The 141,092-nt window shown below is 49.5% G+C and overlaps 4 protein-coding genes and 1 pseudogene across 4 annotated transcripts in view; all 5 read left to right on the top strand.

Annotated features, from left to right (window-relative positions):
* The first annotated feature begins 12,036 nt into the window (after nt 1–12,036).
* On the top strand, nt 12,037–22,041 carry LOC107536419 (DLA class II histocompatibility antigen, DR-1 beta chain). The gene is made up of 6 exons (XM_087817236.1): nt 12,037–12,151; nt 17,668–17,937; nt 19,340–19,621; nt 20,271–20,381; nt 20,835–20,858; nt 21,986–22,041. The coding sequence occupies exons 1-6, from the start codon at nt 12,052–12,054 to the stop codon at nt 22,039–22,041; spliced, it is 843 nt and encodes a 280-aa protein (XP_087673362.1). The 5' UTR covers nt 12,037–12,051.
* Nucleotides 22,042–50,746: 28,705 nt separating this feature from the next.
* On the top strand, nt 50,747–62,637 carry LOC148093025 (DLA class II histocompatibility antigen, DR-1 beta chain-like). Its single transcript, XM_087817235.1, has 6 exons — nt 50,747–50,861; nt 56,390–56,659; nt 58,674–58,955; nt 59,607–59,717; nt 60,170–60,193; nt 62,531–62,637. Exons 1-6 carry the CDS (start codon nt 50,762–50,764, stop codon nt 62,635–62,637), a joined length of 894 nt encoding a protein of 297 aa, XP_087673361.1. The 5' UTR covers nt 50,747–50,761.
* A 26,124-nt stretch (nt 62,638–88,761) lies between these two features.
* On the top strand, nt 88,762–98,786 carry LOC148093024 (HLA class II histocompatibility antigen, DR beta 5 chain-like). Its single transcript, XM_087817089.1, has 6 exons — nt 88,762–88,876; nt 94,392–94,661; nt 96,833–97,114; nt 97,763–97,873; nt 98,326–98,349; nt 98,630–98,786. The coding sequence occupies exons 1-6, from the start codon at nt 88,777–88,779 to the stop codon at nt 98,641–98,643; spliced, it is 801 nt and encodes a 266-aa protein (XP_087673215.1). The 5' UTR covers nt 88,762–88,776; the 3' UTR covers nt 98,644–98,786.
* Nucleotides 98,787–99,387: 601 nt separating this feature from the next.
* Nucleotides 99,388–106,601, top strand: LOC148093023 (heterogeneous nuclear ribonucleoprotein U-like protein 1 pseudogene; annotated as a pseudogene).
* A 29,457-nt stretch (nt 106,602–136,058) lies between these two features.
* The window catches only part of MLN (motilin), a 5,400-nt gene continuing 366 nt past the window's right edge, over nt 136,059–141,092 (top strand). The window contains 2 exon segments of the mRNA XM_016218704.2: nt 136,059–136,175; nt 137,913–138,029. Coding sequence (XP_016074190.2) covers nt 136,059–136,175; nt 137,913–138,029 — 234 coding nt within the window.

The following is a 141,092-nucleotide window of genomic DNA, read 5'->3' as shown; positions in this document are numbered from 1 at the left end:
GCTGTCTCCCAGTCTTGTGGGATGGGATTTTGTCCTGTGGGTCCAGTGGAGCCAAGAGGTGTGTTTTCCTTACGCCTCTGAGCTCTTTGCTCTAGGCATGTCCCTCTCGTGGGTGCTCCTATTTTGGTTTCTTTATGTTCTCCTGTTGTGGTTGCGTCTAGATTGTTGTAGATCAGTCCTTGGGAGGACCCTCCTCTCAGGTTGGCTATCTATGTCTCAGCCCCAACCTCAACGTGTAAGCTGTTGTACTGGTGCTGGCAAGGCAGGACAATACACAACTAAAATTCCAGGAAACAAGAGGTATCTTACAAATGTCTTGACAGTCACAATGAAAACAACCCATGTGAAAATAGAACTGGGAGAGTGAAGGGAGAACACACACACACACACACAAAAGAATGCTTAAAACAAAAGAAAGAGAGAAAGAAAAGTAACGCTTAGAGAGAGAGATGTATATTGTTAATACTGGTGAAAATTTAGAAAATAATTATAAACTGAAATGGAAAAAATAGCGAAGTTACTAGGAGATAACAGAAGCAGACAAAAGATTCTGAAAGAAGGGACAGCAAAAAATTAAGAGAGAGAATAGGAATAAGATAATAGTTGAAAATGAGAAAACAAAAATACCATAAAGAGAATAAGAGAAAGTAACAATCGGATAGGAAGACAGAAAGGAGTATAATGAAAGAATGAAAGAAAAGTAGAAAAAGAAAAAAGAAGACAAAAGTTATGGCAATTGATTGAGAGGGGAGAGAGAGATAAAGCGCAGGCAGGCAGGGAGTCTGGTAAGAGATTTGGGGGAAACTATAGAGGAAAGCAGTAAACTTGGTTATAATGATAAAGTCCCAGTCGTTAAGCAGGGATATCAAGAATGTCTTGATAGTAGAAGCAAGGATAAAACAAAACAAAGCAAATAACCAAAACAAAACCAAAAACCAGCTAAGCAAGACAAAATTCTTTTATATAAACGAAGGAAAAATTTATAGTTAAAAAATGTTTTAAAAAAATTATTATAAAATTTACAAAAGAAGACAAAACAAATTGTCTCCCCTTTCTCTTCTTCCTAAGGAAAAAAGAGAAAAAATAAACCCACAAACTAAAAACAAAAATCCCCCAAAACAGAAAAAGAAAAAACCAAACCAAACAAAAAAAACACCAGAAAAAAACGTAGTCAATCAGGTGAGTTTTTTCTGGGCAGCTGGTGTTGTCTGAGGGTGACTGTTTTTTGTGATTTCTGTTCTCCTGGGAAGTGCTTTTGTATCACCCCAATGTGAGGAGCCGTCTAAGTTTGGCCTGGTGTCCTTAGGTAGATGGTTGATCTGAGGATCTCCATGGACAACCTCCTCTTGTCAGCTATTTTGCAACCTTGTAGTTGCCTGGTCTTGCTCCAGAGTCTTCTGTAGAGTCTTTAGGGTGCAGGGTGGCTAGTGTAGCTCAGGGTGTCACTCCCCTTAGAGGTGTCGCTCCCGGGCGCTCACTCTGCGGGAGTTAGTCTCTGCTCCACAGCCAGCTCCTCAGCCCCTACCCTGTCCTCTGATTCTAGTTCCCCAGGCTCTGTCCTGCTGCAGCTTCAGATTGATTTCAGCCTGTTGCCTCTTCTGTCTGGGCCGTTTCAGCAGCCTGGGCTCAGTGGGTCCGATTAAGAACACATTCCAGTGAGCCCTTTGCCTGCCCAGCCCCCAGCAGGGTTTTCAGCGTTTCCTCCGGTTCCCAAACAACAGCCCCTGAGAGTCTTATTCTTGTGACGTCTTCTGGTGAGCTGCTCTCCCTTTCCCCTCAGGACTGTGCCCTGCGGGCTGTCTGGGGCTCAGTGAGCCGGACCTGCCCCTTTCCGGTTGGGGGCGGTGCTCCCGGCTGCAGGACAGGCCTGCGGGCTCCGCCCCTCCCTGCTCAGCTCTGGTTGGCTGGTTGCTCCAGGCCCGCCCCTCAGACCATCTACTGCGCAGGCCCCAAGGGCAGCCCCAGCTGGTCTGTCCCCCAGTGCACGCCGGGAAGGTGGTAGCCAGTTCCGTGATTAGACCCAGAAATGCACAAAGCAACACACGGGCAGAGTCTGGTCTGCAAGGTCCCGCCGCCCTCGCACCAAGGCAGCCAGCGGGAGGGGACCCAAAGTCAGCTCCACGCAGCTCTACACACCGCTGGTGTGAGCAAAGCTGAAGGGGCTTCACGTGGCACTACGGGGCCCCTCAGGACCGGTCACGGATCCCAGCCTCCTGGCACTGGGAGCTCAGGGCGGGAGGACACGCTCAGAGCTGGTCGCAGGTCCCAGCTTCTCGGGACCAGGAGCTCAGGGCGGGAGGGCTCCTCCTTTCCCCCGAGCCACGCAGATTCAGCGCTTTCTGGGGCTCAGCACAGTGCCCCACGGGGAGGCAGAGGGTCCCCGTGTGCGGGTGCTCAGCGCAGTTCTCTGGTCCCTCACCACTTGGGTGCCACAGGCCTTGGGACAGCCTTCCCTATGGTCGCCACCCCGAGCACCAGACGCCAGTCCCAGCCGCCCCTAGAGGCTTTGTTTCCTAGGGAGGCGCCATCCCCTCTGGACTCACCGCTCCCCTGGGTCCCTCTGTCCTGTGTGCAGGGCGCTCCTTTCCCTCTCTGCTCCGGGTGTGGGGTCCCCTCTATTGGATGCCTCCAGGCTCGGAGCCCAGCACAGGCTTCAGGGGGACTCCCCCTTCCTATGCCCCCTCTCTTACCGGACTCCGTGATGTATCTTCAGTGCTCCCCACTCGCACTTCGTCCACTCAGGTATGTTTCTCTGTTTTTTTCAAGCTGGTCACGCAGGATTTTAGGAGGAAATCAAGTCCGTGGCTGGGAGCGGGGGCGCTGCTGCTTCTCACAGGGCCGCCAGCTTCCCTCTCTCCCTATATACTTTTGTTACTGGTGGTTGAGCCTTCAAGTGACACGTGTCCTCTGCAGTGACCTAAGCATCTCGGGAGCGCATCACCCTTCCCGCAGCCTCCGACCTGCCTGTCCAGAGGGGAAAGTGGCTGACGGCGACAGAACATCCTCTCCTGTCCCAGGTGTGACCCGCGACACTCACAGCCCCTCCCACAGCCAGATGTAGCTTCAAAAATAATTTAACTCTTTTGCTCACTGCTCTCAAAATATGAGCAAAACTTATTTAAATCATGATACTGAGCCACCTCCCATCCTACCCCCTTTCTTTCATCCTGCGGTGCGTGTGACATTTCCCTTCCCATGTGCTCGGGGGACTGCTGAGCTCTTTCCCCGCAGCCCCTTTATTCCCTCCCTTGGCTGAAAGCCCCCAGCGGCCCCTGGAGTTCCAGGCACAGTGTCTCTGCTGTTTCTCTTATTTTCTGTCGCCGAGTCCAGGGACATGACTTCCTAAAGCTCCTCAGTCAGAAGCCCGGGGGGCGGGGCCCATGGCAGGAGGAACAAGGCGACAATTTCTTTCCAAGATGATCAGGTTCCCGGGCGGCACAGTCACGGCGGCCCCTCCGCAGGCCAAGCGGACAGCTGTGGTGCACACAGTGACAGGGGTCAGGGCCCAGCCTGTGACCTGTGAGCTCCAGTCCATGCAGGTAGGCAAGCCAGCTCCGGCTCCCACGATGCCACGGGCACGTTAATTACTGTCACACGGATTCTGAAACACAGGCCTAGTTTCTTAGTTACATAAAGAAAGGGCATTAATTGACCAGGTTGTTAACTGAAATTCTTAAAGTATCACTTACAAAAAAGAGGGAGAAAGTCTGTTTGTGAACTGATGCCTCGTTTGGCAAGTCAGGCTACTTGAGGAAGTGATTGAACCACGAAGGGAAAGTCACCTTCTTCCTCCAAAAGAATTAAAATGAGTTTTTAACCTCACTTTTGGTACTGAAACCATCAGTCACACCCATAAATATTTTTAGAATCTTTTATACTTTTATAACTTGAAGCTATTATTTTATTCTCCAAAGAGCAAATTATGAATTATAATACGGTGGTAAGCTCGTAAGACACATATTACTCATCACATATTAAGAGCAGAGTCCATCGGGCAGAGGTCAAAGCCTGAAACGATAAAGACAATCTTATCTGTGTGGGCTGCTGCCTTACGGTTGGTACTGAACTGGTTCAAGCCATTCGATCTTTCCTGCTGGCAATATTCCAGCACTAGGGGAGGGGTCCACAGGGCCTAGAATGTGGGCAGGAAGCGCTGTAGGGAAGCGATGCAAACGTTTAACATCCCTGTTTTCACTTCTGCAAGTGTGGGAGCTCTGTCGACACTGTTTCTGTTATTTGGTGATCGCTCTGGAAAAGGCACCATACATAAGTCCAAAGTGAATCAGTACCTTTGGGTAACACGGGGATCTTAGGATGATTTCACACTTACACTCTCTCTAATCATGTTCCTCTTTGCGGGTATTTGGTTGTGTATGACTTTCAAATCCCACAGGATAATCTTGGTATTGTTTTATAAGTTGATAAGTTTTAGAAGGGTCCACATATGTGCTACACCCAGGTTACACGAGACTAATTCACACAGAGACCGAATTGCTTCTTTGGAGTTTTTATTATAATTAGCCGGCCGCTGAGAATGAGTTCTTGCCCTCAAGAAACTCGCAGCCCCGAACAGTTTTTGCAGGGAGAATATAAAGGCAGAAAAAAAAAACAACTACATTGTATTTGGTGAGGGGGGAGCAGTTCGGTCAAGGGGACGCAGGCGGTGCAACTAGAGAAGCAGTAGACAGAAGCTAGGGTAAGCGTTCCTGAACTTTCTCCAGCTGGCTGTCCTTGGCATTCTGTGGGCTGCCATCCTTCCCACAGCGCCGGGAAGGGAGGGGAGGTCACTGCTTCTACGTAATAAATGTGGTTGCTCCTGTTTATCTTAAAGTGGCGGTTGTAAGGGTAGAAGATGGGGTGCTGTACTTCATATGGACACGCTCTGTTCTTCATTGCTCATTTCACCCCAGGCTTTCTACCTGGGGCTACTTTCCTTCTGCCTCAAGGGCATCCTTCAGAATTTCCTTCATTAAAATCGGCTGGTGACAAATGATTTTTATTTTTATCCATCTAAACATGTTTTCTTCATTCTTGAAAGATCTAGTCACTGCGTCTAAAATTCCAGGCAGGCAGTTCTTTTCATTGGGCACAAGGAAAGCATGGCAGGGTTCTGGTTCTCATTATTGCTGCCGAAGATCAGCACTTGGTCTCGTTTTTGCTCCTTGAAGACAATCTGCATTTTAAGCCCTCTGGCTGCTTTTAACATATTCTCTTTGTCCCACATGTTCTGCTGTTTCGCCCGGGTTTGTCTAGGGCTTTCCCTTTTGTTCACACGGTTTGGGTATTTTGAGCTTCTCAAACAGGTGAACTGGTGTTTCATCAGTTCTGGAAACTATTTTCAAGAAGAGGCGGCGGTGGCATCGTGAAGCGTTCTTCAGCATGTCGGTACCTGCCACCAGCATCTGGCTGGTGGGTCGGCTGCGACATAGCTTCCGTTTTCACTGGAGGGACGGTGACCCCTAACCAGCTCATGGCTACCGTGTTACTCCAGCGGATCTCTGTCCCTGCTGGCGGGTGACGATTTCACGTGGCCGTAGGCTCTCTGCGCAGCAGGTTCTCAGGCCTCGGGGATGGCTCCTGCCTCCTGGGTGGAGGGGGTGCTGCAGGGGTTAATGGCACACAGCAGCCCTTCGGGATAATGGCTGTTCCATTTCATGTTTGCCATGGGTGCTGCTGTGCAGGTCAGGGTGTGACCCTGTTAGTTTGGGCAGTTTTATAGCATAAACATTATGAAAATTTTTTTAAATATGTTTTCATACTCTTCTTTAGAGGGAGAGGAGGGGGAGAGAGAGAGAGAGAGAAACATCAATCGGCTGTCCCCTCCACTGGCCCACAACCCCGGCAGGTGCCCTGACCGGGAGTCAGACCAGCTACCTCTCGGTGCGTGGGATGCTGCTCCACCAACTGAGCCACACTGGCCAGGACAACATTATGAAATTTTTGATGTCCCAGGTTCCATATCTGAGATGGGAAAATGAATGAAAATGATACTAACGGACAAACCTTAACTTCCGACTTTCCAAGGGCACTGGGATCCAGGGCTGCTTCTGGAGGCACTTCTAGGAAAGGTTCCCTTTTCCATCAGCCTTCTCACCCCAAGAGCCCTTCGTCACCGCCCCACTGACAGTCTCGGAGATCATCTTTTGCTGAGTTCGGAGATTACATTTGCGCACAGTTAGGGGTAACAACATATTTAGCAAGGGTATTTTCCATCTGATCAAGATCTATGGCGGGCTGATATGTGCTCTCTATTGAACCCTTGCAGAGGCCACTATAAGGCACCTTATGGAGGCGATGACAGCCACCTGCTTTCCAGTGGAACCCAATGTGTTACCCGACAGGGAACGTGGCCCTGAGTGGGTCCGGTGTGTGGGTCCTTGACTTAGTGCAGGAAGGATTTCACGGCATGCGTCTAGGTGATTTTGAGAGTATGTGTATTAAAGCTGGCGGCAGTGGGACAGGAAGGACTGAGGGCAGAAGGAGCAACAGGGGAGCCTTGGCGGGGCCGCTTACTCCCTGGGAAGTCGGAGACAAGGGGGCCTTGGAGACAGGCTCAGGGGTCTGCCCGGGACAAGCTGCCGCCGTCCCCTGCTGCCCTGGTTGCAAGTCTCCTGAGGTCCCTCAGAGTTTCGGAGATGTGTGCCTGTGGGGGAAGGGGAGGGGAAGGGGAGGGCTCGGACCTGCTTCCAGGAGAGGGAGTGCCCCTGGGCCCTTGGCCTTGAGGCTTTTCTCTCTCTTGCAAGTAGGAATCTTAGGGGCGGTCTCAGGGTGGGTTTCAGCAGAATATTCATCAGTTTTCCAGGTGTGTTCTTTCAGGGTGTTGGTCTCCACTGATTGGTGACTGTCAGGGCAGGAGTCATTAGTCCTGGCAGCTGGTCCTGGTGTCACCCACCTGGTTTTGCTCCTTTTCTGGGCTGGAGCTAAACAACAACTAAGGCTCTGATCTTATCTGTAGGAGGTGGCCTTCATCTGGCTGTAAATTGCTCAGCCGTCTGTCTCAGTTTCCCCATTCTGCTTGCCAAGGATTTGCCAAGATTCTTACTCTCCTGCCTCAAATGCATCTCTACACAGAGGTCAGAGGGTCCTTAAGATAATGTGAGGTTTGGCGTTTTAAAGGCATTTTCTCTGAACTGTTTGGAGACTATATCAGACTGCGTTCTGGAAGACTTCTGAGCTTCCACCCGGGTGTAAACTCCAATCTGGAGGCCAACATGGAGAGGACGAGCAGGTCGGCCTGAATTGTACCGTTTCCTGATTTCATTGTCAGCTGAACGACAGTGACATTGCAATTAAAATTGAATCTGAAATTCTAGTTGCAATTTCCAAATCTTCTTGGTTAGGAAAACTATGGAGAGTCTGAGTATGTCTCTTTATTGTCCCAAGAAGTTTCTATTTAGACTTCACAGATGATATTATAACGGATATCTGCCAGAGGCATGCCGAAGGTTCCCGTGTGCCTCAAAGTTCTCTCAATATTTCATGCCCAACTTGAACATGCTCAAACCCATCTAGAAGGTTACGCCTCACTTGACACTTTAGATCTTCATCATGGTAGTGGCTCTCTTTACCTGAGAGAGCAGCTAGAGGCTTCCTTAGCAGCCTATCTAGATAAACACTCAGTGAATTGTCCACATGGGAGGACATGGTCTGAAGTCACAACTATGAAACTATAGGCAAAGGGACCATGGTCTAGATGAATGACAGTGTAATGAGATCAGCAATAGCTAAAGGGAATGTTGACAGTTAAAAGAATTTAGTGCTCAGCCTGACCAGTGTGTGTTGGTTGGGTGTCACCCTGTGCACCAAAACATTGCCAGTTCCATTCCTAGTCAGGGCCCATGCCCAGGTTGTGGATTTGATCTCTGGTAGGGGGTGTGCAGGACGTGGCTGATTGATGTATCTCTCTCCCTTTCTCTTTCTCTCTTGAGAAAAAAATCAAGCAAAAAATAATTCTTTTTAAAGAATTTAGTGTTCAAATTCTGTTCTGGAAGGAAAACAAACAAACTGCAATGCATTTGCCTAGTGAGAGGACCGATCGCCTATGGGACTGGTTCTAACCATACTTTGTGTTTTTCAAAGCTTAGAAATTGAAAAGGCAACGGGATTGCTCACTTCGGGAAAAGCTTAAAAGTTCAAAGAGGCCTCATGTGATCTTCTGCTGAGGTTATTAGAAAGCATTTCCCCTGGTTAGATGCAGCCATGGTTTAGATAATTCCTTGTTAACTATCCTCTTTGCTCGTGTTTTAACTACTTACCAGATCCCCCCGAAAGCTTTTTCTTTAAAGTCCAAATTCGGGGCTATGGAGACTGACAGGGTACCTTGGCCCAGATCGTCTTCGGCATCTCTAGGTGCACATGTCACAGCACCCAGCTTTGCTCCTTCACCCTGCCTGGGTAACCTAAGGGGGCAGGCTAAGGATCCCTGCGGTCATTAGTGAGCGGTCTCCTGGTCACTGCGCAGGGTTGGGAGGGGACTCCAGGGCCACGTGGATGAAGAGAGGCCAAGTCAAGGGAGGGACTCACTCTCCTCCTGGGGAGAGGGACCACTCAGAAGTTGTTTTCTGAGTAGAAAGTTACTTCTCTATAAGGATGGACTATTTGAAAACAACCGGTAAAGATCATATTATTTATTTGGAGTAAGAGAAGCAACATTCCAAGCACAGACCTGGAATCATTGGGCAGTGGCTAGTGGAACACAAAGTGGGATTTTAAAAAATAATCTGGCCGGGATGTGGAAAAGCTTGGATTCTTTGCCTCAGCACAATTAACGCAAGGTCTGGCTCAAAGGGAAGGAAAACTGAAATGCTCTCTGCTGGCAATGTTACCGGGCAGGCCCGGAGAGCTCTCTCAGTGACCACTCAGCACAAACATTGTCCTTCTAAGAAACATGCTGTGCTAAAGTGTGACAAAACCCAGAAAAATGAAGTCAGAGAATGAACTTCAGAAGTCGAAGGAGCCCTGTCGACTGGCTTAGTGTAAAGACAGGCCCATCTGAGTTCCTGCGGGGGCACATCGCGGACCTCTCCACGGACGGGTCCTGTCAACCGTGCTGAGCGCTAATGCGGCCTGTCAAAGGCACAGTCTATCCATTTCCCCCTTAACTATAGGGACCAGTCACCTGCTCCTCACTTTAAGTTCCAAATTAGTGGGGTCAGCTCTCTGGAATCTGTGGACAATATTCTGAAGCAACTTGGACTAGAGACAGACACTCCGTGCTGACTGTGGCTTGTGATAAGCAAACGCCCGTTTCCCCAGATGTGTTGCAACCTCTCAGGCTCCCTAAGGTGAGTCCTTTGAGTGACAACGGGTAGGACTCAAGAAGCAGAGTGACGCTGCAGACTGCAACCTGCCTGGTGTTCCACCAAAACCTGCGCTCTGGTTTTACTCATTTCTTCCCAACACGTTGTGATTTGTTTTCTTAAACACAAAGCTATGGTCCAAAGCACGAAGATCAGAGACTGTGAAACTTCTGAACTGAGGACCATTTTCTTCCAGAAACCAAATTAAGCGTCTTTCCTCGGGCCTGAGCCCTAAGTTGGCAGCTCCCCCCACAACGGAGCTGGCAGGGCTGCGTCTCCTCCTGCATTCAGGGGACAGGGTCACCTGGGGCCCACCTGCAGGACTGACAGTGTGGGGACAGTTCCTGCATTGCTTTAGCTGAACTCTTCTTCCATTGAATTCGCACTGAAGAAAAGTGTGAGATAGAGAATATTAAAAGCAGCACTTTTAGTCACACATAACTGTGTTCAACATACAGTATTTAAGTCATAGCTGTTGGTCACCTCTTTCTAAAAATAAATGGGTATGGTGTGTAAGTTACTTGTCAAATTCACATAAACAAGCTTTGATAGTGCTCTCCCTGACTATTTCAGTGAGTTCTTCATATAGAATTGCTTCTGTCTGTCACCCTCTTACCCTAATCTAATGCGGCCCTTAGCTTTGCTTTCCCAGATTGTCCCACATCACAATTAGTGAATTTTTAGTCAAAGGAAAAGTGACATTGTCCTGGTTGCAGTTGGACAACTGCCTGTGGTACTAAACTATCCCTGGGCTCTAGGGACATAGTTTCTTCACGAATCCAGGGAGGAGGGATTTCCTCCCAACCTCTCTGAGAAGCTTCAATTTTGCCACATTAATAGCAATCTATTCTTCCAAAGTAACTGAAATACAACTTCTGTTCTATTTTTAGATGCTCAGATTTGCACTTTCGATGCTGAAGAGCCTGAAATGCTGAAAGTGAAGTAGATTGGGTTAGGAATTTGGGGCCACTGTTACCTGTAAGGAGGAGGCTTGTGTGGGAGCTCTGGGTGTCATTGCATAAGATAAACACAAACTTTGTCGGTTCCTGAGAAGGGTGAAAATGGTGACGTGGGAACCTTTGCAAGGAGCTGGAGTTGCGCTGTAGCTCCTCAGCTCGCAGAGGTCGCCGTCGCTCGGTGGCAGGCGTTGTCTGAGGGCCATGCGGCCCTGCGGTCACCGCGGTGCCATCGCTTCTGCCAGGACACTGCTCTCCAGCAGCTGAGCGCAAGGCGCGTGATGCAATGACTGACCCACAACCCCCTGGGTCGATTCGGAGGGCACCCTTTACTGGCCTCGTGTCCTTGCAAAGGTCATTTAACCTCCACCATTTATTCTCTCCAGCTGCAGGGGTGAAAAGGGTACTTATCTCGCCAGGACGACGTGAGAATTAAATAAACATATGATGCAAAGAAAGCCCTTGCACAATCCTGGGCGCAAGAGTAAAATGCTCAAAAATTCCTCCATACACTTGACTCACTTTTTGCATTGAGGGGTAACTGACGTGTGGCCTTCTATTGGTTTCCCGTGTACAGCATGACGATTTGAGATGTGTATGTATCGGGAATGACCGGCACGCGAGTCTGGTTAACATCTGCTCTGCCCGGCTGCAATTTCCCCTGTGCTGAGAGCCTGTGAGAGCTGCTCCCTGGCTGTGTGCTGCACCCTCCTGACTTCTTTCTTTCTCAGCTGGATGTTGTGCCTTTCGATCCTCTTTTCCCATTTCACCCAGGAGACTGTAGTCATTTCGCTGCCGCTGGCGCGTGTCCCGTCCCTAGAGGTGCGCGGGCGTGGGAAGGGCTGCGCGTGGGAACGGCGGGCCGCGCAGCGGCGAGGGATCCAGGCGGAGAGAGGCCCGGGCTGGGCGCCAGGTCACAGCTCCGGGCGCTGGTTACATAAAGCAGAGTCAGATGTTCTAAGCTATGTGGTTACATCAGAGGAGGTCCCTCCCAGTGTTTCCTAGTGTCCCATTGCCTGAGCGCTGTAATAATCTCATCATCAAAGTCTTCTTATACCTTTTCTTAGAATAAAGTCGGAGAATTTGACTAAATGCGAGGACATGTCCCCAGGAAAATGACAGAAGCATAATGGGGACCGGGTGTAAAAGGTGGAGTTTTTCACGTGAACTCTTAGTTCTAGAGCAGAGCTGTGTCACAGGCTGACTCTGAGCCTTTCTCAGCCTCTCAGCCCCCGCACACCTTGCTCTGGGCCGTCGGCTTCCCCCGTTGTGAGGTTAAGTGCCATCCAAAGGGGCTTTCCCTCCATTCCCCACACATCGACTCCCCTCGGCTCCTTTCTCCAAGGGCATCCTGCAGGTGCCGCTAAGGTCGGTGACAGCACCAGGAGACAAACCTGAAAACCTTTCACTCACCTTAAATTATTAAACAACTTTCAGTCTCCTTCAGGCAGAGACCTTCCTCCCTGTAAAGAGGGACCGGCTGCGCTCTGCAACCAACAGCTGCGAGCCTGTCTCGGCATCAGTTACTGGGGAAGCTGCTCCTCCAGTTGTCCACAGAATGAAAACTTTTAATGCAGGAAATTTTAAGTTTCAGAAGAGGAACTTCATAGCGAGTCTCAGACCAGCAACTGATGATGCTCTGTGAATACGAGGCTGATTGGTTCTCAACACTGAGATTACCCAGGAGCAAAGAAACCAGTTCCTTAGCTGGAATTTTGGGGGATGGGGTAAAGGGGAATCCTGCTCCTGACTCAGCGAGACTTGCCTGCTCCCTGCACCGTCCTCTGTCCTCCAGCATGGTGTGTCTGTGGTTTCCCGGAGGCTCCTGGATGGCAGCTCTGACAGGGACACTGATGGCACTGAGCCCTTTCCTGACTTGGGCCAGGGACACACCATGTAAGTGCTCCTTGGAGGGTGAGCTGTTGCTGGGTGGGGAAGAAAGAAAATTGTCTTTGTCATTGTGTCCAGACCATGTCCATTAGAAAACTGTGACATTTTCTTCAGTGGCCACATGGACCCCCAACTCTTTCCACAGGAAAAGGAGCCTGGGTGGCCACCACTATGGGGGCTGTGAAGGGGCTCCCTGGCTATAGGCCGTTTCCTCTCAGCTCTCCTCCAGTCAAACCTCTCCAGCCCTGTGTCCCACTCTCTCAGGGCCTTGCGAGGATTTAGAAATAATGATTTCAGACTGCTTCCCATCCAGTGGTTCCCTTTCTTTTATTGAGTTATCCCAAGAAAAGGAAAGTTTTTCTGAAATTTTATGGGGAATCAAAAGGAATTCGAAGGGTCTCTTTTTGAAGATCCTGTGTTGTGTCCTCAACAGAATCTGTGAGGTTGGTGCCTCTCCCTACTCTGAAGGGGCCTCCCCCACTATCTCCTTTCCTTTCCCCCTGAACCCCAATGTTGGTAAGGCCTGTGTCCCTGTAATGAAGGTTCTCCGAGAGAAGTGGGCTAGTGCTCTCTCTTCCCCCCGTGGAAAGCCCCCTGGAGCTGAAGCAGAGGTTCTTAGTACTCGGAATGACCCTGCAGATCAGGAACATCTATGGGGTTCTTTGCTATCATAAGGAACTGAAGGCATCTTCTGAACACCTGGCCAGATTAGTGTTCGTCGTGGATCTTTCATTCTAACGGTTCCTCCTACGTCTCCTCCTCTTTGACCTGAGCCCACAAGTAGGGATTCAACCAGTAGAGATAAACTGTATGAAATTCTGTGTTTTTAAGTTAAAAACAGTCAAATACTAGCAATTTCATAGCTTCAAGTTATACACTTCGAGTAGGAGTCTAGAGTGTGAAGGTTGCTTCTGTCCCACGGGGCTGAAAGTCATAATCAAGTCAAGGGAACTCATGGGCCTCCGGGCGTCTTGGCCCCAAGGTCGCAGGTCTAGTCATCGTGCCCTCGGTTTCCCTTCATTGGACAAGTTTGGTGGCCTCTGCTCCCAGGTCTCCCTATTCCTTCCCCAGCTGTGTCCTCACCATTCCTGAGACCCAAAGCTCACACAGACCTCAGCACTGGAACAGGTCCATAGTCAGGATAAAATGTCGCGATATTTTCCTTCTTTCTGAAAACCACCTTTTCCTTACCTGGGATGTTTCTTCCAAATAGTAGGAGGAGAGAGAAAGAGTCTGAATTTCTCACAGGAAGCAGAGGGGACAGAATGTGTCATCTGAATAGAAGCCTGCAGGAGCTTGAGCCCCTGCTGCTTTCCAGGGTCCCCACAATGGTCAAGTCCCAGAACCTGGGTTCATTCATTGGACCACAGATATTTATCTGAGGGACAATGATACACTGGGCTCTGTTCTAGGCTCAGAGAATCCTACCTGAATATGACAGAAAGTCCCTTTTTACCATAGAACTTAGCTAATCTCGGGAGAAAGACAATAACCCAGTAACATTTAAGAAAGAAAAAACTGTCAGAGAGCAATAACTGCTCTGAAAACCACACAGCAGGGTTACAGGGCAGAGAGGCTTGGATTCGCCTGACATCAGTCCACGGGGATAGGGACCTGTCCCTGAGAAAGTGACGTTCGGAGGCATTTGAGACCTGAGTGATGAGAGAGGCCACCATGTGAAGATCTGAGGGACAGGTATTCCAGGGGAGGAACAGGGAAAGGCTGAAGTGGGGGACCGTGTTTGCTGTGTCTAAGCGACAGGAGGAAGGCCAGAGCGGCTGAGGCACAGCGAGCAAGCTGGGGAGCGACACTGACACGGGAGGAGGTTGGGAAGATGGGAGAGAAATCATACCGGGCCCTGGTGGCCATGGTGAGAAATCTGAATTTTATCTGAAGAGAGCTGAGAACTACTGGAGGGTTACAAGGAGAGGAGAGTCCATTTATATTTGTTTAAAAAGTAAGAATTCTAGCCACCTTGTGGAGATTGGGTTGGGGGTTCACAAGTGAGTGCGGAGGAGTCTCCAGGGCAGACGTGCCCGGGCCCGTTAGTGCGCTGCGGCCAAGGCGGTGGTGAAGCTAAAGAGCAGATCTGGGCCGATCGCTCGATGCCGTGTTGAGGGATCTGATGGGTCAGGGAACACAGTCAAGCTCATCCCTAAGGATTTTGTCTGAACAATCTGAGGAACCTTGGAGGAGCCGTTTATTGAGAGAGGGAAGACTGTGGGAGAGAATTATTCAAGTGGGTGGTTAGGAATAAATATTTTGTTTGTTTGAAATGATTTTTTGACATTTATGTGGAGCTGTCAAGAGGTCGGTTGAATACGGGAGCCTGGAGTTCAGGGCCAGCCAGGACTGGAGGTGTCTGTGTTGGTGTCAGTGCCACATGTGCTGTGTTATATTCCAGGGAGGTGGAGGGGGCCACACAGTGAGAGAGTGTGTAGCAGACAAGACACAACAGGCGCCGAGCCCAGAGGACCAAGGGCCAATGAGTCAGCAAAGGGGACTGGGCAGGGTGCCAGGGTGGTGAGGAAAACCTGGGGAAGGTGATGCAGGGCAGTGAAGGGAGGCAGATTTTTCCAGAAGGAGGGGGAGGCCGGGCGTGGTGAGAACAGGCAGAGAAGCTAGCACTGGGCTTGGTGCACGTTAGCAGTGGGTGGAGTGCCCGGGATGGAACCCGGACTGGACCGTTTGAGGAGAGACTGGGAGCTGAAGACGTGAAGGATGATTACAGGTGACTCTGAGCAGTGGCCTCAGGGAGCGACTGTGCTCTGGGATCGAGGAGCCCGCTGGGCCCAAAGCATGAGAATAAAAGAGTCTGAAAAGAAGCTGGGAGGGCTTGAGAAGCACAGATGTTCAGTCACCAGCAAGGAGCCACTGGGGTGACCTTGAATGCAGAGGTGACCGGTTATGCAAGGGCCATTAATTATATAGCCAGTATTTATTAGTGACCCAGAAGAGGCCAGTTGTCACCCCGGGAGCGGGGTAGGGCGTCATCAACAGGATGGCCCCAGCAGCATGGAGGCCGCAGCATTTTGCAGTTACTATGACCCAGGCCTAAAGCTGAGTATGTAACTCTCATAACTACCCTATCTTATCTGCAGCAATTAAAACTGTGATAATCTATGGGATCTAATTCAGAGACTTTAAGTAACTTACCCCGTCATGTAGTGAATTGTAGGACCCAGATGACATGGTCTGGGTCTCAGCGTCTAGAACGTCCCTCTCTCCTGCGTCAGCACAGTCCTTTCACACTAGGTTCCTGTCTGTCCTGTTATTATACACAAACCAGTGTTTCTGTGCTTTTGTGCAAAATGATATTTACTGATAAAATTAACTAAAGACAATTGCGAAATGATGATGAAGATGCTATTTGCTTTAAGAAATTAAGGAACAGAAAGATCTGTGAGCTTGCATTCATGGGGTTATAAGAATTAAAATAACAATGCATTTATTACTTATATGATCAGCACTAGGAAGAATCTCCATTTAATTCCACACTTAACATTATCCTGTGAGGAATCCAGTGTCATTAAATCTATTTTAGAGATAAACAAAAAAGGCCCATGGGTGTTAATATCTGACCCAAATGAAGAGCTAATGTTCAAATTCAGATTTTCTAGTTCTAGAGCTCGGGCTTCAAACACCACTAGTGAACAGGGGCTCGGCTGGGTCTGGGTTCCTGCTGGAATTCCTGATGTTCACATGGGCCAGTGTGGGTCTTCGGGTTGGGGCGGGCAGATGCTAGGGCTGCTCGTTCCAACATATAGGAGAAATTTACATGTATTTTGCATTTGTAATTTGAAAAGTTGCTTAGGGGCTCACACTAGGGACAGACCATCGTGGGCACAGGAGGAAGAACATGAAGTTTAAATAGTCTCCTCTGTCCCAGAGTTTGTCAGCAGGTGGGCTAGGGTTGCTGAAGGAAATACAGAGGCCCGATTAAATCTGAATTTCAGAGAAACAACAATGATTTATCTAAAATCCAAATGTAACTGAATCCTGCGTTTTTATTTGCTAAGTTGGGGACCTTTACCTTGGGCACATGAGCGTGGACAGATGGCGCTGACCTTGCAGGCGGCAGGGAACAGCAACTCCACACGTTTGTTTCCGAACCTTCTCATGTGCCCAGAAGGTCCGAGAGGGTCTGAGTGGACCTGGTCTGGCCAGAGTGCCCTCCTCTCTGCCGTCAGTTCCGAGGGAAGGTCGGGACCTGCTCATTTTTGTAAACTGTCTATATGAGGGTGTCACCTCAGCTTCTCCCCTTCTGCGGGGACCTGCCTCTAGAAACGAGAGTCCACACCCGGCCCGGGCGGAAAACCCGGTGCCTGCTGCTGTTGCTGGGAGCAGGGGGCAGCTAGAAGTGGATCAGTTGGGACACTGAGCAGGATTCAAATGGCAGCGGCCGTAGGTTTCTACCGCGGATGAGACGTGCACCAGCGGAGAAGTTAAGAAAGATGACGGCGTGGAGGGTAAATTAAACGGCCTGGTGATGGACTGGCAAGGGGCAGGAACAGGTACATCTTGGTCCTGAGCAGATGTATTTTGCTGGAAAATTACTCTGCGTGGGACGGGATTCCTAAGATAAACATACAGGACCAAGACTTTCAGCAGACACGACGTTGGCAGAATGCGTGCGGGAGGTCTCCGCTGCTGCTTCATCGACAGTGTCATTTTCACCACAGATTTTCCAGATGCTTCACGGCCGCGGGGCTCCCCTGAGAAGGAGGGTTCAGGGCCCCTTCCCCGCCCCACCCCTGGAACATCTGGCAATACTGAAGCCGCGTCCGGTTGTCACACTGCGGGTTTCTTCTGACAGCTGGCGGGATGAGGCCAGGGATGCGGTGCACAGCCCGGAGTACACAGCGGCCAACCACCCCGGCCCCAAATGTCACCCGCGTTGAGGCCGAGGACACTGCTGTATACGGGCTGTTTCTACAGCCTCCAGACGCACGCTCTGAACGCACGCTCGCCTCCCGTTCAGTTCTTCAGGGTTTACTTTATGTATTTATAGACAGTTATACAAATTAGCCACCTCTTGTTGAATCCATTGAATCCATTGAAGTTTAAAACCTTCAGTTTTACTTTTTGTCTCATGCAATGTTTGTGACAATGTCATGACTTCGCGGTCATCTCATCTGTATGGACTTTCAACAGCTGGTCCCTTTAAGTCACACGCATGTCTGAGTGAAGGGTCCGCCTGTCTGCGGCAATTGGCTTCCACCCGTCCGTCCCCTTTTAGCCACAGGTGGGCCGGGTGTCCTGCGCCTGCTGGGCTTGGACGCGCAGAAAGGGGACGGGCCCTGTCGGGCTGCGGTTTCATCTCCGCAACACGGGCCGGGGAGCCCAGTGGACCCCGGGGCTTAGGGTCCCGGGGCCTCCCCGCCCTCGGCCTCCCCCCAGCCCCGACGACAGGCGACCCCTGGGCGCTGGCGGTCGGGTGCCCGTGTCCTCGTGTCCCCACCGCCTGGGGCGGCGTCGCCGTCAGAGTCTAACCAGGGTCACTGCTCGCTCTGTCCCCACAGCACATTTCCTGGAGCAGCGTAAGGGCGAGTGTCATTTCTCCAACGGGACCGAGCGGGTGCGGTACCTGAAGAGACTGATCTACAACCGGGAGGAGTACGTGCGCTTCGACAGCGACCTGGGGAAGTTTGTCGCGCTCACCGAGCTGGGGCAGGCGGAGGCCGAGTCCTGGAACCATCGGGAGGACATTATGGAGCGGCGTCGGACAGCGGTGGACTGGTACTGCAGACACAACTACAGGGTGTCCGAGAGATTCCTGGTGCATCGGCAAAGTGAGTGGGGGGGGGGGCGCGTGTGCCCGAGTGTTCCCCGAGTGTTCCCCGAGTGTTCCCCGAGTGTTCCCCGAGTGCTCCCCGAGTGCTCCCGGAGTGCTCCCCGAGTGTTCCCCGAGTGCTCCCCGAGTGCTCCCCGAGTGCTCCCCGAGTGTTCCCCGAGCGCGCGGGTGTAGGGCTGCGAGCGAGCACACTTGGGAGGGGACCCGTGAGGCCCGCTGTCGGGGACACTGGGGTTCTGCCCCGTGGGAGGGACGTGTGGGTGCCGTCTGTGTGTCTAGTGGGGGCAGGTTCGGGGAGCAGAGGTGGGGAGTGGGGGGGCCGCCCCCTTCCTGTCCCGAGCCCCTGGAAGAGGCCGTGGCCTTGGGCAGAGGGTCAGGCTGGGGGGCTGGGACACCTCTCATCCTCCCCAGGCTCCTCTTAGGTCTAAGTTTCTTGCTTTAAAAAAAAACCCCTCCCCCCCCCATCCTCTCCTCCACAATTGTGTATTGAGCCTGGTCTCAGGCAGGAAGCACACGTGTTACTGAGTCCCAGACCCTGCCCTGAGCTCAAATGTCAGCTTGAAGAGAGATGGTTATGAAATGACAATTCCAGCACTAGATTTTTGAGGACAGGGGTTGCTCAACGAGTGTAACTAAGTACTTTTAACGAGTGACTTTCCTTGGTCCTTCCCTCTCCTGCAGGACTCGTGCTCCTCTGGGACTCGGCTCCCCGAGTTAGAGAGTCCCCCGTGTCCTTCCCGCTTCCCAGGTAGAACCACTTCTGTGGTGGTCTCAGGTGCGAGAGCCGCATCCCCGATTTCACGCCCTGTGTCCCCATCTTCCCCAAGCTGTCCCCCAGTGTACCCACACTGCTTTGAATGACATTTTCTCTCCAAGTGAAGGAGGATAGTAAATAGCTAACACATAGTGATGCCTAAGATCCAGCCCTGGTTTTACATATTTTAGGTCCACCCATCCTCATGTATCCCTAAGGGGCAAGTGAGTATTATTATCTGGTTTGCAGGTGAGAAAGCTGAGCAGAGAGGAATGTAAAATTCTCCCAGGTCACCCAGTAAGAGGCAGAGCCTGGATTTGAACCCAGACAGTCCCTGTTCCAGAAATCACACTTTTAACCAATACACTACATGCCTTGCAAAGATTTGTAAACACTTAAATTCAACAGTGAATAACTGTTTCGAGATATGAAAAAATCCCACAAGTTTCCTCTGCATCTCAAATCAAGTGGGCGCACGCTGGAGGGTTAGATTCAAGGCTCATGGCAGCAACTCCTGCTGGGCCGCAGGGCCGGCTCTGAGGGAGGCCTGCCCGAGCCTGGAGCCTGGGACCGGAGCCTGGAGGCAAAAGGGAGCCAGCCAAGGAGCCTTCCCTGCCTTCCTCACATTGCCCCTTTTCTGTCCTAGCTGCGCCTACAGTGACCGTGTATCCCGCCAAGACCCGGCGCCTGCAGCACCACAACCTCCTGGTCTGCTCTGTGAACGGCTTCTATCCAGGCCACATTGACGTCCGCTGGCTGCGGGACGGCCAGGAGCAGGAGGCGGGGGTCGTGTCCACAGGCCTGATCCGGAATGGAGACTGGACCTTCCAGATCCTGGTGATGCTGGAGACAGTTCCCCAGAGCGGAGAGGTCTACACCTGCCAAGTGCAGCACCCAAGCCGGACGAGCCCGCTCACCGCGGAATGGAGTGAGATGTGCTCGGACTCGCCCGCCTCACCCGCCACAGGGGACTCTGCTTATCCCGGGGGGCAGGGCTCTCCCCTCCCCAACCACACTACCCTTTGCTGTGTCTCTCCAGCACAGGCCACCGGGGTGGGCCTGTGATCACCTCTGTGGATACCTAGAGCCTGGGAGGCCGTCATTCCTATCCCTGCTTTGACATTCCCCACAATATCTCAGGTCTTGGTCCCCTTGGCCCTGGGCACCAGTCCCCTGCGTCAGCTGGGCTGGTACTTCTGCTGTTGCTCTGAGTTGTCCACTGTGATCTGAGAAGAGGCTCGTCCTCTACAACAGAGGGACCTTCCTGACACAGGAGAGTCCAGTGTCTCCTCTGCCATCTGTGAGCTCTGTCACCCTGCACCAGTCCTGAACCTCACTGAGCCCCAGGCTCCGCCTCCATCAGATGCTGAAGCGGTGGCCTCGTGCCAGGGCTGGGAGGCTGCAGGGCCCAGTGCCTGCACCGCGTACCCACCCAGTGGGACCCAAGTCTCTTCTCCAGAAAGGGCCGACTGTGCTGGTTCCTCTGGATTCCTTCTCCCCCCCTCAAAGCTCTCAGTCTCAGCCTCAGGGAAGTTGGCTTTGGGATAAAACCCACTAAAACTGGCTTCTTCTCCCAGGGGCACAGTCTGGATCTGCACAGAGCAAGATGCTGAGTGGAGTCGGGGGCTTCGTGCTGGGTCTGCTCTTCCTCGGGGCAGGGCTGTTCGTCTACTTCAGGAATCAGAAAGGTCAGGAAGCCACTGGGGTTCCCCGCAGACTTTAGGGGGGAAATTAGGACTTTGCTCAGGTTAGTCCTCTGTGTATCCATGGCCCGTATAAAGCCTTTCCCTGGCCGAGCTCAAATCTCCTGGAAATCCAGAAATAAACGGTCCATGGTTACTTATGGTTGAAACATAAGGAGTTATGGCCGGTGGAGGTGGCGGAAGGGTTATCACGCCCGGAGCTTTGGGCCCAGATCCTGGGAGATGCAGGAGCAGACCCGACGGTGCATAAGATTACACCGGACGAGTGACAGAGGTCGGGGGGCCGCTGCTCTCCGTTCCTGCTCTCCTCTCTCCTCTGGTGTCATGTGAGGCGGGTGTGGCAATCGAGAAATGTCATGGGGTCTGGGCGGGGACCTTGTGTTTGGGGACAGATTTGCCTTCCTATCTTGAAGTGTTTACCTTCCTTCTCTTTCCCAGGACACTCTGGACTTCAGCCAGCAGGTAATGCTCCTCAGTCCCCTTTCAGAGACACACTCGCTTTCCCCAGAGCAGGATGTGGGGGTGACAGACAGGAGACAGAAACCCTGGGAGACACTGGGTCTGACCTCTGGCCGGGCCGTTTACACCGAAGCTCCTGCTCCCCACTTGGTCACAGGCCGGCCCTGAAGGAGCTTTGGGGGTGACACAGAACTTCTTCCTGCGGAGCTGAAACAGGAGGCCCGGGAGGGGACAGCGCCGCTGGTTGGCAGGGTCTGGAAACAACACTGCCCTCTGTCCGCAGGCCTCCTGAGCTGAGGTGACGATGGTGACAATTGAAGGGGAAAGAGCCTTCTGTCCTGGCCTCTTCACAGCATGAAAAGCTTTCCTGATCGGCTCTTTAGTGCCTCCTGGCTGCCCTTTGGTCCTGCTTCAAGACCCTGCGGGAAACGTGCTCCCCGCTGCCTTCCTCAGCCCCCCGACCCGGAGCCCCCAGGCTGGACGGGGAACCTCATCTCCACCCGCCCGCTCCCTTTGTACTCGGCCCTCGCTGTGCGCTGGGCCCCTGAGCTCACCTCTCCCACGTTTCTGTATAAAATTTCCCTCCATTAAATACGGAGTGAAGACCATGTGCTCCTCACGCCTCATGACAGGAAGTCGGAAGAAAAGAGAAAGGGGATCTCGTCTCAACAGAACAGTAACTTTCATTTCTTTTCCTGAATGCTGGTCACGTGGGGATCTGGAAGGCTCCCTGTTCCCTCGGTGCGTTTTCATGGGGTTTCCATTCTGTAACCAGGCCTGGCTTCCTGAGGCAGGAGAAAGCCTGCAAGGAACCATGCCCAGGCTCTCCTACGTCTGTGTTTCTCAAAGAGAGACACAGGTTCCTTGCCCCATGGGGACAGAAAATGGACATATCTAAGAAATGCAGCTCACCTGTAAGGATGTGATGCCTTCACAGTTTCTAGAATCATGTTCTTTTGTCTTTTTGTCTCTGATTTTTTAAAAGAAGGTACCTAAGCCCCGGTATCTCTTGAAGTCCCCTTTTATTAGACTCATGGTGGGCTTCCACACTTGAGTCTTTTCTGTCTCTCAGATAAAAATCAGCACTGTGCTGACTCTTTGCCCTGAGATGCACCCTTCCCCATAAATAGGCCTCAGAAGCCCTCAGGACAAAGCCTCAACTCTAGTGGAAAAGATGCACTTCTGAGGCCCTCCAGGTTGTGTGACAAACTCACTGTCACGGGAAAACCCTGTGTGGATTGTATCTCAGCATAAATGAGGGACAGTGCTGGGAAACAAGGGGGAGTATGTGAATCCACTGACATGCAACCTAACAGCAAAATACTCCGCAATGGATGAAGGGTGAGAAGACTCTGTGCGGTAACCTCCAAAATGTGTTGGGGCCTGGAACAGGAGAGGTTGTGCACAGCATTCTGTTTAATAAGAAAGAGGAGAGCAGGAATATATAACTGAATCCGTTCATTTAATCTCCCTTTTGTTTACCCGCCATCTATATTTATCTACCATCTATCTACTTCCATTTGTAAATAGAAACAATGGAAGGATATTTTTGAATGGTTGTCTGTAAAGCAAAATGAGGGAACAGGTTGAAGGAATCTTCACTTTTCTGAATATATATCTTATTTAATAGTTTTAACTTGAGTAGTGTTCAAATATTTTATGTAATAAAAATCTGAATCAAAAGTTTTAAAAGACAATAGAAACAAACTGACAAGAAGTACATGATGGGAAACAAGCTAGAAATGTAAATGAGCCGAGGGTTTCCAGTCCAGGACAACAGTGTAGGACAACCCTGACCTCACCTCCTCCCGTGTCACATGAACTTTACACCTGCAGACAGAGCAATTCCCCTTGAAGAAGAAATGAGGGCCAAGGGACCAACACAAACAGGAGAGAAGCCACATAGGAACAGGAAGGAGAGACAGGCACATGGCAGCCTGGGAACCCCACCCCCAGCGCACTGACCTGGAGCTGGAGGGATCACCGAAGGGCATATGTGCAGACTCACCCCCTCTGGGGTAAAGTGAGAAACCAGTGGCCTAAAGGTACTGAGACTAAATGGGAAAGCAATCCATTTGCTAACCCTAAAGTGTCTGCCAAGTGGGAGGGGAACTGCAGGAACTCTCTCTGGTGTCAGAGGCACCATTCATTGGCACTTGCCCTCCCTTGATCTCATGGGCAGGACACAGTTCAGGTGCTTTAGCCAGCCATCCTTGGTTGTCAGTCCCAGGCCCACACCAGCTCTGTGGCTCGTCCCCAGGATTCCCCACAGCTCACTCCCGCTCCAGCTCCAGCTCAGGGCCCCTTACCTGCAGGTTTCCCTGTGCCCCACTCCAGCTCCAGCTGGCCTGCTAAAGACACCTTTGGAACACACGGTCTACAAAGGAAAATCTCCTAAACAACTCTACTCCTTCAACACTGGGAGACGTTGCTGTTTCACCTAAATCACAGAAACAAACACAGAGAGACAGCCACAATGAGGAGTCAGAGAAATGTACTCTAGATAAAGGAACAAGAAAAAGAAAAAAGAACTAAAAGAAACGAGAGAAGCAAATTACGAGACAAAGAGTTAAAGGTAAACACGAGTTATAAGTATGCTCAATGAACTAGGGAGAGAAATAGATGAACTCAGTGAGAACTTCAACAAATGCTTAGAGCAACCAATCAGAACTTAAAAATGCAATACATGAAAACAAAAATACCCTAGAGGGTATCAACAGCAGATCAGTTAATGCAGAAAAATGAGTCAGCAAGCTGAAAGACACGGTAGTGAAAGTCAATTAGAACAGCAAAAAGAAAAATTTTTATTTATTTTATTTATTTAAATATATATTTTTTTATTTCAGCCAGACGGAGAGAAAGATAGAAACATCAGTGATGAGAAAGTCATTGATTGGCTGCCTCCTGCATGCCCCCCACTGGGGATCAAGCCTGCAACCCGGGCATGTGTCCTGACTGAGAATCGAACCAGGGTCTCCTGGATCCTAGGTCAATGCTCCACTGCTGAGCCATGCCTGGCCGGTCAAGAATTTTTTTTAAATGAAGATAGTTTAAGGGACCCTGGGGGCAACAGCAGGTGTACCAACATTTGAATCATAGGGGTCCTGGAAGGAGGAGAGAGAGAGAAAGGGAAGTAAAACCTAACTAAAGAAATAACAGCTGAAACCACAATGAGGTATCCCTTCCCACCTGTCAGAATGGCTCCCTCAACAAATCAACAAACAACATGTGCTGGCATGGGTGTGCAGAAAGGGGAGCCCTAAAAACACTGCTGGTGGGAATGCAGACTGGTGCAGCCACTATGGAAAACAGTATGGAGGTTCCTCAAAAAATTAAAAATGGAGCTGCCTTTTGACCCAGTGATTCCACTCCTAGGAATGTATCCTAAGAATCCTGAAACATTCATCAGAAAGGATATATGCACCCCGATGTTCATAGCAGCACAGTTTACAATAGCTAAGATCTGGAAACAGCCCAAGTGCCCAGCAGTAGATGAGTGGATTAAAAAGCTGTGGGACATTTACACCACGGAATACTATGCAGATGTAAAGAAGAAGAATCTCGTATCCTTTGGGACAGTATGGATGGTTCTGGACAATATTATGCTAAGTGAAATAAGCGAGGCAGAGAAGGACAAATATCACATGATCTCACTTATACGTGGAATCTAAAGAACTTAATAAACTGATGAACAGAATAGATTCAATGACATGGAAGCGTAGATGAGACTGACTAATGTCAGAGGGATGGAGGAGGGCAGGTGGGTGGAGGGGGAGAGAGTAACCAAAGAATTTATGTGCCTATATACACAACCCAAGGACACGGACAGTGGTGAGGAGAGGGACTGGGGAGGGGGAAGGGACGGTGTGGAACGGGTCATTGGGGAGAAAAAGGGACATCTGTAATATTAAAAACAATAATAAAATTTTTAAAAAAATAAAAATGAAAAAAATAAAAACCAATCAATCAATAAATACTTTTTTTAAATTAAAAAAAAAAAAATTTTAATGAAGATAGTTTAAGGGACCTCGGAGGCAACAGCAGGTATACCAACATTTGAATCACTGGGGTCCCAGAAGGAGGAGAGAGAGAGAAAGGGATGTAAAACCTAACTAAAGAAATAACAGCTGAAAACTTCCCCCAAGCTGGTGAAGAAAACAGACATCCAAATCCAGGAAACACAGAGAGTTCCCAACAAGATGAGCCCAAAGAGCCCCACACCAAGACACATCATATTTAAAATGCCAAAAGTTAAAGAGTCATAATGACAGCAGGAGAAAAAGCATTGAGTTATGTACAAGGGATGCTTCATAAGGCCATCAGCTGATTTTTTCACTAGCTACTTTTCAGGTCAGAAGGGAATGGCACCAAACAGTCAAAGTGATGAATATCTACAACCGTGATTACCCAGAAAAGTTAGCATTCAGAATTAAAGGTGAGATAACGAGTTTCCCAGACAAGCAAAAGCTAAAAGATTTCATCACCACTAAACAAGCTTTAAAAGAAATGTTAAAGGAACTCCTTTTAATGGAAAAGAACAAAACTAAAACTAAGAAAATATTGGAAAGAGAAAATTTTCACTGATAAAAGCAAACATTTGTAAATGTCGTGGATCAACCAATTATAAAGCCAGTAGGAAGATTAAAACACAAGAGTAGTAAAAGCGTGTGTAACTACAGTAATAATGGACACACGCAAAAGAAGTCAAATAGGATGTCAAAAACACAGATGTGGGGGTGAGTAAAAAATGTAGTAGCTTTAGAAAGCATTTGAACTGAAACAACAATCCACTTAAAATGCACTGCTATAAACATAGCTTGTTATATATGAACATTATGGCAACCAGAAACCTATTATAGATCCAGTTAAAAATAAAGTAAAAGAACCCAACGAAACACTAACAAAGTCATCAAGTACCAGGAAAGAGAGCAAAAGAAGAAGAAAGTAACAGAAAAGAACTACAAAAGCAACCAGAAAACAATTAATAAAATGGCAATAAGTACATACCTATCAATAATTGTTTTAAATGTAAATGGTCTAAATATTCCAACCAAAAGACAGAGTGATTGGCTGGATTTAAAAACAAGACCTGAGCTTATGCTGCCTATAGGAGACCCACTTCAGTCCGAAAGACACATACAGACAAAAAGTATAGGGACGGAAATAGGTATTTCATGCGAATGAAAATGAAAAGAAAGCTGCAGTAGCAATAGTTGTATCAGACAAAACAGACTTTAAAACAAAGACTATAGCAAGGGACAAAGAAGGGCATTACATAATGATAAATGGATCAATCTAACCAAAGAATATAACACTTGTAAACGTCCATGCACCAAACATTAAGAGCACCTCAACATTTAAAGCAAATATTAGTAGACCTAAAGGAAGAGTTGGCTGTAACACAATAATAGTAGGGAACTTTAACACTCCACTTACATCAATGGATAAATTATTCAGACAGAAAATCAACAGGGAAACGATGGTCTTAATTGACAAACTAGAGTAGACGCACTTAAGAGATACTTACAGAACATTCCACCCAGCATCAGCAGAATGGCATGTGTGGGTGGTCAAAATGGGCGAAGGTGATTAAGAGGTGCCATCTTCCAGTTAGAAAGTAAGTCATGGGAACATAATGTACAGCGTGGCGACTATAGTTAGTAGCACTATCTTGCATATTGGAAAGTTGCTAAGAGCGTAAAAGTCCTCATCACAAGGAAAAGATGTTTGTACTTCTGTATGGGGACGAATGTTAACTAGACTTCTTGGGGCGATCATGTCACAGTGTATACAAATATCAAATCATTACGTTGTGTGCCTGAAACGAATACAATGCTACATGTCAATTATATCTCAAAAATGCTGTTTTTCATTTATTTATAAATTTATGAGTTTCTATTTCTAATTTATTTATACACACTTGGCAGGAAACGTTCGGCTGTGGCGCTCTCCAGCCTCCCCGTCCCCAGATCCGCATTCGCCTGGGGGCAGTGAGAGGAGCGAGGTCAGGGCTGCTGCACAGACGCCTTCTCAGCAAACACCCAATTTCGAGGCCGAGCCCGGTTTGCGCCTTCAGTACTCCCCTCGCCTCGCTGTTCCTCTAGGAGCTACTCGAGGTTTGACCTTGATCCTGTCAGCGTCGGAGAGTTTCCTTCCACCTCTTGCTCTTTAATAACTTTGACATTTTCCGGGCCCATGAGCCCTGCGCCCACCGTCCCCCCAACGGCAGCTCAGATGGTATCCTTTCTTTCCATGACGTCATTAAATCGCCTTTTAAATGGGTTCTTGGTATTAAAGTTACATCTTCGGAGAAGAAAGAGTCTGGCGTGTGGTTCCCGGGCCCCATCTTGAACAAGAATACTTTGAAAAATTTTAGATCTAGGTTGACAGATTTATTTGGAAGGATTGCCTGCAAGTTCCCGTTTTCATTCCCTTGTTTGGAATTATACACTTTTTGTTTAATAAAGTGGCCTTTCTTAATATTATTTAGGATATTTCCTATTACAGTACTTTTCGGAATAATTTGCTCGCGTTAAAAGTAGGGACTTTGCATTATGCTTGTGGGCAGGTCACCCTGAGGCGCGGGCCTGCGCCCCGCCGGCGTCCGCTGCTCCGCGCCCGCGCCGCGCCGGGGGCCGCAGAGGTGAGCGCGGCCGCGCCGTCGGGGGCCCTGTGCACACGGTCTTCACGGTGGTCACGGCCGGCCCCAGGCTCACACCGTGTGTCCGTCACTCGCTAGGGACGGGAGGGCGACGCTGAGCCTGTGCCGGCTGCCAAGGGTCACTTGCTGTCAGTACTTTCCGCGTTTTATGTAATAGATGAAAGCGACCCCTTCTGTGTTCTGGAGCACCCGGTGGCCGGTGTCCTATGAGAATTATTTCTGTTCTGAAAGAAGGGAGGAGAAAACTATATGAAATGAGCCTTAGAGGTAACTTAAACTAAATATATATATATATATTTCACGGTTGTATCTTTATCCTATTCCTGTTGTTGTCTCCTGTGAACTTAGGCAGCTTTTCTTACAGCACAGAAGCAGTCCGACATTAAGCTTTTGGGTGTAATAGTTTCTGATTTTCTCTGTACTCTCTGGCATCTCTTATATGTCTGTTTTGTCTCTTCTTAAGCATATATTTTATACGATTTTATATTTTTGATGCTCATCATTTGTTTTTATTATAACTTTTATATTCAAAGCTGCTTAATTTCATTCAGTTGGCTTTCTTTTTTTAACTGTAACAGATGAATAGTTTATTATTTTCACCTTAATTTTTTCAAAAAATAAATGATTTTAAGATGATGCATTTACAACTGAGCTTTGGTGGAATCAGAAAATATTTTTAAATATAAAATATAATTATATGTAAGGTTGTCCATTCAATTATTTGCTAAATATTTAACCTAGTCAAATTTGGAGAAATATTGTTTTCTCCTGTAAACTTTGTTGCAGATCTCATTACGTTTTAAAATCATGCTCAAAAAACATGCAAGCATTTTGTTTGTAATGAATTGGAGTTTCTACTGTGATTTAATATGAGGTTAGTATGGTATTTTATGAAAACTTGGGGAAAATTTAGTCTCTTTGCCTATAAGGAATATTATGTCATAGATACCGTATAACATTACTCTAATTTACATGCAAATTATTTACAATGATGCTATTTTAAAAACATGTGCTTTCTCTTGTTTCTTGACCTACCTTAGAAATGTGTGATTTTATAAAGTCTCTGTCTGCAGCTTGGTGTGTCTAGTTCCTTGCACTTATTTTAACTAAGAAGAAAATATTAACATTTGGGCCAACTTACCTGGTCATGACAGGAAGCTGTGGACATACAGAAAATTTTGATGAAGAATTAGAAGTAAGGCCACAGTCTGTCAGCCGAGAATTTACAAACATCTCAGGATTTTTAACATATTTTGACAGAATTTTGTTTAAGTCATTAACGTTCATGACTACTACAACAATATTATTCTGAGGATTTTGTGGGTTGTTGACCTACATTGTAACTTATGTCATATTAATTGTTTTGGATGAATTTGATATTTTACTGCTTCTGCATTTCTTTATGCTTTTTTTTTTTACTTTTTAAATTTATCTTTTATTGTTGAGAGTATTACAGGCATCCCAGTTTTCCCCCCAATTGATCCCCTCCACTTGCCTCCCACCCCCTTCCCAGGCCTTCATCCCGTTATTAACTGTGTCCATGGGTTGTGCATGTAACTTCTTTGGTTAATCTCTTCCCACCCTCCACCCCCCTTCCCTCTTTCCTCTGAAATATCATCGTCTGTTTGTGGGGAGCCGCTGTGGCCCCAGGCACGGAGGAGCTGCCTGGGTGAGCTGCAGATGTGCTCCCTGCTCCCTGACCCAGACCTTGAGGCACCAAGGCGATACTAATGTAGTTTGCAGCCTTAGATTCTAGAAAGGCTTTTTAGGAAGTTGGCCCCGGCCTGAAGGGTTAAGGGACAGTCAAGCCACATACCAAGCCAAGGACTTAATCCCCCCCAAAAGTTCCTATTAGAAGCCGAGACAAGGTTAGTTACCAAGGTTGGAGCTCCTGCAAGAGGCAGGATGTTTACTCGGAAAGAGCAGTCACGGGGCCTTAAAGGAATGACTTTGTATCGGGCGAGGGGGAGGAAAACAGGACGGGGTGCTGTTCAGCAAAAACAACAGCGCCGGTATAAAAAGAGCTTGGAAAAGAAACTCCGGGCTGGCAGCTGGCAGCAGGCACGAGCTGCAGCCCTCCCCATCCCATCTTTTTTGTGTCTGTCTTCTCTTCATCCTCACCCCTTCCTCAGGACCGTTCGACTCTGCCAGCGGGCTCCGGCATCTGTTGCATGTGTCAATGTCTCTGGATCTATTTAGTTCATCAGATTCTTTTGTTCATTAGCTTCTTAAAGAAGACCCTTCAACTTTTGCTGCAGTGCTGGTCTGGTGGTGATGAACCCCTTTAGCTTTTCCTTGTCTGAGAAGCTCTTTATCTGACCTTCAATTCTAAATGATAGCTTTGCTGGGTAGAGTAATCTTGGTTGTAGTTCCATGTTTTTCATCACTTTGAATATTTCTTGCCACTCCCTTCTGGCCTGCAAAGTTTCTGTTGAGAAATCAGCTGACAGTCGTATGGGTGCTCCCTTGCAGGTAACTAACTGCTTTTCTCTTGCTGCTTTTAAGATTCTCTCTTTGTCTTTAACCTTTGGCATCTGAATTATGCTGTGTCTTGGTGTGGGCCTCTTTGGCTTTCTCTTCTTTGGGACCCTCTGTGCTTCCTGGACTTGTAAGTCTATTTCTTTCCTCAGGTAGGAGAAGTTTTCTGTCATTATTTTTTAAGTAGGTTTTCAATTCCTTGGTCTCTTTCTTCCCCTTCTGGCACCCCAATAATACGAATGTTGGGCCTCTTGAAGTTGTCCCAGGGGCTCCTTATACTATCTTCATATTTCTGGATTCTTTTTTCTTTTTGCTCGTCTGGTTGGGTGTTTTTTGTTTCCTCATGTTCCAAATTGCTGATTTGATTCTCAGCATCCTCTACTCTACTGTTGATTCCCTGTAAAGTATTCTTCATTTCAGTTCCTGTAGCCTTCGTTTCAAATTGGTGCTTTATTATGTTACCGATTTTCTCAGTTATTTCCCTAACAGTCTGCTTAAACATCCTTATAACCATTATTCTGAACTCTCTATCTGTAAGCTTGCTTGGATCTATTTCATTTAGTTCCTCTTCTAGAGATTTCTTCAGTTCTTTCCTTTGTGACATGTTTCTTTGCCTCCACATTTTGGCTGCTTCCAGGTGTTTGTTTCTATGTATTAGGTAGAGCTGCTATGTCTTCTGGAATTGGTAGAGTGGCTTTGTGTAGTAGGTGTCCTGTAGGGTCCAGTGGCTCAGCCTCCCCAGTTGCCTGAGCTGGGCCTTCTAGGTGCTCCCCTGTGTGGGCTGTGTGCACTGTCCTGTTGTAGGTGAGCCTTGGTTGCTGCTGGCGTCCCTGGGAGGAACTGACCCCCGTGAGGACGAACTGCAACTACCCCCAAAGAGCCGCTGTGCTGGAGACACCCCTATGGAGCAGGATTTACCTCAGTGGGCCTTTGGTGTTCACCAAGTGCGCCCCTTGAGTGTGTCACTCGTGGCTGTGGTAGGGTTGTAATCCAGTGTGGTCGAGTCTGAGCACCAGGTGCACTGTCTCTGGGGCCTCCTGGGAGGTGCACAGTCAGCCTCTGCCTGTGCCCTGCCCAGGGCCACCCAGCATGAGCTACACAGCAATCTGTAGATGGCTGCTACTTGTGCTGGGCTTGGAGGTGTCCAGGAGAGGCCAAGCTATGAGCCAATGCAGCTGCCGCTAGTGCCAGGCCTGGGGCCGCTTATCAAGCCGTATTGGGCACGCTGTTGCTTGTTTGAGAGATTTTAGGAAAGTCCTAAGCATGAGGCTCGAGAGGCCACTTGCACAGAAAAGCCCCTGGAAATGGCCTGGATGAGCTGCACGTAGGGAGGGGCGGGGCCAAAGGCGTGAGTCAGGTGCTGGCGACTCAAATATGGCGCCTGCCTGCCTGCCGGCCTTGTGCGAGGAGGACTCACCAGAGGAGCCATGGCCTCCGCCAGCCCTTCTGCCTGGGAGGAAGCCGCCCCTCCACCCCTCACCCGGATTTCAGGCAGGTTAGTTCCCCCCGAGTGTCCCGGGTCCTTTCAGGCTGCTGCCCAGCGCTGGGCTCAGAGGGAGCGAGTCCGAGTGGGACCATGCACGGGCCTTTAAGAGGAGCTGCCTCGGCTCCCGCAGCCTCCGCGACCATCAGGGACAGTCCCCGCTGGTTTCACAGCCGAAGTTGTGGGGACTCCTCTTCCTGGCCCTGGAGCCCTGGCTGGGGGCCTGCTGTGGGGCTGGGACCCCTCACTTCTTCCTACTCCGGGAAACCTCAACCACCGAGATTCCCTCTCAGGTTTCAACTGTGGATCCGGGTGTGAGCTCGCAGCCCTGACTGTGATCCAGCCCAGATCCACCCGCGTCTCCGCCCCTCCTACGGTCTCCGTGCTGCTTCAGTTCCCTCGTTGTGGGGCTTCTGTGCAGCCAGATTTCAGGAGGCTCTGAGTGATCGTGGTTCTGTATTTTATTTTATTATTATTATTTTTTAAATATATCTTTATTGATTTCAGAGAGAGGAAGGGAGAGGGAGAGAGCTAGAAGCATCAATGATGAGAGAGTCATTGATCGGCTGCAGCCCGCAACCCAGGCATGTGCCCTGACCGGGAATCGAACCCTGATCACATGGATCCTAGGTCAATGCTTAACCTCTGAGCCACGCCGGGCAGGGCTGGTTTTGTATTTTAGTTGTAATTTTGATATATGGTTCCTTTTTTAATATAATATATCTTTCATTGATTTCAGAGAGAGGAAGGGAGAGGGAGAGAGAGAAACATCAGAGATGAGAGAGCCATTGATGGGCTGCCTCCTGCACGCCCCCTGCTGGGGACCGAGCCCGAATCCCGGGCCTGTGCCCTGCCCGGGAATCGAACCTCTGTCTCCCAGGTCCCAGCTGGATGCTCACCTGCTGAGCCAGGCCTCGGGGCGCTGCTGCCTTTTTCACCTCATTCTTATTCTTACAGTCTTAACAAAGGTCCCGTTTCACTGCATTCGCATTGCTCATATGGCTAAATGTTTTAACCCCTGGGCTTCCTTACCCTTTTGACTTTCCAGTTCTGCCATCTGTATTTTTTGCCACTCACAATATTTCTTATGTTTTTTACTATTTTTATTTTTCGGGGCTCTCTTTTTGTATTGAATTTCTCTCCCTTCCAGATTTAATGGATTTTACCCGTTGTGATAAAAGACTATACACTTTACTGTATTTAATTCTATGGCTTTAATCATTAAAATTATAAATATAACACTAAACATGTTACTCAGTTGAAGGGAAAAAACTACCACATATACAAAAGTAGATTAGAAGTATAATGCTTTTGTTTTGCCTTTCCCACTCACTTCTAGATATTTAAAGATGTAACAAAGGTTCATATACGCTATCAATTAGGAATTTAACTCACCTTTCACTTAAGTAATCTCAGGCATGAAACCCAATAATAGTTATGTTTTAAAATTATATAGTCTATTGAATGGTTTTGCTTAGAATCACATTAATTTTCTAACAATACACATGTAACATATTGTTGATAATGAAGTATTATCAGAATTTATTTCAGAATCAAAGCAGTTTAGTAGAGACTGACACACATAAGCATGCAGATGTGACAGCTTTAGATTTTACTTAGGATTTACTCGAATGACATCCATCTCCTCAGTCTAGCCTAATTCATTTAATATAGTCAAATGTTATGACCGTAGAAGGCGATTCCCTCTCGGGCTGGGATGATGCGGGCGCTTGGGCTCATCTTCACCCGGCTGTGTTTTCCTTTCTCACACTGGCCTTTCCTGGAGGGTTAATAAAAGATAGAGCCATTTTCAGGTGGTTCTATTCCTTCTGGAAAACGGGTGTGTGGCTCTTCAAGAATTGTTTATTACTCACTGTGACTACCAGATGGACTCGTGAAATTTTCACTGGACACGTAAAAGCAGCCCTTGGAGAGCTAAGACCTTTCCTCAAGAGAGAAGGTTCATGATCCATCAGCATTTTCTGTTTCGCTTGGTCCCCAGAAGTTTCAGAGCTAAAGGCAAGGTCCCGGCAATAATTCTGTTGTCTTTTTTCCATTGTATTTATTATTTCCTCCCTGATTCTTCCTATACATTTTTTTAAAAATTTTTATTATTGTTTAAAATATGACAGATGTCCGTTTTTCTCCCCGATGACCCATTCCACACCATCCCTTCCCCCTCCCAGTCCCTCTCCCCACCATTGTCCGTGTCCTTGGGTTCTGCATACATGGATATAAATTCTTTGGTTACTTTCTCCCCCTCCACCCTCCCACGCTTCTCCATCCCTCTGACATTCGTCAGTCGAATCTATGCTTCCATGTCACTGAATCTATTCTGTTCATCAGTTTATTAAGTTCTTTAGATTCCACGGATAAGCAAGATCATGTGATATTTGTCTTTCTCTTCCGGGCTTATTTCACTTAGCATAGTATTCTCCAGGTCCATCCATACTGTTTCAGAGGGTACAAGATTCTTCTTCTTTACAGCTGCGTAGTATTCCACGGTGTAAATGTCCCACAGCTTTTTATCCACTCATCTAGTGATGGGCACTTGGGCTGCTTCCAGATCTTAGCTATTGTAAACTGTGCTGCTATGAACGTCAGAGTACATATATCCTTTCTGATTAGTGTCTCAGGATTCTTAGGATACATTCCTAGGAGTGGGATCACTGGGTCAAATGGCAGCTCCATTTTTAATTTTTTGAAGAACCTCCATACTGTTTTCCACAGTGGCTGCGCCAGTCTGCATTCCCACCAGCAGTGCACTAGGGTTCCCCTTTCTCCACACCCTCAACAGCACATGTTGTTTGTTGATTTGTTGATGGAGCCATTCTGACAGGTGTGAAGTGATACCTCATTGTGGTTTTAATTTGCATCTCTCTGATGATTAGTGACGTCGAGCATTTTCTCATGTGTCTCTTGGCATCCGTATGTCCTCTTTGGAGAAGTGCCTATCTAAGTCCTTCCCCAATTCTCAATTGGATTCTTTGTCTTTCCCTTCCTGAGTACTATGAGTTCTTTGTACACTTGGGAAATTAGCCCCTTATCAGATTCATCCCTGGCAAATATGTTTTCCCAGACCGTGGGGGATTCCTTTGTATTTTGAGGCTGTTTTCTTTTGCTGTACAGAAGCCTTTCAGTTTGATGTAGTCCCATGTTTATTTTTTCTTTTGTTTTCCTTGCCTTAGGAGATGTATCAGTGAAAAGTCCACTACGTGGGATGTCTGTGACTTTACTGCTTATGTTTTCTTCCGGGATTTTTATGGTTTCGTGACTTACATTTAAGTCATTTATCCATTTTGAGTTTATTTTTGTGTATGGTGAAAGTTGGTGGTCTAGTTTCATTCTTTAAGATGTATCTGTCCAATTTTCCCAGCATCACTTATTGAAGAGACTGTCCTTACTCCATTGGGTACTCTTGCCTCCTTTGTCAAATATTAACTGACCATAATGGTGTGAGTCCATTTCTGGGGTCTCTGTTCTGTTCCATTGATCTACATGCCTGTTGTTGTACCGATACCAGGCCGTTTTGATTACAGTGGCTTTGTAATATAGTTTGAAGTCCGTTAATGTGATCCCTCCCACTCTGTTCTTTTTTCTCAACATGGCTGCAGCTATTCGGGGTCTTTTTTGGTTCCATATAAATTTTCAAAATGTTTGTTCTAGGTCTGTGGAATATGCTGTTGGTATTTTCATAGGAATTGCATTAAATTTATAAATTTCTTTGGGTAGTATAGATATTTAATGATATTAATTCTTCCGATCCGTGAGCATGATATCTTCGTCCACTTGTTTAAATCTTCCTCTATTTCTTTTTTCAGTGTCACGTAGTTTTCTGAATACAGGTCTTTTACATCCTTGGTTAAGTTTATTCCCAGGCATCTTATTTTTTTAGTTGCAATGATAAATGGTATTGCTTTTTTAGTTTCTCTCTCTGAAAGTTCATTTTTGGTGTGTAAGAATGCCATTCATTTCCGGGTGTTGATTTTGTATCCAGCTACCTTGCCAAATTCGTTTATCAAATCTAGTAGTACTTTGATGGACTCTTTAGGGTTTTCTATGTACACTATCATGTCATCTGCAAATAACAACAGTATTACTTCCTCCTTTCCAATTTGGATACCTTTTATGTTTTCTTCCTGTCTGATGCCTATGGCGAGGACTTCCAGTACTATGTTGAATAAGAGTGGTGGAAGTGGACATCCCTGTCTTGTTCCGGTTTTTAATGGAAATGGTTTTAGTTTTTGCCCATTGAGTATGATGTCGGCTGTAGGTCAGTCGTATATGGCCTTTATTATGTTGAGGTATGATCCCTCTATTCCGACTTTGCTGAGAGTTTTTATGAGAAATGGGTGCTGGATTTTGTCAAATGCTTTTTCTGCGTCTATTGATATGATCATATGATTTTTGTCCTTCATTTTGTTTATGTGATGTATCACATTTAATGATTTGTGGATGTTGTACCAGCCTTGCATCCCCGGAATAAATCCCACTTGGTCATGATGTATGATCTTTTTAATGTATTGCTGGATCCGGTTTGCTAGTATTTTAGTGAGGATTTTAGCATCTATGTTCATCACAGATATTGGCCTGTAATTTTCTTTCTTTGTAATATCTTTATCTGGTTTTGGGATTAGGGTGATGCTGGCCTCATAAAAAGAGTTTGGGAGTTTCCCCTCCTCTTGAATTTTCTAGAATAGTTTGAATAGAATGAGTGTTAATTCTTCTCTGAATGTTTGGTGAAACTCGCCTGTAAATCCATCTGCTCCAGGACTTTCGTTTCCTGGGAGTTTTGTGATTACTGCTTCAATATCATTAGTTGTTATCGGCCTATTTAGGTTTTCTGCCTCTTCTTGATTCAACTTTGGAAGGTTGTATGCTTCTAGAAATTAGTGCATTTCCCCTATGTTGTCCAATTTGTTGGCATATAGTTGCTCATAATATTTTCTTACAATCCTTTGTATTTCTGTTGGTTCAGTTGTTATATCGCCTCTTTCTTTTCTGATTTTATTTATTTGGGTCCTCTCTCTTTGTTTTTTAGTGAGTCTGGCTAAAGGTGCATCAATCTTATTTACCTTTTCAAAGAACCAGCTCTCGGTTTCATTGATTTTTTGTATTTTTTTTTAGTCTCTATGTAATTAATCTCTCCTCTGATTTTTATTATTTCCTTCCTTCTACTTCCTTGGGCTTTTCTTGCTGTTCTCGTTCTAGCTCTTTTAGTTGTGTTAGATGGGTCATTAGATCTTTTCCTTGTTTCTTGAGATAGGCCTGTAATGCTATGAATTTTCCTCTCAGGACTGCTTTCGCCGTGTCCCATAGATTTTGAGTTGTTGTCTGTTTATTTTTGTTACTTTCCATGAAGTGTTTCATTTCTTCCTTGATCTCCTTGGTAACCCATTCATTGTTTAATGACATGCTATTTAGCCTCCATGTGTTTGAATATTTTTGAGTTTTTTTATAGTGGTTGATTTCTGGTTTCATGGCATTGTCATCCAAGAAGATGCTTGATATGATTTCAATCTTCTTATATTTGTAGAGACTTGCCTTGTGCCCTAACATGTGGCCTATTTTTGAGAATGTTCCATGTGCACTTGAGAAGAATGTGTATTCTGCTGCTTTGGGGTGAAATGTTCTGTCAATGTCAATTAAAGACATTAGGTCTAGTGATTCATTTAAGGTCTGCCTTTCCCTGTTGATTTTTTGTCTTGATGATCTGTCCAATGGTGACAATGAGGTGTTAAATTCCCCCACTATGATTGTGTTGCTGTCAATCTCCCCTTTGAAGTCCCACAAGAAATTTTTTATGTATTTAGGTGCTCCTGTATTGGGTGCATAAATGTTCATAAGGGTTATTTCCTCCTGTTGGATTGATCCCTTTAGTAATATGGAGTGACCATCTTTGTCTCTTGTTATGGTCTTTATTTTGAAGTCTGTTTTGTCAGAAATAAGAATTGCTAGTCCAGCTTTCTTTTCCTTTCCATTTGCATGGAATATTTTACTCCATTCTTTCACTTTTAGCCTGTGTGAGTCTTTGGTTCTCAGGTTGGTCTCTGGTAAACAGCATATATTTGGGTCTTGTTTTCTTATCCATTTAGCTACCCTTTGTCTTCTGGTTGGCCCATTTATTCCATTTACAGTTAAGGTTACTATTGATAAAATTTATTTAATACCATCTTTCTGCTTTATGCTGATGTACCTTTCTCTCACTATTGCTTCTTTTTCTTAAAGCAGTCGTTTTAGCATTTCTTGCAATGCTGGTTTGGTGGTACTGAACTCCTTTAGCCTTTTTTTGTCTGGGAAGCTTTTTATTTCACCTTCAAATTTAAATGATAGCCTTGCTGGATAAAGCAATCTTGGTTGCATGTTATTGCTTTTCATTACTTGGAGAACTTCATGCCACTCCCTTCTGGCCTGAAGAGTCTCTGTTGAGAAACCAGCTGTCAGCCTTATGGGGGTTCCCTTGTAGGTCACTGCTTGTCTCTCTCTTGCAACCCTTAATATTTTCTCTTTGTCCTTGACATTTGCCATTTTAATTATGATGTGTCTTGGAGTGGGTCTCTTTGGGTCCCTCTTGTTTGGAACCGTCTGTGCTTCCTGAACTTCTGTGGCTTTCTCCTTCGCCAGCCTAGGGAAGTTTTCTATCATTGTTTCTTACACCAAGTTCTCCATACCTTGCTCTCTTTCCTCCCCCTCTGGCACTCCTATAATGCGAATGTTGTTTTGCTTCACGTTGTCCCAAATTTCCCTTAGACTGTCCTCATGCTTTTTAAGTGTGTTTTCTTTTTGCTGCTCTGATTGTGTGATTATCTCTACCTTGTCTTCTAAGTCATTTATTCTATCCTCTGCTTCATTGAGCCTGCTTTTAATTCCTTGCAGTGCATTCTTGATATCAGATACAGCATTCTTTATCTCTGTCTGAGTTTTATCTATGGTATGTCTCTCTTTTTTCATGGTTTCACTAAGGTTCTCAATCTTATCATCTAGAGTCTTCTTAAGTTCCTTGAACATCTTCATCATCCATACTCTGAACTCTGTTTCTGATAACTGGCTTAATTCCATCTCATCAACGTCTTTTTCTGGCCATGCTTCCTTTTCTTTAATGTAGGGGTAGTTTCTTTGTCTCCCCATTTTGGTAGGTCTTAGTGCTTGTATCTATATATATTAGATATATTTGCTGTCTCCCAGTCTTGTGGGATGGGATTTTGTCCTGTGGGTCCAGTGGAGCCAAGAGGTGTGTTTTCCTTACGCCTCTGAGCTCTTTGCTCTGGGCATGTCCCTCTTGTGGGTGCTCCTATTTTGGTTTCTTTATGTTCTCCTGTTGTGGTTGGGTCTAGATTGTTGTAGATCAGTTCTTGGGAGGACCCTCCTCTCAGGTTGGCTAACTGTGTCTCAGCCCCAACCTCAACGTGTAAGCTGTTGTACTGGTGCTGGCAAGGCAGGACAATACACAACTAAAATTCCAGGAAACAAGAGGTATCTTACAAATGTCTTGACAGTCACAATGAAAACAACCCATGTGAAAATAGAACTGGGAGAGTGAAGGGAGAAAACACACACACACACCCACACACACAAAAGAATGCTTAAAACAAAAGAAAGAGAGAACGAAAAGTAACGCTTAGAGAGAGAGATGTATATTGTTAATACTGGTGAAAATTTAGAAAATAATTATAAACTGAAACGGAAAAAATAGCGAAGTTACTAGGAGATAACAGAAGCAGACAAAAGATTCTGAAAGAAGGGACAGCAAAAAATTAAGAGAGAGAATAGGAATAAGATAATAGTTGAAAATGAGAAAACAAAAATACCATAAAGAGAATAAGAGAAAGTAACAATCGGATAGGAAGACAGAAAGGAGTATAATGAAAGAATGAAAGAAAAGTAGAAAAAGAAAAAAGAAGACAAAAGTTATGGCAATTGATTGAGAGGAGAGAGAGAGATAAAGCGCAGGCAGGCAGGGAGTCTGGTAAGAGATTTGGGGGAAACTATAGAGGAAAGCAGTAAACTTGGTTATAATGATAAAGTCCCAGTCGTTAAGCAGGGATATCAAGAATGTCTTGATAGTAGAAGCAAGGATAAAACAAAACAAAGCAAATAATCAAAACAAAACCAAAAACAAGCTAAGCAAGACGAAATTCTTTTATATAAACGAAGGAAAAAATATGTAGTTAAAAAATGTTTTAAAAAAATTATTATAAAATTTACAAAAGAAGACAAAACAAATTTTCTCCCCTTTCTCTTCTTCCTAAGTAAAAAAGAGAAAAAATAAACAAACCCACAAACCAAAAACAAACAAAAATCCCCCAAAACAAAAAAAGAAAAAACCAAACCAAACAAAAAAAACACCAGAAAAAAACATAGTCAATCAGGTGAGTTTTTTCTGGGCAGCTGGTGTTGTCTGAGGGTGACTGTTTTTTGTGATTTCTGTTCTCCTGGGAAGTGCTTTTGTATCACCCCAATGTGAGGAGCCGTCTAAGTTTGGCCTGGTATCCTTAGGTAGATGGTTGATCTGAGGATCTCCATGGACAACCTCCTCTTGTCAGCTATTTTGCAACCTTGTAGTTGCCTGGTCTTGCTCCAGAGTCTTCTGTAGAGTCTTTAGGGTGCAGGGTGGCTAGTGTAGCTCAGGGTGTCACTCCCCTTACAGGTGTCGCTCCCGGGCGCTCACTCTGCAGGAGTTAGTCTCTGCTCCACAGCCAGCTCCTCAGCCCCTACCCTGTCCTCTGATTCTAGCTCCCCAGGCTCTGACCTGCTGCAGCTTCAGATTGATTTCAGCCTGTTGCCTTTTCTGTCTGGGCTGTTTCAGCAGCCTGGGCTCAGTGGGTCCGATTAAGAACATGTTCTGGTGAGCCCTTTGCCTGCCCAGCCCCCAGCAGGGTTTTCAGCGTTTCCTCCCGTTCCCAAACAACAGCCCCTGAGAGTCTTATTCTTGTGACGTCTTCTGGTGAGCTGCTCTCCCTTCCCCCTCGGGACTGTGCCCTGCGGGGCTGTCTGGGACTCAGTGAGCCGGACCTTTCCCATTGGGGGCGGGGCTCCCGGCTGCAGGACAGGCCTGTGGGCTCCGCCCCTCCCTGCTCAGCTCTGGTTGGCTGGTCGCTCCAGGCCCGCCCCTCAGACCGTCTACTGCGCAGGCCCCAATGGCAGCCCCTGCTGGTCTGTCGGCACAGTGCACGCGGGGAAGGTGGGAGCCAGTTCCGTGATTAGACTCACAAACGCACAAAGCAACACACTGGCAGAGAGTCTGCTCTGCAAGGTCCTGCCGCCCTCGCACCAAGGCAGCCAGCGGGAGGGGACCCAAAGTCAGCTCCACGCAGCTCTACACACCGCTGGTGTGAGCAAAGCTGAAGGGGCTTCACGTGGCACTACGGGGCCCCTCAGGACCGGTCACGGATCCCAGCCTCCCGGCACTGGGAGCTCAGGGCGGGAGGACACGCTCAGAGCTGGTCTCAGGTCCCAGCTTCTCGGGACCAGGAGCTCAGGGCGGGAGGGCTCCTCCTTTCTGCCGAGCCAGGCAGATTCAGCGCTTTCTGGGGCTCAGCACAGTGCCCCACGGGGAGGCAGAGGGTCCCCGTGTGCAGGTGCTCAGCGCAGTTCTCTGGTCCCTCACCACTTGGGTGCCACAGGCCTTGGGACAGCCTTCCCTATGGTCGCCACCCCGAGCACCAGACGCCAGTCCCAGCCGCCCCTAGAGGCTTTGTTTCCTAGGGAGGCGCCATCTCCTCCCCGACTCACCGCTCCCCTGGGTCCCTCTGCCCTGTGTGCGGGGCGCTCCTTCCCCTCTCTGCTCCGGGTGTGGGGTCCCCTCTATTGGATGCCTCCAGGCTCGGAGCCCAGCACAGGCTTCAGGGGGACTCCCCTTCCTACGCCCCCTCTCTTACCGGACTCCGTGATGTATCTTCAGTGCTCCCCACTCGCACTCCGTCCACTCAGGTATGTTTCTCTCTTTTTTTCAAGCTGGTCACGCAGGATTTTAGGAGGAAATCAAGTCCGTGGCTGGGAGCGGGGTCGCTGCTACTTCTCACAGGGCCGCCAGCTTCCCTCTCTCCCTATATACTTTTGTTACTGGTGCTTGAGCCTTCAAGTGACACGTGTCCTCTGCAGTGACCTAAGCGTCTCGGGAGCGCATCGCCCTTCCCGCAGCCTCCGACCTGCCAGTCCAGAGGGGAGCGCGGCTGACGCCGAGGGAACATCCTCTCCTGTCCCAGGTGTGACCCGCGACACTCACAGCCCCTCCCACAGCCAGAGGTAGCTTCAAAAATAATTTAACTCTTTTGCTCACTGCTCTCAAAATATGAGCAAAACTTATTTAAATCATGATACTGAGCCACCTCCCATCCTACCCCCTTTCTTTCATCCTGCGGTGCGTGTGACATTTCCCTTCCCATGTGCTCGGGGGACTGCTGAGCTCTTTCCCCGCAGCCCCTTTATTCCCTCCCTTGGCTGAAAGCCCCCAGCGGCCCCTGGAGTTCCAGGCACAGTGTCTCTGCTGTTTCTCTTATTTTCTGTCGCCGAGTCCAGGGACATGACTTCCTAAAGCTCCTCAGTCAGAAGCCCGGAGGGCGGGGCCCATGGCAGGAGGAACAAGGCGACAATTTCTTTCCAAGATGATCAGGTTCCCAGGCGGCACAGCCACGGCGGCCCCTCCGCAGGCCAAGCGGACAGCTGTGGTGCAGACAGTGACAGGGGTCAGGGCCCAGCCTGTGACCTGTGAGCTCCAGTCCATGCAGGTAGGCAAGCCAGCTCCGGCTCCCACGATGCCACGGGCACGTTAATTACTGTCACACGGATTCTGAAACACAGGCCTAGTTTCTTAGTTACATAAAGAAAGGGCATTAATTGACCAGGTTGTTAACTGAAATTCTTAAAGTATCACTTACAAAAAAGAGGGAGAAAGTCTGTTTGTGAACTGATGCCTCGTTTGGCAAGTCAGGCTACTTGAGGAAGTGATTGAACCACGAAGGGAAAGTCACCTTCTTCCTCCAAAAGAGTTAAAATGAGTTTTTAACCTCACTTTTGGTACTGAAACCATCAGTCACACCCATAAATATTTTTAGAATCTTTTATACTTTTATAACTTAACATTATTATTTTATTCTCCAAAGAGCAAATTATGAATTGTAGTAAGGTGGTAATCTCGTAAGATACACATTACTCATCACGTATTGAGAGCAGAGACCATCGGGCAGAGGTCAAAGCCTGAAACGATAAAGACAATCTTATCTGTGTGGGCTGCTGCCTTACGGTTGGTACTGGGCTGGTTCAAGCCATTCGATCTTTTCTGCTGGCAATATTCCAGCACTAGGGGAGGGGTCCACAGGGCCTAGAATGTGGGCAGGAAGCGCTGTAGGGAAGCGATGCAAACGTTTAACATTCCTGTTTTCACTTCTGCAAGTGTGGGAGCTCTGTCGACACTGTTTCTGTTATTTGGTGATCGCTCTGGAAAACGCACCATACATAAGTCCAAAGTGAATCAGTACCTTTGGGTAGCACGGGGATCTTAGGATGATTTCACACTTACACTCTCTCTAATCATGTTCCTCTTTGCGGGTATTTGGTTGTGTATGACTTTCAAATCCCACAGGATAATCTTGGTATTGTTTTATAAGTTGATAAGTTTTAGAAGGGTCCACATATGTGCTACACCCAGGTTACGCGAGACTAATTCACACAGAGACCGAATTGCTTCTTTGGAGTTTTTATTATTATTAGCCGGCCGCTGGGAATGGGCTCTTGTCCTAAATAAACTCCCAGCCCTGAGCAGTTTTTGCAGGGAGAATATAAAGGCAGAAAAAACAAACAAACTACATTGTATTTGGTGAGTGGGGAGCAGTTCGGTCAAGGGGACGCAGGCGGTGCAACTAGAGAAGCAGTAGACAGAAGCTAGGGTAAGCGTTCCTGAACTTTCTCCAGCTGGCTGTCCTTGGCATTCTGTGGGCTGCCATCCTTCCCACAGCGCCGGGAAGGGAGGGGAGGTCACTGCTTCTACGTAATAAATGTGGTTGCTCCTGTTTATCTTAAAGTGGCGGTTGTAAGGGTAGAAGATGGGGTGCTGTACTTCATATGAACACTCTCTGTTCTTCATTTCTCATTTCACCCCAGGCTTTCTACCTGGGGCTACTTTCCTTCTGCCTCAAGTACATCCTTCAGAATTTCCTTCATTAAAATCGGCTGGTGACAAATGATTTTTATTTTTATCCATCTAAACATGTTTTCTTCATTCTTGAAAGATGTAGTCACTGCGTCTAAAATTCCAGGCAGGCAGTTCTTTTCACTGGACACAAGGAAAGCATGGCAGGGTTCTGGTTCTCATTATTGCTGCCGAAGGTCAGCACTTGGTCTCTTTTTCGCTCCTTGAAGACAATCTGCATTTTAAGCCCTCTGGCTGCTTTTAACGTATTCTCTTTGTCCCACATGCTCTGCTGTTTCTCCAGGGTTTGTCTCGGGCTTTCCCCTCTGTTCACACGGTTTGGGTATTTTGAGCTTCTCGAACAGGTGAACTGGTGTTTCATCAGTTCTGGAAGCTATTTTCAAGAAGAGGCGGCGGTGGCATCGTGAAGCGTTCTTCAGCATCTCGGTACCTGCCACCAGCATCAGTACCTGCCACTAGCATCTGGCTGGCGGGCCGGCTGTGACATAGCTTCCGTTTTCACTGGAGGGACAGTGACCCCTAACCAGCTCGTGGCTACCGTGTTACTCCAGCGGATCTCTGTCCCTGCTGGCGGGTGATGATTTCACGTGGCCGTAGGCTCTCTGCGCAGCAGGTTCTCAGGCCTCGGGGATGGCTCCTGCCTCCTGGGTGGAGGGGGTGCTGCAGGGGTTAATGGCACACAGCAGCCCTTCGGGATAATGGCTGTTCCATTTCATGTTTGCCATGGGTGCTGCTGTGCAGGTCAGGGCATTGTCACCCTGTTAGTTTGGGCATTTTTATAGCATAAACATTATGAAAATTTTTAAAAATATGTTTTTATACTCTTCTTTAGAGGGAGAGGAGGGGGAGAGAGAGAGAGAGAAACATCAGTCGGCTGTCTCGTCCACTGGCCCACAACCCCGGCAGGTGCCCTGACCGGGAGTCAGACCAGCTACCTCTTGGGGCATGGGACGCTGCTCCACCAACTGAGCCACACTGGCCAGGACGACATTATGAAATTTTTGATGTCCCAGGTTCCATATCTGAGATGGGAAAATGAATTGACAATGATACTAACGGACAAAGCTTAACTTCCGACTTTCCAAGGGCACTGGGATCCAGGGCTGCTTCTGAAGGCACTTCGAGGAAAGGTTCCCTTTTCCATCAGCCTTGTCACCCCAAGAGCCCTTCGTCACCGCCCCACTGACAGTCTGGGAGATCATCTTTTGCTGAGTTTGGAGATTACATTTGCGCACAGTTAGGGGTAGCAACATATTTAGCAAGGGTATTTCTCGTCTGATCAAGATCTATGGCGGGCTGATAAGTGCTCTCTATTGAACCCTTGCAGAGGCCACTATAAGGCACCTTATGGAGGCGATGACAGCCACCTGCTCTCCAGTGGAACCCAATGTGTTACCCGACAGGGAACCTGGCCCTGAGTGGGTCCGGTGTGTGGGTCCTTGACTTACTGCAGGAAAGATTTCACGGCATGCGTCTAGGTGATTTTGAGAGTATGTGTATTAAAGCTGGCGGCAGTGGGACAGGAAGGACTGAGGGCAGAAGGAGCAACAGGGGAGCCTTGGCGGGGCCGCTTACTCCCTGGGAAGTCGGAGACAAGGGGGCCTTGGAGACAGGCTCAGGGGTCTGCCCGCGACAAGCTGCCGCCGTCCCCTGCTGCCCTGGTTGCAAGTCTCCTGAGGTCCCTCAGAGTTTCGGAGATGTGTGCCTGTGGGGGAAGAGGAGGGGGAAGGGGAGGGCTCGGACCTGCTTCCAGGAGAGGGAGTGCCGTCTGGGTCCTTGGCCTTGAGGCTTTTCTCTCTCTTGCAAGTAGGAATCTTAGGGGCGGTCTCAGGGTGGGTTTCAGCAGAATATTCATCAGTTTTCCAGGTGTGTTCTTTCAGGGTGTTGGTCTCCACTGATTGGTGACTGTCAGGACAAGGTCATTAGTCCTGGCAGCTGGTCCTGGTGTCACCCACTTGATTTTGCTCCTTTTCTGGGCTGGACCTAAACAACAACTAAGGCTCTGATCTTATCTATAGGAGGTGGCCTTCATCTGGCTGTAAATTGCTCAGCTGTCTGTCTCAGTTTCCCCATTCTGCTTGCCAAGGATTTGCCAAGATTCTTACTCTCCTGCCTCAAATGCATCTCTAACCAGAGGTCAGAGGGTCCTTAAGATAATGTGAGGTTTGGCGTTTTAAAGACTTTTTCTCTGAACCCTTTGGAGACTATATCAGACTGCGTTCTGGAAGACTTCTGAGCTTCCACCCGGGTGTAAACTCCAATCTGGAGGCCAGCATGGAGAGGACGAGCAGGTCGGCCTGAATTGTACCATTTCCTGATTTCATTGTCAGCTGAACGACAGTGACATTGCAGTTAAAATTGAATCTGAAATTCTAGTTGCAATTTCCAAATCTTCTTGGTTAGGAAAACTATGGAGAGTCTGAGCATGTCTCTTTATTGTCCCAAGAAGTTTCTATTTAGACTTCACAGATGATATTATAACGGATATCTGCCAGAGGCATGCCAAAGGTTCCCGTGCGCCCCAAATTTCTCTCAATATTTCATGCCCAACTTGAACATGCTCAAACCCATCTAGAAGGTTACGCCTCACTTGACACTTTAGATCTTCATCATGGTAGTGGCTCTCTTTAACTACCTGAGAGAGCAGCTAGAGGCTTCCTTAGCAGCCTATCTAGATAAACACTCAGTGAATTGTCCACATGGGAGGACATGGTCTTAAGTCACGACTATGAAACTATAGGCAAAGGGACCACGGGCAAGATGAATGACAGTGTAATGAGATCAACAATAGCTAAAGGGAATGTTGACAGTTAAAAGAATTTAGTGCTCAGCCTGACCAGTGTGTGTTGGTTGGGTGTCACCCTGTGCACCAAAACACTGCCAGTTCCATTCCTAGTCAGGGCCCATGCCCAGGTTGTGGGTTTGATCTCCAGTAGGGGGTGTGCAGGACGTGGCTGATTGATGTTTCTGTCTCCCTTTCTCTTTCTCTCTGGAAAAAAAAAAAAAAATCAAGCAAAAAATAATTTTTTCTTAAAGAATTTAGTGTTCAACTTCTGTTATGGAAGGAAAACAAACAAACTGCAATGGATTTACCTAGTGAGAGGACCGATCGCCTATGGGACTGGTTCTAACCATACTTTGTGTTTTTCAAAGCTTAGAAATTGAAAAGGCAACGGGATTGCTCACTTCGGGAAAAGCTTAAAAGTTCAAAGAGGCCTCATGTGATCTTCTGCTGAGGTTATTAGAAAGCATTTCCCCTGGTTAGATGCAGCCATGGTTTAGATAATTCCTTGTTAACTATCCTCTTTGCTCGTGTTTTAACTACTTACCAGATCCCCCCGAAAGCTTTTCCTTTAAAGTCCAAATTCGGGGCTCTAGAGACTGACAGGGTACCTTGGCCCAGATCGTCTTCGGCATCTCTAGGTGGACCTGTCACAGCACCCAGCTTTGCTCCTTCGCCTTGCCTGGGTAACCTAAGGGGGCAGGCTAGGGATCCCTGCGGTCATTAGTGAGCGGTCTCCTGGTCACTGCGCAGGGTTAGGAGGGGCCTCCACGGGCATGTGGATGAAGAGAGGCCAAGCCAAGGGAGGGATTCACTCTCCTCCTGGGAAGAGGGACCACTCGGAAGTTTTTCTCTGAGCAGAAACTTACTTCTCTACAAGGATGGACTATTAGAAAACAACTGGTAAAGATCGTATTATTTATTTGGAGTAAGAGAAGCAACATTCCAAGCACAGACCTGGAATCATTGGGCAGTGGCTAGTGGAACACAAAGTGGGATTTTAAAAAATAATCTGGCCGGGATGTGGAAAAGCTTGGATTCTTTGCCTCAGCACAATTAACGCAAGGTCTGGCTCAAAGCGAAGGAAAACTGAAATGCTGTCTGCTGGCAATGTTACCGGGCAGGCCCGGAGAGCTCTCTCAGTGACCACTCAGCACAAACATTGTCCTTCTAAGAAACATGCTGTGCTAAAGTGTGACAAAACACAGAAAAATGAAGTCAGAGAATGAACTTCAGAAGTCGAAGGAGCCCTGTCGACTGGCTTAGTGTAAAGACAGGCCCATCTGAGTTCCTGCGGGGGCACATCGCGGACCTCTCCACGGACGGGTCCTGTCAACCGTGCTGGGTGCTAATGCAGCCTGTCAAAGGCACAGTCTATCCATTTCCCCCTTAACTATAGGGACCAGTCACCTGCTCCTCACTTTAAGTTCCAAATTAGTGGGGGCAGCTTTCTGGATTCTGTGGACAATATTCTGAAGCAACTTGGACTAGAGACAGACACTCCGTGCTGACTGTGGCTTGTGATAAGCAAACGCCCGTTTCCCCAGATGTGTTGCAACCTCTCAGGCTCCCTAAGGTGAGTCCTTTGAGTGACAACGGGTAGGACTCAAGAAGCAGAGTGACGCTGCAGACTGCAACCTGCCTGGTGTTCCACCAAAACCTGCCCTCTGGTTTTACTCATTTCTTCCCAACACGTTGTGATTTGTTTTCTTAAACACAAACCTATGGTCCGAAGCACGAAGATCAGAGACTGTGAAACTTCTGAACTAAGAGCCATTTTCTTCCAGAAACCAAATTAAGCATCTTTCCTCGGGCCTGAGCCCTAAGTTGGCAGCTCCCCCCACAACAGAGCTGGGCAGGGCTGCGTCTCCTCCTGCATTCAGGGGACAGGGTCACCTGGGGCCCACGTGCAGGACTGACAGTGCGGGGACAGTTGCTGCATCGCTTTAGCTGAACTCTTCTTCCATGGAATTCACACTGAAGAAAAGTGTGAGATAGAGAATATTAAAAGCAGCACTTTTAGTCACACATAACTGTGTTCAACATACAGTATTTAAGTCATAGCTGTTGGTCACCTCTTTTTAAAAATAAATGGGTATGGTGTGTAGGTTACTTCTCAAATTCACATAAACAAGCTTTGATAGTGCTCTCCCTGACTATATTTCAGTGAGTTCTTCATATAGAATTGCTTCTGTCGGTCACCCTTTTACCCTAATCTAATGCAGCCCTTAGCTTTGCTTTCCCAGATTGTCCCACATCACAATTAGTGAATTTTTAGTCAAAGGAAAAGTGACATTGTCCTGGTTGCAGTTGGACAACTGCCTGTGGTACTAAACTATCACTGGGGTCTAGGGACATAGTTTGTTCACGAATCCAGGGAAGAGGGATTTCCTCCCAACCTCTCCGAGAAGCTTCGACTTTGCCACATTAATAGCAATCTATTCTTCCAAAGTAAGTGAGATCAAATTTCTGTTCTATTTTTAGATGCTCAGATTTGCACTTTCCATGCTGAAGAGCCTGAAATGCTGAATGTGAAGTAGATTGGGTGAGGAATTTGGGGCCACTGTTACCTGTAAGAAGGAGGAGGCTTGTGTGGGAGCTCTGGGTGTCACTGCATAAGATAAACACAAACTTTGTCGGTTCCTGAGAAGGGTGAAAATGGTGACGTGGGAACCTTTGCAAGGAGCTGGAGTTGCGCTGTAGCTCCTCAGCTCGCAGAGGTCGCCGTCACTCGGTGGCAGGCGTTGTCTGAGGGCCGTGCGGCGCTGCAGTCGCCGCGGTGGCAAAGCTTCTGCCAGGACACTGCTCTCCAGCAGCTGAGCGCGAGGCGCATGATGCAAGGACTGACCCACGACCGCTTGGCTCGATTCGGAGGGCACCGTTTACTGGCCTCGTGTCCTTGCAAAGGTCATTTAACCTCCACCATTTATTCTCTCCAGCTGCAGGGGTGAAAAGGGTACTTATCTCGCCAGGACGACGTGAGAATTAAATAAACATATGATGCAAAGAAAGCCCTTGCACAATCCTGGGCGCAAGAGTAAAATGCTCAAAAATTCCTCCATACACTTGACTCAGTTTTTGCATTGAGGGGTAACTGACGTGTGGCCTTCTATTGGTTTCCCGTGTACAGCATGACGATTTGAGATGTGTATGTATCGGGAATGACCGGCACGCGAGTCTGGTTAACATCTGCTCTGCACGGCTGCAATTTCCCCTGTGCTGAGAGCCTGTGAGAGCTGCTCCCTGGCTGTCTGCTGCACCCTCCTGACTTCTTTCTTTCTCAGCTGGATGTTGTGCCTTTCGATCCTCTTTTCCCATTTCACCCACGAGACTGTAGTCATTTCGCTGCCGCTGGCGCGTGTCCCGTCCCTAGAGGTGCGCGGGCGCGGGAAGGGCTGCGCGTGGGACCGGCGGGCCGCGCAGCGGTGAGGGATCCAGGCGGAGAGAGGCCCGGGCTGGGCGCCAGGTCACAGCTCCGGGCGCTGGTTACATAAAGCAGAGTCAGATGTTCTAAGCTATGTGGTTACATCAGAGGAGGTCCCTCCCAGTGTTTCCTAGTGTCCCATTGCCTGAGCGCTGTAATAATCTCATCATCAAAGTCTTCTTATACCTTTTCTTAGAATAAAGTCGGAGAATTTGACTAAATGCGAGGACATGTCCCCAGGAAAATGAGAGAAGCTTAATGGGGACCGGGTGTAAAAGGTGGACTTTTTCACGTGAACTCTTAGTGTTCTAGAGCAGAGCTGTGTCACAGGCTGACTCTGAGCCTTTCTCAGCCTCTCAGCCCCCGCACACCTTGCTCTGGGCCGTCGGCTTCCCCCGTTGTGAGGTTAAGTGCCATCCAAAGGGGCTTTCCCTCCATTCCCCACACATCGCCTCCTCTCGGCCCCTTTCTCCAAGGGCATCCTGCAGGTGCCGCTAAGCTCGGTGACAGCACCAGGAGACAAACCTGAGAAACCTTTCACTGAGGTTAAATTATTAAGCAACTTTCAATCTCCTTCAGGCAGAGACCTTCCTCCCTGTAAAGAGGGACCGGCTGCGCTCTCCAACCAACAGCTGCGAGCCTGTCTCGGCATCAGTTACTGGGGAAGCTGCTCCTCCAGGTGTGCGCAGAATCTAAATTTTTAATGCAGGAAATTTTACCTTTCAGAAGAGGAACTTCATAGCGAGTCTCAGACCAGCAACTGATGATGCTCTGCGAATACGAGGCTGATTGGTTCTCAACACTGAGATTACCCAGGAGCAAAGAAACCAGTTCCTTAGCTGCTATTTTTGGGGATGGGGTAAAGGGGAATCCTGGTCCTCACTGAGTGAGACTTGCCTGCTCCCTGCACCGTCCTCTCTGTCCTCCAGCATGGTGTGTCTGTGGTTTCCCGGAGGCTCCTGGATGGCAGCTCTGACGGTGACACTGATGGCACTGAGCCCTTTCCTGACTTGGGCCAGGGACACACCACGTAAGTGCTCCTTGGGGGGTGAACTGTTGCCGGGTGGGGATAAAAGAAAATTGGCTTTGTCACTGTGTCCAGGCCATGTCCATTAGAAAACTGTGACATTTTCTTCAGTGGCCACCTACCTTTATCACAGGGACCCCCAACTCTTTCCACAGGAAAAGGAGCCTGGGTGGCCGCCACTATGGGGGCTGTGAAGGGGCTCCCTGGCTATAGGCCGTTTCCTCTCAGCTCTCCTCCAGTCAGACCTCCCCAGCCCTGTGCCCCACTCTCTCCGGGCCTTGCGAGGATTTAGAAATAATGATTTCAGACTGCTTCCCATCCAGTGGTTCCCTTTATTTTATTGAGTTATCCCAAGAAAAGGAAAGTTTTTCTGAAATTTTATGGGGAATCAAAAGGAATTCGAAGGGTCTCTTTTTGAAGATCCTGTGTTATGTCCTCAACAGAATCTGTGAGGTTGGTGCCTCTCCCTACTCTGAAGGGGCCTCCCCCACTATCTCCTTTCCTTCCCCCTGAACCCCAATGTTGGTAAGGCCTGTGTCCCTGTAATGAAGGTTCTCCGAGAGAAGTGGGCTAGTGCTCTCTCTTCCCCCCGCGGAAAGCCCCCTGGAGCCGAAGCAGAGGTTCTTAGTACTCGGAATGACCCTGCAGATCAGGAACATCTATGGGGTTCTTTGCTGCCTTAAGGAACTGAAGGCATCTTCTGAACACCTGGCCAGATTAGTGTTCATCGTGGATCTTTCATTCTATCGGTTTCTCCTACGTCTCCTCCTCTTTGACCTGAGCCCACAAGTAGAGATTCAACTAGTAGAGATAAATTGTATGAAATTTTGTGTTTTTAAGTTAAAAACAGACAAATACTAGCAATTTCATAGGTTCAGGTTATACGCCTCGAGCAGGAGTCTAGAGTGTGAAGGTTGCTTCCGCCCCACGGGGCTGAAAGTCATATTCAAGTCAAGGGAACTCATGGGCCTCCGGGAGTCTTGGCCCCAATGTCCCAGGTCCATTCAACCTGCCCTCGGTTTCCCTTCATTGGACAAGTTTGGTGACCTCTGTTCCCAGGTCTCCCTATTCCTTCCCCAGCTGTGTCCTCACCATTGCTGAGACCCCAAAGCTCACACAGACCTCAGCACTGGAACAGGTCCATTGTCAGGATAAAATGTCACGATATTTTCCTTCTTTCTGAAAACCACCTTTTCCTTACCTGGGATGTTTCTTCCAAATAGTAGGAGGAGAGAGAAAGAGTCTGAATTTCTCACAGGAAGCAGAGGGGACAGAATGTGTCATCTGAATAGAAGCCTACAGGAGCTTGAGCCCCTGCTGCTTTCCAGGGTCCCCACAGTGGTCAAGTCCCAGAATCTGGGTTCATTCATTGGACCACAGATATTTATCTGAGCGACAGTGATATACTGGGCTCTGTTCTAGGCTCAGAGAATCCTACCTGAATATGACAGAAAGTCCCCTTTTACCATGGAGCTTAGCTAATCTCGGGAGAAAGACAATAACCCAGTAATATTTAAGAAAGAAAAAACTGTCAGAGAGCAATAACTGCTCTGAAAACCATACAGCAGGGTTACAGGGCAGAGAGGCTTGGATTCGCCTGACATCAGTCCACGGGGTTAGGGAGCTGTCCCTGAGAAAGTGACGTTCAGAGGCATTTGAGACCTGAGTGATGAGAGAGGCCACCATGTGAAGATCTGAGGGACAAGTGTTCCAGGGGAGGAACAGGGAAAGGCTGAAATGGGGGACCGTGTTTGCCGTGTCTAAGCGACAGGAGGAAGGCCAGAGCGGCTGAGGCACAGCGAGCAAGCTGGGGAGCGACACTGACACAGGAGGAGGTTGGGAAGACGGGAGACAAATCATACCGGGCCCTGGTGGCCATGGTGAGAAATCTGAATTTTATCTGAAGAGAGCTGAGAACTACTGGAGGGTTACAAGGAGAGGAGAGTCCATTTATATTTGTTTTAAAAGTAAGAATTCTAGCCACCATGTGGAGATTGGGTTGGGGGTTCACAAGTGAGTGCGGAGGAGTCTCCAGGGCAGACGTGCCCGGGCCCGTTAGTGCGCTGCGGCCAAGGCGGTGGTGAAGCTAAAGAGCAGATCTGGGCGGATCGCTCGATGCCGTGTTGAGGGATCTGATGGGTCGGGGAACACAGTCAAGCTCATCCCTAAGGATTTTGTCTGAACAATCTGAGGAACCTTGGAGGAGCCGTTTATTGAGAGACGGAAGACTGTCGGAGAGAATTATTCAAGTGGGTGGTTAAGAATACATATTTTGTTTAAGTTGGAAATGATTTTTTGACATTTATGTGGAGCTGTCAAGAGGTCGGTTGAATACGGGAGCCTGGAGTTCAGGGCCAGCCAGGACTGGAGGTGTCTGTGTTGGTGTCAGTGACACATGTGCTGTGTTATATTCCAGGGAGGTGGAGGGGGCCACACAGAGTGTATAGCAGACAAGACACAACAGACGCCGAGCCCAGAGGACCAAGGGCCAATGAGTCAGCAAAGGGGACTGGGAAGGGTGCCAGGGTGGTGAGGAAAACCTGGGGAAGGTGATGCAGGGCAGTGAAGGGAGGCAGATTTTTCCAGAAGGAGGGGGAGGCCGGGCGTGGTGAGAACAGGCAGAAAAGCGAGCACTGGGCTTGGTGGACGTTAGCAGTGGGTGGAGTGCACGGGATGGAACCCGGACTGGACCGTTTGAGGAGAGACCGGGAGCTGAAGACGTGAAGGATGATTACAGGTGACTCTGAGCAGTGGCCTCAGGGAGAGACTGTGCTCTGGGATCGAGGAGCCTGCTGGGCCCAAAGCATGAGAATAAAAGAGTCTGAAAAGAAGCTGGGAGGGCTTGAGAAGCAGAGATGTTCAGTGACCAGCAAGGAGCCACTGGGGTGACCTTGAATGCAGAGGTGACCGGTTATGCAAGGGCCATTAATTATACAGCCAGTATTTATTAGTGACCCAGAAGAGGCCAGTTGTCACCCTGGGAGATGAGGAGGGCGTCACCAACAGGACAGGTCTGCCCCAGCAGCATGGAGACGGCACCATTTTGCAGTTACTATGACCCAGGCCTAAAGCTGAGTATGTAACTCTCATAACCACCCTATCTTATCTGCAGCAATTAAAACTGTAATAATCTATGGGATCTAATTCAGAGAGTTTAAGTAACTGACCCCGTCACGTAGTGAATTGTAGAACCCAGATGACATGGTCTGGGTCTCAGCGTCTAGAACGTCCCTCTCTCCTGCGTCAGCACAGTCCTCTCACACTAGGTTCCTGTCTGTCCCGTTATTACACACAAACCAGTGTTTCTGTGCTTTTGTGCAAAATGATATTTACTGATAAAATTAACTAAAGACAATTGCCAAATGCTAATGAAGATACTATTTGCTTTAGGAAGTTAAGGAATAGTAAGACCTGTGAGCTTGCATTCATAGGGGTTATAAGAAATAAAATAGCAATGCATTTATTACTTATATGATCAGCACTGGGAAGAATCGCCATTTAATTCCACACTTAATATCTTATGAGGAATCCAGTGTCATGAAATCTGTTTTAGACATAAAGGAGAAAGGCCCATGGGTGTTAATATCTGACTCAGGTGAAGAGCTAATGTTCAGATTTAGATTTTCTAATTCTAGAGCTCGGGCTTCAAACACCACTAGTGAACAGGGGCTCGGCTGGGTCTGGGTTCCTGCTGGAATTCCTGATGTTCACATGGGCCAGTGTGGGTCTTCGGGTTGGGGCGGGCAGATGCTAGGACTGTCGTTCCAACATATAGGAGAAATTTACATGTATGTTACATTTATAATTTGAAAAGTTGCTTAGGGGCTCACACTAGGGACAGACCATCGTGGGCACAGGAGGAAGAACATGAAGTTTAAATAGTCTCCTCTGTCCCAGAGTTTGTCAGCAGGTGGGCTAGGGTTGCTGAAGGAAATACAGAGGCCCGATTAAATCTGAATTTCAGAGAAACAACAATGATTTATCTAAAATCCAAATGTAACTGAATCCTGCGTTTTTATTTGCTAAGTTGGGGACCTTTACCTTGGGCACATGAGCGTGGACAGATGGCGCTGACCGTGCAGGCTGCAGGGAACAGCAACTCCACACGTTTTGTTTCCGAACCTCCTCATGTGCCCAGAAGGTCCGAGAGGGTCTGAGTGGACCTGGTCTGGCCAGAGTGCCCTCCTCTCTGCCGTCAGTTCCGAGGGAAGGTCGGGACCTGCTCATTTTGTAAACTGTCTATATGAGAGTGTCACCTCAGCTTCTCCCCTTCTGCGGGGACCTGCCTCTAGAAACGAGAGTCCACACCCGGCCCGGGCGGAAAACCCGGTGCCTGCTGCTGTTGCTGGGAGCAGGGGGCAGCTAGAAATGGATCAGTTGGGACACTGAGCAGGATTCAAATGGCAGCGGCCGTAGTTTTCTACCGCGGATGAGACGTGCACCAGTGGAGAAGTTAAGAAAGATGACGGCGTGGAGGGTAAATTAAACGGCCTGGTGATGGACTGGCAAGGGGCAGGAACAGGTACATCTTGGTCCTGAGCAGATGTATTTTGCTGGAAAACTACCCTGCACGGGACCGGATTCCTAAGATAAACATACAGGACCAAGGCTTTCAGCAGACACGACGTTGGCAGAATGCGTGCGGGAGGTCTCCGCTGTGGCTTCATCGACAGAGTCATTTTCACCACAGATTTTCCAGATGCTTCACGGCCGCGGGGCTCCCCTGAGAAGGAGGGTTCACGGCCCCTTCCCTGCCCCACCCCTGGAACATCTGGCAATACTGAAGCCGCGTCCGGTTGTCACACTGCGGGTTTCTTCTGACAGCTGGCGGGATGAGGCCAGGGATGCGGTGCACAGCCCGGAGTACACAGCGGCCAACCACCCCGGCCCCAAATGTCACCCGCGTTGAGGCCGAGGACACTGCTGTACACGGGCTGTTTCCACAGCCTCCAGACGCACGCTCTGAACGCACGCTCGCCTCCCGGTTCAGTTCTTCATGGTTTATTTTATGTATTTATAGACAGTTATACAAATTAGCCACCTCTTGTTGAATCCATTTAGTCTATTGAAGTTTAAAACCTTCAGTTTTATTTTTTGTCTCATGCAATGTTTGTGACAATGTCATGACTTCGCGGTCATCTCATCTGTATGGACTGTCAACAGCTGGTCCCTTTAAGTCACACGCATGTCTGAGTGAAGGGTCCGCCTGTCTGCGGTAATTGGCTTCCACCCGTCCGTCCCCTTTTAGCCACAGGTGGGCCGGGTGTCCTGCGCCTGCTGGGCTTGGACGCGCAGAAAGGGGACGGGCCCTGTCGGGCTGCGGTTTCATCTCCGCAACACGGGCCGGGGAGCCCAGTGGACCCCGGGGCTCAGGGTCCCGGGGCCTCCCCGCCCTCGGCCTCCCCCCAGCCCTGACGACAGGCGACCCCTGGGCGCTGGCGGTCGGGTGCCCGTGTCCTCGTGTCCCCACCGCCTGGGGCGGCGTCACCGTCAGTCCCTAACCAGGGTCACTGCTCGCTCTGTCCCCACAGCACATTTCCTGCGGCAGTTTAAGGCCGAGTGTCATTTCTCCAACGGGACGGAGCGGGTGCGGTTCCTGGACAGATCCTTCTACAACGGGAAGGAGTACGCCCGCTTCGACAGCGACGTGGGGGAGTACCGCGCGCTGACCGAGCTGGGGCGGCCGGACGCCGAGTACTGGAACCGGCAGGAGGACGTCCTGGAGCGAGCGAGGACCGCAGTGGACTGGTTCTGCAGAGTCAGCTATCGTGTGTCTGAGGGATTCCTGGTGCATCGGCAAAGTGAGTGGGGCGAGGGGAGGGGGCCGCATGTGCCCGAGCGTGTGCCCGAGTGCTCCCCGAGTGTTCCCCGAGCGTGTGCCCGAGTGCTCCCCGAGTGCTCCCCGAGTGTTCCCCGAGTGTTCCCCGAGCGCGCGGGTGTAGGGCTGCGAGCGAGCACACTTGGGAGGGGACCCGTGAGGCCCGCTGTCGGGGACACTGGGGTTCTGCCCCGTGGGAGGGACGTGTGGGTGCCGTCTGTGTGTCTAGTGGGGGCAGGTTCGGGGAGCAGAGGTGGGGAGTGTGGGGGACGCGGAGTCGCAGCCTGTGGGCCGCCCCCTTCCTGTCCCGAGCCCCTGGAAGAGGCCGTGGCCTTGGGCAGAGGGTCAGCCTGGGGGGCTGGGGCACCTCTCATCCTCCCCAGGCTCCTCTTAGGTCTAAGTTTCTTGCTTTAAAGAAAAAAACACCTCCCTCCTCCTCCCTTAGTGTATCTATTTTTACGTAGCTGAAATGATTGTGAAACCACGGTTTTGAATTATAATTTTGTCACTGAGCGTACTGAGGTCCCTGCCTTTACAAAGCAAAGCATAGTAATTACATGTTATCTTCTTACAGTTGTGAGCATTTGCCTCACAGTCTGAAACTTTGTCAATATTACCAAATGCTCAGTTGAAAATTCGCTTTTTATTTTTAATTTCCGCTTCTTTGATTTCTACGGTTCCTGAACAGTTTCATGCACTTGCTGGTTAATTGTCGCTCCGGCTCTAACTTGCCTGTTCTCTGTCCTCTCTGGGGTCCTGGCGTTTCCCTCAGTGACTTTATGGCTCCTCTGTGCAGCTAGATGGACCCTGCTGACGGGGTTCAGCACTTTCTCCTGCTCCTGGTTCGCCTTCTGATTCCGGTTTATTACTTTCAGTGTTAAGAATTTAAACATCTTTAATGTAATGAATGTGCGGCAAAGTTGTTAGCAATGATTTACCCTCAGTTGTAAGTCTACGAAGTCTACGATGTAGTGGTTTAGCAGCAATGATTTCCCAGGGTGCTCCTCTCCTCTTCCTCCCCCTCCCCCTCTGCTCCCCCTCGGTGTCCCCCCCCCCCATCCTCTCCTCCACAATTGTGTATTGAGCCTGGTCTCAGGCAGGAAGCACACGTATTACTGAGTCCCAGACCTGCCCTGAGCTCAAATGTCAGCTTGAAGAGAGATGGTTATGAAACGACAACAATTGCAGCACTAGATTTTTGAGGAGAGGGGTTGCTCAACGAGTGTAACTAAGTACTTTTAACGAGTGACTTTCCTTGGTCCTTCCCTCTCCTGCAGGACTTGTGCTCCTCTGGGACTCGGCTCCCCGAGTCAAAGAATCCCCCGTGTCCTTCCCGCTTCCCAGGTAGAACCACTTCTGTGGTGGTCTCAGGTGCGAGAGCTGCATTCCCGATTTCACGCCCTCTGTCCCCATCTTCCCCAAGCTGTCCCCCACTTTACCCACACTGCTTTGAATGACATTTTCTCTCCAAGTGAAGGAGGACAGTAAATAGCTAACACATAGTAATGCCTAAGATCCAGCCCTGGTTTTACATATGTTAGGTCCACCGATCCTCATGCATCACTAACAGGCAAGTTAGTATTATTATCTGGTTTGCAGGTGAGAAAGCTGAGCAGAGAGGAATGTAAAATTCTCCCAGGTCACCCAGTAAGAGGCAGAGCCTGGATCTGAACCCAGGCAGCCCCCGTTCCAGAAATCACACATTTAACCAATACACTACATGCCTTGCAAAGATCTCTAAACACTCCAGTTCAACAGTGAATAACTGTTTCAACATATTAAAAGGTCCCACAAGTTTCCTCTGCATCCCAAATCAAGTGGGCACACGCTGGAGGGTTAGATTCAAGGCTCATGGCAGCAAGTCCTGCTGGGCCGCAGGGCCGGCTCTGAGGGAGGCCTGCCCGAGCCTGGAGCCTGGGACCGGAGCCTGGAGGCCGAAAGGGAGCCAGCCAAGGAGCCTTCCCTGCCTTCCTCACATTGCCCCTTTTCTGTCCTAGCTGTGCCTACAGTGACCGTGTATCCCGCCAAGACCCGGCGCCTGCAGCACCACAACCTCCTGGTCTGCTCTGTGAACGGCTTCTATCCAGGCCACATTGACGTCCGCTGGCTGCGGGACGGCCAGGAGCAGGAGGCCGGGGTCGTGTCCACAGGCCTGATCCGGAATGGAGACTGGACCTTCCAGATCCTGGTGATGCTGGAAACAGTTCCCCAGAGCGGAGAGGTCTACACCTGCCAAGTGCAGCACCCGAGCCGGACGAGCCCGCTCACCGCGGAATGGAGTGAGATGTGCTCGGACTCGCCCGCCTCACCCGCCACAGGGGACTCTGCTTATCCCCGGGGGGCAGGGCTCTCCCCTCCCCAACCACACTATCCTTTGCTGTGTCTCTGCAGCACAGGCCACCGGGGTGGGCCTGTGATCACCTCTGTGGATACCTAGAGCCTGGGAGGCCGTCATTCCTATCCCTGCTTTGACATTCCCCACAATATCTCAGGTCTTGGTGCCCCTTGGCCCTGGGCACCAGTCCCCTGCGTCAGCTGGGCTGGTACTTCTGCCTGTTGCTCTGAGTTGTCCACTGTGATCTGAGAAGAGGCTCGTCCTCTACAACAGAGGGACCTTCCTGACACAGGAGAGGCCAGTGTCCGCTCTGCCATCTGTGAGCTCTGTCACCCTGCACCAGTCCTGAACCTCACTGAGCCCCAGGCTCCGCATCCATCAGATGCTGAAGCGGTGGCCTCGTGCCAGGGCTGGGAGGCTGCAGGGGCCAGTGCCTGCACCGCGTACCCACCAGTGGGACCCAAGTCTCTTCTCCAGAAAGGGCCGACTGTGCTGGATCCTCTGGATTCCTTCTCCCCCCCTCAAAGCTGTCAGTCCCAGTCTCAGGGAAGTTGGCTTTGGGATAAAACCCACTAAAACTGGCTTCTTCTCCCAGGGGCACAGTCTGGATCTGCACAGAGCAAGATGCTGAGTGGAGTCGGGGGCTTCGTGCTGGGTCTGCTCTTCCTCGGGGCAGGGCTGTTCGTCTACTTCAGGAATCAGAAAGGTCAGGGGCCGCTGGGGTTCCCCGCAGACTTCATGGGGGGAAATTAGGACTTTGCTCAGGTTAGTCCTCTGTGTATCCATGGCCCGTATAAGCCTTTCTCTGGACGAGCTCAAATCTCCTGGAAATCGAGAAATAAACGGTCCGTGGTTCCTTATGGTTGAAACATAAGGAGTTATGGCCGGTGGAGGTGGCAGAAGGGTTAACACGCCCGGAGCTTTGGGTCCAGATCCTGGGAGATGCAGGAGCAGACCCGACGGTGCATAAGATTACACCGGACGTGTGACAGGGGTCAGGGGGCCACTGCTCTCCGTTCCTGCTCTCCTCTCTCCTCTGGTGTCATGTGAGGCGGGTGTGGCAATCGAGAAATCCCAGGGGGTCTGGGCGGGGACCTTGTGTTTGGGGACAGATTTGCCTTCCTATCTTGAAGTGTTTACCTTCCTTCTCTTTCCCAGGACACTCTGGACTTCAGCCAGCAGGTAATGCTCCTCAGTCCCCTTTCAGAGACACACTCGCTTTCCCCAGAACAGGAGGTGGGGGTGACGGACAGGAGACAGAAACCCTGGGAGACACTGGGTCTGACCTCTGGCTGGGCCGTTTACACCGAAGCTCCTGCTCCCCACTTGGTCACAGGCCGGCCCTGAAGGCACTTTGGGGGTGACGCAGAACTTCTTCCTGCGGAGCTGAAACAGGAGGCCCGGGAGGGGACAGCGCCGCTGGTTGGCAGGGCCTGGAAACAACACTGCCCTCTGTCCGCAGGCCTCCTGAGCTGAGGTTACGATGGTGACAATGGTGACAATTGAGGGGGAAAGAGCCTTCTGCCCTGGCCTCTTCGCAGCATGAAAGGGTTTCCTGCTCGGCTCTTTAGTGCCTCCTGGCTGCCCTTTGGTCCTGATTCAAGACCCTGCGGGAAACGTGCTCCCCGCTGGCTTCCTCAGCCCCCCGACCCGGAGCCCCCAGGACGGACGGGGAACCTCATCTCCACCCACCCGCTCCCTTTGTACTCGGCCCTCGCTGTGCGCTGGGCCCCTGAGCTCACCTCTCCCACGTTTCTGTATAAAATTTCCCTCCATTAAATACGGAGTGAAGACCATGTGTTCCGCACGCCTCACGACAGGAAGTAGAGAGAAAAGACAAAGGGGATCTGGTCTCAACACAACAGTCACTTTCATTTCTTTTCCTGAATGCTGGTCACGTGGGGATCTGGAAGGCTCCCTGTTCCCTCGGTGCGTTTTCATGGGGTTTCCATTCTGTAACCAGGCCTGGCTTCCTGAGGCAGGAGAAAGCCTGCAAGGAACCATGCCCGGGCTCTCCTACGTCTGTGTTTCTCAAAGACAGACACAGGTTCCTTGCCCCTTGGGGACAGAAAGGGGACATGTCTAAGAAATGCAGCTCACCTGTAAGGATGTGATGCCTTCACAGTTTCTAGAATCATGTTCTTTTGTCTTTTTGTCTCTGATTTTTTAAAAGAAGGACCTAAACCCCAGTATCTCTTGAAGTCTCCTTTTATTAGACTCATGGTGGGCTTCCACACTTGAGTCTTTTCTGTCTCTCAGATAAAAATCAGCACTGTGCTGACTCTTTGCCCTGAGATGCACCCTTCCCCATAAATAGGCCTCAGAGGCCCTCAGGACAAAGCCTCAACTCTAGTAGAAAAGATGTACTTCTGAGGCCCTCCAGGTTGTGTGACAAACTCACTGTCACAGGAAAACCCTGTGTGGATCGTGTTTCAGCATAAATGAGGGACAGTGCTCAGAAACAAGGGGGAGTGTGTGAATCCACTGACGTGCAACCTAACAGCAAAATACTCTGCACTGGAAGAAAGGTGTGAAGACTCTGTGAGGTAACCTCCAAAATGTGTTGGGGTCTGGAACAGGAGAGTTTGTGCACAACATTCTTTTTAATAAGAAAGAGAAGAGCAGGAATATATAGCTGAATCTGTTCATTTTATCTCCCTTTTGTTTACCTGCCATCTATATTTATCTACCATCTATCTACTTACATTTGTAAATACAAACAATGGTATGATATTTTTAAATGGTTGTCTGTGAAGCAAAATGAGGGAACAGGTTGAAGGAATCTTCACTTTTCTGAATATATCTCTTATTTAATAGTTTTAACTTGAGTAGCATTCAAATATTTTATGTAATAAAAATTTGAATCAAAAGTTTTAAAAGACAATAGAAACAAACTGACAAGAAATATATGATGGGAAACAAGCTGAAAATGTAAATGAGTCGAGGGTTTCCAGTCGAAGACAACAGTGTAGGACAACCCTGACCTCACTTCCTCCCGTGTCACCTGCAGACACAGCAGTTCCCCTTGAAGAAGAAATGAGATGGGGACCAACACAAACAGGAGAGAAGCCACATAGGAACAGGAAGGAGAGACAGGCACATGGCAGCCTGGGAACCCCACCCCCAGCGCACTGACCTGTAGCTGGAGGGATCACCGAAGGGCATATGTGCAGACTCACCCACTCTGGGGTAAAGTGAGAAACCAGTGGCCTAAAGGTACTGAGACTAAATGGGAAGGCAGTCCATTTGCTAACCCTAGAGTGTCTGCCAAGTGGGAGTGGAACTGCAGGAACTCTCTCTGGTGTCAGAGGCACCAGTCATTCATTGGCACTTGCCCTCCCTTGATCTCATGGGCAGGACATAGTTCAGGTGCTTCAGCCAGCCATCCTTGGTTGTCAGGCCCCAGGCCCACATCAGCTCTGTGGCTCGTCCCCAGGACTCCCCACAGCCCGCTCCTGCTCCAGCTCCAGCTCAGGGCCCCTTACCTGCAGGTTTCCCTGTGTCCCACTCCCACTCCAGCTCCAGCTGGCCTGCTAAAGACACCTTTGGAACACACGGTCTACAAAGGAAAAGCTCCTAAACAGGTCTACTCCTTCAACACTGGGAGACGTTGCTGTTTCACCTAATTCATAGAAACAAACACAGAGAGATGGCCACAATGACGAGTCAGAGAAATGTACTCTAAGTAAAAGAACAAGTAAAAGAAAAAATAACTAAAAGAAACAAGAGAGAAGCAAATTACAAGACAAAGAGTTAAAGGTAAACATGAGTTATAAGTATGCTTAATGAACTAGGGAGAGAAATAGATGAACTCAGTCAGAACTTCAACAAATGCTTAGAGCAACCAGTCAGAACTGAAAAATGCAATACATGAAAACAAAAATGCCCTAGAGGACATCAACAGCAGACCATTTGATGCAGAAAAATGAGTCAGCAACCTGAAAGACAGGGCAGTGAAAGTCAGAACAGGAAAAAGAAAAAATAATTTTATTTATTTTATTTATTTAGTTCAAATATATATATTTTTATTTCATCCAGACGGACAGAAAGATAGAAACATCAATGATGAGAAAGTCATTGATTGGCTGCCTCCTGCTTGCCCCCCACTGGGGATCAAGCCTGCAACCCGGGCATGTGTCCTGACTGGGAATGTCTCCTGGATCCTAGGTCGATGCTCCAATGCTGTGCCATGCCTGGCCGGTCAAAAATTTTTTTTTAATGAAGATAGTTTAAGGGACCTCGGGGGCAACATCAGGTATACCAACATTTGAATCATAGGGGTCCCAGAAGGAGGAGGAGAGAGAGAAAGGAATATAAAACCTAACCAAAGAAATAACAGCTGAACACTTCCCCCAAGCTGGTGAAGAAAACAGACATCCAAATCCAGGAAACACAGAGAGTTCCCAACAAGATGAGCCCAAAGAGCCCCACACCAAGACACATCATATTTAAAATGCCAAAAGTTAAAGAGTCATAATGACAGCAGGAGAAAAAGCATTTAGTTATGTACAAGGGATCCTTCATAAGGCCATCAGCTGATTTTTTCAGTAGATACTTTTCAGGTCAGAAGGGAATGGCACCAAATAGTCAAAGTGATGAATATCTATAACCAAGATTACTCAGAAAAGTTAGCATTCAGAATTAAAGGTGAGATAACAAGTTTCCCAGACAAGCAAAAGCTAAAAGATTTCATCACCATTAAACAAGCTTTAAAAGAAATCTTAAAGGAACTCCTTTTAATGGAAAAGACCAAAAGTAAAACTAAGAAAATATTGGAAAGAGAACATTTTCACTGATAAAAGCAAACATTTGTAAATATAGTGGATCAACCCATTATAAAGCTAGTAGGAAGATTAACACACAAGAGTAGTAAAAGCGTGTGTAACTACAGTAATAAATTAATGGACACACGCAAAACATGTCAAGTAGGATGTCAAAAACACAGATGTGGGGGTGAGTAAAAAATGTAGTAGCTTTAGAAAGCATTTGAACTGAAACAACAATCCACTTAAAATGCACTGCTATAAACATAGCTTGTTATATATGAATATTATGGCAACCAAAAACTTAAAACTTATTACAGATCCAGTTAAAAATAAAGAAAAAGAACCCAAACAAAACACTAACAAAGTCATCAAGTACCAGGAAAGAGAGCAAAAGAAGAAGAAAGTAACAGAAAAGAACTACAAAAGCAACCAGAAAACAATTAATAAAATGGCAATAAGTACATACCTATCAATAATTACTTTAAATGTAAATGGTCTAAATATTCCAATCAAAAGACAGAGTGATTGGCTGGATTTAAAAACAAGACCTGAGTGTATGCTGCCTATAGGAGACCCACTTCAGTTCGAAAGACACATACAGACAAAAAGTAAAGGGACGGAAACAGGGATTTCATGTGAATGAAAATGTAAATAAAGCTGCAGTAGCAATAGTTATATCAGACAAAACAGACTTTAAAACAAAGACTATAACAAGGGACAAAGAAGGGCATTTCATAATGATAAATGGATCAATCTAACCAAAGAATATAACACTTGTAAACGTCCATGCACCAAACATTAAGAGCACCTCAATATTTAAAGCAAATATTAGTAGACCTAAAGGAAGAGTTGACTGTAACACAATAATAGTAGGGAACTTTAACACTCCACTTACATCAATGGATAAATTATTCAGACAGAAAATCAACAGGGAAACGATGGTCTTAAATGCCAAACTAGAGTAGATGCACTTAACAGATACTTACAGAACATTCCACCCAGAATCAGCAGAATGGCATGTGTGGGTGGTCAAAATGGGCGAAGGTGATTAAGAGGCACCATCCAACTAGACTTCTTGTGGTGATCATGTCACAGTGTATACAAATATCGAATCATTATGTTGTGTGCCTGAAAGGAATACAATGCTACATGTCAATTATATCTCAAAAATGCTGTTTTTCATTTATTTATATATTTATGAATTTCTATTTATAATTTATTTATACACACTTGGCAGGAAACGTTCGGCTGTGGCGCTCTCCAGCCTCCCCGTCCCCAGATCCGCATTCGCCTGGGGGCAGTGAGAGGAGCGAGGTCAGGGCTGCTGCACAGACGCCTTCTCAGCAAACACCCAATTTCGAGGCCGAGCCCCGTTTGCGCCTTCAGTACTCCCCTCGCCTCGCTGTTCCTCTAGGAGCTACTCGAGGTTTGACCTTGATCCTGTCAACGTCGGAGAGTTTCCTTCCACCTCTTGCTCTTTAATAACTTTGACACTTTCCTGGCCCATGAGCCCTGCGCCCACCGTCCCCCCAGCGGCAGCTCAGATGGTATCCTTTCTTTCCATGACGTCATTAAATCGCCTTTTAAATGGGTTCTTGGTATTAAAGTTACATCTTCGGAGAAGAAAGAGTCTGGCGTGTGGTTCCCGGGCCCCATCTTGAACAAGAATACTTTGAAAAATTTTAGATCTAGGTTGACAGATTTATTTGGAAGGATTGCCTGCAAGTTCCCGTTTTCATTCCCTTGTTTGGAATTATACACTTTTTGTTTAATGAAGTGGCGTTTCTTAATATTATTTAGGATATTTGCTATTACAGTCTTCTTTGGAATAATTTGCTCGCGTTAAAAGTAGGGACTTTGCATTATGCTTGTGGGCAGGTCACCCTGAGGCGCGGGCCTGCGCCCCGCCGGCGTCCGCTGCTCCGCGCCCGCGCCGCGCCGGGGGCCGCAGAGGTGAGCGCGGCCGCGCCGTCGGGGCCCTGTGCACACGGTCTTCACGGTGGTCACGGCCGGCCCCAGGCTCACACCGTGTGTCCGTCACTCGCTAGGGACGGGAGGGCGACGCTGAGCCTGTGCCGGCTGCCAAGGGTCACTTGCTGTCAGTACTTTCCGCGTTTTATGTAATAGATGAAAGCGACCCCTTCTGTGTTCTGGAGCACCCGGTGGCCGATGTCCTATGAGAATTATTTCTATTCTGAAAGAAGGGAGGAGAAAACTATATGAAATGAGCCTTAGAGGTAACTTCAACTAAATATATATATATATTTCTTGGTTGTATCTTTATGCTATTCCTGTTGTTGTCTCCTGTTAACTTAAGCAGCTTTCCTTTCAGCACAGAAGCAGTCCGACATTAAGCTTTTGGGTGTAATAGTTTCTGATTTTCTCTGTACTCTCTGGCATCTCTTATATGTCTGTTTTGTCTCTTCTTAAGCATATATTTTATACGATTTTATATTTTTGATGCTCATCATTTGTTTTTATTATAACTTTTATATTCAAAGCTTCTTAATTTCATTCAGTTGGCTTTGTTTTCTTTAACTGTAACAGATGAATAGTTTATTATTTTCACCTTACTTTTTTCAAAATAAATGATTTTAAGATGATGCATTTACAACTGAGCTTTGGTGGAATCAGAAAATATTTTTAAATATAAAACATAATTATATGTAAGGTTGTCCATTCAATTATTTGCTAAATATTTAACCTAGTCAAATTTGGAGAAATATTGTTTTCTCCTGTAAACTTTGTTGCAGATCTCATTACGTTTTAAAATCATGCTCAAAGAACATGCAAGCATTTTGTTTGTAATGAATTGGAGTTTCTACTGTGATTTAATATGAGGTTAGTATGGTATTTTATGAAAACCTGGGGAAAATTTAGTCTCTTTGCCTATAAGGAATATTATGTCATAGATACCGTATAACATTACTCTAATTTACATGCAAATTATTTACAATGATGCTATTTTAAAAACATGTGCTTTTCCTTATTTCTTGACCTACCTTAGAAATGTGTGATTTTATAAAGTCTCTGTCTGCAGCTTGGTGTGTCTAGTTCCTTGCACTTATTTTAACTAAGAAGAAAATATTAACCTTTGGGCCAACTTACCTGGTCATGACAGAAAGCTGTGGACATACAGAAAATTTTGATGAAGAATTAGAAGTAAGGCCACAGTCTGTCAGCCGAGAATTTACAAACATCTCAGGATTTTTAACATATTTTGACAGAATTTTGTTTAAGTCATTAACGTTCATGACTACTACAACAATATTATTATGAGGATTTTGTGGGTTGTTGACCTACATTGTAACTTATGTCATATTAATTGTTTTGAATGAATTTGATATTTTACTGCTTCTGCATTTCTTTATGCTTTTTTTTTTTTTTACTTTTTAAATTTATCTTTTATTGTTGAGAGTATTACAGGTATCCCAGTTTTGCCCCCAATTGATCCCCTCCACTTGCCTCCCACCCCCTTCCCAGGCTTTCATCCCGTTATTAACTGTGTCCATGGGTTGTGCATGTAACTTCTTTGGTTAATCTCTTCCCACCCTCCACCCCTCTTCCCTCTTTCCTCTGAAATATCATCGTCTGTTTGTGGGGAGCCGCTGTGGCCCCAGGCACGGAGGAGCTGCCTGGGTGAGCTGCAGATGTGCTCCCCTGCTCCCTGACCCAGACCTTGAGGCACCAAGGCGATACTAATGTAGCTTGCAGCCTTAGATTCTAGAAAGGCTTATTAGGACGTTGGCCCCGGCCTGAAGGGTTAAGGGACAGTCAAGCCACATACCAAGCCAAGGACTTAATCCCCCCCAAAAGTTCCTATTAGAAGCCGAGACAAGGTTAGTTACCAAGGTTGGAGCTCCTGCAAGAGGCAGGATGTTTACTCGGAAAGAACAGTCCTACGGCCTTAAAGGAATGACTTTGTATCGGGCAAGGGGGAGGAAAACAGGACGGGGTGCTGTTCAGCAAAAACAACAGGGCCGGTATAAAAAGAGCTTGGAAAAGAAACTCGGGGCTGGCAGCTGGCAGCAGGCACGAGCTGCAGCCCTCCCCATCCCATCTTTTTTGTGTCTGTCTTTTCTTCATCCTCACCCCTTCCTCAGGACCGTTCGACTCTGCCGGCGGGCTCCGGCATCTGTTGCATGTGTCAATGTCTCTGGATCTATTTAGTTCATCAGATTCTTTTGTTCATTAGCTTCTTAAAGAAGACCCTTCAACTTTTCCTGCAGTGCTGGTCTGGTGGTGATGAACTCCTTTAGCTTTTCCTTGTCTGAGAAGCTCTTTATCTGACCTTCAATTCTAACTGATAGCTTTGCTGGGTACAGCAATCTTGGTTGGAGTTCCATGTTTTTCATCACTTTGAATATTTCTTGCCACTCCCTTCTGGCCTGCAAAGTTTCTGTTGAGAAATCAGCTGACAGTCCTATGGGTGCTCCCTTGCAGGTAAGTAACTGCTTTTCTCTTGCTGCTTTTAAGATTCTCTCTTTGTCTTTAACCTTTGGCATTTTAATTATGATGTGTCTTTTTGCCCTTCTGGTTGGGTGTTTTTTGTTTCCTCATGTTCCAAATTGCTGATTTGATTCTCAGCATCCTCTGCTCTACTGTTGATTCCCTGTAAATTACTCTTCATTTCAATTTCTGTAGCCTTCATTTCAAAATGGTACTTTATTATGTTATCAATTTTCTCAGTTATTTCCCTAACAGTCTGCTTAAAGAACCTTATAACCATTATTCTAAGCTCTCTATCTGTAAGCTTGCTTGGATCTATTTCATTTAGTTCCTCTTCTAGAGATTTCTTCTGTTCTTTCCTTTGTGATATGTTTCTTTGTCTCCACATTTTGGCTGCTTCCAGGTGTTTGTTTTATGTATTAGCTAGAGCTGCTATGTCTTCTGGAATTGGTAGAGTGGCTTTGTGTAGTAGGTGTCCTGTAGGGTCCAGTGGCTCAGCCTCCCCAGTTGGCTGAGCTGGGCCTTCTAGGTGTTCCCCTGTGTGGGCTGTGTGCACTGTCCTGTTGTAGGTGAGCCTTGGTTGCTGTTGGCGTCCCTGGGAGGAACTGACCCCCAGGCCAATCAGCTGTGAGGACCAACTGCAACTATAGCCAAAGAGCCGCTGTGCTGGAGACACCCCTATGGAGCAGGACTTACCTCAGTGGGCCTTTGGTGTTCACCAAGCGCGTCCCTTGAGTGTGTCACTCGTGGATGTGGTAGGGTTGTAATCCAGCGTGGTCGAGTCTCAGCACCAGGTGCACTGTCTCTGGGGCCTCCTGGGAGGTGCAAAGTCAGCCTCTGCCTGTGCCCTGCCCAGGGCCACCCAGCATGAGCTACACAGCAATCTGTAGATGGCTGCTACTTGTGCTGCGCTTGGAAGTGCCCAGGAGAGGCCAAGCTATGAGCCAGTGCAGGCTGCCGCTAGTGCCAAGCCTGGGGCTGCTTATCAAGCTGTATGGGGCAGCTGCTGCTTGTTTGAGAGATTTTAGGAAAGTCCTAAGCTTGAGGCTCGAGAGGCCACTTGCTCTGAAAAGCCCCTGGAAATGGCCTGGATGAGCTGCAGGTGGGGAGGGGTGGGGCCTCCAGGAATCCCGGGGCGGGGCCAAAGGTGTGAGTCAGGTGCTGGCGACTCAAATATGGCACCTGTCTGCCAACTGTGTGCAGGGATGACTCGCCAAAGGAGCCATGGCCTCTGCCAGCCCTTCTGCCTGGGAGGAAGCTGCCCCTCCAGCTCTCGCCTCGATTTCAGGCAGGTTAGTTCCTCCCCGAGTGTCCCAGGTCCTTTCAGGCTGCTGCCGGCGCTGGGCTCAGAGGGAGCGTCCGAGTGAGTCCGTGCGTGGTCCTTTAAGAGGAGCTGCTGGAGCTCCCGCAGCCTTCGCGACCCTCAGGGACAGTCCTTGCTGGTTTCACATCTGAAGTTGTGGGGACTCCTGTTCCTGGCCCTGGAGCCCTGGGCTGGGGGCCTGCTGTGGGGTTGGGACCCCTCACTCCTCCCTCCTCCGGGAAACCTCAGCCGCCGAGATTCCCTCCCAGCTTTCAACCCCGGCTCCGGGTGTGAGCCCGCAACCCTAACTCCGCCATCCAGCCCCGATCCGCCCACGTCTCCGCCCCTCCTATGGTCCCCGTGCTGCTTCAGTTGCCTGGTTGTGGGGCTTCTGTGCAGCCAGATTTCAGGAGGCTCTGAGTGATTGTGGTTCTGTATTTTATTTTATTGTATTTTATTTTATTTTATTATTATTTTTTAAATATATCTTTATTGATTTCAGAGAGAAAAGGAGAGGGAGAGAGAGAGCTAGAAACATCAAAGATGAAAGAGTCATTGATCGACTGCAGCCCGCAACCCGGGCATGTGCCCTGACCCGGAATGGAACCCTGATCGCCTGGATCCTAGGTCAACTCTTAACCTCTGAGCCACACCCAGCCGGGCTGGTTCTGTATTTTAGTTGTAATTTTGATATATGCTTCCTTTTTTAATATAATATATCTTTTATTGATTTCAGAGAGAGGAAAGGAGAGGGAGAGAGATAGAAACATCAGAGATGAGAGAGCCATTGATGGGCTGCCTCCTGCACGCCCCCTGCTGGGGACCGAGCCCGAATCCCGGGCCTGTGCCCTGCCCGGGAATCGAACCTCTGTCTCCCAGGTCCTAGGTGGATGCTCACCCGCTGAGCCAGGCCGCGGGGCGCTGCTGCCTTTTTCACCTCATTCTTATTCTTATAGTCTTAACAAAGGTCCCGTTTCATTGCATTTGCATTGCACATATGGCTAAATGTTTTAACCCCTGGGCTTCCTTACCCTTTTGACTTTCCAGTTCTGCCATCTGTATTTTTTGCCACTCACAATATTTCTTATCTTTTTTACTATTTTAATTTTTCAGGGCTCTCTTTTTGTATTGAATTTCTCTCCCTTCCAGATTTAATGGATTTTATCTGTTGTGATAAAAGACTATACACTTTACTGCATTTAATTCTGTGGCTTTAATCATTAAAATTATAAATATGACACTAAACATGTTACTCAGTTGAAGGGAAAAAACTACCACATATACAAAAGTGGATTAGAAGTATAATGCTTTTGTTTTGCCTTTCCCACTCACTTCTAGATATTTAAAAATGTAACCAAGGTTCATATACGGTGCCAATTAGGAATTTAACTCCCCTTTACTTAAGTAATCTCAGGCATGAAAGCCAATAATAGTTATGTTTTAAAATTATATAGTCTATGGAATCACATTAATTTTCCAACAATACACATGCAACATATTGTTGATAATGAAGTATTATCAGAATTTATTTCAGAATCAAAGTAGTTTAGTAGAGGCTGACACACATAAGCATGCAGATGTGACAGCTTTAGATTTTACTTAGGATTTACTCGAATGACATCCATCTCCTCAGTCTAGCCTAATTCACTTAATATAGTCAGGAAATGTTATGACCGTAGAAGGTGATTCCCTCTCGGGCTGGGATGACGGGAGCGCTCGGGCACATCTTCACCGGGCTGCGTTTTCGTTTCTCACACTGGCCTTTCGTGGAGGGTTAATAAAAGATAGAGCCATTTTCAGGTGGTTCTATTCCTTCTGGAAAACGGGTGTGTGGCTCTTCAACAATTGTTTATTACTCACTGTGACTACCAGATGGACTCTTGAAATTGTCACTGGACACGTCAAAGCAGCCCTTGGAGAGCTAAGACCTTTCCTGGAGAGAGAAGAGAAGGTTCATGATCCATAAGCATTTCCTGTTTCACTTGGTCCCCAGAAATTTCAGAGCTAAAGGCAAGGTCCCCGCAGTAACTCTTATCTTTATTCCATTGTATTTATTATTTCCTCCCTGATTCTTCCTATACACTTTTTAAATTTTATTATTGTTTAAAATATGACAGATGTCCCTTTTTCTCCCCGATGACCCATTCCACACTGTCCCTTCCCCCTCCCCAGTCCCTCTCCCCACCATTGTCCGTGTCCTTGGGTTGTGCATATATGCATATAAATTCTTTGGTTACTCTCTCCCCCTCCACCCACCCACCCTCCTCCATCCCTCTGACATTGGTCAGTCGAATCTATGCTTCCATGTCACTGAATCTATTCTGTTCATCAGTTTATTAAGTTCTTTAGATTCCACGGATAAGCGAGATCATGTGATATTTGTCTTTCTCTTCCGGGCTTATTTCACTTAGCATAGTATTCCCCAGGTCCATCCATACTGTTTCAGAGGGTACAAGATTCTTCTACTTTACAGCTGGGTAGTATCCAGGGTGTGAATGTCCCACAGCTTTTTATCCACTCATCTACTGATGGGCACTTGGGCTGCTTCCAGATCTTAGCTATTGTAAACTGTGCTGCTATGAACGTCAGAGTACATATATCCTTTCTGATTAGTGTCTCAGGATTCTTAGGATACATTCCTAGGAGTGGGATCACTGGGTCAAATGGCAGCTCCATTTTTAATTTTTTGAAGAACCTCCATACTGTTTTCCACAGTGGCTGCGCCAGTCTGCATTCCCACCAGCAGTGCACTAGGGTTCCCCTTTCTCCACACCCTCAACAGCACATGTTGTTTGTTGATTTGTTGATGGAGCCACTCTGACAGGTGTGAAGTGATACCTCATTGTGGTTTTAATTTGCATCTCTCTGATGATTAGTGACGTCAAGCATTTTCTCATGTGTCTCTTGGCATCCGTATGTCCTCTTTGGAGAAGTGCCTATCTAAGTCCTTCCCCAATTCTCAATTGGGTTCTTTGTCTTTCCCTTCCTGAGTACTATGAGTTCTTTGTACACTTGGGAAATTAGCCCCTTATCAGATTCATCCCTGGCAAATATGTTTTCCCAGACCGTGGGGGATTCCTTTGTATTTTGAGGCTGTTTTCTTTTGCTGTACAGAAGCCTTTTAGTTTGATGTAGTCCCATGTTTATTTTTTCTTTTGTTTTCCTTGCCTTAGGAGATGTATCAGTGAAAAGTCCACTACGTGGGATGTCTGTGACTTTACTGCTTATGTTTTCTTCCGGGATTTTTATGGTTTCGTGACTTACATTTAAGTCATTTATCCATTTTGAGTTTATTTTTGTGTATGGTGAAAGTTGGTGGTCTAGTTTCATTCTTTAAGATGTATCTGTCCAATTTTCCCAGCACCACTTATTGAAGAGACTGTCCTTACTCCATTGGGTACTCTTCCTCCTTTGTCAAATATTAACTGACCATAATGGTGTGAGTCCATTTCTGGGGTCTCTGTTCTGTTCCATTGATCTACATGCCTGTTGTTGTACCAATACCAGGCCGTTTTGATTACAGTGGCTTTGTAATATAGTTTGAAGTCCGTTAATGTGATCCCTCCCACTCTGTTCTTTTTTCTCAACATGGCTGCCGCTATTCGGGGTCTTTTTTGGTTCCATATAAATTTTCAAAATGTTTGTTCTAGGTCTGTGGAATATGCTGTTGGTATTTTCATAGGAATTGCATTAAATTTATAAATTTCTTTGGGTAGTATAGATATTTAATGATATTAATTCTTCCGATCCATGAGCATGATATCTTCGGCCACTTGTTTAAATCTTCCTCTATTTCTTTTTTCAGTGTCACGTAGTTTTCTGAATACAGGTCTTTTACATCCTTGGTTAAGTTTATTCCCAGGCATCTTATTTTTTTAGTTGCAATGGTAAATGGTATTGCTTTTTTAGTTTCTCTCTCTGAAAGTTCATTTTTGGTGTGTAAGAATGCCATTCATTTCCGGGTGTTGATTTTGTATCCAGCTACCTTGCCAAATTCGTTTATCAAATCTAGTAGTACTCTGATGGAGTCTTTAGGGTTTTCTATGTACACTATCATGTCATCTGCAAATAACAACAGTATTACTTCCTCCTTTCCAATTTGGATACCTTTTATGTCTTCTTCCTGTCTGATGCCTATGGTGAGGACTTCCAGTACTATGTTGAATAAGAGTGGTGGAAGTGGACATCCCTGTCTTGTTCCGGTTTTTAATGGAAATGGTTTTAGTTTTTGCCCATTGAGTATGATGTCGGCTGTAGGTCAGTCGTATATGGCCTTTATTATGTTGAGGTATGATCCCTCTATTCCGACTTTGCTGAGAGTTTTTATCAGAAATGGGTGCTGGATTTTGTCAAATGCTATTTCTGCGTCTATTGATATGATCATATGATTTTTGTCCTTCATTTTGTTTATGTGATGTATCACATTTATTGATTTGTGGATGTTGTACCAGCCTTGGATCCCCGGAATAAATCCCACTTGGTCATGATGTATGATCTTTTTAATGTATTGCTGGATCCGGTTTGCTAGTATTTTAGTGAGGATTTTAGCATCTATGTTCATCACAGATATTGGCCTGTAATTTTCTTTCTTTGTAATATCTTTATCTGGTTTTGGGATTAGGGTGATGCTGGCCTCATAAAAAGAGTTTGGGAGTTTCCCCTCCTCTTGAATTTTCTAGAATAGTTTGAATAGAATGGGTGTTAATTCTTCTCTGAATGTTTGGTAAAACTCGCCTGTAAATCCATCTGCTCCAGGACTTTCGTTTGCTGGGAGTTTTGTGATTACTGCTTCAATTTCATTAGTTGTTATCGGCCTATTCAGGTTTTCTGCCTCTTCTTGATTCAGCTTTGGAAGGTTGTATGCTTCTAGAAATTAGTGCATTTCCCCTATGTTGTCCAATTTGTTGGCATATAGTTGCTCATAATATTTTCTTACAATCCTTTGTATTTCTGTTGGTTCAGTTGTTATATCGCCTCTTTCTTTTCTGATTTGATTTATTTGGGTCCTCTCTCTTTGTTTTTTAGTGAGTCTGGCTAAAGGTGCATCAATCTTATTTACCTTTTCAAAGAACCAGTTCTCGGTTTCATTGATTTTTTGTATTGTTTTTTTAGTCTCTATGTCATTAATCTCTGCTCTGATTTTTATTATTTCCTTCCTTCTACTTCCTTGGGCTTTTCTTGCTGTTCTCGTTCTAGCTCTTTTAGTTGTTGTGTTAGATGGGTCATTAGATCTTTTCCTTGTTTCTTGAGATAGGCCTGTAATGCTATGAATTTTCCTCTCAGGACTGCTTTCGCCATGTCCCATAGGTTTTGAGTTGTTGTCTGTTTATTTTCGTTACTTTCCATGAAGTGTTTCATTTCTTCCTTGATCTCCTTGGTAACCCATTCATTGTTTAATGACATGCTATTTAGCCTCCATGTGTTTGAATATTTTTGAGTTTTTTTATAGTGGTTGATTTCTAGTTTCATGGCATTGTCATCCAAGAAGATGCTTGATATGATTTCAGTCTTCTTATATTTGTAGAGACTTGCCTTGTGCCCTAACATGTGGCCTATTTTTGAGAATGTTCCATGTGCACTTGAGAAGAATGTGTATTCTGCTGCTTTGGGGTGAAATGTTCTGTCAATGTCAATTAAAGACATTAGGTCTAGTGATTCATTTAAGGTCTGTGTTTCCCTGTTGATTTTTTGTCTTGATGATCTGTCCAATGGTGACAATGAGGTGTTAAATTCCCCCACTATGATTGTGTTGCTGTCAATCTCCCCTTTGAAGTCCCCAAGAAATTTTTTATGTATTTAGGTGCTCCTGTATTGGGTGCATAAATGTTCATAAGGGTTATTTCCTCCTGTTGGATTGATCCCTTTAGTAATATGGAGTGACAATCTTTGTCTCTTGTTATGGTCTTTATTTTGAAGTCTGTTTTGTCAGAAATAAGAATTGCTAGTCCAGCTTTCTTTTCCTTTCCATTTGCATGGAATATTTTACTCCATTCCTTCACTTTTAGCCTGTGTGAGTCTTTGGTTCTCAGGTTGGTCTCTCGTAAACAGCATATATTTGGGTCCTGTTTTCTTATCCATTCAGCTACCCTTTGTCTTCTGATTGGCCCATTTATTCCATTTACAGTTAAGGTTACTCTTGATAAAATTTATTTAATACCATCTTTCTGCTTTATGCTGATGTACCTTTCTCTCACTATTGCTTCTTTTTCTTAAAGCAGTCGTTTTAGCATTTCTTGCAATGCTGGTTTGGTGGTACTGAACTCCTTTAGCCTTTTTTTGTCTGGGAAGCTTTTTATTTCACCTTCAAATTTAAATGATAGCCTTGCTGGATAAAGCAATCTTGGTTGCATGTTCTTGCTTTTCATTACTTGGAGAACTTCATGCCACTCCCTTCTGGCCTGAAGAGTCTCTGTTGAGAAACCAGCTGTCAGCCTTATCAGGGTTCCCTTGTAGGTCACTGCTTGTCTCTCTCTTGCAGCCCTTAATATTTTCTCTTTGTCCTTGACATTTGCCATTTTAATTATGATGTGTCTTGGAGTGGGTCTCTTTGGGTCCCTCTTGTTTGGAACCGTCTGTGCTTCCTGAACTTGTGTGGCTTTCTCCTTGGCCAGCCTAGGGAAGTTTTCTATCATTATTTCTTACACCAAGTTCTCCATACCTTGCTCTCTTTCCTCCCCCTGTGGCACTCCTATAATGCGAATGTTGTTTTGCTTCATGTTGTCCCAAAGTTCCCTTAGACTGTCCTCATGCTTTTTAAGTGTGTTTGCTTTTTGCTGCTCTGATTGTTGATTTTCTCTACCTTGTCTTCTAAGTCACTTATTCTATCCTCTGCTTCATTGAGCCTGCTTTTAATTCCTTCCAGTGCATTCTTGATATCAGATACAGCATTCTTTATCTCTGCCTGAGTTTTATCTATGGTATGTCTCTCTTTTTTCATGTTTTCACTAAGGTTCTCAATCTTATCATCTAGAGTCTTCTTAAGTTCCTTGAACATCTTCATCATCCATACTCTGAACTCTGTTTCTGATAACTGGCTTAATTCCATCTCATCAACGTCTTTTTCTGGCCATGTTTCCTTTTCTTTAATGTGGGGGTAGTTTCTTTGTCTCCCCATTTTGGTAGGTCTTAGTGCTTGTATCTATATATATTAGATATATTTGCTGTCTCCCAGTCTTGTGGGATGGGATTTTGTCCTGTGGGTCCAGTGGAGCCAAGAGGTGTGTTTTCCTTACGCCTCTGAGCTCTTTGCTCTAGGCATGTCCCTCTTGTGGGTGCTCCTATTGTGGTTTCTTTATGTTCTCCTGTTGTGGTTGGGTCTAGATTGTTGTAGATCAGTTCTTGGGAGGACCCTCCTCTCAGGTTGGCTAACTATGTCTCAGCCCCAACCTCAACGTGTAAGCTGTTGTACTGGTGCTGGCAAGGCAGGACAATACACAACTAAAATTCCAGGAAACAAGAGGTATCTTACAAATGTCTTGACAGTCACAATGAAAACAACCCATGTGAAAATAGAACTGGGAGAGAAGGAACACACACACACACACACACACAAAAGAATGCTTAAAACGAAAGAGAGAATGAAAAGTAATGCTTAGAGAGAGAGATGTATATTGTTAATACTGGTGAAAATTTAGAAAATAATTATAAACTGAAACGGAAAAAATAGCGAAATTACTAGGAGATAACAGAAGCAGACAAAAGATTCTGAAAGAAGGGACAGCAAAAAATTAAGAGAGAGAATAGGAATAAGATAATAGTTAAAAATGAGAAAACAAAAATACCATAAAGAGAATAAGAGAAAGTAACAATCAGATAGGAAGACAGAAAGGAGTATAATGAAAGAATGAAAGAAAAGTAGAAAAAGAAATAAGAAGACAAAAGTTATGACAATTGATTGAGAGGAGAGAGAGAGATGAAGCGCAGGCAGGCAGGGAGTCTGGTAAGAGATTTGGGGGAAACTATAGAGGAAAGCAGTAAACTTGGTTATAATGATAAAGTCCCAGTCGTTAAGCAGGGATATCAAGAATGTCTTGATAGTAGAAGCAAGGATAAAACAAAACAAAGCAAATAACCAAAACAAAACCAAAAACAAGCTAAGCAAGACAAAATTCTTTTATATAAACAAAGGAAAAAATATATAGTTAAAAAATGTTTTAAAAAAATTATTATAAAATTTACAAAAGAAGACAAAACAAATTTTCTCCCCTTTCTCTTCTTCCTAAGTAAAAAAGAGAAAATAAACAAACCCACAAACCAAAAACAAACAAAAATCCCCCAAAACAAAAAAAGGAAAAACCAAATCAAACAAAAAAAACACCAGAAAAAAACATTGTCAATCAGGTGAGTTTTTTCTGGGCAGCTGGTGTTGTCTGAGGGTGACTGTTTTTTGTGATTTCTGTTCTCCTGGGAAGTGCTTTTGTATCACCCCAATGTGAGGAGCCGTCTAAGTTTGGCCTGGTGTCCTTAGGTAGATGGTTGATCTGAGGATCTCCATGGACAACCTCCTCTTGTCAGCTATTTTGCAACCTTGTAGTTGCCTGGTCTTGCTCCAGAGTCTTCTGTAGAGTCTTTAGGGTGCAGGGTGGCTAGTGTAGCTCAGGGTGTCACTCCCCTTAGAGGTGTCGCTGTCAGGCGCTCACTCTGCGGGAGTTAGTCTCTGCTCCACAGCCAGCTCCTCAGTCCCTACCCTGTCCTCTGATTCTAGCTCCCCAGGCTCTGTCCTGCTGCAGCTTCAGATTGATTTCAGCCTGTTGCCTCTTCTGTCTGGGCTGTTTCAGCAGCCTGGGCTCAGTGGGTCCGATTAAGAATATGTTCTGGTGAGCCCTTTGCCTGCCCAGCCCCCAGCAGGGTTTTCAGCGTTTCCTCCGGTTCCCAAACAACAGCCCCTGAGAGTCTTGTTCTTGTGATGTCCTCGGGTGAGCTGCTCTCCCTTCCCCCTCAGGACTGTGCCCTTCGGGGTGTCTGGGGCCTCAGTGAGCGGGACCCGCCCCTTTCCTGTTGGGGGCGGTGCTCCCGGCTGCAGGACAGGCCTGTGGGCTCCGCCCCTCCCTGCTCAGCTCTGGTTGGCTGGTCGCTCCAGGCCCGCCACTCAGACCGTCTACCGCGCAGGCCCCAAGGGCAGCCCCAGCTGGTCTGTCCCCCAGTGCACGCTGGGAAGGTGGGAGCCAGTTCCGTGATTAGACTCACAAAGGCACAAAGCAGCACACGGGCAGAGAGTCTGCTCTGCAAGGTCCCGCCGCCCTCGCACCAAGGCAGCCAGCGGGAGGGGACCGAAAGTCAGCTCCACGGAGCTCTACACACCGCTGGTGTGAGCAAAGCTGGGGCGGCTTCACCTGGCACTACGGGGCCCCTCAGGACCGGTCACGGATCCCAGCCTCCCGGCACAGGGAGCTCAGGGCCGGAGGACACGCTCAGAGCTGGTCTCAGGTCCCAGCTTCTCGGGACCAGGAGCTCAGGGCCGGAGGGCTCCTCCTTTCCCCCGAGCCACGCAGATCAGCGCTTTCTGGGGCTCAGCACAGTGCCCCACGGGGAGGCAGAGGGTCCCCGTGTGCGGGTGCTCAGCGCAGTTCTCTGGTCCCTCATCACTTGGGTGCCACAGGCCTTGGGACAGCCTTCCCTATGGTTGGCACCGCGAGCACCAGACGCCAGTCCCAGCCGCCCCTAGAGGCTTTGTTTCCTAGGGAGGTGCCATCCCCTCCCCGACTCACCGCTCCCCTGGGTCCCTCTGCCCTGTGTGCGGGGCGCTCCTTCCCCTCTCTGCTCCGGGTGTGGGGTCCCCTCTATTGGATGCCTCCAGGCTCGGAGCCCAGCACAGGCTTCAGGGGGACTCCCCTTCCTATGCCCCCTCTCTTACCGGACTCCGTGATGTATCTTCAGTGCTCCCCACTCGCACTTCGTCCACTCAGGTATGTTTCTCTCTTTTTGTCAAGCTGGTCACGCAGGATTTTAGGAGGAAATCAAGTCCGTGGCTGGGAGCGGGGGCGCTGCTGCTTCTCACAGGCCACCAGCTTCCCTCTCTCCCTATATACTTTTGTTACTGGTGCTTGAGCCTTCAAGTGACACGTGTCCTCTGCAGTGACCTAAGCGTCTCGGGAGCGCATCGCCCTTCCCGCAGCCTCCGACCTGCCTGTGCAGGGGGGAAAGTGGCTGACGCCGAGGGAACATCCTCTCCTGTCCCAGGTGTGACCCTCGACACTCACAGCCCCTCCCGCAGCCAGATGCAGTTTCAAAAATAATTTAACTCTTTTGCTCACTGCTCTCAAAATATGAGCAAAAGTTATTCAACTCACGATACTGAGCCACCTCCCATCCTACCCCCTTTCTTTCATCCTGCGGTGCGTGTGACATTTCCCTTCCCATGTGCTCGGGGGACTGCTGAGCTCTTTCCCCGCAGCCCCTTTATTCCCTCCCTTGGCTGAAAGCCCCCAGCGGCCCCTGGAGTTCCAGGGACAGTGTCTCTGCTGTTTCTCTTATTTTCTGTCACCGAGTCCAGGGACATGACTTCCTAAAACTCCTCAGTCAGAAGCCCGGGGTGCGGGGCCCATGGCAGGAGGAACAAGGCGACAATTTCTTTCCAAGATGATCAGGTTCCCAGGCGGCACAGTCACGACGGCCCCTCCGCAGGCCAAGCGGACAGCTGTGGTGCACACAGTGACAGGGGTCAGGGCCCAGCCTGTGACCTGTGAGCTCCAGTCCATGCAGGTAGACAAGCCAGCTCCGGCTCCCACGATGCCACGGGCACGTTAATTACTGTCACGCGGATTCTGAAACACAGGCCTAGTTTCTTAGTTACATAAAGAAAGGGCATTAATTGACCAGGTTGTTAACTGAAATTCTTAAAGTATCACTTACAAAAAAGAGGGAGAAAGTCTGTTTGTGAACTGATTCCTCGTTTGGCAAGTCAGGCTACCTGAGGAAGTGATTGAACCACCAAGGGAAAGTCACCTTCTTCCTCCAACAGAGTTAAAATGAGTTTTTAACCTCATACTGAAACCATCAGTCACACCCATAAATATTTTTAGAATCTTTTATACTTTTATAACTTGAAGCTATTATTTTATTCTCCAAAGAGCAAATTATGAATTGTAGTAAGGTGGTAATCTCGTAAGATACACATTACTCATCACGTATTGAGAGCAGAGACCATCGGGCAGAGGTCAAAGCCTGAAACGATAAAGACAATCTTATCTGTGTGGGCTGCTGCCTTACGGTTGGTACTGGGCTGGTTCAAGCCATTCGATCTTTTCTGCTGGCAATATTCTAGCACTAGGGGAGGGGTCCACAGGGCCTAGAATGTGGGCAGGAAGCGCTGTAGGGAAGCGATGCAAACGTTTAACATTCCTGTTTTCACTTCTGCAAGTGTGGGAGCTCTGTCGACACTGTTTCTGTTATTTGGTGATGGCTCTGGAAAAGGCACCATACATAAGTCCAAAGTGAATCAGTACCTTTGGGTAGCACGGGGATCTTAGGATGATTTCACACTTACACTCTCTCTAATCATGTTCCTCTTTGCGGGTATTTGGTTGTGTATGACTTTCAAGTCCCACAGGATAATCTTGGTATTGTTTTATAAGTTGATAAGTTTTAGAAGGGTCCACATATGTGCTACACCCAGGTTACACGAGACTAATTCACACAGAGACCGAATTGCTTCTTTGGAGTTTTTATTATTATTAGCCGGCCGCTGTGAACGGGTCTTGCCCTAAACAATCTCCCAGCCCCAAACAGTTTTTGCAGGGAGAATATAAAGGCAGAAAAAACAAACAAACTACATTGTATTTGGTGAAGGGGGAGCAGTTCGGTCAAGGGGACGCAGGCGGTGCAACTAGACAAGCAGTAGACAGAAGCTAGGGTAAGCGTTCCTGAACTTTCTCCAGCTGGCTGTCCTTGGCATTCTGTGGGCTGCCATCCTTCCCACAGCGCCGGGAAGGGAGGGGAGGTCACTGCTTCTACGTAATAAATGTGGTTGCTCCTGTTTATCTTAAAGTGGCGGTTGTAAGGGTAGAAGATGGGGTGCTGTACTTCATATGGACACGCTCTGTTCTTCATTTCTCATTTCACCCCAGGCTTTCTACCTGGGGCTACTTTCCTTCTGCCTCAAGGGCATCCTTTAGAATTTCCTTCATTAAAATCGGCTGGTGACAAATGATTTTTATTTTTATCCATCTAAACACGTTTTCTTCATTCTTGAAAGATCTAGTCATTGCGTCTAAAATTCCAGGCAGGCAGTTCTTTTCATTGGGCACAAGGAAAGCACGGCAGGGTTCTGGTTCTCATTATTGCTGCCGAAGGTCAGCAGTTGGTCTCTTTTTCGCTCCTTGAAGACAATCTGCATTTTAAGCCCTCTGGCTGCTTTTAACATATTCTCATTGTCCCACACGTTCTGCTGTTTCACCGGGGTTTGTCTCCGGCTTTCCCTTTTGTTCACACGGTTTGGGTATTTTGAGCTTCTCGAACAGGTGAATTGGTGTTTCATCAGTTCTGGAAGCTATTTTCAAGAAGAGGCGGCGGTGGCATCGTGAAGCGTTCTTCAGCATCTCGGTACCTGCCACCAGCATCGGTACCTGCCACTAGCATCTGGCTGGCGGGCCGGCTGCGACATAGCTTCCGTTTTCACTGGAGGGACAGTGACCCCTAACCAGCTCGTGGCTACCGTGTTACTCCAGCGGATCTCTGTCCCTGCTGGCGGGTGACGATTTCACGTGGCCGTAGGCTCTCTGCGCAGCAGGTTCTCAGGCCTCGGGGATGGCTCCTGCCTCCTGGGTGGAGGGGGTGCTGCAGGGGTTAATGGCACACAGCAGCCCTTCGGGATAATGGCTGTTCCATTTCATGTTTGCCATGGGTGCTGCTGTGCAGGTCAGGGCATTGTGACCCTGTTAGTTTGGGCAGTTTTATACCATAAACATTATGAAAATTTTTTTAAATATGTTTTCATACTCTTCTTTAGAGGGAAAGGAGGGCGAGAGAGAGAGAGAAACATCAATCGGCTGTCTCCTCCACGGGCCCACAACCCTGGCAGGTGCCCTGACCGGGAGTCAGACCAGCTACCTCTCGGTGCGTGGCATGCTGCTCCACCAACTGAGCCACACTGGCCAGGACGACATTATGAAATTTTTGATGTCCCAGGTGCCATATCTGAGATGGGAAAATGAATTGAAAATGATACTAACGGACAAAGCTTAACTTCCGACTTTCCAAGGGCACTGGGATCCAGGGCTGCTTCTGGAGGCACTTCTAGGAAAGGTTCCCTTTTCCATCAGCCTTCTCACCCCAAGAGCCCTTCGTCACCGCCCCACTTACAGTCTCGGAGATCATCTTTTGCTGAGTTCGGAGATTACATTTGCGCACAGTTAGGGGTAACAACATATTTAGCAAGGGTATTTTTCGTCTGATCAAGATCTATGGCGGGCTGATAAGTGCTCTCTATTGAACCCTTGCAGAGGCCACTATAAGGCACCTTATGGAGGCGATGACAGCCACCTGCTCTCCAGTGGAACCCAATGTGTTACCCGACAGGGAACGTGGCCCTGAGTGGGTCCGCCATGTGTGGGTCCTTGACTTAGTGCAGGAAAGATTTCACAGCATGCGTCTAGGTGATTTTGAGAGTATGTGTATTAAAGCTGGCGGCAGTGGGACAGGAAGGACTGAGGGCAGAAGGAGCAACAGGGGAGCCTTGGCGGGGCCGCTTACTCCCTGGGAAGTCGGAGACAAGGGGGCCTTGGAGACAGGCTCAGGGGGTTTGCCCGGGACAAGCTGCCGCCGTCCCCTGCTGCCCTGGTTGCAAGTCTCCTGAGGTCCCTCAGAGTTTCGGAGATGTGTGCCTGTGGGGGAAGGGGAGGGGAAGGGGAGGGCTCGGACCTGCTTCCAGGAGAGGGAGTGCCCCTGGGCCCTTGGTCTTGAGGCTTTTCTCTCTCTTGCAAGTAGGAATCTTAGGGGCGGTCTCAGGGTGGGTTTCAGCAGAATATTCATCAGTTTTCCAGGTGTGTTCTTTCAGGGTGTTGGTCTCCACTGATTGGTGACTGTCAGGGCAGGAGTCATTAGTCCTGGCAGCTGGTCCTGGTGTCACCCACCTGGTTTTGCTCCTTTTCTGGGCTGGAGCTAAACAACAACTAAGGCTCTGATCTTATCTGTAGGAGGTGCCCTTCATCTGGCTGTAAATTGCTCAGCCGTCTGTCTCAGTTTCCCCATTCTGCTTGCCAAGGATTTGCCAAGCTTCTTACTCTTCTGCCTCAAATGCATCTCTACCCAGAGGTCAGAGGGTCCTTAAGATAATGGGAGGTTTGGCGTTTTAAAGACTTTTTCTCTGAACCCTTTGGAGACTATATCAGACTGCGTTCTGGAAGACTTCTGAGCTTCCACCCGGGTGTAAACTCCAATCTGGATGCCAGCATGGAGAGGACGAGCAGGTCGGCCTGAATTGTACCGTTTCCTGATTTCATTGTCAGCTGAACGACAGTGAAATTGCAGTTAAAATTGAATCTGAAATTCTAGTTGCAATTTCCAAATCTTCTTGGTTAGGAAAACTATGCAGAGTCTGAGCATGTCTCTTTATTGTCCCAAGAAGTTTCTATTTAGACTTCACAGATGATATTATAACGGATATCTGCCAGAGGCATGCCAAAGGTTCCCGTGCGCCCCAAATTTCTCTCAATATTTCATGCCCAACTTGAACATGCTCAAACCCATCTAGAAGGTTACGCCTCACTTGACACTTTAGATCTTCATCATGGCAGTGGCTCTCTTTAACTACCTGAGAGGGCAGCTAGAAGCATCCTTAGCCACCTATCTAGATAAACACTCAGTGAATTGTCCACATGGGAGGACATGGTCTTAAGTCACAACTATGAAACTATAGGCAAAGGGACCACGGTCAAGATGAATGACAGTGTAATGAGGTCAGCAATAGCTAAAGGGAATGTTGACAGTTAAAAGAATTTAGTGCTCAGCCTGACCAGTGTGTGTTGGTCGGGTGTCACCCTGTGCACCACAACACTGCCAGTTCCATTCCTAGTCAGGGCCCATGCCCAGGTTGTGGGTTTGGTCTCCAGTAGGGGGTGTGCAGGACGTGGCTGATTGATGTTTCTGTCTCCCTTTCTCTTTCTCTCTGGAAAAAAAAAAAAAAATCAAGCAAAAAATAATTTTTTGTTAAAGAATTTAGTGTTCAACTTCTGTTGTGGAAGGAAAACAAACAAACTGCAATGCATTTGTCTAGTGAGAGGACCGATTGCCTATGGGACTGGTTCTAACCATACTTTGTGTTTTTCAAAGCTTAGAAATTGAAAAGGCAATGGGATTGCTCACTTCGGGAAAAGCTTAAAAGTTCAAAGAGGCCTCATGTGATCTTCTGCTGAGGTTATTAGAAAGCCTTTCCCCTGGTTAGATGCAGCCATGGTTTAGATAATTCCTTGTTAACTATCCTCTTTGCTCGTGTTTTAACTACTTACCAGATCCCCCCGAAAGCTTTTTCTTTAAAGTGCAAATTCGGGGCTCTAGAGACTGACAGGGTACCTTGGCCCAGATCGTCTTCAGCATCTCTAGGTGGACCTGTCACAGCACCCAGCTTTGCTCCTTCGCCCTGCCTGGGTAACCTAAGGGGGCAGGCTAGGGATCCCTTTGGTCATTAGTGAGCGGTCTCCTGGTCACTGCGCAGGGTTGGGAGGGGCCTCCAGGGCCACGTGGATGAAGAGAGGCCAAGCCAAGGGAGGGACTCACTCTCCTCCTGGGGAGAGGGACCACTCAGAAGTTGTTTTCTGAGTAGAAAGTTACTTCTCTATAAGGATGGACTATTTGAAAACAACCGGTAAAGATCATATTATTTATTTGGAGTAAGAGAAGCAACATTCCAAGCACAGACCTGGAATCATTGGGCAGTGGCTAGTGGAACACAAAGTGGGATTTTAAAAAATAATCTGGCCGGGATGTGGAAAAGCTTGGATTCTTTGCCTCAGCACAATTCACGCAAGGTCTGGCTCAAAGCGAAGGAAAACTGAAATGCTGTCTGCTGGCAATGTTACCGGGCAGGCCCGGAGAGCTCTCTCAGTGACCACTCAGCACAAACATTGTCCTTCTAAGAAACATGCTGTGCTAAAGTGTGACAAAACACAGAAAAATGAAGTCAGAGAATGAACTTCAGAAGTCGAAGGAGCCCTGTCGACTGGCTTAGTGTAAAGACAGGCCCATCTGAGTTCCTGCGGGGGCACATCGCGGAGCTCTCCACGGACGGGTCCTGTCAACCGTGCTGGGTGCTAATGCGGCCTGTCAAAGGCACAGTCTATCCATTTCCCCCTTAACTATAGGGACCAGTCACCTGCTCCTCACTTTAAGTTCCAAATTAGTGGGGGCAGCTTTCTGGAAACCGTGGACAATATTCTGAAGCAACTTGGACTAGAGACAGACACTCCGTGCTGACTGTGGCTTGTGATAAGCAAACGCCCATTTCCCCAGATGTGTTGCAACCTCTCAGGCTCCCTAAGGTGAGTCCTTTGAGTGACAACGGGTAGGACTCAAGAAGCAGAGTGACGCTGCAGACTGCAACCTGCCTGGTGTTCCCCCAAAACCTGCTCTCTGGTTTTACTCATTTCTTCCCAACACGTTGTGATTTGTTTTCTTAAACACAAACCTATGGTCCAAAGCACGAAGATCAGAGACTGTGAAACTTCTGAACTGAGGACCATTTTCTTCCAGAAACCAAATTAAGCGTCTTTCCTCGGGCCTGAGCCCTAAGTTGGCAGCTCCCCCCACAACAGAGCTGGGCAGGGCTGCGTCTCCTCCTGCATTCAGGGGACAGGGTCACCTGGGGCCCACGTGCAGGACTGACAGTGCGGGAACAGTTGCTGCATCGCTTTAGCTGAACTCTTCTTCCATGGAATTCACACTGAAGAAAAGTGTGAGATAGAGAATATTAAAAGCAGCACTTTTAGTCACACATAACTGTGTTCAACATACAGTATTTAAGTCATAGCTGTTGGTCACCTCTTTTTAAAAATAAATGGGTATGGTGTGTAGGTTATTTCTCAAATTCACATAAACAAGCTTTGATAGTGCTCTCCCTGACTATATTTCAGTGAGTTCTTCATATAGAATTGCTTCTGTCTGTCATCCTCTTACCCTAATCTAACGCGGGCCTTAGCTTTGCTTTCCCAGATTGTCCCACATCACAATTAGTGAATTTTTAGTGAAAGGAAAAGTGACATTGCCCTGGTTGCAATTGGACAACTGCCTGTGGTACTAAACTATCACTGGGGTCTAGGGACATAGTTTGTTCACGAACCCAGGGACGAGGGATTTCCTCCCAGCCTTTCCGAGAAGCTTCGACTTTGCCACATTAATAGCAATCTATTCTTCCAAAGTAAGTGAGATCAAATTTCTGTTCTATTTTTAGATGCTTAGATTTGCACTTCCGATGCTGAAGAGCCTGAAATGCTGAATGTGAAGTAGATTGGGTTAGGAATTTGGGGCCACTGTTACCTGTAAGGAGGAGGAGGCTTGTGTGGGAGCTCTGGGTGTCACTGCATAAGATAAACACAAACTTTGTCGGTTCCTGAGAAGGGTGAAAATGGTGACCTGGGAAACTTTGCAAGGAGCTGGAGTTGCGCTGTAGCTCCTCAGCTCGCAGAGGTCGCCGTCGCTCGGTGGCAGGCGTTGTCTGAGGGCCGTGCGGCCCTGCGGTCGCCACGGTGCCATCGCTTCTGCCAGGACACTGCTCTCCAGCAGCTGAGCGCGAGGCACGTGATGCAATGACTGCCCCACGACCGCTTGGCTCGATTCGGAGGGCACTGTTTACTGGCCTCCTGTCCTTGCAAAGGTCGTTTAACCTCCACCATTTATTTTCTCCAGCTGCAGGGGTGAAAAGGGTACTTATCTCGCCAGGACGACGTGAGAATTAAATAAACATATGATGCAAAGAAAGCCCTTGCACAATCCTGGGCGCAAGAGTAAAATGCTCAAAAATTCCTCCATACACTTGACTCACTTTTTGCATTGAGGGGTAACTGACGTGTGGCCTTCTATTGGTTTCCCGTGTACAGCATGACGATTTGAGATGTGTATGTATCGGGAATGATCGGCACGCGAGTCTGGTTAACATCTGCTCTGCACGGCTGCAATTTCCCCTGTGCTGAGAGCCTGTGAGAGCTGCTCCCTGGCTGTCTGCTGCACCCTCCTGACTTTTCTTTCTCAGCTGGATGTTGTGCCTTTCGATCCTCTTTTCCCATTTCACCCAGGAGACTGTAGTCATTTCGCTGCCGCTGGCGCGTGTCCCGTCCCTAGAGGTGCGCGGGCGCGGGAAGGGCTGTGCGTGGGAACGGCGGGCCGCGCAGCGGTGAGGGATCCAGGCGGAGAGAGGCCCGGGCTGGGCGCCAGGTCACAGCTCCGGGCGCTGGTTGCATAAAGCAGAGTCAGATGTTCTAAGCTATGTGGTTACATCAGAGGAGGTCCCTCCCAGTGTTTCCTAGTGTCCCATTGCCTGAGCGCTGTAATAATCTCATCATCAAAGTCTTCTTATACCTTTTCTTAGAATAAAGTCGGAGAAATTGACTAAATGCGAGGACATGTCCCCAGGAAAATGAGAGAAGCATAATGGGGCCTGGGTGTAAAGAGGTGGAGTTTTTCCCGTGAACTCTTAGTTCTAGAGCAGAGCTGTGTCACAGGCTGACTCTGAGCCTTTCTCTGCCTCTCAGCCCCCGCACACCTTGCTCTGGGCCGTCGGCTTCCCCCGTTGTGAGGTTAAGTGCCATCCAAAGGGGCTTTCCCTCCATTCCCCACACATCGCCTCCTCTCGGCCCCTTTCTCCAAGGGCATCCTGCAGGTGCCGCTAAGCTCGGTGACAGCACCAGGAGACAAACCTGAGAAACCTTTCACTGAGGTTAAATTATTCAGCAACTTTCAATCTCCTTCAGGCAGAGACCTTCCTCCCTGTAAAGAGGGACCGGCTGCGCTCTGCAACCAACAGCTGCGAGCCTGTCTCGGCATCAGTTACTGGGGAAGCTGCTCCTCCAGGTGTCCCCAGAATCTAAATGTTTAATGCAGGAAATTTTACCTTTCAGAAGAGGACCTTCACAGCGAGTCTCAGACCAGCAACTGATGATGCTCTGCGAATACGAGGCTGATTGGTTCTCAACACTGAGATTACTCAGGAGCAAAGAAACCAGTTCCTTAGCTGCTATTTTTGGGGATGGGGTAAAGGGGAATCCTGGTCCTCACTGAGTGAGACTTGCCTGCTCCCTGCACCGTCCTCTCTGTCCTCCAGCATGGTGTGTCTGTGGTTTCCCGGAGGCTCCTGGATGGCAGCTCTGACAGTGACACTGATGGCACTGAGCCCTTTCCTGACTTGGGCCAGGGACACACCACGTAAGTGCTCCTTGGGGGGTGAACTGTTGCCGGGTGGGGATAAAAGAAAATTGGCTTTGTCACTGTGTCCAGGCCATGTCCATTAGAAAACTGTGACATTTTCTTCAGTGGCCACATGGACCCCCAACTCTTTCCACAGGAAAAGGAGCCTGGGTGGCCGCCACTATGGGGGCTGTGAAGGGGCTCCCTGGCTATAGGCCGTTTCCTCTCAGCTCTCCTCCAGTCAAACCTCTCCAGCCCTGTGTCCCACTCTCTCCGGGTCTTGCGAGGATTTAGAAATAATGATTTCAGACTGCTTCCCATCCAGTGGTTCCCTTTATTTTATTGAGTTATCCGAAGATAAGGAAAGTTTTTCTGAAATTTTATGGGGAATCAAAAGGAATTCCAAGGGTCTCTTTTTGAAGATCCTATGTTGTGTCCTCAACAGAATCTGTGAGGTTGGTGCCTCTCCCTACTCTGAAGGGGCCTCCCCCACTATCTCCTTTCCTTCCCCCTGAACCCCAATGTTGGTAAGGCCTGTGTCCCTGTAATGAAGGTTCTCCGAGAGAAGTGGGCTAGTGCTCTCTCTTCCCCCCGCGGAAAGCCCCCTGGAGCCGAAGCAGAGGTTCTTAGTACTCGGAATGACCCTGCAGATCAGGAACATCTATGGGGTTCTTTGCTGCCTTAAGGAACTGAAGGCATCTTCGGAACACCTGGCCAGATTAGTGTTCGTCGTGGATCCTTCATTCTGTCAGTTCCTCCTACATCTCCTCCTCTTTGACCTGAGCCCACAAGTAGGGATTCAACTAGTAGAGATAAATTGTATGAAATTTTGTGTTTTTAAGTTAAAAACAGACAAATACTAGCAATTTCATAGGTTCAGGTTATACGCCTCGAGCAGGAGTCTAGAGTGTGAAGGTTGCTTCCGTCCCACGGGGCTGAAAGTCATAATCAAGTCAAGGGAACTCATGGGCCTCCGGGAGTCTTGGCCCCAATGTCCCAGGTCCATTCAGCCTGCCCTCGGTTTCCCTTCATTGGACAAGTTTGGTGGCCTCTGCTCCCAGGTCTCCCTATTCCTTCCCCAGCTGTGTCCTCACCATTCCTGAGACCCCAAAGCTCACACAGACCTCAGCACTGGAACAGGTCCATTGTCAGGATAAAATGTCACGATATTTTCCTTCTTTCTGAAAACCACCTTTTCCTTACCTGGCATGTTTCTTCCAAATAGTAGGAGGAGAGAGAAAGAGTCTGAATTTCTCACAGGAAGCAGAGGGGACAGAATGTGTCATCTGAATAGAAGCCTGCAGGAGCTTGAGCCCCTGCTGCTTTCCAGGGTCCCCACAGTGGTCAAGTCCCAGAACCTGGGTTCATTCATTGGACCACAGATATTTATCTGAGCGACAGTGATATACTGGGCTCTGTTCTAGGCTCAGAGAATCCTACCTGAATATGACAGAAAGTCCCCTTTTACCATGGAGCTTAGCTAATCTCGGGAGAAAGACAATAACCCAGTAATATTTAAGAAAGAAAAAACTGTCAGAGAGCAATAACTGCTCTGAAAACCACACAGCAGGGTTACAGGGCAGAGAGGCTTGGATTCGCCTGACATCAGTCCACGGGGTTAGGGAGCTGTCCCTGAGAAAGTGACGTTCAGAGGCATTTGAGACCTGAGTTTTGAGAGAGGCCACCATGTGAAAATCTGAGGGACAGGTATTCCAGGGAAGGAACAGGGAAAGGCTGAAGTGGGGGACCGTGTTTGCCGTGTCTGAGCGACAGGAGGAAGGCCAGAGCGGCTGAGGCACAGCGAGCAAGGTGGGAGCGACACTGACACAGGAGGAGGTTGGGGAGACGGGAGACAAATCATACCGGGCCCTGGTGGCCATGGTGAGAAATCTGAATTTTATCTGAAGAGAGCTGAGAACTACTGGAGGGTTACAAGGAGAGGAGAGTCCATTTATATTTGTTTAAAAAGTAAGAATTCTAGCCACCATGTGGAGATTGGGTCGGGGGTTCACAAGTGAGTGCGGAGGAGTCTCCAGGGCAGACGTGCCCGGCCCGTTAGTGCGCTGCGGCCAAGGCGGTGGTGAAGCTAAAGAGCAGATCTGGGCGGATCGCTCGATGCCGTGTTGAGGGATCTGATGGGTCGGGGAACACAGTCAAGCTCATCCCTAAGGATTTTGTCTGAACAATCTGAGGAACCTTGGAGGAGCCGTTTATTGAGAGAGGGAAGACTGTGGGAGAGAATTATTCAAGTGGGTGGTTAGGAATACATATTTTGTTTAAGTTGGAAATGATTTTTTGACATTTATGTGTAGCTGTCAAGAGGTGGGTTGAATACGGGAGCCTGGAGTTCAGGGCCAGCCAGGACTGGAGGTGTCTGTGTTGGTGTCAGGGCCACATGTGCTGTGTTATATTCCAGGGAGGTGGAGGGGGCCACACAGTGAGAGAGTGTGTAGCAGACAAGACACAACCAGCTCTGACCCCAGAGGACCAAGGGCCAATGAGTCAGCAAAGGGGACTGGGAAGGGTGCCAGGGTGGTGAGGAAAACCTGGGGAAGGTGATGCAGGGCAGTGAAGGGAGGCAGATTTTTCCAGAAGGAGGGGGAGGCCGGGTGTGGTGAGAACAGGCAGAGAAGCGAGCACTGGGCTTGGTGGACGTTAGCAGTCGGTGGAGTGCACGGGATGGAACCCGGACTGGACCGTTTGAGGAGAGACTGGGAGCTGAAGACGTGAAGGATGACTACAGGTGACTCTGAGCAGTGGCCTCAGGGAGCGACTGTGCTCTGGGATCGAGGAGCCTGCTGGGCCCAAAGCATGAGAATAAAAGAGTCTGAAAAGAAGCTGGGTGGGCATGAGAAGCAGAGATGTTCAGTCATCAGCAAGGAGCCACTGGGGTGACCTTGAATGCAGAGGTGACCGGTTATGCAAGGGCCATTAATTATACAGTTAGTATTTATTAGTGACCAAGAAGAGGCCAGTTGTCACCCTGGGAGAGGGGGAGGACGTCACCAACAGGATGGCCCCAGCAGCATGGAGGCCGCACCTTTGGCAGTTACTATGACCCAGGCCTAAAGCTGAGTATGTAACTCTCATAACTACCCTATCTTATCTGCAGCAATTAAAACTGGGATCATCTATGGGATCTAATTCAGAGAGTTTAAGTAACTGACCCCGTCACGTAGTGAATTGTAGAACCCAGATGACATGGTCTGGGTCTCAGCGTCTAGAACGTCCCTCTCTCCTGCGTCAGCACAGTCCTTTCACACTAGGTTCCTGTCTGTCCTGTTATTATACACAAACCAGTGTTTCTGTGCTTTTGTTCAAAATGATATTTACTGATAAAATTAACTAAAGACAATTGCCAAATGCTAATGAAGATACTATTTGCTTTAGGAAGTTAAGGAATAGTAAGATCTGTGAGCTTGCATTCATAGGGGTTATAAGAAATAAAATAGCAATGCATTTATTACTTATATGATCAGCACTGGGAAGAATCGCCATTTAATTCCACACTTAATATCTTATGAGGAATCCAGTGTCATGAAATCTGTTTTAGACATAAAGGAGAAAGGCCCATGGGTGTTAATATCTGACTCAAGTGAAGAGCTAATGTTCAAAGTTAGATTTTCTAGTTCTAGAGCTCGGGCTTCAAACACCACTAGTGAACAGGGGCTCGGCTGGGTCTGGGTTCCTGCTGGAATTCCTGATGTTCACATGGGCCAGTGTGGGTCTTCGGGCTGGGGCGGGCAGATGCTAGGGCTGCTCGTTCCAACATATAGGAGAAATTTACATGTATGTTACATTTATAATTTGAAAAGTTGCTTAGGGGCTCACACTAGGGACAGACCATCGTGGGCACAGGAGGAAGAACATGAAGTTTAAATAGTCTCCTCTGTCCCAGAGTTTGTCAGCAGGTGGGCTAGGGTTGCTGAAGGAAATACAGGAGGCCCGATTAAATCTGAATTTCAGAGAAACAACAATGATTTATCTAAAATCCAAATGTAACTGAATCCTGCGTTTTTATTTGCTAAGTTGGGGACCTTTACCTTGGGCACATGAGCGTGGACAGATGGCGCTGACCGTGCAGGCTGCAGGGAACAGCAACTCCACACGTTTTGTTTCCGAACCTCCTCATGTGCCCAGAAGGTCCGAGAGGGTCTGAGTGGACCTGGTCTGGCCAGAGTGCCCTCCTCTCTGCCGTCAGTTCCGAGGGAAGGTCGGGACCTGCTCATTTTGTAAACTGTCTATATGAGAGTGTCACCTCAGCTTCTCCCCTTCTGCGGGGACCTGCCTCTAGAAACGAGAGTCCACACCCGGCCCGGGCGGGTAACCCGGTGCCTGCTGCTGTTGCTGGGAGCAGGGGGCAGCTAGAAGTGGATCAGTTGGGACACTGAGCAGGATTCAAATGGCAGCGGCCGTAGTTTTCTACCGTGGATGAGACGTGCACCAGTGGAGAAGTTAAGAAAGATGACGGCGTGGAGGGTAAATTAAACGGCCTGGTGATGGACTGGCAAGGGGCAGGAACAGGTACATCTTGGTCCTGAGCAGATGTATTTTGCTGGAAAATTACTCTGCACGGGACCGGATTCCTAAGATAAACATACAGGACCAAGGCTTTCAGCAGGTACGACGTTGGCAGAATGCGTGCGGGAGGTCTCCGCTGTGGCTTCATCGACAGTGTCATTTTCACCACAGATTTTCCAGATGCTTCACGGCCGCGGGGCTCCCCTGAGAAGGAGGGTTCACGGCCCCTTCCCCGCCCCACCCCTGGAACATCTGGCAATACTGAAGCCGCGTCCGGTTGTCACACTGCGGGTTTCTTCTGACAGCTGGCGGGATGAGGCCAGGGATGCGGTGCACAGCCCGGAGTACACAGCAGCCAACCACCCCGGCCCCAAATGTCACCCGCGTTGAGGCCGAGGACACTGCTGTACACGGGCTGTTTCCACAGCCTCCAGACGCACGCTCTGAACGCACGCTCGCCTCCCGGTTCAGTTCTTCATGGTTTACTTTATGTATTTATAGACAGTTATACAAATTAGCCACCTCTTGTTGAATCCATTGAATCCATTGAAGTTTAAAACCTTCAGTTTTATTTTTTGTCTCATGCAATGTTTGTGACAATGTCATGACTTCGCGGTCATCTCATCTGTATGGACTTTCAACAGCTGGTCCCTTTAAGTCACACGCATGTCTGAGTGAAGGGTCCGCCTGTCTGCGGCAATTGGCTTCCACCCGTCCGTCCCCTTTTAGCCACAGGTGGGCCGGGTGTCCTGCGCCTGCTGGGCTCGGACGCGCAGAAAGGGGACGGGCCCTGTCGGGCTGCGGTTTCATCTCCGCAACACGGGCCGGGGAGCCCAGTGGACCCCGGGGCTCAGGGTCCCGGGGCCTCCCCGCCCTCGGCCTCCCCCCAGCCCCGACGAGAGGCGACCCCTGGGCGCTGGCGGTCGGGTGCCCGTGTCCTCGTGTCCCCACCGCCTGGGGCGGCGTCGCCGTCAGAGTCTAACCAGGGTCACTGCTCGCTCTGTCCCCACAGCACATTTCCTGAAGCAGGATAAGTACGAGTGTCATTTCTCCAACGGGACCGAGCGGGTGCGGTACCTGCACAGAGACATCTACAACGGGAGGGAGGACCTGCGCTTCGACAGCGACGTGGGGGAGTACCGCGCGCTGACCGAGCTGGGGCGGCCGGACGCCGAGTACTGGAACGGGCAGGAGGACGTCCTGGAGCGGCGTCGGGCGGAGGTGGACACGTACTGCAGAGTCAGCTACCAGGTGTCTGAGCGATTCCTGGTGCATCGGCAAAGTGAGTGGGGGGGGGGGCGCGTGTGCCCGAGTGTTCCCCGAGTGTTCCCCGAGTGCTCCCCGAGTGCTCCCGGAGTGCTCCCCGAGTGTTCCCCGAGTGCTCCCCGAGTGCTCCCCGAGTGCTCCCCGAGTGTTCCCCGAGTGTTCCCCGAGTGCTCCCCGAGTGTTCCCCGAGTGTTCCCCGAGTGTTCCCCGAGCGCGCGGGTGTAGGGCTGCGAGCGAGCACACTTGGGAGGGGACCCGTGAGGCCCGCTGTCGGGGACACTGGGGTTCTGCCCCGTGGGAGGGACGTGTGGGTGCCGTCTGTGTGTCTAGTGGGGGCAGGTTCGGGGAGCAGAGGTGGGGAGTGGGGGGGACGCGGAGTCGCAGCCTGTGGGCCGCCCCCTTCCTGTCCCGAGCCCCTGGAAGAGGCCGTGGCCTTGGGCAGAGGGTCAGCCTGGGGGGCTGGGGCACCTCTCATCCTCCCCAGGCTCCTCTTAGGTCTAAGTTTCTTGCTTTAAAGAAAAAACACCTCCCTCCCTCCTCCTCCTCCTCCCTTAGTGTATCTATTTTTACGTGGCTGAAATGATTGTGAAACCACGGTTTTGAATTATAATTTTGTCACTGAGCGTACTGAGGTCCCTGCCTTTACAAAGCTAAAGCATAGTAATTACATGTTATCTTCTTACAGTTGTGACCATTTACCTCACATTCTGAATCTTTGTCAATATTACCAAATGCTCAGTTGAAAATTCGCTTTTTATTTTTAATTTCCGCTTCTTTGATTTCTACGGTTCCTGAACAGTTTCACGCACTTGCTGGTTAATTGTCGCTCCTGCTGTAACTTGCATGTTGTCGGTCCTCTCTGGGGTCCTGGCGTTTCCCTCAGTGACTTTATGGCTCCTCTGTGCAGCTAGATGGACCCTGCTGACCGGGTTCAGCACTTTCTCCTGCTCCTGGTTCGCCTTCTGATTCCGGTTTATTACTTTCAGTGTTAAGAATTTAAACATCTTTAATGTAATGAATGTGCGGCAAAGTTGTTAGCAATGATTTACCATCAATTGTAAGTACCCTGTAGTGGTTTAGCAGCAATGTTTTCCCAGGGTGCTCCTCTCCCCTCCCCTACTCTCCTCTTCCTCCCCCTCCCCCTCTGCTCCCCCTCCGCTTCCCTCCCCTCCTCCTTCTCCTTCCCCTATGCTCTCCCTCCCCCCCTTCCCTTCCCTCTCCTCCCCCCACCCCCCATCCTCCCCTCCACAATTGTGTATTGAGCCTGGTCTCAGGCAGGAAGCACACCTATTACTGAGTCCCAGACCCTGCCCTGAGCTCAAATGTCAGCTTGATGAGAGATGGTTATGAAACGACAATAATTCCAGCACTAGATTTTTGAGGAGAGGGGTTGCTCAGCCAGTGTAACTAAGTACTTTTAACGAGTGACTTTCCTTGGTCCTTCCCTCTCCTGCAGGACTCGTGCTCCTCTGGGACTCGGCTCCCCGAGTTAGAGAATCCCCCGTGTCCTTCCCGCTTCCCAGGTAGAACCACTTCTGTGGTGGTCTCAGGTGTCACAGCTGCATCCCTGGGATTTCACGCCCTCTGTCCCCATCTTCCCCAAGCTGTCCCCCAGTTTACCCACACTGCTTTGAATGACATTTTCTCTCCAAGTGAAGGAGGATAGTAAATAGCTAACACATAGTGAAGCCTAAGATCCAGCCCTGGTTTTACATGTTTTAGGTCCACCCATCCTCATGTATCCCTAAGGGGCAACTGAGTATTATTATCGCCTTTGGAGGTAAGAAAGCTGAGCAGAGAGGAATGTAAAATCCTCCCAGGTCACCCAGTAAGAGGCAGAGCCTGGATTTGAACCCAGACAGCCCCCGTTCCAGAAATCACACTTTTAACCAATACACTAACTACATGCCTTGCAAAGATCTCTAAACACTCCATTTCAACAGTGAATAACTGTTTCGAGGCATGAAAAAATCCCACAAGTTTCCTCTGCATCTCAAATCAAGTGGGCGCACGCTGGAGGGTCAGATTCAAGGCTCATGGCAGCAACTCCTGCTGGGCCGCAGGGCCGGCTCTGAGGGAGGCCTGCCCGAGCCTGGAGCCTGGGACTGGAGCCTGGAGGCAAAAGGGAGCCAGCCAAGGAGCCTTCCCTGCCTTCCTCACATGGCCCCTCCCCCCTTTCTGTCCTAGCTGCGCCTACAGTGACCGTGTATCCCGCCAAGACCCGGCGCCTGCAGCACCACAACCTCCTGGTCTGCTCTGTGAACGGCTTCTATCCAGGCCACGTTGACGTCCGCTGGCTGCGGGACGGCCAGGAGCAGGAGGCCGGGGTCGTGTCCACAGGCCTGATCCGGAATGGAGACTGGACCTTCCAGATCCTGGTGATGCTGGAGACAGTTCCCCAGAGCGGAGAGGTCTACACCTGCCAAGTGCAGCACCCGAGCCGGACGAGCCCGCTCACCAAGGAATGGAGTGAGATGTGCTCGGACTCGCCCGCCTCACCCGCCACAGGGGACTCTGCTTATCCCCGGGGGGCAGGGCTCTCCCCTCCCCAACCACACTATCCTTTGCTGTGTCTCTCCAGCACAGGCCACCGGGGTGGGCCTGTGATCACCTCTGTGGACACCTAGAGCCTGGGAGGCCGTCATTCCTATCCCTGCTTTGACATTCCCACAATATCTCAGGTCTTGGTCCCCTTGGCCCTGGGCACCAGTCCCCTGCGTCAGCTGGGCTGGTACTTCTGCCTGTTGCTCTGAGTTGTCCACTGTGATCTGAGAAGAGGCTCGTCCTCTACAACAGAGGGAACTTCCTGACACAGGAGAGGCCAGTGTCCGCTTTGCCATCTGTGAGCTCTGTCACCCTGCACCAGTCCTGAACCTCACTGAGCCCCAGGCTCCGCATCCATCAGATGCTGAAGCGGTGGCCTCGTGCCAGGGCTGGGAGGCTGCAGGGCCAGTGCCTGCACCGCGTACCCACCAGTGGGACCCAAGTCTCTTCTCCAGAAAGGGCCGACTGTGCTGGTTCCTCTGGATTCCTTCTCTCTCCCTCAAAGCTGTCAGTCCCAGTCTCAGGGAAATTGGCTTTGGGATAAAACCCACTAAAACTGGCTCCTTCTCCCAGGTGCACAGTCTGGATCTGCACAGAGCAAGATGCTGAGTGGAGTCGGGGGCTTCGTGCTGGGTCTGCTCTTCCTCGGGGCAGGGCTGTTCGTCTACTTCAGGAATCAGAAAGGTCAGGAAGCCACTGGGGTTCCCCGCAGACTTTATGTGGGGAAATTAGGACTTTGCTCAGGTTAGTCTTCTGTGTATCCATGGCCCGTATAAAGCCTTTCTCTGGACGAGCTCAAATCTCCTGGAAATCCAGAAATAAACGGTCCATGGTTCCTTATGGTTGAAACATAAAGAGTTATGGCCGGTGGAGGTGGCAGAAGGGTTAACACGCCCGGAGCTTTGGGTCCAGATCCTGGGAGATGCAGGAGCAGACCCGACGGTGCATAAGATTACACCGGACGAGTGACAGAGGTCGGGGGGCCACAGCTCTCCGTTCCTGCTCTCCTCTCTCCTCTGGTGTCATGTGAGGCGGGTGTGGCAATCGAGAAATCCAGGGGGTCAGGGCGGGGACCTTGTTTTGGGGACAGATTTCCCTTCCTATCTTGAAGTGTTTACCTTCCTTCTCTTTCCCAGGACACTCTGGACTTCAGCCAGCAGGTAATGCTGCTCAGTCCCCTTTCAGAGACACACTCGCTTTCCCCAGAACAGGAGGTGGGGGTGACGGACAGGAGACAGAAACCCTGGGAGACACTGGGTCTGACCTCTGGCCGGGCCGTTTACACCGAAGCTCCTGCTCCCCACTTGGTAACAGGCCGGCCCTGAAGGAGCTTTGGGGGTGACGCAGAACTTCTTCTTGCGGAGCTGAAACAGGAGGCCCGGGAGGGGACAGCGCCGCTGGTTGGCAGGGCCTGGAAACAACACTGCCCTCTGTCCGCAGGACTCCTGAGCTGAGGTGACGATGGTGACAATGGTGACAATTGAGGAGAAAAGAGCCTTGTGTCCTGGCCTCTTCGCAGCATGAAAAGCTTTCCTGCTCGGCTCTTTAGTGCCTCCTGGCTGCCCTTTGGTCCTGATTCAAGACCCTGCGGGAAACGTGCTCCCCGCTGGCTTCCTCAGCCCCCCGACCCGGAGCCCCCAGGATGGACGGGGAACCTCATCTCCACCCGCCCGCTCCCTTTGTACTCGGCCCTCGCTGTGCGATGGGCCCCTGAGCTCACCTCTCCCACGTTTCTGTATAAAATTTCCCTCCATTAAATACGGAGTGAAGACCATGTGCTCCTCACGCCTCATGACAGGAAGTAGAGAGAAAAGACAAAGGGGATCTCGTCACAGCACAACAGTCACTTTCATTTCTGTTCCTGAATGCTGGTCACGTGGGGATCTGGAAGGCTCCCTGTTCCCTCGGTGCGTTTTCATGGGGTTTCCATTCTGTAACCAGGCCTGGCTTCCTGAGGCAGGAGAAGGCCTGCAATCAACCATGCCCGGGCTCTCCTACGTCTGTGTTTCTCAAAGACAGACACAGGTTCCTTGCCCCATGGGGACAGAAAGGGGACATGTCTAAGAAATGCAGCTCACCTGTAAGGATGTGATGCCTTCACAGTTTCTAGAATCATGTTCTTTTGTCTTTTTGTCTCTGATTTTTTAAAAGAAGGACCTAAACCCTGGTATCTCTTGAAGTCCCCTTTTATTAGACTCATGGTGGGCTTCCACACGTGAGTCTTTTCTGTCTCTCAGATAAAAATCAGCACTGTGCTGACTCTTTGCCCTGAGATGCACCCTTCCCCAAAAATAGGCCTCAGAGGCCCTCAGGACAAAGCCTCAACTCTAGTGGAAAAGATGCACTTCTGAGGCCCTCCAGGTTGTGTGACAAACTCACTGTCACGGGAAAACCCTGTGTGGATCGTGTTTCAGCATAAATGAGGGGCAGTGCTGGGAAACAAGGGGGAGTGTGTGGATCCACTGACGTGCAACCTAACAGCAAAATACTCTGCACTGGAAGAAAGGTGTGAAGACTCTGTGAGGTAACCTCCAAAATGTGTTGGGGCCTGGAACAGGAGAGTTTGTGCACAACATTCTTTTTAATAAGAAAGAGAAGAGCAGGAATATAGAGCTGAATCCGTTCATTTTATCTCCCTTTTGTTTACCCGCCATCTATATTTATCTACCATCTATCTACTTACATTTGTAAATAGAAACAATGCGAGGATATTTTTAAATGGTTGTCTGTGAAGCAAAATGAGGGAACAGGTTGAAGGAATCTTCACTTTTCTGAATATATATCTTATTTAATAGTTTTAACTTGAGTAGCATTCAAATATTTTATGTAATAAAAATTTGAATCAAAAGTTTTAAAAGACAATAGAAACAAACTGACAAGAAGTACATGATGGGAAACAAGCTGAAAATGTAAATGAGTCGAGGGTTTCCAGTCCAGGACAACAGTGTAGGACAACCCTGACCTCACCTCCTCCCGTGTCACATGAACTTTACACCTGAAGACAGAGCAGTTCCCCTTGAAGAAGAAATGAGGGCCAAGGGACCAACACAAACAGGAGAGAAGCCACATAGGAACAGGAGAGACAGGCACATGGCAGCCTGGGAACCCCACCCCCAGCGCACTGACCTGTAGCTGGAGGGATCACCGAAGGGCATATGTGCAGACTCACCCACTCTGGGGTAAAGGGAGAAACCAGTGGCCTAATGGTACTGAGACTAAATGGGAAGGCAATCCATTTGCTAACCCTAGAGTGTCTGCCAAGTGGGAGGGGAACTACAGGAACTCTCTCTGGTGTCAGAGGCACCAGTCATTCATTGGCACTTGCCCTCCCTTGATCTCATGGGCAGGACACAGTTCAGGTGCTTCAGCCAGCCATCCTTGGTTGTCAGGCCCCAGGCCCACACCAGCTCTGTGGCTCGTCCCCAGGACTCCCCACAGCCCACTCCAGCTCCAGCTCCATATCAGGGCCCCTTACCTGCAGGTTTCCCTGTGCCCCACTCCCACTCCAGCTCCAGCTGGCCTGCTAAAGACACCTTTGGAACACACGGTCTACAAAGGAAAAGCTCCTAAACAGCTCTACTCCTTCAACACTGGGAGACGTTGCTGTTTCACCTAAATCAGAGAAACAAACACAGAGAGACAGCCACATTGAGGAGACAGAGAAATGTACTCTAAATAAAGGAACAAGAAAAAGAAAACTAAAAGAAACAAGAGAGAAGCAAATTACAAGACAAAGAGTTAAGGTAAACACTAGTTATAAGTATGCTCAATGAACTAAGGAGAGAAATAGATGAACTCAGTGAGAACTTCAACAAATACTTAGAGAAACCAATCAGAACTGAAAAATGCAATACATGAAAACAAAAATACCCTAGAGGGTATCAGTAGCAGATCAGTTGATGCAGAAAAATGAGTCAGCAAGCTGAAAGACACGGTAGTGAAAGTCAATCAGAACAGCAAAAAGAAAAACTAATTTTATTTATTTTATTTATTTTAAATATACATTTTTTTATTTCAGAGAGCGGGAAAGAAAGATAGAAACATCAATGATGAGAAAGTCATTGATTGGCTGCCTCCTGCATGCCCCCACTGGGGATCAAGCCTGCAACCCGGGCATGTGCCCTGACTGGGAATAAAACCAGGATCTCCTGGATCCTAAGTCGATGCTCCACTGCTGAGCTATGCCTGGAGGTCAAGAATTTTTTTTAATGAAGATAGTTTAAGGGACCTCGGGGGCAACATCAGGTGTACCAACATTTGAATCATAGGGGTCCCAGAAGGAGGAGAGAGAAAGGGATGTAAAATCTAACTAAAGAACAGCTGAAAACTTCCCCCAACCTGGTGAAGAAAACAGACATCCAAATCCAGGAAGCACAGAGAGTTCCCAACAAGATGAGCCCAAAGAGCCCCACACCAAGACACATCATATTTAAAATGCCAAAAGTTAAAGAGTCATAATGACAGCAGGAGAAAAAGCATTTAGTTATGTACAAGGGGTCCTTCATAAGACCATCAGCTGATTTTTTCAGTAGATACTTTTCAGGTCAGAAGGGAATGGCACCAAATAGTCAAAGTGATGAATATCTACAACCATGATTACCCAGAAAAGTTAGCATTCAGAATTAAAGGTGAGATAACGAGTTTCCCAGACAAGCAAAAGCTAAAAGAATTCATCACCACTAAACAAGCTTTAAAAGAAATGTTAAAGGAACTCCTTTTAATGGAAAAGAACAAAACTAAAACTAAGAAAATATTGGAAAGAGAACATTTTCACTGATAAAAGCAAACATTTGTACATGTGGTGGATCAACCCATCATAAAGCTAGTAGGAAGATTAAAACACAAGAGTAGTAAAAGCGTGTGTAACTACAGTAATAAATTAATGGACACATGCAAGACATGTCAAGTAGGATGTCAAAAACACAGATATGGGGGTGAGTAAAAAATGTAGTAGCTTTAGAAAGCATTTGAACTGAAACAACAATCCACTTAAAATGCATTGCTATAAACATAGCTTGTTATATATGAATATTATGGCAACCAGAAACCTATTATAGATCCAGTTAAAAATAAAAAGAACCCAAACAAAACACTAACAAAGTCATCAAGTACCAGGAAAGAGAGCAAAAGAAGAAGAAAGTAACAGAAAAGAACTACAAAAGCAACCAGAAAACAATTAATAAAATGGCAATAAGTACATACCTATCAATAATTGCTTTAAATGTAAATGGTCTAAATATTCCAATCAAAAGACAGAGTGATTGGCTGGATTTAAAAACAAGACCTGTGCGTATGCTGCCTATAGGAGACCCACTTCAGTTCGAAAGACACATACAGACAAAAAGTATAGGGACGGAAATAGGTATTTCATGCGAATGAAAATGAAAAGAAAGCTGCAGTAGCAATAGTTGTATCAGACAAAACAGACTTTAAAACAAAGACTATAACAAGGGACAAAGAAGGGCATTACATAATGATAAATGGGTTAATCTAACCAAAGAATATAACACTTGTAAACGTCCATGCACCAAACATTAAGAGCAACTCAATATTTAAAGCAAATATTAGTAGGCATAAAGGTAGAGTTGCCTGTAGCACAATAATAGTAGGGAACTTTAACACTCCACTTACATCAGTGGATAAATTATTCAGACAGAAAATCAACAGGGAAACGATGGTCTTAAATGCCAAACTAGAGTAGATGCACTTAACAGATACTTACAGAACATTCCACCCAGAATCCGCAGAATACACATTATTTTCAATTACTCATAGGCCATTTTCCAGCACAGACCACATGTTAGGCCACAAAACAAGTCTGAATAAATTTTTTTAAAAATTGAAATCATATCAATAATTTTCTCCAATCACAACAGTATGAAACTAGAAATAAATAACAAAAAGAAAACTGGAAAAAACAAAAACACATGGAGGCTAAACAACATGGTACTAAACAATTAATGAGTTAATAAAGAAATCAAGGAGTAAATAAAAAAATATCTTGAAACAAATTAGAATGAAAACACAACAATCCAAAATCTTTGAGACCCAGCAAAAGCAGTTCTAAGGGGGAAATTCAAAGCAATACAGGCCTAATTTAAAAAAAAACAACACACACACACAAAAACACACAAGGAAAACCTCAAATAAACAATCTAGACTTACACCTAAATAACTAGAAAAAGAAGAACAAAGAAAGCTCAAACTGAATAGAAGGAAGGAAATAATAAAATCAGAGCAGAAATAAATAAAATAAAGACTAAGAAGACAATAGCAAAGATCAATGAAACTAGGAACTGGTTCTTTGAAAAGATAAACAAAATAGATAAAACTTTAGCCAGACACATTAAGTAAAAAAGAGAGAGGGTCCAAGTAAATAAAATCAGAAATAAAAAAGAAATGACAAGCAACACCACAGAAATACAAAAGATTATAAGAAAATACTATGAACAATTATATGCCAACATATTGGACAACCTAGGAGAAATTAATAAATTCCTAGAAACATACAATCTTCCAAGACTGAATCAGGAAGAAACAAAAAAATCTGAATAGACTGATTTCTAGAGAAAAAACTGAATCAGAAAAAAAAAACTCCCAACAAACAAAAGTCCAGGGCCAAATGGCCTCACAGGTAAATTTGCTAAGCATTCAAAGAAGAATTGATACCTATCATTCTCAAACTATTCCAAAAAATTGAAGAAGAGGGAAAGCTTCTAAAGGTATTTTATGAGGCCAGCATTACCCTCATATCAAAACCAAAGACACCACCAAAGGAGGAGGAGGGGAGGGGGAAGGAGGGGGAGGGGAGGGGAGATGGGGAGGAGGAAGTGGGAGGGAAGAAAAGGAAGAAGAAAATTACAGGCCCATATCCTACATGAACATAGATGCAAAAAATCCTTAACCAAATATTACTAAACCAAATTTGGCAATACATTAAAAATATCATACAACATGATCAAGTGTGATTTGTTTCTGGAATGCAAGATTGGTTCAATAGACACAAATCAATGAACATGATCCATCACATAAACAAAATGAAGGATAAAAAAATCATATGATCATATCAATAGATGTACAAAAACCATTTGACAAAATCTAGCATCTATTTATGATAAACACTCTCAGCAAAGTGGGCATAGAGGGAACATACCTCAACATAATAAAGGCCATATATCATAAGCCCACAGCTAAAAACATACTCAATGGTGAAAAGACAAAAGCGTTTTCTCTAAGATCAGGAACAAGACAAGAATGCCCATTCTCACCACTCTTATTCAACATAGTATTGGAAGTCCTAGCCACAGCAATCTTACAAGAGAAAGAAATAAGAAAGAAAAAACTAAAAATTGTCATTATTTGCAGATGACATAATACTATATCTAGAAAACCCTAAAGACTCCCACAAAAGAACCATTAGAACTAATTAGTGAATTCAGTAAAGTTGCAGGATACAAAATTAATATTCAGAAATCTGTTGTGTTTCCATGACAAACTATCAGAAAGAGAAACTAAGAAACCAACCCCATTTACAACTGCATCAAAAAGACGAAAATACCTAGGAATAAATTTAACCAAGGAAGCCCTGGCAAGTGTGACGCATCGTCCAATACACTGAGAGGTTGCTGGTTCGATTGCCAGTCAGGGCACATCCCGGGGTTTGTGGGCTCGATCCTCAGTAGGGGGCATGCAGGAGGCAGCTAGCTGATCGATGTTTCTCTCTCATCAACATTTCTCTCTCTCTCTCCTTTCCTCTCTCTCTCTAAAAAAAACAAACAATAAAAACATACTTTTAAAATTTTAACCAAGGAAGTAAAAGACCTATAGTCAGAAAACGATAAGACATTGATAAAAGAAACTGAACAAGACACAAATAAAAGGAAGGATATACCATACTCATATATGGAAAGAATTAATATCATTAAAGTGTCCATACTATTCAATCCCTATTAAAATACCAATGGCATTTTTCACATAACTAGAACAAACAATCCTAAAATTTATATGGAACCACAAGAGATCCCAAATAGCCAAAGAAATCTTGAAAAAGTTGAACAAAGTTTGAGGTATCACCTTCCCTGATTTCAAACTATACTACAAAACCATAGTAATCAAAGCAGTACAGGAGGCAACTGATCAATGTTTCTCTCCCATTGATGTTTCTCTCTCTCTCCCCTCCCTCTCTCCCTCCCTCCTCTCTCTCTCTCTCTCAAATCAATAAACATATCCTTGAGTAAGGATTTAAAAAAAATCAATGTGTTTCTCTACATAACAAAATAAAGAAAAAAAGTTATATAATTTTTTTTAAAAAAGACAACAATTATGGAGTCACAAAAGGCCTTAGGAAGAAAACCAGGGACAGGGGCACTTTGAGCACGAGCGGATAGGCGGGGCTCCTCTCCTCAACCTCCCTCCTGCTGAAGGGAATGAAGATGACTTTGACTATACCCTTGTTGCCATGGACGCATAACTGCGACCTCCACTTCAAGGTGACCGGAGTCATGGGCACCCACTTGCCGCTGAGGGCTTTGCATACCCATGGTCAGGAGCCCGTGCCAGCTGTGAGGTCAGAAGGGGCGAATGTGCTTCGAGGTGAGGTCAGCAGGCGATCTCCACGCAGCACCTTCCATCCAGAGCCTGGCCCACGTGCCGATCCTCCCGCTGGTCCCTGACTCCTGCAGCACCCCTTCTTCTAGGAAGAAGTCCCCCTAAAGCTGGTTTGAACACCATGGAGACAAGTTTGCAGAGAACGATGTGACTGGCTGCTGTGGGGACTTCCAATGTGGAACTTTCCTTCACCAAGAAGGGGCAGTGGGCGGGCAGTGCTTTCACACCCAGGGGCAGCCTGGGGGCAGGCCCTCTGCCCTCAGGCCCTGGCGAGGAGCCGTGCAGTGGGCAGAGGGCAGGGCCTTGCTGTCTGGCTTCTGGCTTTACCTTCATCCAGCACCTTCCCCCGCACCAGTGGGTCTGGGTACCAACGGACCAAAGGCCAAGGCGGAGCGTGAGATTCTGACCGCGGGCCAGCAAACACGCAGCCTGTGCCTCCCCCAAGAAGCTCAGCACCCTGGGGGCCAGTGCCGGTCGTGCGTGAGCGTGGGTGCCGGGCCACCCAAAGCCTCCACCTCCGCCTCCAGCTCGCCACCCGCAGGAAATGCAACTATATCCTACACCAGACATCTGTGCAGGGGTCAGCCAGGGGACCAGAAAGGAGGCCACTGAAAGGCTTCCAGCCAAAGCTACTGTCATTTGTCTCACTGAGAGGGCCTACAAGGCCGAACAAAGCGAATCCTCGAGAAGGGAGGCCGACCCAGATGGCGAGGCCTTGGACATGAAAGCCATCCGCAGGGTGCCAGGCACTGGGGACTTCACCGAGCTCAGCGGGAGGAAGCAGGCCAGCGGGGGAGCAGGGTGAGCAGGGCCCCAAGGCGGGCCAGCCCCGCAACGCGCTTCAGCGACCGAGACACGGCGGCTTGAGGGGCGCGGGGCGGCGGGGGTTCCCAGTGCTAGGACTGCCAAGCCCTGCCCCACCCCACAGGGCTTCCAGAGCCGGGGGGAGGGCAGTGGTGGAAGGGGCAGCTACCTACAGAGGTTTCAGCCGCAGAGGAGTGGGTGGCTGCAACCAAACCCCTGGGGTAACAATGGCCGGACAGCAGCGCCAACGGGGCAGCTACAGCCGGGCTCCCCCGCCGCCGCCGCCACCGCCGCCACCACCGCCACCGCCGCCACCACCGCGCTACAGCCCTGCTCAGAACGCACGGGGGCTGGCGGCGGCTACAGCAAGATCAGCGGCATCCCTCCTGGAGCGCGGGTACCAGCACCCCAGCACCAGCGGCCACAGCCGGGTTACAGCCCCACCCCCACCCCACCCCACCCCACCCCCACCCCCACCTCCACCCCCCCACCCCTACCTCCACCCCCACCCTCACCCCCCAACCCCACCCCCACCCCTCCACCCCCACCCCCACCCCCACCCCCACCTCCACCCCCCCACCCCTACCTCCACCCCCACCCTCACCCCCCAACCCCACCCCCACCCCTCCACCCCCACCCCCACCCCCACCCCACCCGCCCACACCTATGGCAGCTGCGACAGCACTTGGGTCCTATATCTACCTCCCCACAGACATGCCCTGGGCCCAGCTGTGACCAGTATCTGCAGGGTGCCCACAGTGGAACCAGCACTATGGAACCACGGCCAGTGGCCACCATCGCACGGGAACGACCACCACTGGAGCTCCCCCGGCACGCCCGGCGCCAGCACCCAGGAGCCAGTGTCCCCAGGCCCCCGCCGCCTCCCCCGTTGGCCCCCAAGGGGCCGCCTCCCGCCAGCCCACGGCCTCCCCTCTGGGGGGCTTCTTCCCCGCAGGGCTGGGCGTTTTTCTCCGGATTCAAAGTGGCAACAGTGACCTTTCATTTTCTCTTTCTCTCCCTACCTTCCTCTTCCTCTCCTTCTTCCTTCTTGTTTCTTGACTAAGTCCCTGCCACCAGGTCACACAGTGAGGCTACAGTGACCAAGGAGAGGACCCTTTTTGCCCACCGGCCCAGCCCTGCTCCAGGCCCCCAGCTTCCCAGGGCCTCGCGCAGTTGGTAGTAAATTCTTCAGTGAGCTGCTTTACTGTCTACCTTTTAGGATAAATAAATAAATAAATAAATAAATAAATAAATAAATAAATAAATAAATAAATAAAACTTATTTTTTAAAAGTTTAAAAAATGAAATGTAGAGGGAGGAAGCAGTGACAGATATTTTTTTGGTAGTTATGCTTTTCTAATTTTAGAATTTGTCCATTTTTACTGTGGGTGGGCTGTTAATATTTCATCAGGATAACCATTTTTCTACTGAGTCCATGCAACCAAGAAAGAGCCACACCCTCAAAAAGAAACACAAAAAACAAAACCACAGAAGTATCTTTAACCTAACTTTTTATATGATGTAACTTTTTTCATGTAACTTTGCTTCTGTGTTGGGTTGAATTGGAATTGCTTTTTGAATTTGGAGAGAGTGTGACTATTGAACATGAAATCTTTTTTTAAAAAAAAAAAAATGAATATTACTCAATATGCCAACAAGATGTAATTAAGAGCCTTGAGAGGAGAAGCTTATCCTGAGGTATTTGGGTGGCCCTAAATGCCATCACAAGTATCCTTATGAGATTAGACACCTGAGAAGATGTGAAAACCGAGCAGAAAGACATGCGACCACAAGCCAAGAAATGTTGACAGTCACCAAAAGCTGAGAGAGGCAAGGAATGGATTTTTTCTAGAGCCTCTGGAAGGAGGGAGCATGGCCCTGCCGACAGTTTGGTTTCAGACTTCTGGTCTCCAAAACTGTGACATACACTCTGTTGTTTGGAGCCACCAAGTTTGCTGTAGTTTGTCACAGCAGCCCTAGGAAACTAATATAGGCAATGGAAGCCTAGAGCTGCCGCGGAGCCACCTTGCCCTGCGGACTGGCCTGTCTGTGATGAAGCTGATTTGCAGGAAAGCAGAGGTGAGGGGTGGAGAAAAGGGGACCAGGGGGTTGGGCAGCGCCCTGGGGACATTAGGTCACCCCTGAAGGCTCCCTTCCTTCCCTGGCCTTTTCAGCAACATAGGCCAACATACATCCCTTCTTAAGCCAGTTTGAACTGGTTTTCTGTTGCTTGCAACTCAAAGAGTTCTGACTAACATTCTCACTCAGTAATTATCAAGATCCTTAAAAATAGCTCAAATCCTGACCCAGTAATCTCAGTGTTCTGTCCCAAGGAATTAATTTGTATGAGGATAGTCACTGCAGTGTGAAAAAAATAGAAACCTATGTATGTCACCACAGGACATTGGGTTCATAAATTATGTACATCCCTCCTGGGGAGATTATGCAGCCATCAGAAATCATGTTTTGCCCTCATTGGGTGTCTCAGTTGGTTGAGGTTTCATCCCATACACTGAAAGTTTGTGGGTTCGATCCCCAGTCAGGACGAGTATGAGAGGCAACCAATTGATGTTTCTCTCTCTTTCTCTCTCTCTTCCTCTCTCTAAAATCAATAGAAACATATCCTTGGGTGAGGATTTTAAAAATTATGTTTTCATGCTCATTATAAAACGTTAAGTAAACAGCAGAACATTCAAAATAAATACGTACAATGGAAACAACCTAAGTGTTCATTGATGAATGGATGAATGACTAAAGAAACATTTTTATATATATATATATATATATATATATATATATATATATATATATATATATATATGTGTGTATATATATATATATTCAGCCATAAAAAAGATGAAATCTTGCCATTTGTGACAACATGGATTGACCTTGAAGACATGATGCTAAGTGAAATAAGTCAGACAGAGAAAGACAAATACCATATGATCTCACTTATATATGGAATATAAAAAAGGCAAACAAAAACAAAAGCAAAAAAAAAAGCCAAGCTCATAGACACAGAGAACAGATTGCTAGTTGCCCGAGGTGGACCGTGCGGGAGGGGAAAATGGGTAAAGGGGGTCAAAAGGTGCAAACTTCCAGCTGTAAGATAAGTCCTAGGGATGCAAAGTATAGCATGGTGACTACAGTTAATACTACTGTTTTGCTTGAAAGTTGCTAAGAGAGTAGATCTTAAAAATCGTCATCACAAGAAAAAAAATTGGTAACTATGTACGGTGATGGATGTTAACTAGACTTATTGTGATCATTTCATAATATGTAAAAATACTGAATTATATGTTGTATACTTGAAACTAATATAATGTTAGATATCAATCATACATCAATAAAATATATATATACATTCACATGAAAACACACAAATACATACATTGTGTATGTACAGAATATCCCCATTTTACTTTATCTTGCTTTAGGTCAGTGTTAAAGAAATAAAGCATTTCATATACAGTTGAAATCCTTTGTGCACTTCTCCCACTTCCTCACGCAGCCCCTCCCCTCGCCAAAGGTGGCCACTCTAAGTCCGTATCATTCCAGTGCATGATTTTTAACATTTATTACCTATATTTCTATGCATAAGTAATATATAATATTTGTACATGTTTTTACACTTTAACAAATAGTGTTAGACTTGCTGCAACTTACCTTTTTTCAACCAACAATGTATTTGTGCACTTAATCCACCTTGATAACATGTGACATTAATTTTAACTGCTGTCTCAAATTCCATTCCTGACTTCATTTATCTTTTCTCTACCTAGAAAATGCTGAGGTTAGTGGCAATACTTTTCCCCATAAAACGTTGCTGCTCTCCTGCTTGCTCAGGCACACAAGTGAGGTCACCTCTGCCGGTTACAGCCCTGGTGTGGGGCTGGGTCGCAGGCCCCGCTCACTGTCATCATTACAAGGTGCTGCTGAAGCTGCTCCTAAGTGAGTGGAGGGAGTGGGTGCAGGGTGGAAGGAGTCAATGGGGGGAAAGGGGCACATCTGTGATATTTTGAACAATAAAAAATAAATAAATAAAAACAATTTTGAAGTGAGGGGGGAAGTGAAAGGAGAGTTCCCGCTCCCCGCATCCTCGGCAGAGGGACAGTTCCAGCCCCGCCAGTCCAGCAGCATTGTGCACACTTCCCCGGTCACGGTGCCAGCTGTCATCTTCCATGTGTCCCATTCAGTTTCCTCTTCCGAAAGGGCCTTTGTCTACGCTCCTACGGAGATGTTTGCCTTTGAACCGGGACCTGCTAATATATTTAAATCTCACTCATCTTTCGTCCTGGCCGGTGTGGCTCAGTTGGTTGGAGCATCATCCTGGACACTAAAAGGCTGCGGGTTCAGTCCCAGTCAGGGCACATAACCAGGTTTTGGGATCAATCCGCAGTCGGGGCGCGTGTGGGATGCAGCTGATCGATGTTTCTCTCTCTCCCTCTCCCTCCCTCTGTAACGCTTGCATCTTTCAGCGTTAGATACAAGCGCCTCTCTCCCATGAAGGCTTTTCTAATGACCCAGCCAAAGGCCCTGCCCAGCGGCTGTCAGCGCTGAGGCCTGGCCTGGAGTGCTATGGGAAGCCTGTCAGTGATGGGCTCCTCCCAGGACAGGGTCTCACTGGAGATGGAAAGTGGAAGGACAGAGCAAGCAAAGGGAGTCCAGGTAGAGCTCTGGACTCCACTGAATTGCACAAACTTGGGGGATAGGGCCAGAAACCTCCCCTTATAGCCAAGGGTAGGTTTCTGCCAACTGTCCCTGGCAGGCCCAGGGTCAGAGACAGCGCAGGCTCTGGCCCTTTAGAGGCTCTGGAGAAGCCTGCGCCTAATGCGGGGCCAGCAAGGCTGACAACTCCACCCCACCCCTGCAGGCCAGGGCCACCCCCCAGGAGGGAGAAGCCACTCCTGCCCCCCGCCCCATCTCACATCTCCCCTTCTCACTGAGTCTAGACGCTTAAAATGAGAAGCGGGTTCCAAAAGACATAGCTTATGGGAAAACTTCAGCCGAATCAATTAATGATAAAACCCTTGAGCAAACACAGCGACTTTTATCATTTTAGAATGTTGTGATTTGAGTGGCAGAAGAAATTAAATTAAAAACACAGAGACACTGGGTCAAAACCCCAGCTGCTCTCGTTGGTTTTTAATCTCCTGTTAAACGATCTGTCGTCTGATGGCTTTTGTCAGCTTATTCAATATAATAACCCAAGACAGGTGGCCCTCTGACCCCTCATTCCCTCCTCACGGCCAAGGGGAGGGTGCCGTTGGCAGCGGGTCAGGTGACAAACGTACAATGGGGATGGGTAGGGTTGGGGGATGAAGAGGAATTGCACAGGACCTAAGAGAATGGATGCCACCAGAGCTGTGTAGGCAAAGGGAGGGCCCGTGAGGTGCCCTGGGCCACCTGTCTCACCCCTCACATGCACATGAGGCACCTGGAGCCCAGAAAGCCAACATTTTCCCAAGTCACACCGAGTCAAGATGGAAATCCAGGTGTTCCGACACCTGGCCCACAGCTCATTCTATTGGACCACCCATGCGTGTCATCCAGGAATCCAGGAGGGGGACTGGTATAGGGAGTGTGGTCCCCGGCTACCTGCCTTCTCTCAGGGCTCACTGAGCTCAGTCTGGGAGACAGAGTTAGGAGGAGTCCAGTCCCATCTTTGGGGAGATCTTGGCCTGATGCAAGAGGCAGTTTCCATGCTTGGAGACCTCCCGGTGTAATAATGGAGATATAACCCTACCCCCAGGAGGCTCCCAGCCAGGTGGGGACACAAGCAAATACAGATAGTCAAGCCTACAAATAATTCATTGGTGAGAACACATCATGACAAGAAAGAATGGCTTGGAATTTGTGTTGGCTTCACCAAGGAAGGCTTCCTGGAGGAGGCTGAAATATAAGGAGAAGGAGCTGGTTTTAACACAACTTAGACAGAGGATCTGAGGCAAGGGAGAGGCTGGAGCTGTCAGGTCAGGCTCTTATGAAGCAGCCTCAGAGACAGGGGTGTGCAGGTCCTGGGAACAGCGCCCGTGGGAGTGGAAAGGAGGCAGGGCTGGGCAGAGCGAGGAGCTGGGCAAAGGCCTCAGTCACAGTCTGCTGGTCCGGGGCAGCTGTGGGGTGGGGACGGCCCTGCAGGTGGTCCCACATGGGGCTACGAGACTGTCCTTTATGTTGTGCATTTACCAGTCACTGGACACAGGCTGTCCCCAGAAAATGGGGTAACCTTAAGAAAGGAGGTTCCCTTCAGCCAAGAGCCCTCACGAGGAAGACGTGCTTACCTTGGAGCTGTCAGCAGCCAGTACTCCTGCCGCTGGGAGAGTGAAGGCGTCCGCTACAGTCTGCACAGGACACAGGAAGGGACCGGGTGCCCTGCTCCCCTGCCACCGCAGGCTCACTGAGTCCCCCCTGCCGTAGCTGGGTGCTCCTCTCTTGGGTTCTTCTGGGCCCTGCGCCTTGTCTGTCCCTCCCACATCACCCCGTCTCCCTGCCCTGTTTCTTCCTGTCAGGTGAAAGGCTTGAATGAGTAGATAGCTGCCCCTTCCAGCCCTCCTACCCTAGCCACAGGGTCTGGGAGCAGCCTCCCCCGGGGGCTCCCAGGAGACAGATGACTTCTCCCTCCAGGACTGCTCCCAGACCTCCGCTAGGGCCTGACACTGGGGCTGGGGCAGCTGGGATTGGGAGGCACCACTGAGCAGGATGCCGGCCGTCGGCTCTACCCCTGGCATCCCGCCTCTCTTGGGGCCTGGGCCTGGCCACAGGTGCCCGCGGTGGCTTACAGTCAGGAAGGAGGTGGAAGGGCCCAGCCCGCTAATGCCAGCTTATGGTCTCCAGATGTCCCCAAGCCTTAATTATCAGGGGACATTCAGTATCAGGGACACAAAAGCAACCAGCTGAGCCCTGCCCTCGGCTGCACCCGCTGGCCAGGCGGCTGCATGGGGACTCTGACTGGCTTTCCCTAGCGCAAGAAGAGGGGCAGGAGGGCCACTGCTGTGGTGGCTGTGAGCACACACCTGGGATGGCTGAGAGGTGTACCGTTCCCCCTCCTGGAGGCAAGGCTGGCGGGATGGGGACCCTCCCCTGAAAACACCCAGCACAGGCTCTCATGCGCCCATGAACCTCCTGGGGGATAGTGTTGAAATGCTGGGTCTGATTCAAAGGTCCATATGGGGCTGAGACTCTGTGTTTCTAACCAGCTCCCAGAGACGCGATCCTGCTGATCTTGTCCATAGAGCAAGACTCTGGTGTAGCCAGACCTGTGGCTTCCCAGGTGGACACTGCAAAACATACAGCCTCCCTGGAGGGACCGTCACCAGCCCGTCTGCTGCAGATGGACGTGAACAGTGAGCACAGTGCACTGAGCATCCAAGTCACTGACCACCCAGGGGGACAAGCTATGTGACCTTGGGCAGGTTCCTTCTCTCTGGGTCTCTGTTTGCTCATCTGCAAAATGGGGAGAGGTCTGGAAAGTGGGAGAGAAGAAGTGGGGTTGAGGGAAGGGGGGGATATGGTAGCTCAGGAAAGAGAGAGGAAGGACTGAAAAGAAGAGGGGAGGGAGGAGAGTGAGAGCGTAAGGGCCGTGTCATGTGAATTGAAGCAGACAAGTGAATTGAGCAGAAGTCACAGCTGGGAGGTGAAACTGAGGAAGCCAGAGTGAGGAGGGAAAAGAGAGGCTAGGAGGTGCGGGAGGAGGGGGAACCAGGCTGGTGGGCAGGGAAGGGGGCAGTGTCTCTCACCCCATCCCAGGCTCAGAGGCACTAAGGAGAAAGGAGCCCGAGCTGCACCCCTTCTGGGAAACATCCACCTTTTCATTTAGAAGGAAAATGTAGAAAAATGACCAGGGGAGGTATCACTACTACCTGCCCCCACCCCGGCCTTGTTTTTAAGCAATCACAGCAAAAAAATGTCACCACTGGGAGCATAAAACCCATCAGGATGGTTAAGTAATGACCCTGCTGCCTTCATCAGGTTGGGTGCCCTCAGCCTCTGTATTTCAGCCCAGGGCCCTGAGGCCAGATTTGCCTGTAATCCCCTAAAGATGCAGTAAATTACCCACCATTTGTCACCTCACTGGCAAGCCAGCCCTTCTGATGCGAGATCCGGAAAACACAAGGCCTGGCTGTCCCATCCCAGTTCCACAGCACAACTGCAAGTAGGGAAACTGAGGCACGGGCCTATTCCCCACCCCTTTCTGGACCACTAGACCTATATACTGCTCTGGCTTTCCCCACCCACTCAGGGGCTGCAGGGGACCAGAGTTGCCCTTGGACTTGTGGAATGACAGTTTTGGGACCTCCTTAAAGAAAAGAAAAATGGGTGTCTGTGCCCTCCTGTAGCCCACCCCAGATAAAAACTTTCGCTTTGGTTGTTTGCCAGAAACAGTTCTTTGTTGGGTGAGGCTGGAGGGGAAGGGGGGTGGGGCTGGGAGGAAACAAAGGAATGATGTCACTGTACTCCCCAGGGTAGAGGTTGGCATCACAGGCCTCTACAAAGAGCCAGGGCAGTGAGGGCTCAGCGTTTGTACAGGGTATAATTAGCAGGGGTTCTGGGTCAGCGGGCCTACCAAGCTCAGGGGGGCTGGCCTTGAGTGGAAGTGGGGCCTGAGACAGCCCATCCTCTCCTGCACAGGGGTGGGGTGGGTTGGCAGCCCCTGCCGTATCTTGGCTCTCACTGTACCTAAGCCTGGATTGCCCTCTCCTTCCTATGCAGTTGTGAGTTACTCATCCTTCAAGGCTGAGCCCAGATGCCACCTCCTCTAGGAAGCCCTCCAGCCTATGGACTCCTGCCTTCCCTGACCGGCCTGAAGGGAGCTCATAAATGGGATTCTGTCAGTGGAAGAATCACACAGGGCCTGCAGCCAGCCCTGTATCTTTCTCTAAACACACAGGAAGCTGCTTAAGGGAAGAGTCTGGCGCAAGCCCTGACTCATGCAAAGAATGTTGGGAAATTCCCTCTTCCTGTTGAGGGACCTGACAAAGTGGTGACTCCCCTGCACCACCTAATTCCTCCGCACGGCCCTCCGCCCCGCCTGACACTTCTTATATCTTAGTTCTTGGCTTACTGTCCGTCCCTGACTAGAACGTAAGCTTCATTGGGGTGGCTGGTTTTGCCTGTTTTCTTCACTGCTGTTCCCTGGGGTGTGGACTAGTGCCTGGCACCTAGTAGGTGCTGAATAAATGTGTGCTACATCCTGTTCTTGCAAAGAGCGAATTTAAGCAGTGGAGTTTTTCTTTGCCTTGGTCCACAAACTCAGGCAGCTGATGGCAATGGTATGTCCTGAATTGGGTAAGCGCAGGGGAGAAGTGAGTCCTTTGGTACCATTCCAGGATCTTGCCCCCACCTTGAAAATCTGGAAACTCACAGCATCTCCGCCATAAAATTCCCTTAATCTGACTGCAAGCCCTTGGCAAACTCAAAACACAGATTTTTTTTTGTTTACGTATTTTGCTTGGACCCACTGAGGTTGAAGGAGGCAAAAGACAAAGAAGTTAAGCTGGCCTTGGGGTTTCACTCCAAAATAAAATGTGAGGGTCTGTGATGGAGGCTGCGCCGGCCGCATCTCCAGTCCTGGCTGGCCAGGGGCTTCGGGGCGGCCCAGCGCCCAGGGCCTCAGCACCAATCCAGCTAGTCCTCAGGCTGGCACTCCGGTGGCTCTCACCTGGAGGCAGGGCTGGGCCTGGGCCCTGAGTGCAGATCAGCAGGTCTGCCATGGCATCGGAATCAAGGCTGCTGCTGCTGGGCGGGGCACCAGCTTTAGGGACTTTTGCTTTTTATTTATCCACTTCGGTATGGTTATGAATGTTTAAAAGCTCATAAGGATTGTTTTTGTAACTTTTTTAAGTTTTAAAGGAAAATGAACAATTCATGCATGGTGTGGATGGCAAGTATCTATTCCACCTGACAAGCATGTATTATGTGCCTGTTGTGTGCAGGGCAAAATCTTAAATGAATAAGACCCAGTGTCCATGGTCTAGGACACTGAGTCACGATGGGGAGTGAGCCAGATAAAATAACACTAATTGAAAGGAAGAACCACAGGGGGGTGTTTACAGGTACAGCAGGAGCACAGGTGGCAACTAGTTCCACCTGAGGAGTCAGGAAAACAGCCAGAGAGAAGGTAGCATTTTCGCTCAGCCTTGAAGGGCCCCAGCCAAGGGGAACAGCGTGCGCAAAGCCTGAGGAAACTCCGTGCCTGCATTTTAAGGAACTGGACCAAAAGCCTGGGGCAGCGGGTGGCCTCAGGATGTGGGGGGGTGGAAGGCACTGGAAGCAGGCCAGGAAAAGCGGGCAGGCAGTGAAAGTCCTGTCTATGGAACTAAGTGGCTGTGACTTCACAAAGAGCCCTCCACGTTCTGAAGCAGAAAGATGAGCCCCTCTGCTGTGTGCTTCAGAAGGCACCTTGGTGGCCCTGCAGGTGGACAGGATGGGACCAGGCAGAGGAAAGAGGCTGGAGCCCAGGGAGGGGGTGGGCAAATCTCCCAGAGAGGGGTGATGGGGTCCTGGGTTGGGAGACAACGGGGGAGTGGGCACGGAGAATGCCCCATGTTGATGCCTGGCCTTGGGAAGGAAAGGGGAGAGGGAGGGATGGATATGCTCCCAGGTTCCTGGCTTGGCCACAGGGCTGTGGCGGTGCCATCTTATCATGTGGCACACACACACCCATATCCCTGGCCAAAGCCAATTGGTCCATGTCCAGGCACATAATCCAATTGGGTAGGGGTGCTTGTGGGAGTGAGATTCTGCCCAAAATCTGCTCTAGAGGATTCCTCTGCGAAATATGTATAATTAAGGGTTCAGTCCAGATACTCCCCACTGCTCCTGCAGCACAGACCGAGCCAAGGGGGTGGGGAAGTCAGAGCTGGTATTCCTTGAAGAGGAAGGCAGAAAGGGTGGGTACAATCAGGGAGGGCTTCCTGGAGGAGTTGAATTTGAATGGACAGAGGGAAGGGCACAAGACAAGGCAGGAGCACCGAACCAGGCAGGTCCCTAGGCCATCTTTCCCTCTCCAACCCTCTTAGTCCAGGAGCCCTGCACCTCAGAAGGAACTCCGACTTCCCTGCCCCCTTGGCTCCTCTACTGGGGGTCTCTGAGAGCAGCTTCAGTCGAAGGGTGGCCTCCCAGCAGTAGAAAAAATGAGTCCAGAGAGAGCAGCAACTCTCCTGAGGTCAAACAGCCTGCTAGTGGCTCAGCAGGACCCAAATCCAGGCCTCTTTCCTCTGGGGAGTTGGTGAGGGCGGCCAGACCTCCGCAGGGTGAAATCTCCCGGACACTGTGGGCCTGTGTGGGACGCTGAGGACTGGCCCTGGAAGGCTGGCTCAGGTTGCTGCAGGCCGCCCAGAAACTCCGACGGCAGCCACAGGCCCCTGAGCAGGGAGAGGAGGCTGGGCCGGGGGTGGGGGCTCAGGAGGCTCTTCTGCTGTGACCCCAGGAACCTCAGCCCCATGCCTCCCTGCCCTCCATGCTAGTGGGTAAGGGGGAGAGGGAGTGAAAAAGGCCCTGCTGGTGCCAGGCCACATGCCCACAGACCTCTCCCCAGTGGCAGGAATCTGAATGAAGTGACAGCAGTGACAGGCACCAGCTACCCAGACCTGCAGGCCAACCCATGAGGACATCCACCAGGAGGACAGAAGTGTGCTGCACGGAAGTAGGGTACGAGTGCCCCAAATCAGGACTGACCCCGCCCTGCGACCGTCGGAGGCTGGGGTGGCAGCAGGAAGCACTGCCAGCTCCTTTGTCTCCTGCCTCCCTCTGTATGAAACTGTAACCAGAAGTGGCAGGTCCGCAGGGACTCGCCCAGTGCCCCTCCTGCTGCCTCTCTAGGGAAATCACGGAGTCCCTGGGTCCCCGACCTCCTCCTGGGAGGCATCTGGCTGGTCACCAATGGCTGTCCTCACCCGGCACAGCCCAGCCCCAGGCAGCTTCTGAGTTATGTCAGATTTCCTACATCGCCGCAAGCCAGCCAAACGCAGTCCACGAGTGAACACACTGTCCCACACGCTTGCACTACCATTTCCACATGTCTAAAAATATTATTGTGATAAATAAAATGCAAATTCATCCGAAGTGCCCCTGCATCCGTAGTGGATCTTAGTCATTGTGAATTTCCTACACAGCGACAGATTACTAACAGTGCAGTTGGAAGCTGTTGTTTTCAAACAAAGTAATGCTGGTTTTCATGCTTCTCTCTGTAATCCTCACCTGAGAATATGTTTATATGATTTCAGAGAGAGAGAGAGAGAGACATCGATGTGAGAGAGAAACATCCCTCGGTTGCCTCCTATACATGCCCCAACCAGGGATCAGACCAGAAACCTAGGTATGTGTCCTGACCAGGAACTGAACCCGCAACCTTTTGGTGTACAGGATGGCCCTCCAACCTTCTGAGCCACTCAGCCAGGGCTTTATGCTTTTAAAAAAAAAAAACCCCAAAAAAATCAACCTTTTTTGTTATGGAAAATTTCAAAAATGCAGAAACTAGTCTAATGAAGCCCCACGGGTCCGTCAACCAGCACTAATCCTCCCCAATTCAAGCCTTTGTGGCCACACCCCCAGCAGCGCCCACCCCTGCAACTTTTGAAGGAAATCTCAGCCATCACCTCATTTCATCCATCAATACTTCACTATTTATCTCTAAAAGATAAGGACACTTCATTGTCAGATAGAATCAAAATACCATTATTACACTTAATGGTAATTCTTTCATATTCCGCGTTCAAAGCTGTTGGAAGTTTTATGTCAAACACGGATACTTATACTTGAAAAGGCAGGGAGCCTTGGGCCCTCTTGTCTGCCTCTCATGTGATTGCAACTGTGTACCTCTAGGTCCCCCCCCCCCCCCGACTCGGCACATGGGAGCACTCTCAGGCCAAAAACCTCGTCAAAATCCTCCCCTCTCCCCATTCCCCAGGGGAGAATCGGGTTGGGACCACCATTTGTGGGCTCCACGGTGGCTGCTCCATGAACATTTGTTCAGTTGCACTGAACTGCACAATTATGCTGGAGCCCAGCTGTAGACCTTAAAGCTCTGGGGGCGGTGAAAAGCAGTGGGCTTACCACTACCCGCCCGCCCCCAGCAGGGACAGACCCACCAGGAAAAGATCCAGGTCCACATACTTTGGGGGGTATGGAATTTCCAGCCACTCTCCTGTAGAGCCTTGCCTGCCTAACCTCGCCCCAACTCCACTAGGACCTGAGAGAAGCTGTCACTAAGCACCCTACTCTCCACTCTATTTAAATGCACCTCCTCCAGTGAGCCCTCCTTTCACAGAAAGCTCTTTTGTTCTGGGAAAAAAAATAATTTAGTAGGTCTTTTTAAAATAAAACTGCAGCCACACTCCTCTTCTTGACTAGAGAGGATGTGGCTGATGAGAAGCACATAATTTTGGAGGTAGTGTGTCCCACGCCCTCTCTCAGCCCAGCAGAGTTGGCGGCCTGGGCTCTGGGTCACAGGGCCATGGCCAAAGGCCCTCTCATTAAGAGTATGAGCAGGCCCATGGCATGAGGTCCAAGCTAAAGAGAGAGCCGCTCTGAGAGGGAGGGGCTGGGGAGTGCCCATGGGGGTGCCCTTCAGAGCCCTGGATCCGGGGACCTGCTAACCCATTTTACTTTACCACTGACTAAGGCCCCTAACTTTAGTAAATTTGCTTAAACTCCAGGGCCTAGTCTTAGGCAGGGTTTGTGAATTATGAGAGTTCGGCCTGTCTCCCAGCTTGGAAGGAAAGGGTCCGAGGAGGAAGAAATTGGCCTGAAAATGCCCACAGGTGGAGGTGGTGGATAGGGCTCAGAAAGAGCCCTCAAGTGCACTGAGATGCTGATGGAGCCACCAGCATAGAATTAGGGGCTGTGCAAGAATTCCTTGGGGATCCCCAGAACTATGTGGGAGGGGAACCTGGGCAAGACTGGGCTTCCTGCAGACCCGAGAGGGGCTCTGAGCACTGTGTGGGCTTAGGAGGAAGCCCAGTCCCCGGAGACCAGAGAAGCAGCAGGCATCTGGTTACTACAGTGGAGAAACTGAGGCCCTGAGAGGGTTGCCCAGGGTTGCCCAGGCTCCCCCAAAGCCCCTGCTCCTCACGGGCTGGAACAAGAATGCAGCTCCTCAGAGTTCCCTCTGGGCTGAGTTCCCTTTGGTCACCATCTCCTCCCTGTCAATCAGAGCTCCTTGCCTTGTGAAGGGACCAGGGTTCCCAGAGGGGGAGGGGGCAGCCCTGCCTTGAGAAGGGGCTGGGGTTCCCAGAGGGGGAGGGGGCAGCCCTGCCTTGAGAAGGGGCTGGGGTTCCCAGCTGGGGGAGGGGGCAGCCCTGCCTTGTGAAGGGGCTGGGGTTCCCAGAGGGGGGGGGGGGCAGCCCTGCCTTGAGAAGGGGCTGGGGTTCCCAGCTGGGGGAGGGGGCAGCCCTGCCTTGTGAAGGGGCTGGGGTTCCCAGTTGGGGGAGGGGGCAGCCCTGCCTTGAGAAAGGGCTGGGGTTCCCAGCTGGGGGAGGGGGCAGCCCTGCCTTGAGAAAGGGCTGGGGTTCCCAGAGGGGGAGGGGGCAGCCCTGCCTTGAGAAGGGGCTGGGGTTCCCAGAGGGGGAGGGGGCAGCCCTGCCTTGAGAAGGGGCTGGGGTTCCCAGCTGGGGGAGGGGGCAGCCCTGCCTTGAGAAGGGGCTGGGGTTCCCAGAGGGGGAGGGGGCAGCCCTGCCTTGAGAAGGGGCTGGGGTTCCCAGAGGGGGAGGGGGCAGCCCTGCCTTGAGAAGGGGCTGGGGTTCCCAGAGGGGGAGGGGGCAGCCCTGCCTTGAGAAGGGGCTGGGGTTCCCAGTGGGGGAGGGGGCAGCCCTGCCTTGTGAAGGGGCTGGGGTTCCCAGCTGGGGGAGGGGGCAGCCCTGCCTTGTGAAGGGACCAGGGTTCCCAGAGGGGGAGGGGGCAGCCCTGCCTTGAGAAGGGGCTGGGGTTCCCAGTGGGGGAGGGGGCAGCCCTGCCTTGTGAAGGGCTGGGGTTCCCAGAGGGGGAGGGGGCAGCCCTGACACGTGTGACTGCCCTCTACCTCCGCTCAGGCTGACTTCATACCTCCCCTCCTGTCTGAGCAATAACTCGGGCCCCTTTTCCACGTTCAGCAGCTGCCGTCATCGCCACTTCACGGCTCCTAATCACATTTCCTCCTCTCTGTCCTGGACACAGGTTCCCACGTGTCCGCTGTTTCCAAGAAAAAGGCAGAGGGATGTTGGAGACGGGGCTGAAAATGACAGGGGGTGGGGTGGCTTTCTTAGAATATAAACAAGGCCAGTCTGACTTCCCAGATGGACCTGTCCTGGAGAATAAAAGGTCATGGCCAGCCTCTCTGCAGGGAAGCTAGGAGAGACCCTCAGTCCCCCTGCCTCACCTGTCCCGGGTGCCCGAATCTCTCATTAGAGAATAATTCCTTAGAAAGGGGCATGTGAAAAATACAAATATTCCTGGAGGGAGACTAAACTGTCACAGTGATTTCCATAGACACCTGTGCTGACCACCTGCCTGCACTGTTGGCCCCCCCGCTCCGCCCCGCATCACTGCGGCGCCCCCAGGGACCTGCCCAGGCGCCCTGCCTGCGGGCTGCCAGTCGGCTGAGCCAATGGAGGCCCCTGGCTGGAGACTGGTGGGAGGGGAAGGAGCAGAAGCCGCAGTATTTCTTCTCTCTGGTTTGGGGGTGTCTGGCAGTGGCTGCTTATCTGCAGCTTCCCCAGTTTGTCCCCTCCACAGCTCCAGTTCCTCCTCCAGATCCCTGTCCCACCCGGCAGCCCCAGGCCCTGGGCTGCTCCCAGCACCTCCCTGCCTTGTACCTCCGGGGCAGGGTGGGGCAGAATTCTGCCAGCAGCCTCTGGGCTGTTTCCCCATCTCCGCTTGGCTCGCCAGCACCCCTGTAACTGGTTTTTATCCCCTCTATGGACTCCCTGGCCAGTTCTCTTCCTGCCTGGGCTCTCGCTGACAGCAGCTCACACTTAAAATGTTCAGCAAGGAGCTATCAGTTCCACCTCCCCCAACACATACCTCTCCTTCCTCAGTGGTTGCCGGCTCAGTAAATGTCGCCACTGTCTACGCAGTACTCAAGTCAGAAACCTAAACACCACCCGTGATTCTTTCTTCCATACATCCAATCTATCACCAAATCCATTTCAAGTATGTATCTCGAACCCTTGGTTTTCATCACCACCATCGTCTCTCACTTGGCCTGTTGCCACCCAGGCCAGGGTGGCTCCTCCAATCTTGCCCCCCCCCCCCCAATCCACCTCCACACAGTATCCAGGGTGATTTTTAACACAAAACTCAGATGTCCTCTCCTACCTGAAACCCCTCAATGGCATCCCATTTGAATCCAGACTCCTGCTCATCCGTATGTCACCACCCACTTCTGGCCACCATAATAAAAAGGCCCTGCTGGAGAATATGAGGGCCCCCCGACATCAGCAGACTTTAGGCTTGGAAAACAGGCAAGAAGCCTCTTTTGGCAGGAAGCCGGGACAGGACATGTCCAAGGCTGCTAGGTTCCGCATCCCCCGTTACAGCCCACAGGAAACCTGACTTTGGCTACTTGAGGCTCAAGGAGGGAGCAGTCCAAGCCAGGTCAAATGTCTTATCCTAGCCAAATGAGAGAGAATCTGGCCCCTCTGGCTTCCCACTCTCCGCCCCAAAAGAGAAAAGGGTGGATGCTAGACAGCCAAAGCATGATAAATTTCTATGCGTGGCCTTCAGGCGCTGTGTGATCCAGCCTCCGCCACCTCCTCCTCAGTTTATTTGCACACACCCCACCCCGCCCCACCCCCAGGTTCACTCCACACCATGCTAGCCTGTCAGATTCTAGAACATGGCCAAGCTCTTTGCTGTCCCTACAGTCTCTGTCAAGGATCGGTGCCCTTTGACCCAGCAGCCCACAGTCCTCTTACTTGCTCCACGCTCCCTGCCGAAGGGGCGGGAGGGGTGAAGGACCTAATCCTTGTCTAGCAGGTGGCCAGGCCAGGCTCCAGTCCGCTGTGGTGGTGACTCTAATTCAGCCTGCGGGGCCAGCACATTCATAGAGCCTGGGCAGTGTCTGGGCACCCCCAGCCCTGGCTGCTTCCCCACAAGGGAGCCCCTCCTCCAGGCCCAGCATCTTCTCCCAGAGGCAGGCTCACCATCCTCAGCAAGCACCAGAATCCTGTTCCTCCGTGTCCCTTGTCCCAAACACACCCCCTTTCATTTCCCCCCACCTCCTTCATCACCATCAGCTGCAAAATTTCATCTGAAAGCATAAAAGACAGGTGCTTGTCTTTGGCTTTTTTCTTTTAAGAAGAAAAACAACGAAGACAAAACCTAGTAAATCAAGTAGGGGGGAAAACCAACAGTAAGTTGTGGGAAAATGTTAACTCAGCAAATTGAAATGCCAGGGATGAAAGTGGGACTGCCGGGCGGAGCCTGTCGCACAGGCACTCTGACAATGACAGTGTAGCGATGGCAAGGGGGACACAGGCAGTGCCAGGCTGAGGCTTGACATTAGCGCCCCCATTCTGCTGGCTCCTGATCCCTGCCCCCCATGGCTCTCCCTGGCCCCTGGGCCCTCCTTGTCTTCCCCTTCAGCTTAGACAGTATGGGTTGAGGGGGGCCTCTTACCTCTGCCCCTCCCACCACCAATTGCACTTAAGTCCCCCACCCCCCACCCATCATTTAGGAGAGTGCTCCCTAGTGGTGCTTTGATATTGAGGTTTACATACATTGAGTCTTCAGCCTTTCTGGCACAGAGCTCCTAAAACCCTTGGAAATCCCCAAGTGACACAAGCAATGGGAGCATCCTTTGTGGTAATATTTAGTTTTTTTGTCCTTGGTTCCTGAAACAACTGCAGAGTCATAAAGGTGAAAGGAATGTCTGTTTTCTTAACAAGCTCCTTCCTACCATCCCGGAGTTTATGTTAATGAGGTGACTTTTGGAAAGCACCAAAGGGTGGGCGGGTTGCCAGGGGAACCAAACACATGATGGGAGGGTTGGAACTTTCAGCCCCCTGTCTCCTAGGGGGGGAGAAGGGCCAGAGATTGAGTTCAATCGCCAATGGCAAATGATTTAATCAATCATACCTTTGTAATGAAGCCTCCATTAAAAAAAAAAAAAGACAGGATTCAAAGAGTTTCTGGGTTGGTGAATGCATTCAAATACCTGGAGGGCAGTGCACCTCAACTCCACAGAGAATGAAACTCCTGAGCTCTAGACCCTTCTAGATCTTACCTTATGTGCCTCTTCATCTAGTTATTCCTCTGTATCCTTTATAATATTCCTTATAATAAATGGTAAACATAAGTGAGTGCTTCTCTGAGTTCTGTGTATGACTGTAGCTAATTAAACAAACTCGAGGAAGGGTTGTGGGAACCTCCAGTTTACAGCCAGCCAGCCAGAAGCACCTGAACTTGTGATTGGCATCTAAAGTTGGGGAAGGAGGGAGTCCCGTGGGACTGAGCCCTTACCTGTGGGATCTGATGCTACCTCCAGGTAGATAGTGTCAAAATAGAGTTAAATTGTAGGACATCAAGCTGGTGTTGCAGAAATGCTTGGTGGTGTTAGGGAAAAAACCATACCTGTGCTGAGCTGGCCTCAGCAAGAGATTGTGGCCTCCTGGGTTCTTTAGGAATCACCTCTCTTGTTACCAGACAGGGGACCTGGCCCTGAGCGGGTCTGCCTGGAGCCAGCAGGTAGTGTGTGGGTTCTTGACTTCGTGCAGGAAAAATTTCACAATACGAGTCCAGGTGATTGAGAGTACATTAAAGCTGGGGACAGTGAAACAAGGGTTAGGGTTAGAGTAGAAGAAGCAACAGGAGAGCCTAGGCTGGGCTGTCTTAGCTCTCCAGGAAGTCATAGAAAACGGGGCCTTGGAGACAGGTTCAGGGGGTTAGCCCAGGAGGAGCTGCCACTGCCCATAGCTCCCCTGCTTGCAAGTCTCATGGGGTCCCTTAGAGTTTAGGAGATGTGTGCATGTGGGGAAGAAGAGGGGAAGGGGAGGGCTTGGGCAAGCTCCCAGTAGGGAGAGGGCACACTACATTCTTTGTCTTGAGGATTTTATCTCTCTCTTGCAGGCAGGAATCTTAGGGGAGGTCTCAGGGGAGGGCTTCAGTAGAATATTCATTAGTTTTCCAGCTGAGCCCTTTCAGGGTTATGTCATCCCCTGGTTGGTCAGTATCAGGGCAGGGGGTCATTGGTCATTGCAGCTGGTCCTGGCACCTGGTTTTACTGCTTTTCTGTGCCTGGAGCTGAAACACAACTGAGGCCTAGATGTTATCTGTAGGGAGGTGACCTTTTGCATCTGACTGTAAATTGCTCACCCAACTTGTTCAGCCACCTGTCTCAGTTTCTGCATTCAACTTGCCAAGGAATTTTCCTAGCGTCTTACTAACCTGCCTCACTTTCGGCGCCTGGACCTCCTGGATGAGAAGCCTCTCCTGTCCTCCTCGGTCTCAAAGACAGTTTAGCCTCCAAGGTGGAATGCATCCGTTTCCAGGGCACCAACACTTATCCCCTGGTCGCTAACCATGACCATGGATCTACTGGACACAGGAGGGTTCCAAGGGGACTAAGTTCTCAGGAGAAAGGAAAGGAGAAAGAGAGGTGTCTGACGTCTGTGGAGAGGGACCCAGCAGATGTGGCTACTCGAGGCTGGGCTTGAGGTGGGGTGAGAGAGGGAACAAAGGATGTTTGGAGACCAGAAACCCAGAGAGGCAGCCAGTGAGATGGAGCAGCAGCCAGTTGGGGGAGGGCAGTGGGGACAAGTACCCCTCCTCGGAACCTGAGCTGGACCCAGGCCTAAGGGGCTCACATGGGACCTTGGGCCAAGCTTGTGAGTTGGAGGGAAAGGCTTGCTGCCCACTCTGAGCAGTTACCACCACACCCAGGCTGTTTAATCCTCTAATGAGCCATCTCACCCCACACAGCATCTGCTCATCCAGGTCTGCGGGAGCCTGGCCTCACTAAGCAGCTGTGTCTTTTAGGACAAAGTAGGGCCTTCTCCTTAGCTCAGTGCCTGAGACTGTCATTATGAGTTTTGAGGGAAAATGATGCCAGAGCAAAGTGGACCCCCTCCCCCATATGGGCCTGTCAAGGCCAGAGGCAGAGGGAAGGGGGGCTGGGCACGGCTGCTGGCGGGCTCTTCATTTCAGGGCTCCTCTCCCTTGGGAGCTAATAGCGGTCCCACCCGCAGCAGGAAAGCGCAGGGAGCCAGCCCACACTCCTTCCCATCCCTCCCAAATCTCATTCTCTGAGCTCCCGGCAGGGCCACCAACCCCCTCGTCGCTGAGTACCCTTGAATGAGGAGTAGTCATTCCAGAGCTGCAGCAGGGGAGGTTTTGTTGTCTTTAAGGGAAAGGGAAATATGTCCAAGTCAATTTGTTTAAATTATTCAGCCCTCCAAGTTCCGAATTGGAGCCTGGCTAACTGGGGCGGCCTGGGAGCACCAGCACCGCGGACAGCGCCCGCGCCAGGCAGCCTCAGGTGGCCGCAGGCCGGAGGACTGGAGGACACGGAGGGAGGGTGGCCCTCGGCCCAGGAAAACCCCAGCCTGAAGCCCGAGAGCGCGCCCTTTCGCTGCAGCTGCAAGGGACATCAGATGAGGAATGTCGCCGCCTGGCCCTGTTCCCTGGTGATCAACCTTTCTCAGCGCCCTGCATGGAAAGGCAATTAAAGCAAGAGTTAAACGGCCATAGCATCACTTCAAGTCCAATAATACGGCTGGCCTGGGATGTGTCCTCGGCCTCTGGGGAGGGGGGTGCTCAGGGCGAAGGGGCGGGCAACAAGGAGAGAGGAGGAAACAGGGAGGGAGACCCGGTGGCGTGAGAATGAAGGTCTCTGAGGCTTGCATGCCTCCCGCCACATAGCCAGTCTGCTCGCCCCCGGACGCCCTCCTGATGACTCTGGCCCAAGAAAGCTCTCTCTGGGTGCTCCCGAGCTAGGACCCTCTCAGGGGCTTGCGGCGCTGCGTCATCCATCAGAGCTTGTGCGCCTGCAGGGTGGGCTGTGCTATGTCATCAGGGCCCACCCCCCACACCAGCGCCTGGCACAGAGCCACACCCAGTAGGTGATCCTTAACTACCCATTGACTGGTTCTTTGCCTGAAGCTTTTACCATAGCCTTACCCTTGCCCCCATTACGACCCTCCTGCCGGGCAAGGCCATCCCCGAAATGAGAGTCATAAAACTCAGGATCCTCCGGAGCCTGTGTTAGACACAAAGCACGTCTGGCCATTTCCCTTTTGTTTCCAGTGTCTACAAAGAGCTCATCACATTCCTTCATCCAGAGCTCTGAATTTGCTTCTCACTTCTGAGAGATCAGGGACTCTCTCATCTGCTGAGATGATGTTAACCCTTTCACATCTAACAATGCCCTCCTGCAGGTAATCTTTCCGTCACTGTCACCATGACTGCCTTGATGGGACTTGGAGGTGAGTAGGGCTACTCAGCTCCTTTCATTTTCCAGCCTCCTAAACCCGGAGGATTCAAGTTTGATTGGAGCTGCTCCTGCAACTTATGCCTCTTGTCCCTTGGGAGCTTACACGTGTCTATTTTAAATAAATTCCCTCTTTTTTTTTCACTCCTTCTTACAAAGAACAACTGCAAATCTTCTCTGAGGACAGCTTTCCTTTGGGGTGGAATTCGGTCCGGACAGTCAAACGTTCATGAGAGGAGCGGGTGAGTAATGACTAAGTGATTAGCTGTGGGATCGGCTCTTGCCTGACACCTGGGTGCTCGCTCAGAGTCCTGCAGTGTTTTTGGCTGCAGTTTCCTAATAACTTGGTAGCTCTTTTAAGAAAAATATTATTCTAAGGAGTAGAAAAGGAAAAAGAGGGGAGGGTGCTGCCGGGAGAGGGGAGGGTGAGCTTTGACGCCCTGTCCTCACAGCTGCCCAGAGCTGTTGCTTGTTTTAGATGCATTTAAGAGTCACCGAGGTTTGCCAGCACCCACACTGCTCTCTCCAAATGCATCTTGCCCACATCCTGGAACCCCTAGTATAAACACAAGCTGTCCTCTGGCTCACCCTCCCATCCCGACTGAGATTGGAGGACCTGGCCATTTGGAGCACACGAGAGACCACAGGGTCCCGGACCCAAGGAGCATGCTCACTGTGGTGGCAGGCCAGGCCTCTGCTCAGCGGGACACCTACGAAGGGGCTGGAGCTGGGAATGGCCCCTGAGCACCAGACCTGAGCAGCAAAGGCCCCTCCACTCGTAGGGGAACTCCTCCTTCTCCACCACCCCCAAGCTTGACCAGACCCCATCCAGCCACTGGGACCTAGCCCTGGGCCACAGAGGAGATAGAATCATCCTTCTTTCCACCACTTGCCTCCAGAGTGGGCTGGTGGGAAGGAGGCCTGGGTGACTGCCACCGTTGTCAAAGGAAGAAGCTGCATGAGGCTCTCTGCTCCCATTAACAGCCACTGGCAGTCCCCCAAATCCAAAAAACATCAGCCTAGCATATTTGGGGAAGGCGATGGCCGAGGCTGGCTGATGCAATGGGAGAGAAAGCGTTTGGCCAGCTGGCTCCCTTCACCTGCACCTACCCCGGGCTGGGCTGACATCTGAGGCCACTTTGGCTCCCATCCACACAGCATAGAACCTCGACCAAGACTTCTCTGCTTCTTAACATGAAAGCACAAACTTTTCTCAGCCACAGACTTCCTTAATCATTTACGAAAAAGTGGCAGCCTCCCTCCTCCTTGTTCTAGCACCCCGTGTCCTCAGAACAGGGAGCTGGGCACTGCCTGCCCCGAAAGAGGTGAAGGGAAAGGAGAGGCTTTGGCCTTTGAGGGGCCAACCTTTCTTTATAATTAATTTGTCACTTCCAAAGCCATCTGCCTTCTCTTCACATATGTCTCTCATCTCCATGAAAATTAAATACATATATTTAAAATTCAAGTAAAAGGAGAACTTTGTCACAGAAGGAACAGAAAAAACAAATCCTGTTGAAGTCCAGCCACAGACCCAGCTCTTAGCACTGCCTCCTGTCCCTGGAAAAAAAGTTATGTGACCGCTTCTGAAAGTTTTATAGCAGCAGCTTTTGTGATAAACCCCCATAAATAGAAAGGGAACCCAGAAGCAAGTTGGTGACCGGGACATTTCTGGGCACCTATTAACCACCCAGGGAGGTATTGACCAGGAAGTCACAGGAAAGCTGCTGTAAAACTCAGCAGAGTCCCCAAGTTCCATGCACACTGTCGATAGTCCACGAGGCTGACCAGAAAAGAAAGCATTTTATCGGATTGTTTCTGTCCAGGTTGCCAGTGAGCATTGAATGGACTCCACAGGAAATCGGAGATGCAGGAATGTCAATTCGAGTAGCAGATGTAACACACAAACAAGAAGCTCTACTAATTGGAAGTTAGTTCTGGGTGGACTCTGTTTTCTTCCCACGTGCACTGTTCCTTTGCCAGGGGTTTCCGGGGGTGCAGCAGTGTCTGCTGTGCGCCACTTCTCAACAAGTCACTTGTGAGTTCTGAAAAAAGACCCTGAGCTGCCAAAGCCGAGTCCCCTGGGCCAGGACACAGCTGTTGCCTAAAGTATACCTCTCAGGGCTTTGCTTGCCCTACTTTCAAATGCCATTGCCATCACCTAGTATTTCTGCTCGTGAGCCCACAGGCCTCTAGCTCTGTGAGGGACATCGAGGACCTTAAACCTGAGCAGAGGGACCGCCCCCTGCCCCCCTCGCCCACTGCCTGCACTTGAGAAGCCTGCCGCTTTGCCTCTCCTTGGCCTTTGCTTCTCGCCAGTAAAAATTCTTAGCAGCGTTCTGGGCAAGCAACCTTTGAAAGCTTTTGTGTTTCATTTTTCACCTTGAGCTCCCTGCAATCTCTGACTCACTCATCTCTCAACTCTGCCTTCCTCTGCCACCATCCTGTCTCTTAGAGGGTGCCATGGGGAAACAGGCAGTGTGTGAGCCCCTTGCCTCCCCGCGTGCCCCCAGGTCCAGCTCTCCTTTGCTGGCCCCTCCCTGCCACCTATGTCCTCCAGCTCGTGTCCTAGGGGCCTTGATGACATCTGTCCAGCAGCTCACCTGGTCATTTCCAGCTTGTAGTTCGAAGCTCCTGACATCTTGCATTAGGTCTCTGTCCTGCCTGGTATTTGCTACATCTCCCCATTTAGTATCATCTGCAAATCTAATTGCCACGCTGCCGCCTCCCTGTTCCGGCCGTTGATGAAGATGTTATGGAAGTACCAAGGTCACCAGGAGAGGAGAGCTAACCTGCCAGTACCTCTGCCCATCGTGGAGAAAGAGGCCTCAAGTGCCACATGCGGTCTGAGTCGCTTCCTCTGAGTTTTGTGAACTTCCCTTCCCAGACTGGTTTGGTTTTATGCTCCCTCTGCCTCCGCCTCGGCACATAAGTGGCAGTTCCTTTTTGAAGAATGAAGCACGTCAGAGCATGCCTTCCTTTTATTTTTTTTGTCCAATTTCTAGCAGGAGAAACAGCTACTAACCAGGGCACCTGACAGAGAGGGGAGAGAAGACATGTCGCAGTGAGGCGATTCCAAAAGGGCCAGCCCCCAAGACCTGTAGCCAAGGGGGCCACGAAGGAGAGTTCCCTTCGCCGCTGCTACCACTGTCGGCGACCCACGCAGACCCTGAGTCTCATAAGGCACAGTCCCCTCCGCAGGACAAGCAGTAGCCCGTGGCGAGCGCCGCCTTGCTGCCTCCCACACCGAGCTACAGGTGTCATCCCGCAGTGCAGCAAGTGCCCCATCAGAAGCACAGAATCGCAGGAAGGTCCGGTGCAATGTCGTTCACACCCAGAAAACGGGTCCCGGGCTATTTACTGTTCCCAGCTCTTCCCTTCTCCCATCTCTCACGGCAGGCCTGTTTCCTAACCGCGTCTCAGACAGAGTGTCCTGAAGGTGTCTCTGGACCAGAGCCCAGGCTGGCCCAGCAGAGGCGTGGGGGAGGTGCAGAGCAGCCTCACGCTTCCCCTGCTGCTCGGTGGGAGGTTTGGCCCACCATCTGCAGCCCTCCTGGGTCCAGTCTGGACTCTCCAGGCCTAAGAACACACAAGAACAACCAGTGTGTGTCCCAGCTGGTCAGCTCACACTCATCACGCCCAGCTTGCAGGGGGATGGCTCAGGGAAAGGGGCAGGATTGTAGAATTTGTACCAGGCCATATCAAGGGCCTTCTCCAGCTATAGACGTCCACATGCTCACGCAGCAAACGCTGAGAGGCAGGAAGCTCAGTGGATCCTGAAGCCAGACTCTTGATTTCGAATAATGGTCCTGCCATGTTAAGAGCTGTGTGACCTTAGGTCAGTCCTTTCACCTCCGTTTTCCCACCTGTAAAATGAGGTCATGGCCACACCAACCTCATAGGGGTGTGAGATTTTACAGTTGATATGTGTCAGGCCTGGCTGCCATTTTTCACTTCCTGAGCACCACCCACACTCCAGACAGGTAGAGGTCAGAGTCAGTACGCTTTTTCTGTAAGGTCTACATAATAAATATTTTCAGCATTGTGGGCTTTCATGTCTCTGTCACAACTGCTTCAGTTCTGCTGTTGTGGCCCAAAAGCAGCCATAGACAATGCACAAATGCATGAATGTTCTAATAAAGCCTCATTTGGGACACAGAAATTTGAATTTCATCTAAATCATATGTCACTAAATATTATTATTCTTTTCTTTTCTTTTTTTTAATTAAAATGTAGAAACTACGCTTCGCTGTCAAGCTATATAAAGATGGGCGGTGGGCTGGATTTGGCCAGTGTGTGCGGACACAGGAGCCCGCCTTGCAGCCAGAGCCTCCCGAATCTGGGAAGCAGGGGCCCCTTCACTGCCCTCGTGCTGCTCTAACCCCACCAAGGTCTGTGGCCTCGTCTTAAAAGCCCCTCTTGAAAAGGGTGGTGTATTCAGACTCCAGTCAGGCCAAGGGTAAGAGACGGTGACTCGGTGACTCAGTACCAAGCCCTGGCACTTCCCGCTCTAACTCCTCTGACAGCCCTGCCCCAGCTGGGGGGGTGCTGCCCTGGGCAGGACCTGCCCTGAGGATGAGCCTGGAGTGCAGAGGTTACCTGGTCGGGCTGAAGCACGCAAACCTGTCCTTCCTTTCGGAGAGGAAAAGCCAGAGCAGGCGGGCTGACGGGAGAGTTCCTGGACCAGAAGCCGCCCCATTTGCTTGTTCAGCCACCCTGCGCTTCTGTCCAGCGAGCTTCACCTGGGGACACCTGCCTGCCAGACCCTCGGCACTCACAGCAGTCTGCCTCCCTTGGTTCCCAGCCTCGCCTCTCCCTGCCCCAATGTCTGCACCTGCCACTGAGCGACCTTCCAGAGTGACACTTTCGTAACAGCACCCCCTTCAAGGCACCATGAGGACCCCAGATTTCCCCCTGAAATCTAAATCCTTCTGCTTGGCTTCTAAGGGCCTCACTCGCAGACCCCATACTGACCCCCTCTCAACCCACATGGGCACCTCTTGTGACGCCCCCACCCTGTGCCATCCTCTGCACCTAAGTGACCCACTCCCTCCCTCTGCCGCACCTGGCCACGTACAGCCTTGACCCTTATGAAGAGACCTGCAGTGGCGTCATAGAGGAGCAATTTAATGGTGCCTCAGTTTCCCTGCCTGTAAAATGGGGAATTAGAACACCCCCTGGTGGGGCTGCTGAGGTTTAACGAGATCACACACATCACGCACTCCCTGAGCGGTGCCAGGGGCCCCATCGGAAAGGCATAGTCGCAGCAGCAGCCTGTCGCCTCCTGAGTGCTGTTACCTCTTCCCTCTTCCAATCTTTAAATTTACCATTAGAATTATACAATTACCACGAAACGTTTCCTTGGTGGGTGTCTTCTCCACTGAGGCCCTGGGCTCCGAGGAGCCTCTAGGGCTCCATGGCCCTGGCCTGGACTGTCATGTTCTTCTCATTCATCGACTGAAACACTGCCCCGCACTCCCGAGCCCTTTCTTCTGCAAGGGGCCCCAGGGGGGGACTGAAGGCCCGGCATCTCCTAACAGGCCCCCAGAGCATCCTCTCACCAGGGTCTGCCTGGGCTTGCTCAATGTCTTATGTGAAGTAACAACACAGAAGGTGCTTTCATTAAAATGACCCTCCGGGCTGCGGCGTGGGTTCTGAGTGGGCAGGGGCATGCCAGCTGTGGGGCTGACCTCCGCCGCACCCTGGCTGCGGCCCGAGGAAGAGGCCTTCCAGGAGAGCCCCACAGTCCACAGCACGGCGGGCACTGCCCTTGTTTCCACGAGCTCCAAGCATCCAGGCTCCCTACCCAGCACCCCCAAAGGTGTGGCCAAAGGTCAATGCACTCCAAAGAAGAGACAGGTATATAAGGGCCAGCAGAGCAGCCAGACGCCAGAAGGCAAGCAGGGACTCCGCCAGGCCACGCTGTGAGTAGCCACGGAAGACGGGTGTGGGAGGCGGGGAGCAAGAGCCCCGTGCAGATGATGGTGCCCTGACCAGCTCCTAAGTCCCTCTGCCACCTTCAGATACTTAGCTGGGTTTCAGACTGAGTGTCTCAAGCTGATCTCAGGTAGAGAGTTAAAGGCGCACATGGTGAGCAGGAGCAGGGCTGGCCTGGCGGGTGGAGGCCTGAGGGAGGGCGGGTGGGGGCACTTCTAGCAACAGAGAGGCTGTCTGGGGCCAGCGGTGCCATCGACAGCTGCCAGCCAGAAACCCAAGCCAGCGCTCGCAGGGACACAGGGCCCCATGTAGCACGGGAGCTTTGCTCTGGAACGTTAAGGGAAAGGCTGGTCCCCAGGGATTGATTACAGGCCTGCGCCCCTCTGGGAGGGAGGGAGGGGAAGGCTGAAGGCGGAGCCCAGCCCCGTGCGGGAGGGAGCGTGAAGCCAGCAGGCAGCCCGTGGAAAGCTCTCTCCCACTCTCAGAACACAATTGAATGTAGGTGACATGCCCACTGCCAGTTGGATCAAGAAAATGAGCAGCAATTGGATTTTGCCTTTTTATTTCAAGTTTTTATTGATTCTTATGGAGTGGATTAAATGCCAACACCAGAATGAGCAGGAATCTATAGCCTGTCCATGACGGAAACGGGGCGCCGTAAATGTGACACATGCGTCTCTCGTAGGGGAGGAGTGAGGACAGAGGGGAGCAGCAGTGGTTCAGAGCTCCCCACCCCACCCGCCGCGGTCCTCAGTGGGGGGTGGTCATTCCCCCTCCGGGGACCTGTATGCAGCCGGCACTGGGACGCTGGCTGTCTGAGCACTCGGGTTCTTACTCATGGAGTTTTATGAAGACGAGAAGAGGAAGTAGGATTGGCAACAGGAAAGCAACAGGCAGAGGGACTGTCCTGCTGAGTACAGGTGGCTTCAGATGACTGAGGAGACAGGTCCTGGCAGAGGGGCAGGACACAGCCTTGGAAGATTCTCTGCAAAGAGGGACAGGGCTGGGCCCTCGGAGAAGCCTAGAGCCAGCTCAGGCAGAACTTTCCTAGGCGGCAGAGTCCTGTTTGAGGCCCCCTCCCTGCCCTGGGGGCCTGGCTCCTGGCTCTGCAGTCCACCGGGGTCGGAACATCGGAACATCGGCGCCAGGAGTACGTTCGGCAGGCCTGCCCTCTGCGATGCCCTTCTCTGCTCTCTGTGGCCAGGGGGAACATGCAATGGGGGACTGGGGAAAGCACCGGGAATCAACCAAGGCTGGCACCCAGCAGACCACACCCTCCTACTCCTGACCCTGCCCAAAGGCCGGCCAGCTGACCCCTTTCTCGACCTCTGAACTCCTGCAGTCACCACAGCCACCTGTTCCCTGCAGGTCCCTGCATTCCAGACAAAGCCACTTCCTGGGATGGAAGAGGGCCCCCTACGCCTCCCCAGCCCTCGGTAGGCCGAGGTGTGCAGGCTGAGGTGCGGGGCAGCGGCTTGCAGGGAGAAGGTGCCCCCCCACTGTGTCTGCAGGACCGTGAACAGGCAGCTAGATTCACAGGAGCTAGGGAGGGGCTTGTTCCAGAGCCAGCGCTGGCCCCAGAGGGTGGGGACCTCACTCCCAGCCCTTGGACACTGCTCCATCTGGCTCTGCCTCCACTGGGCAGGTGTCGGTCCTTTAACCTCTAGACCTGGGGGTAGAGTTGGGTCACCTGGCCTGGGTCCATCACTTTCAGCATCCTAACTGGTTCAGGGAGCAGGGCAGGCTCCCTGGGTCTCAGGGCAAAGTTCGGTAGTAATCTAGGAGTTTTTTCTTGAGACACGAGGTCCCTCCCACTTCAGGAGCCTAGCTGACCCCAGAGACCTCACCTGTAACAGAGAGAAGGGCCACCATGGAATGATTATGCCCTGGTGTGTGGCAGGGGCCAGGCGGCCTCCCCTGGTGCTTGGTCAGCTCTCAGGGCTCTGGGGCACAGAGGGGGCTCTGAGCTCATCTGGTAAAGCCCCATCCCAGGCTCATGTCCAGAGAGGCTGAGCAGCTTGCTCAAGATCACACAACCCAGGCGGGGCATGGACCAGTGCTGAGGGCTCCCGCCTCCCATGCAGCCACCCATCACTGCCCCCCAAGTTGTCCAGCTCCAGGATGGTGTCCGGCAAGGCCGTGGCTTCCCTGCTGGTGGTTCACGTCGTCACCCTGCTGGCCTCCCAGACAGAAGCCTTCGTTCCCATCTTTACCTACAGCGAGCTCCAGAGGATGCAGGTAAGAAACCTCCACTGCCCACCGCCCAGTGTGACACAGGTGACACACAGCCCTGCTCAGCACTCAAGGTGTTAGTCTTTCCAAGGCACAAGTGTCTCTTTAGTCAGCTATGCCAGTGACACCGAGAACAGCATGAAGGGCCTGGACTTGAACTCCAGCCTCTCCCTGGCCTCCTCCGCTCCTCCACTAGTGCCACTCAGAGGTGTCAGTGGAGTGACATCTTTTCCCACCCCTGCTCATCCTTCTGAGAAAATCTTCAATTAACAAGTCAGTAAATATTTGCCGAACATCTGGGTGAGAGACCAGACATACAAGGAAATCTAAGGAGCAGGCTCAGGAGCCAAGACACAAACACTAACAATAGAAAATTCACTAATGATAGAAGACAAAAGGGAACTGGCCAGGCAGGGGTGACTAATTGCGCAGTAAGTGCCAAGTTTGAGGAGGGAGAGGCACTGCGGGCTGGCGCCTGGAAGCCCACAGTGCCCACAGGGGGAAGGTGCGGCCTGAGCTGGGGCCTCGGGAGAGCAGGAGGGAGCACTGGTGGGGGCCAACTTCGGGCAGCAGCGGCCAAAGGCTCCTTCTCCTTAGACCCCGGGCGGAAACAAGGCAGCCTTAGGGAACCAGGCAGGGCTCAGGGCAGCTGGACCCCTAGGCCTGCCCCCCCATGGTAACTTACTGTAGGCACAGGGGTGCTGAGTGTCCACGACACTGGCTTCTCTTTCACATGAGGAGATGAAAAAATGGAACTTCCACGTCCCACCAGCCTGAGACCAAGGCTCCCATAGGGACAAACACCTGAGCTTGTTCTCTGGGAGGTCACTGGCCCTGTGGTCCAGCTTCTGTAGCTACATCCTGTCTGGGACAGGCATCCATGTCCCCTGAGCAGCATCCCTTGCAGAGGCCAGGCTGGACCCAGACCCCCTCCTTCAGGGACAGACATGGAAACTGATGGGGCCCTAAGCACACCTTCCTCCACCGTGGCCCCTCTCCAGAGAAGACAACCACTGTTCTAGAATCGCCCCGTCTCAGGGCAGGCCCAGAGCTGACTCCAGGGGTGTCATTAGAGAAACCAAAGCATAGCGGCAGATCTAACCAAAGTGCTCCAGGACTGGCTAGCAGGGTGCCGGGCAAGGTTTGGGGCTGGACAGAAAAAGTCAACCTCAGTAGAACATAAACTAGCAAAATGGCAACCAAAGGACACTTTACGTCAATCTGCTCTGTGGCTTTGCTCCCTGTAATTGCCAGGCTCTGGGATTTTTATGAAGAAGCTTCAGGCTCCTTCCTCCATAATCCATCTCTGTCTTGCCTCTTGTAAATCACCTCCCAGGGGCTCCAAGTCTGGGCCACCCCATGGCGCCCTCGCAGGCCAGGCTGTCTTGCCACCTTTTTTATAGGCTCTCTACTAAGGAAAGCACATTTTCACACTTAATATGCATGAAGGGCACCCATTATTTTCAGCATTTTAACTTAATTAACAGTAGCAATCTGGGTGCAATGTTTGAACTTCGAAGGAGCAGATTCCTCTTCAAGTTGACCTGTTGGTGAGCAACTTGAGAGCCAGTCTTAGGCCACTGGGTGTCTGTAACTCCACGTGCAGGACACACCGGGGGACAAGGGGGTTTTGTGGTCTGGGGGGAGCTCGGGCCCTTTGGCACCCTGGGCAGAAACAGGCAAGAGCCATGTAGGCAAGGTGAGGGAGGGTGGGCTTTGTGTGATTTTGTGCTCTGCTCCCAGGAAAAGGAGCGGAACAAAGGGCAAAAGAAATCCCTGGGTGAACAGCGGAGGTCTGAAGAGGTGGGTCCTCTGGACTCCATGGAACTCACAGAGGAGGAAGAAGACCAAGTTATCAAGGTGAGCAGACAGGCAGACGATGCAGAGAAAGCCGGCGTGGGTTCCCCTGGCCAGCCGCAGAATGTGCTGGGGCGCAGCAGCGAGCCAGACATCCAGGCAATGAACTCCATCCTCGCAGCGAGAGACAGACACAGACAATGAGACAATAAACCGTTCTAGGCACCAAATAAGAAGTGTGATAGAGAGTGATAGGGCGGGATTTGGGGGCACTGCTTTGGATGGGGCAGTCAGGAGGGCCTCTCGGAGGAGGTGACATTTGATTTGAAACCTGAATGATGAGGAGCCCCTCCATGAGCAGAGCTAGAGCAAGAACACCCCAGAAGGAGCAGTGAGTGCAACAGCCCTGCTCAGGAAGCACCCGGTGCGTTTCAGGTCCTCGAGGCCAGGGTGTCCTGAGAGAGGGCAATAGGTCGGCAGAGCCTGGTGGGCCAGAGGCCTCTGGGGATTCTAGGCAGGGAATTCGTTGGATCTGACAGAGAGAGAGCTGGGCAGCACAAGCGAAGGCAGGAAACTTGTCAGGAGGCAGCTGCAGTCCTCGGGCAGGAGAGAGGTGATCAGAGTGCAGTTCCTCCCCCTGGATAGGAACCCAGGAGACAGCTCCAGTGCGAAGACCCAGGGCCCAGGGCCTTCAGCAACATGTTGGGATGCATGTCCGGGCCAGAGAGAGCCTGGAGTGTGTCCAGCACAACTCTAATTTCACACTCATGTATTGAGGCGATGAATACTCCGAGCTCTGCTATGTGTATGGCCCGGTTCTAGGCCCTGGAGATAGAGTGGTAGACAACACTGACAAGTCCACCACCCTCCTGGCACTCACACTCCAATGGGGGACCAGAAACAGATGCTGGAAGGACGGGCAACATACCAGCAGCAGGAAATAAGCAAACTGTGTAGCGCAGCAGGTAGTGGTAAGTGCTATGAAGAGAATGAAGCAGGGAAAGCAGATGGGGTTGGTTGCAATTTTAAACAGGCTGGTCAGAGCAGGCTTTGTGAGTAGATGGCATTAGTGCAAAGACCGGAAGAGAATGAGGGAGTGAACCAAAAGGATGCTGGGGGAAGAGCATTCCAGGCAGAAGGAAGAGCAGTGCAAAGGCCCTGAAGCAGGAGTGAGTCTGGTGCATGCAAGGAACCGGGAGGAGGCCGGAGTGGCTGGAGCAGAGGGAGTCAGGGGAGAGAGTGGGAGATGAGGCTGGAATGTGGATTTCATAGGCCATTGTTTGGACTTGGCTTTCACTCTGCTGACTGGCAGCCCTTGGCGGCTTTGAGCAGAGGAAGGACATGATCGATGTTAAGAACAGGCTAAAAGGGCAAAGGCAGAACTAGGGAGACCATTGAGAAGGCTGCGTGTCTGAGAGTAGTTCAGCCCAGGTGGTCATGGTAGAGGCAGAGCAAGTGGTCAGATTCTGGAAATATTTTGGAGGTAGAAGCCCACAGGATTTGCTGAAAGAATGGATATAGGATGTGGAAAGGGGGAAAGAGAAAAAAGAAAAAACTGACTTCAAGGTTTTTGGCGGAACACCTGGAAGGATGGAGTTGCCATTCTCTGAGACGGTGAAGCAGGGCCTGTGGTTGGCTGCAGGGTGATAAGAGGAAGATCGGGAGGTGAGGCTGGACCTGTAATCTGTGAGATGCCTGCTGGGCATCTGAGTAGAGACAATGCACAGGCCAGTGGATATATACAAGTGGGGACTTCAGGAGAGGTTAGGGCTGGAGACATAAGGTGGGAGTCATCACCGATTCGATGGAATTTCATGCCAGGACAGGGTGAGGTCATTGAATGGGTGCTGTAGATGGAGAAGGAAGAGGCCCCGGGATTGAGAGTGAGGCACTTCTCTGTAGAGGTGCCTGGGAGGGGAGGAGACTGATGTCTAGAGAGAGTGAGGGCCTTGCCAAAGTCTCACAGGGGTCAGGGCAGAACCGAGCTGGCCTCCATGGCTCCCACCTCCCCCTGGACACTGGCCAGTGATCTTTCCAACCCCTTTGGGTTGCCACAGCATGCTGTCCCCAAACAGTGAGGTCAGCCGTGTGACCCAGAGAGTGATCTTGGTGCTCTCGCCACACTGGGTGGGAGACTCCTTAGGCTCTTGAGGAGGGAACTGCGAGTGAGTCCTTCAGCTGGTAAAGGGGAGCTGGCTCAGACCTGCCCTCTTACAAGCACCGGAGGCGGAGTTAAGGCACCAATTGAGGTTTCCATGGTAGATGTTGCATCCAATGTAACATCTCAGGCAGCTGTGGGGGTGAGGCACCTCTCATCCCCTATCCATCTCCCTAGAATCATGACATGCAGGCCAGGAGGGCCCTTATGGATCACCCAGTCCAGCCTCCTCATTTTACAGTGAGGAGACTGAAGCCTAGAGAAAGGGGCCAGCATAGGCCCGGCTGGGGCCTGGAGCCCCATGGAAGCAGCCTAAGGTTGCCCTTCAGGCCTCTGAGCCCATTTCCCAGCCCCAGGGATTGTGGTGGGAGGAGGGGAGCTGGTTTGGCAGCAAGACCATTGAATCAGGAAGCTCTGGGGGTGACAGCAAGGTTAGTCAGCACCGCCGGCTCTGCCACAACCTCTCTTGGTAGCGAGCCTCCAGACAGGTCCTCCAGGGTCTCACTGTGTCCCCACAGTGCTAGAGCAAGTGTAGCCTAGTGGTCACTGGCCCTGGCCCTGGAGACAGGCCCGCTGGGTGTGCCACTTTATTCCTCAATACTTGTACCTGTGTGGCCTCGGGCAAGTTATTCAGCCTCTTTGTCCTCAGTTTCCTCATCTCAAAATGGGGACACTAATGGTGTCTACATCATAGGGTTATGGAGAAGCCTCATAATAATATTCTAAGGCACTTAGGATGACACCTGGCACGTGGTGGTACATCCTTCAGAAGGGGGAGGTGAGTGTCCTCCCCACATGGAAGGCCAGAGGGTCCCTGCCACCCCTGCCCAGTCCCCTGAGCCAGCTTCCCCACCAGAGGAGGTGTGCTGAACCTCCTTCCAGAAGGTCTCAGCAGCTTCCAGGACCCAGCAGCTTCCAGGACCCAGCCCCCTGGTTAGAATGGGGCGGCCGGGGGCTCGTGCCAGAAT

The sequence above is a fragment of the Miniopterus natalensis genome, chromosome 5 (genome assembly GCF_054644295.1).
Source record: "Miniopterus natalensis isolate mMinNat1 chromosome 5, mMinNat1.hap1, whole genome shotgun sequence".
NCBI lineage: Eukaryota > Metazoa > Chordata > Mammalia > Chiroptera > Miniopteridae > Miniopterus > Miniopterus natalensis.
The sequence above is the reverse complement of the archived record's forward strand: the minus strand, read 5'-3'. Positions and strand labels throughout refer to the sequence as shown.

What these genes read in the sequence shown, in the direction of transcription:
- LOC107536419 (XM_087817236.1), top strand. Translation starts at nt 12,052, where the DNA reads ATGGTGTGTCTGTGGTTTCCCGGAGGCTCCTGGATGGCAGCTCTGACA. An exon ending in ATTCCTGGTGCATCGGCAAA is followed by an intron (nt 17,938 to 19,339) that starts GTGAGTGGGGGG and finishes TTTCTGTCCTAG; the next exon opens with CTGCGCCTACAGTGACCGTG. An exon ending in CCCGCTCACCGCGGAATGGA is followed by an intron (nt 19,622 to 20,270) that starts GTGAGATGTGCT and finishes TTCTTCTCCCAG; the next exon opens with GGGCACAGTCTGGATCTGCA.
- LOC148093025 (XM_087817235.1), top strand. Translation starts at nt 50,762, where the DNA reads ATGGTGTGTCTGTGGTTTCCCGGAGGCTCCTGGATGGCAGCTCTGACG. An exon ending in CTACTTCAGGAATCAGAAAG is followed by an intron (nt 59,718 to 60,169) that starts GTCAGGGGCCGC and finishes TCTCTTTCCCAG; the next exon opens with GACACTCTGGACTTCAGCCA. An exon ending in CTCTGGACTTCAGCCAGCAG is followed by an intron (nt 60,194 to 62,530) that starts GTAATGCTCCTC and finishes CTCCCACTCCAG; the next exon opens with CTCCAGCTGGCCTGCTAAAG.
- LOC148093024 (XM_087817089.1), top strand. Translation starts at nt 88,777, where the DNA reads ATGGTGTGTCTGTGGTTTCCCGGAGGCTCCTGGATGGCAGCTCTGACA. An exon ending in ATTCCTGGTGCATCGGCAAA is followed by an intron (nt 94,662 to 96,832) that starts GTGAGTGGGGGG and finishes TTTCTGTCCTAG; the next exon opens with CTGCGCCTACAGTGACCGTG. An exon ending in CCCGCTCACCAAGGAATGGA is followed by an intron (nt 97,115 to 97,762) that starts GTGAGATGTGCT and finishes TCCTTCTCCCAG; the next exon opens with GTGCACAGTCTGGATCTGCA.